The sequence below is a fragment of the Numenius arquata genome, chromosome 12, assembly GCF_964106895.1.
Source record: "Numenius arquata chromosome 12, bNumArq3.hap1.1, whole genome shotgun sequence".
NCBI lineage: Eukaryota > Metazoa > Chordata > Aves > Charadriiformes > Scolopacidae > Numenius > Numenius arquata.
In genome coordinates this window covers 5,996,468-6,126,562 of record NC_133587.1, presented here as the reverse complement: position 1 = coordinate 6,126,562, position 130,095 = coordinate 5,996,468, and the positions used below count along the sequence as shown (strand labels likewise).

At 47.5% G+C, this 130,095-nt stretch overlaps 9 protein-coding genes across 11 annotated transcripts in view; 6 read left to right on the top strand and 3 right to left on the bottom strand.

Annotated features, from left to right (window-relative positions):
* LOC141471164 (protein-glutamine gamma-glutamyltransferase E-like) overlaps positions 1–2,306 on the top strand; it is a 14,181-nt gene extending 11,875 nt beyond the window's left edge. The window contains exons 11-13 of the mRNA XM_074157582.1: positions 72–235; positions 971–1,095; positions 2,156–2,306. Coding sequence (XP_074013683.1) covers positions 72–235; positions 971–1,095; positions 2,156–2,306 — 440 coding nt within the window. The remainder of the gene's footprint in view (positions 1–71; positions 236–970; positions 1,096–2,155) is intronic.
* A 6,194-nt stretch (positions 2,307–8,500) lies between these two features.
* On the top strand, positions 8,501–20,070 carry LOC141470851 (protein-glutamine gamma-glutamyltransferase 6-like; the record flags this gene model as incomplete). The annotated part of the gene is made up of 12 exons (XM_074157135.1): positions 8,501–8,693; positions 9,531–9,773; positions 10,351–10,469; positions 11,031–11,159; positions 11,818–11,995; positions 12,846–12,981; positions 14,014–14,117; positions 15,072–15,314; positions 15,914–16,246; positions 16,694–16,851; positions 18,541–18,674; positions 19,917–20,070. Coding segments are annotated over 12 exons (2,124 nt in total), but the record flags the coding sequence as incomplete, so codon positions are not given.
* Positions 20,071–28,192: 8,122 nt separating this feature from the next.
* LOC141470849 (protein 4.2-like) lies at positions 28,193–37,153 on the top strand. Its single transcript, XM_074157133.1, has 13 exons — positions 28,193–28,311; positions 29,069–29,254; positions 29,918–30,148; positions 30,757–30,875; positions 31,581–31,703; positions 32,104–32,281; positions 32,631–32,769; positions 33,155–33,258; positions 33,581–33,823; positions 34,657–34,977; positions 35,270–35,430; positions 35,840–35,973; positions 36,886–37,153. Exons 1-13 carry the CDS (start codon positions 28,302–28,304, stop codon positions 37,034–37,036), a joined length of 2,100 nt encoding a protein of 699 aa, XP_074013234.1. The 5' UTR covers positions 28,193–28,301; the 3' UTR covers positions 37,037–37,153.
* CCNDBP1 (cyclin D1 binding protein 1) lies at positions 36,104–44,183 on the bottom strand. Its single transcript, XM_074157134.1, has 11 exons — positions 44,078–44,183; positions 43,939–43,998; positions 43,274–43,353; positions 41,934–42,015; positions 41,362–41,458; positions 40,112–40,185; positions 39,730–39,806; positions 39,028–39,281; positions 38,558–38,618; positions 38,391–38,437; positions 36,104–38,007 (listed from the first exon to the last, which is right to left on the bottom strand). Exons 1-11 carry the CDS (start codon positions 44,142–44,144, stop codon positions 37,899–37,901), a joined length of 1,008 nt encoding a protein of 335 aa, XP_074013235.1. The 5' UTR covers positions 44,145–44,183; the 3' UTR covers positions 36,104–37,898.
* Positions 44,184–44,259: 76 nt separating this feature from the next.
* Positions 44,260–57,410, bottom strand: ZNFX1 (zinc finger NFX1-type containing 1). The gene is made up of 13 exons (XM_074157703.1): positions 57,294–57,410; positions 54,425–56,587; positions 53,494–53,625; positions 53,087–53,235; positions 52,744–52,887; positions 52,228–52,345; positions 51,739–51,986; positions 51,487–51,626; positions 51,017–51,171; positions 50,298–50,443; positions 49,770–49,880; positions 48,937–49,032; positions 44,260–46,740 (listed from the first exon to the last, which is right to left on the bottom strand). The coding sequence occupies exons 1-13, from the start codon at positions 57,349–57,351 to the stop codon at positions 44,308–44,310; spliced, it is 6,093 nt and encodes a 2,030-aa protein (XP_074013804.1). The 5' UTR covers positions 57,352–57,410; the 3' UTR covers positions 44,260–44,307.
* A 978-nt stretch (positions 57,411–58,388) lies between these two features.
* DDX27 (DEAD-box helicase 27) lies at positions 58,389–66,216 on the top strand. Its single transcript, XM_074157704.1, has 21 exons — positions 58,389–58,518; positions 58,620–58,754; positions 58,847–58,906; positions 59,632–59,794; positions 60,694–60,740; positions 60,848–60,934; positions 61,699–61,804; positions 61,887–62,060; positions 62,379–62,529; positions 62,685–62,784; positions 62,898–63,039; positions 63,131–63,284; positions 63,399–63,480; positions 63,556–63,733; positions 63,881–63,987; positions 64,182–64,287; positions 64,391–64,485; positions 64,587–64,713; positions 64,951–65,035; positions 65,240–65,314; positions 65,597–66,216. Exons 1-21 carry the CDS (start codon positions 58,426–58,428, stop codon positions 65,610–65,612), a joined length of 2,283 nt encoding a protein of 760 aa, XP_074013805.1. The 5' UTR covers positions 58,389–58,425; the 3' UTR covers positions 65,613–66,216.
* A 227-nt stretch (positions 66,217–66,443) lies between these two features.
* On the bottom strand, positions 66,444–69,256 carry SNRPB (small nuclear ribonucleoprotein polypeptides B and B1). Its single transcript, XM_074156915.1, has 7 exons — positions 69,143–69,256; positions 68,920–69,071; positions 68,284–68,395; positions 67,629–67,781; positions 67,149–67,287; positions 66,851–66,976; positions 66,444–66,630 (listed from the first exon to the last, which is right to left on the bottom strand). Exons 1-7 carry the CDS (start codon positions 69,143–69,145, stop codon positions 66,593–66,595), a joined length of 723 nt encoding a protein of 240 aa, XP_074013016.1. The 5' UTR covers positions 69,146–69,256; the 3' UTR covers positions 66,444–66,592.
* A 6,812-nt stretch (positions 69,257–76,068) lies between these two features.
* ELMO2 (engulfment and cell motility 2) lies at positions 76,069–91,807 on the top strand. Of its 3 annotated transcripts, none has more exons than XM_074156877.1 (21): positions 76,069–76,146; positions 76,281–76,321; positions 76,831–76,903; positions 77,235–77,285; positions 78,270–78,451; positions 79,800–79,899; positions 80,114–80,265; positions 82,417–82,495; positions 83,107–83,142; positions 86,104–86,154; positions 86,485–86,607; positions 87,252–87,386; positions 87,827–87,931; positions 88,011–88,119; positions 88,763–88,899; positions 89,226–89,389; positions 89,472–89,584; positions 89,894–90,001; positions 90,342–90,424; positions 90,740–90,817; positions 91,409–91,807. In XM_074156877.1, exons 1-21 carry the CDS (start codon positions 76,069–76,071, stop codon positions 91,607–91,609), a joined length of 2,199 nt encoding a protein of 732 aa, XP_074012978.1. In that variant the 3' UTR covers positions 91,610–91,807. The 3 variants fall into 3 exon arrangements, with proteins under 3 accessions (XP_074012978.1, XP_074012977.1, XP_074012979.1); XM_074156876.1 differs by having other exon boundaries at positions 83,104–83,142; XM_074156878.1 differs by lacking the exon at positions 83,107–83,142.
* Positions 91,808–91,950: 143 nt separating this feature from the next.
* On the top strand, positions 91,951–97,016 carry SLC35H1 (solute carrier family 35 member H1). The gene is made up of 9 exons (XM_074157454.1): positions 91,951–92,052; positions 92,154–92,304; positions 93,583–93,646; positions 93,870–93,942; positions 94,128–94,296; positions 94,587–94,670; positions 94,991–95,166; positions 95,855–95,984; positions 96,131–97,016. The coding sequence occupies exons 1-9, from the start codon at positions 91,951–91,953 to the stop codon at positions 96,244–96,246; spliced, it is 1,065 nt and encodes a 354-aa protein (XP_074013555.1). The 3' UTR covers positions 96,247–97,016.
* The last annotated feature ends 33,079 nt before the right edge of the window (positions 97,017–130,095 follow it).

The window sequence follows — 130,095 nt, the reverse complement described above, 5'->3', positions numbered from 1 at the left end:
CCTCACAATAACTCTTTTCTTTAGCATTCTTTGGCGATGTAATGGTTCCTAAATATATGTCTGAATTCCAGGAAAACACATCCGGTTAAAGATCCCTTATGCTTATTATGGAAAATACCTGACTACTGACAAAAGGATCCAAGTTACTGCTCTGTGCGAAGTCATGCACAGGCAGGGGCTAAAGCTGCTGGTGGAGAAGACAATCATTTTAGAGGACACAAACATTATCATTAAGGTAAACAATTCTCTCCCTGATGTCCTAAACAGTCAGAAAGAATTAAAGCATCTTTTTGGAGCTCAGATCTTAAGATGAGAATTTGGGAATAAAAGCATTCATTCAGGCTGCAATTTAAGATGTTGCTAAAATTCTGCCTGCTTAAATTGAGACAGTAAGCACGTGAGAGACCAATTCTGAATCTTTGCCTGAATCTACCCCGTTCTTCAGAACAGCTCTGTTACCTTCTTTCTTTCCCAGTCACGTGCCACTGCTTTATGTTCACAGAACTTATTTTCATTTCATCTCTATTCTAGTTACCGGCAAGTGGTTGTGTTGCCTTTAAACAACTCTGCCTACTTCCATAACACAGACTTAATCCCTTAACCCTAATCTACGTTAGGGCCTGTTTATATTATTTCAACACTTTAATGCTAATCAATGGCGTGCAAAAAAAAAGAAAGCCACTCAGCAACCCAAAGATCAGACAGATTTAATAAGTTGTGCTCTGTCAGGGCTCTGTTTCACTGAAATTGTGCGCAAAATACTGTATACAGCTTGACAGCACTATTTAGCTAATCCAAATCCAGCTTCAAGTATTAGGAAAGGCATTCCAACTGTCAGGGAAATTCACTGCTCCTACAGTACCTCATTCAACCTCCAACGCGAGAGATGCTCTGCTTACAGTTTGACTGAAGTCTGACTCCAGAAAAGCGCAAAACAGTGAGCGATCAGAAACGTGTCTTTGTCATTTAGGTTCCTCGGCGGATTGTAGTGAACAAAGCCGCAACTCTCGAGATCTCGTACGCCAACCCCCTCCCCGAACCCGTGAGCCGCTGCGTGCTACTGGTGACTTTGATGAATCAACAGGTCAAGATACAGTAAGTGAAAGCTGTAGCATTTACTCAGTGCTTCTAACATGACCAATAGTATGGCTAGTTCCTCAACCAGACAAAATCATGGCTGAATTGTCTGCTTCATATTTTCTATTAATGAAATAAGTATGCCGCTACATACATGATTGAGGAATCATAGTATCTCAATATATATCATTTTTCTTCCACATAGGAACTTCTTTAACAACTGAAAGCTGCTAACATTCTTCCTTCCTGGGAAAGCAAATGGGCATATCAAACCCTTTTGTCTCTGATATTTCTTCTAAGCTTGGCTTTCTGTTTCTATTTTTATATACAGTACCCTAATACTACAAAAATAACTCTGAACTGAAGCAAATAAGTAAGACACTGCCATAGCTCCCCTCATTTCAGCCCACACAAGAAGTCGCTCTGTTCTCCTTTAAAGCAGGAGAAAATCACGCCTTCTCAAAACATGAGCAAAATGTTCTTTTTTCTTTTCCTCTGGACTCTGCTGCTTTATGCATTAACTCAGTATTGAGTAGTCCATATTTCCTAAAGCTTGTTTTATTACAAAGCAACCTGATTTGCTGTGGCTCTGTAAATATTTGGACATAATAATCCATAAAAATATGGGAAATCATTCCAGTGAAAGACTAAGCCCATTTAGGCCAAAAGGAGACACAAAATAGAAGCACCTGGCCATTAGAAAAATCGTATTATTGCCAAAATGGATATAAACCAAGCAGGCATCAGACAAAGCATTGACCTTTGACATCATAGCTTTCCTATTCTGAGTTTATGTTGACAATCCAAACTTGTACCCAGTCCTAACATGGAGGCATGAGGTAGCACTTCTCATTTCCATCAGTCCACTCAAGAGTAAATGAAGATGGTACTATCTTTTCTCATTTCTTAGTTTTCACAAAGCCTAAGTAATTCTCAAAAACCAAGGCTGGGTCTCAAGTAACTGTTGGTGCCCTAGCTATCACACAGTTCTGCTTCTTGAAAATCTGAAGGAATGACAATGCAAGCCTGAATTAATTGATTTTTAATTTTTTTTTTTTTTTTTTTTTTTTTTTTTCAGTCTGGCACGACTGGCACCGAGGGAGAGATCAAAAATTTATTTTGAATTCACACCTCGCAGGGCTGGACCCTTACAGCTGCAAGTAGACTTCTCTTGTGACAAGTTTTCACATATCAAGGGATTTGTAACCATTGCAGTAGCACCTGCATAATGTGATGGAATCAAGCACAATTTCAGCATTAACATGGCAAGATGTTCTCCTCTGTATAGGGACTGTGATGACTACAAACTTCCCACAAAAATTGGTGACCTCTTACATTGCAATAGAATCAAGTCTCCTGCTTTCAAAGTGCTTAATTATTTAGTCTCTAATTGTATTTCTCTTTTTGTCCTCTTGTCTAGACAAATGAAGCTCCTTCCTTGTAGAAATAGTTTCACTGTTTTATCAAATCTCATTGTATTAAGCTCCCAGTTTTAACCTTTCCGTCAAATAACTGTCTCTTTGTGACCACATTCTAACTGTCAGCAATAAATAAAAACTATTCATATAACTGTATTTTGTAATGAATTGTACATTCCATGGAAATATGAGAAATCACAAGATGAGGAAAGTTCTTTTGCCTTCATTTAACAGGTTTCTTACCTAAAAAAGTAGAACATTTCCTCCACGGTTCATTTAATGTCTGCATTTTGTGACACTTATAACTCTCTGAATGGGGAGGAAAAAAGCCTACAAAGGCTAGAAAAAGTAAACGTTTGGGGTTCACAACAATATTTCTGTAGCCTGCAGGCATAGGCCTGTCACAGAGCAGGCAGCACATCTACATATTCAAATCTGTAACTTAATTCCTATGTAAAGTGACCGAGTTCCAAGCACCAGGAAGCACAGGGAGAGTCTTGCATTAATATGGAAGTCCAGCAACACAAGGTAACTCATGCTTCTTGCCCACCAGTGTAAGGTCACCGGAGACCAAGGAACATGTTTGTCTTCCAACCTTCCCGATGCGAGTCCTTCCCAGGCAGCCCCACTCCACACCTCCATCATGGTGTCTCCACACAGATGCCTCTTCTGTGGGTTCCTGATCCCAACATCGCCAGGTACCAGGTTTCACCCGAAATGTGTTTTTAAGTAGCCTTAAGGATTCTCCATGACTACAGGCAACGCAGCCTCTCCAGGGACCACAATGAAAGCTGATGACTGATGGGGCACCATAGCCACCCGGCCACTCTTTGGATGTAGGGTGTGAGGGGCACAAATGGCTCTGAAGATGAAGCAGCATGAAGATTCAGATTTGTTGTCTGACTTCTAAAATGTTTAAAGGAGAACTACTAAGGCCAAAATTCTGAACCACCGAGCTGTCAGGAGTTCAACAAGGACATCTTGTTATCTGACAGGTGATAATATAGTTTGGGTCAGAAGGGACCTTTAAAGGTCATCTAGTCCATTTCAGAGAGTCTGATGCATCCAGACACGATCACAAATTCTTACAGAAAAAAATACACAAGAAACCATAACAAAACCTTAGATCCCTTTTTTAAAAATAAATTTAAGATGCAGGTAATTAATTTGCCTTTTTGGTTGCAGGGAATTTTGTACGCGGAAACAAAACAGAAAACAGCAACAGACCAAAAAAGACGTAACATAGAAGTGTAGAGGTGAGGAAAACGAGGGGTCACCCCTTACACCTCTTACTCCTCGGTCACAGCCCACTGAAAGTTCAGCCTGCGACCTCCTCTCAGGACAAATTGGCAGGTCCTGTTTGTAGATAAGTTGTGCCATAGGATGAGGGAGGAGCGAGCGTGAAGGGAGCTCCAGGAGTGGAGCAGAGTGCCTGTAATTAGAGTGGGCAGGGCTCGCACCAGCAGAACAGCTCTGTAGCTTCCTCCAGGGCCCAGCTCAAGGTGCCGTGCCAAACAGCTGCAGAGAAAACTATATACATGAATTATGAACGCCAAACTACGCACAAAAGTGATTAAAAGCAGAGGCAGCCTTAAACATTCCTCTGTCCTTCACAGAAGTCCCTGATGTGCAGGTGGCTGCACAGCAACGCCCTCCCGGAGGGATGTGCTGCTTCTTAGGTAAGAAACGGGTATTATAGCTAATCACGTTAGGAACAGAGGATGAGGACGTCACAACTCGGTATGCTTCCAAGAAAGAACAAACTGTACACAGTTATGTGAAAGATCTTCAGGCAGACCTGCCTTTAAAAAAAAAAAAAAAAAAGTGCCATAAAAAGCCACGATGCTACTGAGCAGCAGTGACATTAGTTAATATATTACAACCCTATGTAGATCACTCCGTGTCCCATACATCCACGTTGTACAATATGCATATTTGTCCATACCGGCCCTCTGTACCATCAGGCTCCAAAACCCTAAATTGACACAAACCAAACCATACAATATTAAGTTTCTTCTGTCTACTTAAGACTGTATTTCCTTCATTAGATCAAATTTGGGATGTTTTCCCCTCGTAGTAGTTAAGACACCAGGACAGTGTTTATCATCTTTCCTCAGCCGTTCACCAGTTTTAAATAAGCATAATTAAATTCAAGATTGTGTAATTAAAATAGTCATAAGTAGATGCTTACGTAGGACACTACTACGAAAACAGTAACTTGCAACCACAGGTCACACCCAACTCGTATAAACTCTAGTTTATGTAGTGAAGTCGAGAGTCCTAAGCCTTTCGTTACTCATGCTGGTGGAAGAGGATTCAGAATGTTCTTGCACGCTTTTGTACCCATAACCTGAACTACGCACAAGTGCGGAAAAGAAGAAAGAATCCTTATGGCAGGTAAGTTAAAAATAGCCTGATTGCTCCAGGTATCACTCTTCCAATGCAGGTGAGTGACATTTGCTGAGGAAACAAGATGAATTACATTTAGTTGTTCTCTTGGCAATTTAGCCTGTTTGAGGTTAAATGCATTTTTGGTTATTCTACTAAAACTGATTTTTTTTTTCTTTTTTTTTTTTTTCTTTTAATATCATGGGTCTTGAACATATTCTTTTTTCCTTGTAACACAGAAAAATAGAGTAAGAAAAGATTTCTCTATCATATCCATTAACTACTTTATACAGTGCTTTTGCAGCCACCTAATCAACACTGTTGGCTACTGACTCGGGCATCAAACTGCCACATAGAAGTCCCAGGCTCTAATCCCTCTCTGATATCAAATTGATGTCTGGCCTCGGACAGGTGACTTTATGGCCTCCGGACTCCCACATTCACCTCCCTACAGAGTGCTGTGTTAGCCTGCACGCAGCTTTGTTGAAGTGCAATCCCAGTATCTATGTATTATATGTATATATTATAGCACTTGCTCTCATTCTCATGCTGAGTGGAAGGATCTCTAGTTAGAAAGATTGGTCATATAATACACACACAGATCTATCTACAATTTAGCATAAGGATTTTTTTTTTTTTCCCTGTGATACCTTCAGCGTTCTGTCAGAGGCAACAACATGAGCCCTGTGTTCATAACGATCAGCATCCTCAGCAGCGATCACCGATTCGGCAGACTTGCTTATGAACACGCCGCCAATGTCTACCCATTAGAGGACAGACACACAACTTTTTAGAAGTTTTCCTAATGGTGCATTAACAGTATTACTGAAAGTATTCTTTGCGAACAGAGAGATACTGAAAGCAGAAAAACAAATTATAAGATTTAAATTGAAAATGCAAAGATCAAAACAAAGAGAAATTTGAAGTAGACCTAGATGAAAGATGGGTATTAGGCTTTGTGTTCTTGCCACATACATAAACCAGATTTTGCTGATCTCCAGCACATATTCACTAGAAACACTTGTGTAACCGTGGACTTTGCAAGGCAAACTGAACTACTAATGCAGAAAATTTTTAGAGCTAACCGATGGTAATCACTGCCTTCTTTATCTTCCCACTTCTCCAGCTGTCCCCCTCTTTCTGTGTGGTGCATCTTGTCTTTGCCTGTGACGTTCCACTCAGAGTCTTAGCAGCACTCTTTAAGTCCTTAAAGCCAAAGCCTCAGAGTATCAAACCCATGGCTCGGCTCCTATTAAATCCTATATGTGCTATAATTTACTTGCAGATATGCAAAATGCTTAGTTATCTGCATCATTGCACAACTCACGATGCTCACGCTCCCCATGCCGAAGAGCTCGGGCGTTTAACTTGCACAGTTCAGGGTACACAGTGGAAGGATATACACGAGCAAAGTGTTGCAAGGCTAAATTCTTTCCAAACTCTGAGCCAAACTGCCGCTCAGGAACACGTTCTAATTCACTCTTAAATTAGAGGACTTAATGTTAAGAATGCTGTTTTCTATAGGTCCTTTTCAATTAAACATATTTAAACCAGAAAAACAAACTGATGATACAAGTGAGAAACTTTCTAGACATTCTACATCACGCGACTCAAACATCACGCTCCTGCCAATGGAATTTTTTTCTCCAGGTGACATATCTGAAACATGACCCTTCACTTAACTGAAAATATTCAAACATGTTTATGCTCAGACTACAGGAAAGCAACTTGCCCCAGGCCCTTACTGCAGCCTCAGAACCACATGTGCACATTCATGTTTCTTCTAAAAAGCTGAAAAACGCGTATAATTATGACCACGTCAAGACTTCTGTCCCGGTTTGAAGTAAAACCGAACCAATTTTCTGTTCTGTAACTTTACATCCTAGCTTGGCCTCCTCTAACTCTCTGAAATTAACGGCATATTGTGGAGAAAACTGCTCGTTCTCAGAGTGATAAGACCAATGTTTGTGCTCCATGCCAAGGAACGGTATGCAGGGAGGCCCTTGCTTATACTTATTGCTATAACAACCAAGGTCAGCCAATTTCGTTATTTGCCCCCTTAGAGGGTCGGAAACGGAAAAAACGTAGAGGGGTCACATCAGTGGGGAGGAGTGGACAGGACAGGTGACCCAAACCTGACCAACTGGGGTATTCCATCCCATCTGCCCCATGCTCAGTATAAAGGCTGAGGGATCAAAGGGTCAGCCCTCTTTCCTGTGATGGCCGACATCCAGAGAGGACTCTGTCTGTTCATCTGCCTTTGATCCCGATCCGTGTGTTCCTGACTCCAGAGCTGGAATCCAGTTCCCATTTGTCACTGAGTCCAGTCTGGGACTTCCCCAGTGCCTGCCGGTGATGTGACTGTCATCCTGGGAACTTGATACGGTTTTGTATATATTGTATCTATTTCATTATTTTCTTCTTTATTTTTATTTTAATATTAATTTTTCATTAAAGTAGTTTAGTTCATTCTAAACTTCTGAATCTCCTTATCTCTTTCTCCTCCTCTCTCCTCTTTTAGGGGGGGAAGGGAGGGGGGAAGGGCCATCTGCTGGTCCGGTTTTGGTAAATTCAGCCAAAACCACGACAACTTCACAGAATAGAATTCTGTGCTGCAAACACAGCAGAAAACTCAAATCCCACTATTCCTATTTCTATAGGAGGATCCTGTGGATTCCCTCAGGTACAAATCTCATTCCAAGAGTCTCAAGGTGCTGCTGAACCAAGTCCGGGAGCTTAGTTCAGTGAAACGATGGAAGCGTTGCTTCCACGGAAATTTTCTTCAAGTGAAATTCCTGTGGAATATCACACTGGGGAAGGGCACTCCTCAAACCTGTGTTCATAGAGGGACCTGTGTTTTTTCTGCTTTGTTTTTGCTTGCTTGGTGGGTTGTTTCTGTTTTTTTTAATTGTTCAGGGAACAAGAAAAGTTGAAAGCTTTTGCAATCTGTGCGTCAGTGTCCCATTTTAAACAGCGGGCAACCTATCACGAGACAATAGAGCAACCCACAGCACTGCCTGAAGATACACCACTCCTAATCCTACCATCTGTACTTTGCTGGTTATCTTTTTCCAACAGAGTGTGAAATAGCACCCAACTTCAAGCAACGAGACTGCAAATTAACTGAGATACAAGATAATGCGACAAGATAACGTGCAAGTTCGACAATGAAGATACTAGCCTTCTATTCATCGTCTGTCGTACAGTGTTTCCAGGATCAGGCACACACTTGCTCATGAGAGTTTTAATATTTCTTTCTGTACATCTGGAAAACATTCTGGGAACTAGAGAACCCCACAGAAAAGGAGTAGGAACACGGTAGAATAGAACAGTCTCTTCAAATTTTAACAAAGTCTTATCTAAATACAATAGGATTTTGATTTTTTTTTTTTTTAAATCAAAGATGAATTATCTGAAGGGGTGGTTTTTCTGGCTCTGAAAAATGCCTACAGAAAAGATATTTTAGGTGTTCCTCTAAGTTGTTGTTTCTTTTGCAATTTTTAATAACAACTGGATATTTCTCTTTTCCTAGAACATATATATAAATATAACTAAATGAGTACATTAGATAAGCTGAAAAAATGTACAAGTTTGAAGCAACAATGCTTTAATTAACTTGCCCTGTGTCCTTTCTAGCCCTGAAAATAGCAGATGTCAACTGGCAATCCAAACTAAATAAAGCTGCACACCACACCTCTGATTACAGCAGCACAGAAGCAATCTTGAGGAGAGGACAGCCCTTCAGCATCACTCTGAACCTCAAAACAGCAGCGCAATCTGGGGATAACTTCACCTTTATTGCAAGCACAGGTAATTTCCCCATGGCACTCACCTCGCTTCCAAGTCACTCCAGCTCCAGAACACAACAGCCTCACAGCTCCATGTGGTCCATCCCCAAATCATTAAGCTTTATCCTCTTTCATTCAGGATTTATTGTCCTTTTAGGCTTAGGAGCTCCCATTTTAAAGTTCAATCTGTACCTTAAGGCAATAGACAGTTAAGGTAGTAATTAATAGAAAGGTAGGCGCCAGCCTCATTCTAAAAACAAGCATATATCTCTACTCCTACAGACCTACCTGCAATGATGCAAGTTGTCATCATTTTGTGGATCCCTAAACATTTTGCAACTCTACCTCCCACAGACCATCATCCCCCATTTGTCTCCTCTCCTGACTCTACTTCACCTGTATTAATTCCCCTTGATTAACTTCATGTGTTCCCTATTACTAGAAGAGTCTACACCACTCCATTTGTTAAGACTCCTATCTGTATCTTCCCAAGAGTCTTCTCCAGAAAATTCTCCAGGCAGCTGCTAACTCTTAATGAAATGGGTATTAAAATGCGTGGCTCATCCTGACTACGTATTTTTGAACTGTCAGGTTTTCAGGACAACAGCCCTCCTCGCTCATCTAGAGTGATTATGGGGGTAGTCACTTTTACTGGGTTGTGCACATAACACAGAGGGCTGCATGGTATGATTCTATGGATGGGAGCACAGCTGGTTTACACTGAAGAAGTATTTGATCTGATAAACCACAATCTTTCAATATAGTCATGAAAAAAAGTAAGGAATTCAGATCATCACTGACCCCAAGTCTGTCATCTACAGCTGTCATTCAGAACTGCTGTCCCTGTTTCCTCTGGCAGGACCATCTCCTTCGGAATCACAGCAGACCAAGGCCATATTTAGCCTTTCCGAGGAGAGTGCCAGTGGCTGGAGTGCGACCCAAGAGCCCAGCGAGCCTGGATGCATCAACTTCACAATATCCAGCCCAGCTGATGCTGTTGTTGGGCGATACAAACTCAAACTCCAGATGGTTTCTGGAAACAACAAGGTCTCTTCAACACTCCTGGGCCAGTTTGTGCTACTCTTCAATCCCTGGTGTCCAAGTATGTTTTGATGTATTGTGTCCTTCAAATAACTCATTGTCTCAGTCAGGAAATCTGGGTGTCACAGTAAAGCATGTACCCAGCAGTCACAACTCAACATCAAGGATCAAGTTTTTGCCCCTTCTTCAGTGCTGCAATTCATCAAAGATCCAGCCTCTTGCTTGTAGAATCCTGCTTTGGCAGGGGAGTTGGACTAGATGATCTTTATGGTCCCTTCCAACTCTAAAAATTCAGTGAAATTCAGTGAATTAAGAAATCAGAGGCAGGAAATATTCCAAATATTTATTCTATATTTTTTTTCCCCTCTGATACTTGTGTTCAATTGTAAACCAAGCAACATCTACCAGTAAGACACATACTGAGATCAGTGAAGGGACAGGAGCGTAGTCAGTTCGCCTCAAAGGAGCTTCATGCTTATTTTATTCACTCTCTAAATGATGACAGAGGTACAGCAGGGAGTCCTAAGCCTGAATGCACGGGCGGCCTGACCTGTTCCTTAGAACTCCCCTTGAAGTGAGATTTTCAGTTACAGCAAAACAACTCTCCTTTCAGCCAGCATGTCTCATTCTGCTTCTAGATGACGATGTCTATATGGCTAATGAAAAGGAGCGGCGGGAGTATGTCCTGAATGACAGCGGAATCATATTTCAGGGACTGGAAAAACATATTCAAAAAGAAGCTTGGAACTATGGACAGGTAAAGAGCATCACCTATTCCAGAACTTTGAAAATAAGAACAGTGGGTAAATAGGCTCTTGGGGAGACTGAATCATTATAAAAGTTCAGTATTCCTCTCTCACTTAAGATTTTCTTGCAGACATATGTCCCACTTATCAATACATTACAGCAGCATCAGGATCATTTCCTCTCACTGGCATGCGCTAATACAGAAATGAAAGAAACAAAACACAATTTGCATTTTCTTCTGCCTATTACACAAACTGGTGAAATTCTACTCGTTTCTTGACCCTTGTAAAGGGCAAAGGAAGCCATTTCAGTATTAACCTCTAGGTATTGTGAGGCTAGTACATCTAAATATTCACACAGTTAGTTCAGTAATGGGGCAGAAGACGCTGAAAGGATATCCCAGGTCTATTCAAGTGAAACAGCTCAAGTTGGAATTTTTGAAGATCGGTTTGACCTTCTAAGCCCAGCTGCTACAAATACAGTCATAACTACAGCCCACCTGTAGGTGGGGAGTTTATCCTTGCGTTTATTTATGAATTAGCCTTCAATATATTGCTTGTTTTGATTTCAGTTTGAAGAGGGTATCCTTGATATCTCTCTGGCTATACTGGATCGAAGCCTGAACCACCGCCAAGATCCAGCTGTTGATGTATCCAACAGAAACAATCCCATCTATGTGAGCAGGGTCATCAGTGCTATGGTAAAGTCGTCAATTAGTTACAGCTGGACAATGCACCTACTAATAAAAACCCCAATACTTAATTGTGAATGCCTCAATGTTTTATAGGAGTAACTAATTTTTCTCAAAAAAATAACTATGGAAGAGGTAAAATGGAGATTTATTCTCAAGGAAAAATCATCCTAAGGTTTAATTTACCTTCTTCCCAAAAGTTTGCTGTAACTGAAGGACAGTTTCCAAGATCTTTTGGGGAACACTGAATCTCAGATGCGTTTTCCTAACAGATTATCAGTCCATTAGATCTTTTCACTAATTTGGAAAGCCTGTGTCCATTCTGAAATCATTTGCTAAGTCATTCAAACACCAAGAGAAGCATGAAATATTTTGGAAAACAGGTGTTGGTGCAGCTGCATATAATGTGTGTATTTAGTATTCTTTACTTAAGGGGTATTCGTTCAGTGAGGCCTGTATGCATTTCCTTCAACAACTAGTGACATCTTCTCAACACCCCTCCCCCCCCATCCTCACAAACATATAAATGCACAACTAGACAGAAGTTTTCCATTTTACAGATAATCCATGCCTTACCACGTTCCTTATCTGAGATGCTTTCTTTATAGCTGTGATCCTTTTCACCCTTTGAGACAGCACTCACTTTATGCAATTTCAACTCTTTCAGGTTAACAGCAATGATGAAAAAGGAGTGGTGGAAGGGAAGTGGAAAGGAAAGTACCGCTCCGGAACCAACCCCCTGCAGTGGAGTGGGAGCGTGACCATCCTTCGGAAGTGGTACAGGGGGAGATACAAACCTGTCCGGTATGGCCAGTGCTGGGTCTTTGCAGGAGTAATGTGCACAGGTAAACACGAAGGGATGAAGAACACTATCAGAAAGGAAGCTTGCTAGAATTTCTGTAGTTTTAACTTTGTGATGTTGTTGTTGAAGCTGTGTCAGCTTTGACAGAGAGAGTAAAGAATCTATACTCTCCATTCATGAAGGGTTATTTTCCTTCTAAACAGCCTTAGTTATAATACACCACCCCAGTTTTGTGAGTCAACAAAAAAAACACAAAGCGGTTTGCCAGGCTGGGCTGGTGAAAAGAACAAGTTTTCCTGTTTCAAAGTTAGGATTCAAAGAAAATCAGTGCTCTTTTAAGTCTGTCTCCTCACAATGCCAGTTTTCTACTGCTGCGTCTTACCTACTGGTGACAGAAAACCAAATCACAGCTCTGAGGACCTGTAAAGGGAGCTGTGAGTCGGGAAAAGCATTTCATCCCAGTAGTTTCCAGTCAGAGCTGCTCTGGGAGATGAGTCACTTTGGGAAAATACAAAGTAAAAACAATGCAGTGGAGAGGTGTGTCTCAGAGAGGAAAAGGAAAATGAAGCAGGTAACAGAGAAACAAAAACAGGGAGAAAATGGGAGAGAGAAGAGAGAACAGGATGAAGAATGGAGGATTAAAATAAATGGGTGAATCTCACTCTTCTTAAAAAGAACATGGCAGTCAAGAATGTCGCGTGAGTAGAACTGTCTTCTAAACAATTGTGCACCATGACCGTGACTCACATCATATCTGAGAGGGAAGTTTCTGAGGGTTTGTTTCCCCACTGAAAACACATGCACTAGCCTGCTTTGCCAAGAAAAACAGAAAAATACTTTCTAACTAGCTGTAAAATAGGTTTACAGGACTTTTACGGTATTCTGTATTGCAGTTCTCAGATCCCTGGGAATACCTACTCGTGTTATTACAAACTTCAACTCTGCCCATGACACGAATATAAATCTGAGTATTGATAAGTACGTTGATATTTCCGGAAAGACCCTGGACTTGAGTGAAGACAGTGTGTGGTAAATATAATTTTTTTTCTTAATATTTCTTCCATTATATTCTCCTCTAATTAAAAGATCCAGAATCATGCTTCTGAAAAACCACCCCAACCTCATGCTCCCAGTGGTATAAAACCCCACAGCAAAGACTCAACAGCGCTTAGAAATGCAGTATGTGTTCAGTTTCATCATTCTGAAGAATTATCAGAGGAGATACTTTGTACCATTACTACCCAACATATAATTTGAAAATATAGCTGCTAATTTTGCCTCTACTGTATGAAAGTTTAAATTTTTTCAAAAAAGTTGAAGAGTGATTAGCCTCTTGCCCCAAAATGATGTCAACTTGTCCCTCGATCCCTAGAGCAGAGCACTCTCAGAAGTTTTAGACCCAGCTCCTGTGCTACGCGGGGTTGGTTGTCTCAGTCTTTCATGATTACCATTTTACATCCTCCCTTGCACAATACTGAGAGGTTACTAAAGTAAAAGTAAAATATATAATACAGCTGAGAAAAATCCCATCCCATCCTTTAGGAAGAACATGCTGTTTCTTTCACCTCAGGGAAGCTGTTAAAAATGATGCTTTTGACAAACAAGTGCACAGCAACTATCACACTGCACGTGTGTGTGGTACCACATGCATCAGTGTTTCAGTCACCAAGTGCCCTGTTTCACGTGGACTGAATGGGACAAGGTGACACAAAGTAGAAAGCAGCTGTGAATTAAATACCAACAGATAGCAATGCGTGCAGGAGACTTTTGGCTGTACAGTATTTTGTTCTGGAATGTCCAGAATTGAATACTCGACTCTGCAATTATTTTCCTTTTCACATTATTTTTTTCGTAACATTCCAACATTTCTCAGAGATCTGAACACAAAAAGCTGGCAGAGAAGGGAAAAGAGGTACTCAAGAAAGGAGACAGTATCTTCACAGAGAAGTTTTCATTCACTCAACTCGGGTTATTTCTTGCACTGCACGAGAAATGTATCAAATCTATCAATATAAAATTAATTGTATGAATCAGGGATTCCCTATTCTACCTCCCTTACAGGAATTTCCATGTCTGGAATGAAAGCTGGTTCACTAGAAGAGATCTTGGCTCTTTTTATGATGGATGGCAGGTTCTGGATGCAACACCCCAGGAAAAAAGCAAAGGTAACACTGTTGTAAATATAAAAAGCTGTAGATATTGTTACTCAAATCATAATTCATAAAATGACATAGAATAGTTAAGGTTGGAAGGAACTTTTAGAGTTTGTTTGCTCCAACCCCCTGCTCGGCACAGGGTCAATTAAGTTTCTCAGGACCACGTCCAGTTGGGTTTTGAATATTTCATAGGACGGAGACTCCGCAAGTTCTCTGGGCAAACTGTTGCAGACTTTGACCACCCTCATAGAAGAAGTTTTTTTCTTATATTTAAATGGAATTTTCTGTGTTTCAGTTTGTGCCCACTGCCACTTGCTCTTTCACTGGATATCACTAAGGAGAGTCTGATTCTGACCTCTTTGCACCCTCCCATCCCTACTGTCTCCCAAGTAGACCAACGGCCAGCACTTGGGTTCACACTTTGGCTCTGGTTTTATTTACTAATACAGACACAACTTCATTGATCTAGTTTGATGACTTCCATCAAAAGATTCATTTATTTGCCCATCTAAATCCCATCAAGCTCCAGATAAACTGCTTCTCATTCCCCACTATCAAGTTTACCAAATTTAGCTCCCTGGATCTTCTCAATGCACATACAGCGTTGATGACTCGCATCTCATAAGTCTGATTATACTTCTGACTCGGCTCCCAGTCTCTCCTCTCCTTTCACTAGCCAGCTTAGCACACAGCCTTGCAAGCTTTGGAGGATTAGAACATTTCACATAGCACACTTCATGAGTGGTAGCTCTTCCTACATCTTGTCAGCCTCACAACCGCCTCTGTGATCCTACCTTGTGACAGAAAATGCATGTGGAATCTCTGGCCATAATGCACATAGAAACAATGCACTTTATCCACACAAGTCTTTGGAGAGACTACCTCTCCCTCTCGCTTTCAGCATGAGGATTTGTGTTCTTTCGCAATAGGCAGTCATTTAACTTCTCCCTCTCTCTAATACAGGCGTTTATCAATGTGGTCCCGCCTCCACCAGAGCCATTAAGGAAGGGCATGTGAACCTGGATTATGACAGCTCATTTGTGTTTGCAGCAGTGAATGCTGACTACGTTACTTGGATTCACTATAGCAAGAAAAGAAAAGAGAGGATTTATTCTGATACGAAGAAGATTGGAAAATTTATCAGCACCAAAGCAGTGGGCACCAACTCCCGTGTGGATGTCACTGCTAATTACAAATATCCAGAAGGTAAATTCTTTATTACAGTTTTCTTGCCACTGATAGAAGTGAAAATAATGTAGGCCTTTGTTGGATTGAGCACTGACTTAATTTCTTTACTTCTTCTGGAGCAAAGTAATTGTGAATTTTCAAAGTCTTAGGTCTCACTGTCAGCTGATAGTCAATATGGCCTTTGTGGCCCTTTATTCAATACAAAGTCAAAGCTACTTCCGTAACACATTCTGTCCCAGCTGTTCTGATCAGCTGCTGAGATTATTTCTGTTATGACATGCGGCACTAGCCATTCTGGAGAGTTTCTTCAAAAGGATTTTTACTCCTGTCTTAATTTCCGCGGAGATGGCAATTCTCCCAGCCTACGTGGAACTGAGCTCTCCCAGGAGTTATCCTACTGCTCACAGCTTCTAAGAGGTGCCCATGAACAGCCAGCTAAAGCTGCCAGGCATTCGTTTGCTTTTGTGTCAAAATTAGCATTTACGTTAGACCTCACTTTCTCCTCTTGTGTATCCTTGACCTCCTCAGCTTTCCTAAACTGTATTTACTGAGAGCAATTACAGCTCCATTTTACTATATCCACCATGGATCTCTGAGCATGTTATCTTTCAAAGCAGGATCCTTGAAAGAAAGGCGGGTCTATAAAAAAGCACTGAAGCTGCTTGGTGTGAGAAGCACCGGAAAAAGAGGCAAAATTACGAGGCCTAGAAGACGACCTTCAGCAGCATGCAGACAGCCTGCTCGAAAACCCACTATCTCAGGGAAGCTGATCCTTAATGCATCTCCTGTAATTGGCCAGGATATCCTCCTTACTTTGGCACTCAGGAATTTGATCTCAGATTTCAAGACCATAAAGGTTAAACTGAGGGCTTCAGCCATTCTCTACACCAGAAAACCAAAAGCGGAGATTTTTCAGTTGTCTAGATCTATTAAACTTGGATCTGAAGAAGGTAATTTTAATTTTATTATAGCTTAGGACAAGACATAACTTTGTTTTGTTGCCAAATCACATAGAAATAATGAATGACTCAAGAAGCGCATGACCTGCAAACAATTGGACAGTAAAGGTATTCAGGGGGAGAGAAACATCTGTGCAAGGAAGGAGCATTAAATGTTCCTCAGATAAATGAAAAAAACACCAGCAGGGATTGCCACATAGATCCATCCTCAGAACTTTTTAGCTACCGATCTCTACCTGGTCATTTAGCGTTTGATGTGAATGTAAGTAGAAGTCACCCGTGAGCATCATTCCTGTCTATTGGCTGCCAGCACCCACAAAGGGACAGCCCCAGGGCGATGGCATCCTTACTCCTTAAAACACAGGTACATTACAGATATCTGGTAGTTAGACATAAAAAAACAAAGAAGGGGAATACCTGTTTCTGTTTCCATTCCAGTGAAAGATATTGCATTCAAGATCTCCTATTCCCAGTATAAGAACTCCCTGGCGGATGACAGGAAGATCCTAGTGACTGCTGTGTGTAAAACCAAACAGGGAGCCTCGCTTCTAGTGGAGAAGGATATTATACTTCAGGATCCTTTTCTCACCATTGAGGTAAAAGCCCTTTCTGTCCCTAGAGAGACACGTTGAGAAGAAGTAACAAGAATCCTTACTCCATCTGAGTGTGGGAAGAGAAATCACGCCTGAGGGTGATTTGATCTTGTTGCTCTAGTAATAGGCCGTATGACACGAGTCAAATGAAATACACGAAGGAAAAGCAAACCTTTCCGAGGCATAAAGGCATAGCTGTGCTGTGGTACTCTTGGCAGGGCTTGTTGCCGTGGCACTGATAAAGTTCTCAGTGTTAGGAGGGTTACAAGGTAAGATTATCTCCAGAGAGACAGACAGAGAGAAACAGAGAGAGAGAGATCTAGTCCATATCTAGGCCTCCGCTTTTGTCAGGGAAGTCTGACCATTCTCTTCCAGTTTATTTAGAAAGCCTGATTTTTACCAAAGACATCTTCACTGCCTCGCTGATAATGCCCGGGGCTGGGAGGCTAATTACTAATACTTAAGGAAGTTCTCAGGCAAAGTGGCACTTTTCACCTTCTGTAACATCTTCCCAAATGTTTAATAATTAGAACTGGAGGCTTTTTTTTTTCCACTGAAGACTGACTTCTGGCAAAGGTTGCACAATGGGTAAAAAGCAATTCTTAGCCTACAGGAAAGACCTCGCGCCCAGTCTGCCCGGGGGCAGTCCGGGGTTTGCATAGCCCATCACACCCACATGAACTCACTTAACTTCTTCTGGACAGTCCAGCACATCCTCACACTGTATCAGAGATGGGATCAAGTGTCATTTACCTACTGCACTGTAAACAACACAGAGGGAGTATGATAATTCGCAGTCTTTTAGAGCCTCCAGACTAAATGAGCTGCCCCAAACCACGCTGTCAGCAGCACACAGGAAAAGCAAGGTTACACACAGGAATAAAAAAAGTTTGTATTTTTGTAGGTCTGGCCATTTCTGAATACCAAGTTCTAGTGAGACTTTGTAAAAAGCCTTCTGTGCTGCATCACGCAAATAACAGAGTCAGCTCATATAGGGCAGGCACCTGATTTAAATTATTTCAATTCAGTGACTAAGTTTCAAGAAGGGTTTATTTTCTGTTGATTGGAACTTCTGTATAAACATACAGTCGATAACAGAGAAATGCAATTGGGGTGCTGGACTTCTCCGTTATAATTAATATTACATTATCTACAAAGATAACCAGATAGGCCAATTCCACTTTATCTCAGTCAAAATAAGATAATGAGTATGTTTATTTGCTACTTGGCATTCTATTTTTTCTTTTGCCTGAGATGCCACAATTCACCTCTGTCTCACATCTCTGATGTTTTCTTACCCTAAACCTTTCATTTAGCCTAACTGAAGCTAATTTGACTTAAGCTGCCAACTGTAGTTAGCCATATATGCCAAGTTAATATTTGCATTCTCATTCTGCTCTCGCTCTGGTAAGTATCCTATACTGTTATACATAACACCATACACGGACCTAGTTAAAAAGTCGGGACTAAATGGTAGAACAAACTACTGTAGACTTTTTCTCAGCCACACTGAACAGCTGATTCAAGCCTGAACTCTGATACCCAAAAATATGTACATGTATTAATTCCTGGCTCCTTTCTGTCCAGGAGATCCTAAGAGGGTAATAGGTTTGCAATGGAAATGAAAAGAGAAAACCACGAGAAAGAGGCGAGACTGATGCCGTGGCTGAGTGGAATGTTTTCTCTCTGTAGGTCCTTGGTCCAGCAGTGGTACATGAGCCTGTTAATGTGCAGGTCACATTTACCAACCCACTGTCTGACGTGGTGACAGACTGCGTGCTGAGGGCAGAAGGTAGTGGGCTGCTCAAAGAGCAACTCAGGATCACGTACGTACATGCTATCTGGCTAATAACTCATTCACTTGGGTGGGAAATCTGGAATAAAAGTGTTTTTTTTTTTAAAAAAAAGATTCTGTCAACCTCATGACTTTTGTTTGCACCAACCTTGGACAAAATACCATCATGTCAGTCCTCTCCATATACTAGTTGGAGTTTTTTACTGATTTGAATTACAGAATGCTCAGGGAGTGGAGAGATGGCCTGCTTTTAACAGCGTGTAACTCGGAGTGCTGTAGTTAGTGACTGAATTATTTCAAGGGCAAAAATTTTAAAACTTTCTTCTTTTTGTGGTTTGCAAAAGGAAAACCAAACAATCCTTAAAGGATAAGAGAGAAAGTGATGATACCTTTTGCCTCCAGATATTAAGTTACTAAAGAGACATGACATATACTGTAATGAAATGTCTTAAAAATGTGTCCACTGATATCATACCAGTAAGAAATTGTTCTCCCATCTCCTCCATGGTTATTACTTTAAAACTTTTCAAGTTTTAAAACTATTACTTTAAAAACATTTTTCAAAGTTTCCAAAATATTTATGCTGGGGGAGTTAGCACCAAGAAACTGAGAGAGGAAAACAAAAAAGACAGCAAAAGATGGATAATGATGTGAATCACTGAGGGTTCATTTACACTGAATAAAAAATTCAGGTCTAGACCCTGGCCTTGAACCTTAACTTGCCTTCCCAGCATCAGTAGCTCTCAGCTTCGGTACCTCCTTAGAGCAGAGAGGCCCCTTTCCCCAATTCTCTCTGTTTCCTGGTGCTACCATCAGTCTCCTGGTGTTGGACAGCCAGAGTAATTTCTAACTATGGACATAAAATCAGTATTTACCACACCAAAATACAGCATGAGCATATCTAGAGTACTGTAAATGTTATGAGTGATGAGGGTAATACATACAGCTGGATTTGGGCTCTTCTAAATCATTCCTTTCTGATCATTCCGCTCAGTATGTTTTGCTCTCGTGACACGGCCCCTAATTCTCCATCAGAGGTTGAGAACGGCAACTATTCCCCCGTATCCATTACAGCTTGATTAGTTCTTCGAGGATAGTGCTGTGGGGGCTGTGAACATGGAAGGTTATGTCCACCCGTGCTAGGAGTGTACAAACACAGCAGCCACTTACTCTGGCTCTTCCTTTCCATACTGTCTTAGATATGGGGACTCTGAAGAGCGCGTAGCAAGAATTTTTCAGCTGCTTGAACTTACAAATGTATTCTCTCTTTTAGTGTGGCAAGAATGGGCCCCATGGAGAGCTCAACAGTGGAATTTGAAATCATTCCCTACAAGAGTGGCACCAGGCAGCTTCAGGTGGACTTGGTTTGCAAGCATTTTTCAGACATTAAGGGATTTGTGATGCTTGATGTGGCTCCTGCTCAGTGATATAACCTGTACACCAGTTCGGGTTCGTCCCTCTTGATGAGACTGACCCAGTGTTCATACATTATTATGTCTGGGAGCACAGAAACACAGACTACTCAGCCAAAGCGATGTAATATGAACAGAAATTAATAAAAAGGTACTATACACTATGCTGTAAAGACAGTGTCATCTTTTTCGTTCACTAACCTGTTTCATGGGCCTTCATGAATAGAATTACTAGTGGAAATCATTATATAATTTAACTTGAAGGAGAGGATCAAGTGTGATAGTTTTCAGCATTACAGCTGGTAGCAATGGGAGCAGCTAGATTTCCAGGGGAAACCATTTAAAATCACTGATTTTGTAAGCTTCATTGAATGTAATTTAATTATATTGACTAAATACAAGTTCTATTCAGTAATAGCCAAAGTACTATCCAAGTAGCTGACATGATTAAATTCTAGAATTATGATTTCATCTAATTACAAGATGGAAAATACAGCAAAAAAACACAGCAGTGTTACAATAAAAATCTCTTCTTATGACTGGAAAAATGAGAAGCTATTCAATAAACAATCCTGGTTCACAGTTTCCCTATTCAGATCATGATTTAATCATGTGACAACTTACAAATAATGAAATATTCAGCAAAGAAATGACTGGGACTAACAGTACAAAAGCAGATAACAGAAACATGTCCTTCACTAAGGAGTGGCAAACATTAGAGCACCTGAAATAATAACAGGCTGGAATAGCTGTTCCTGAAAGCAGGAATGAAGCAGAACATCACTAAACAGTAAAAGGGTGGTCTGTCACCTGGACTAAGAGATATTTCTTTACACACAACGTAGCTCTGTCTCAAAATGTTTCTTCCTGGGTGTACTAAACAAATGAATGAAACTTCTCCAAAGATAAATAGATAAATCATCATCCCAGTCAACCTTATGGAGACCAAAACACATTACATTTCTATCTGTAGTAATAACTAACACACTGTAGTTAACTACTCAGCAAATTTTCATGTACATACATCTTGCAAATTCACCTCCTCATATAGCTGTAATTATCACTTATTTTCATTGGCTCTACCAGGAAAAAAAGAAAAGCATTTGGCTCCTGAGGGCAGGGTGGGGGGAAGTATTTAACAAGGAAAATATAACGCAAGAGACGCCTTATAGCCCCTATACTATGGGTTCAGCCCCACATCTTGTTCAAGTGGCTACATCTCTACAATCACCCTCTCCCAAAGAAGATTCCGGGTAATAAATTTGGCATTTGAATGTAAAATTGTATTTGAATCAATTGACATTTTAACAGCAGCTTCTATGAAATTTCCTATTGGATAAAACAGCATTTAGGTATGACAAACCCATAGAGGCAGAAATACACGGAAATTTTCATGCAAGTCACAAAATATTTTGAGGAACTAGAGATCTCACAGCAAGTGGACTCAGAAGCAGTGCAGGTGCACAAATAAAATCTCTTCTCTTCCAGGAGCATAATGTTTCATCCAAGTCTTAAACCTCCATTTGCGAAAGCCTCCTTCTATCAATCACATATGCAAAAGTATCATTCCTAGTTTTATCTAAGACAATATAATCTTTAGAGATATGTTATTTATGTAGTTGCACAGATATACACAGGATTCTTCTAAAAGATGTGATAAGAAAAAGTCTTTGCCTCAGTTTAGTCTTTTTAGTGAGCACTAAAAGGAAAATAGAAGGAACTTTTATTTTTACTGGTGGTTAGATCTTCAGGACATGAGAAATTTTAGGAATTCATAGGAAAAGAGAATATTGTACTCAAGAAATCATTCTGTTTTCACCTAAACAAAATGCATTTGGTCTAAGAGAATATGACTGTAACTGGTGCTATGCAGCGCTGGCGCCACAGACGCTAGAATAGCTACCAACAACTCAGAAAAAAGAAGATAAGAAAAAAAAAAGATGAAAAAAAGAAGTTGATTTTAAAAAGAGTTTACAGGAGGGGAAAAACTGGTTCCTGTTCCTATTAGGCAAAAAGAAAGAAAAAGATGCAGCAGATGTAATGAATAAGTACATTTCTCAATACCCTGCCTAGTTAGGCTCTCAATTTCACAAAGTATCTTCAGAAATAGCTTCAGACAAAGCCCAAACCGATACCTATACTGTTTTGTGTATAGAAATTACCTAAATACTTTCTATTATAACTTTTCTAACTTAAGCACAGCTAAAAGCTCTCAGGACTTACATGTAACTGAATCTGACTGCTATGTTTCATTGCATTTTAAATACAAATGACGGACAAGACAAAGGTGCCAATTTGGCAGATTAATTGCAGGAAAACCTGACTGAGCCACCACACTGACCCACAGCAAAGGACCCCAAACCGTACCCTCTTCATAAGGAACTGCAGCAACCGCCTTGGGGTATTTTCAAAGGCTTTGCTAGGCATAAACACCAGCAATTTCCCAAAGAGGAAATTAATGTGTGGGGACCCGCTTTCAATGCTCTCTGGCTTTGTAACGCCATCCCCTACTAGGCTGAATCTATTCCAGGACTAATAGGCAGCAGTCGTGTTCAGAAGCCATAACCAACGCAAGTAATCAGTCAATGCATCAGTCCTAATTATTTTGGCATTATGCATTTTGATAAAATTGGAGTGGCGGCTGGGGTAGACATTGGGTGTTTTTACTTTGCTTCAGGTCAGAAATTCCTCACTGCACCACCGGGAGAATTGGCCAAACTTGTCTATAAGAGCACTTGAGAAAAAGCAGCCCATGACGTGTATTTTTGTTTTGCACAGGCACCGCCTTCAAGGCTGTTTCTTGCCCACGCCTCCTGCCACACACTTCACCCAGCCCTTTATCTGCATCTTACAAAATCGCTGTATCTGCCCTCCTAAATTCTGTCCGAGGAAGTTCCACCTGTTTCCTTTCACGCAGGTATCACAAAGCAGACAGGAAAAAAAAGACCGATTTTTCTGTTTGCAAAGGCAGATACTTTGCGATATTTCCAGATACGAAAGTACAGGATGGGAAGGAAAGGCTCAGGAGAGTATAATCAGAAGAATGTATGAAAATTCAGAATTACAGTCACACATCCTCATTCCACAAAGGTGGTTAAAGTAGATCATCCTCCTCCGTGAAGAAGGCATTATGCTGTCCATATCCAAATCCCAGCACTGTGTCCGTTTATGCCTGGCAGAGCTAACAAGCCAAAATAGCAAAGATCTGAACGTTCTTAAGAGAAAAATTTACCCTTTTCCTCCTGACAACACCTACTACTGTCCAGCAATGCAGTCCCAACTCTTCCCCCAGAAAGAATGTTTCACGGACACGAAGTGACTCAGTGACACAGATTGAACCGAGGTCTCATTTAAATGTCTTTGATTTAAAGCCAAGAAAACCTCCAAAAGATGTAAACTCCTATTTTATTACATCAATTACAATATTTTGCCACCCACACATATAGTTACAAGGGATGCGTAAGCTTGTCAAAACTAGTCAGCCCAGAGAGACTGGAATGAAGATTGAAAAGGGGACACACGCACACACACACACAGAGGAATTCAGATTTCTCCAGGCAACGGAGAGGGGAATAGGTACCTTCGCACCCATCAATTAAGTCTTGCAGGATCTTGGAAAGTCAAGGTATACAATTCCCCACTACCCTCAGAAAAGGCCTTGAGGTAGCGATGGTGTTTCACAAAATCTCATTAAATCTTGCAAGAATGCAGACTGTCGTTACATTTAACACACAGTACAGCCATTCCATTCAAATCCCTTCAGTATTTCTCCTTAAATACAATCCAGGAAATTTCAGGCAGTGTTTGTCACATGAGCTTGGAATGACCTCATCCTAATTAACCATTTGTAAGGGAAGCCTGCTGTTAGAAGGAAAATCAGCCCTAATGCTCGTGCCAAGTTCCAAGCTTTGCAACACTCGGGGGTGCTGGCTTTTCGGGGTGTCGGAATTATCAACCGCCCGCGGCAACCGCACCCAGCTCAGTCCCAGGGTTAAAATGCAGATCTGGCCAGCGCCACGTACAAGAAATACACATTCTTCCTGCCTTAGACATCAGGCAACTGTTCAATTAAACTAATGTTTATTACAGAGAAAAATGTGTAAGTGCCCAAGGAAGGATTTAAATAGCTTTTGTCAAACCCACAATCTTTACACAGCTCTTAGTCATAAGTCAATGGGAGTTGCTGGAGTAAAATATGGCTAATTATCAGTATTTTTCTTTATAAATATGCAGTTTAAATCTCAGCATGCCCAAGAGGCTGACCCAGCCCTCATTGCATTCTGATCACTCAAAAAAAATTAAGTGAGCGCTAGCTGATGAGACACATCCATACTATTAATTGGTCTTGGAAGACATCTCCAGGATGGTGAATCTTTCTCCTCACCGTTCTGTTCTCCTGATCTAAGTTTCTAGAGCCTTGATTCAGGCAGTCAATTGAATTACTAGCCTTTTACAGATTAAAACCAAACCAAACAGAAATTACCAAAGTTGGTAGTTTCAAATCACTTGGTTCTTTCGGCTGTCACCAAAGCTGCATTGCTTTACCACTTGGTATCTATCACTCTTGCGTACTCAGTGGAGGGCACTGCTCGCTATACAAGACAAAACAAAAGGCACAGTGTACAATAACATTTCTTGTTGCTCTAAAGAAACAAGAAATTCCACCAATAAAGAAAATTCACATCTAATTCATACACGTGCCATGGCAGAGCTGGAAATTTAGACACAATAAAAGGGAAATTTAGATGTAAGGATTTTTTTATCACTATATTCAGAAAGAGACCCAGTTTTTAGAGACACTCATGTAACATTTTCAGCTTCTATTTTTATAGGTAATAAAGATGATAAAATAATTTTACAGATTTATATTTGGACTTGCAAAACAACAAGAATCCTCAAGCACTATGAAGATAGTAACACAGTAATATCCACGCAGGGTTGAGACTTTCAAGGATCCTCTGGATCACTTTTGCTTTAGATTTCTATGAGCATGTCAGGGATGTAGCGGATACAGAACAGTGACAACACTTGCCTAGACCTGGATGAAGTTTTTCAGAAGAAGCAATGCAAGAAGAGAGTGCAAAAAGGGTACAAAATCTGCTCATGACATAAAGCCATTTAAATTATTGAGGACTACAAAACTACAAGGAACAGAGGGTCCCAAACAAGGTAAAACAGAGGACAATATAACACTCAGTGAAATTCAGCTTGGTAAATACAGTCGGAAAGCAGTTTTAGCCAGCCATCGTGCAGACTGTTACATCAACCATATCAAGCGCAGAAGGAGAGCTCAGCACAAACAGGCAGCTCAACTGAGATCTCAGCACCTTTTGCTTCTGTGATTCCCACTAATGACACGTTAGACTGCAAAGGAGACAGGTGGCGGCAACTACAAAGAATATTTATCCTTAACAAGAACTCTCAGAGTGATATTAAATCTTGCATATCACGACATACTCAGTCTTGAAATCATCAACTGGGAGATGACGCCACACTTGCTAGGGTGAAGCTGATGCACATTCTTCTGAGGCACCTGGCGTTGTCTACTGTCAGAGACCAGATCAGACTGGATGAACCTCCACTCTGATCCAGTCTAGCAAGCTGTACGTGCTTACGCTTTTGTTGCATTTTAGAGTCAAGTATAGGTTTGGATGTGGTTAATTGTGAGTGATTCTTGCCAAATCCTTACAATGAAGAAGGGAATTCACTTGGTTGATTTCAAGGATCTGGTGCATGTGAGGTTACACGTGCCAACACTGATGCTCACAATACTGCAGCCTCAGGTTCAGAGGCTGAAATCAGCATAAGCAGAATGCTTATCTATTACAACCGTAGTTTTACAAACAATGGCACATCTCAGCAGCGTGATTAACGTGTGTTAAACGTTAACATGTGTTGCCTGGACAAGTTCCTGTGCAACCTGCTCTAGGTGGACCTGCTTTGGCAGGTGGGTTGGACTAGATGATCTCCAGAGGTCCCTTCCAACCCCATGTGATTCTGTGATTCTGTAAACGCGTGAGCAAATTATGTTCACAGCTAGCAACTGTACAGGGCAATGGGCTGGAACACGTTATAATAAAGGACAGCTTGAGCTCACATGCTTCGACTTCTTGAATAAAAGAAAGCCTGAAAAATAAACCTGGCATCAAGTTGACTTTGCAACTGGAGAGATCAGTGAGGACAACTTAGAGGAGAGGTGGATTTTGCAGGGAAAAACCAAACCCAGTCTTTCCAAAAGAACGCCATCATGAATGCTGTTCCTGAAGTTCCAGCAAAGATAAGTTGCTCCTGCTGAAAAGATTTTCTCTTTTTGGAGCCAGAAACATGTATGTAATAGCTATATAGAAAGCATATGAAAGAACCACCCTTAAAACAAACCTGCAAGACAAAGTCAGTCAAAGGTTACTGAATTTTCCCTTTACAGTTCAGACTGAAAAAAATACTATTTTTCTGAAGTGTCTGATCTTTGCTGGAGGATCTTAGGGCAACATCTTTGGAGGACCCATATAGTAGAGTGACCTGTCATTGTATCTGAAGGACTGTCCACTTGCCCACCTCCTGACACAGAACATATCACTACCAACAGCCTTGTGCTGAAAAACAACATATAAGAATCCCATATTCCAGACAGAAAGAAAGGTGACTCACAAGTAGGAAATCTCACTACTTTGGCTGAATGTTTTGACCCCTGCAGTGGCCAATTCCTGTTTCTTTTTCTCAGATCTTGGATGAAAAACCTCAGGTTATCTAATGTAGGACCACAAATTCTCACCAGGTGGAACAAGTGCAAGCACTCGAGCACTGTAAGCGGCAGTCTCTTTTGTGTGTTAACCTCTTCAACGGGCATTTTTAGCCCACTGAAAGATAAAAAGGAACAATTCTCTATTACAAAGTGCTCATCAGTGCATCCTACATAGCAAATATTACTTGCAGATTCCAATTTGACCAAGAGATGGTACTGTGTGTATGCGCAGCCATCATGAGCAGCGGTGACGGGACAAATACCTGGCTTGGACAAGGTGACCTCCAGAGGTCGCGTCCAACCTCAGCCATCGTGCAGTTCTGTGAAAGTGAATCTACACAATTACAACTATGCTGTAAGTGACAAAAACTAAGCGACATTGTATTTAGCTTAAATTGCGCATATGAGTAAGCAACTGTAAAGCAGATGCAAATACAAAGAAAACCACCAAGCTCCCTGGACCGTGTTGTGCAGCAGCTATCTAGTGTAAATCCAAATCTCAGTCTGGAATGGCTACAACTACCTCTGAATGCATCGCTGCTTATGTAGGATATGGGTCCCTTTTTCCTATTGTATATGTGCCTACACTGATCTCTACTTGCTATTTTATGGCCTGGTTGTTCAGTATCTTCAGGTTCCTCAACAACTTTTCCAAAGCTGCCTCCCTCGTCTTTACTACTCAGAATAACTGAGCAAGCTTTACCACCTCCTGGCTTTTTATCAGCTTCTCAAATGAGTTATGAATTTGTGGAATGTCTGCAGAACTACTGGTGTCTCATTCCACAGTGAAAACTATTTATTTCTGCTGTCTTATTTCCTGTCTTCTAACCAATTATTTATCAATGCAGTGACCTTCCTTTTATATTATGGCAACTTTAAGAACGTATTTAGTCTACATCTCCAGTGTGATATTTTTAAATAGTCTGCATTATGCCACAGAAATTTTACATTTTTTAGTTGATAATGAGTTTCCTCATTTTGAAGTGGTTTCACTTTTTGAATTAGGCATACAGACAATGGATATATTGACCTTTTATTTTTTACTCCTTGAAGGGTTTAGGTTCTAGGTAGATTAGAGTCAGTGCTGGAGAGCAGCTCTTCAACACTTACACTTGAAGTGCATTGTGTGCATTATTTAGAGCCGATTTAAGACTTGTATTTCCTACTCTGGGGTCCACAATGCACAGCTCGTTGAAGAAACTGTCACTGTCTGTCTTTAAAGGCTTTGCATCCCACTGTGGAACTTAACTTCATCTGTAGCTAGGAAAAGTCACCCCTTTCTGCTCTTTAGTGTGGTCTGAGAGATAAGAGAGTCCTCAACTTCTGCAGAGCAGACCAGCAAGATAAGCTGAAGGAGAAGTGGCAACATCACGTCCCACCCTGTATCAAGAAATTGAGCAAACAACTCTGCAAGGGGGTAATTTTTACAGAAAGCTGAAGGAAGGAGCCATTGCCCACCAGAACAAGCAGGAGTTGAAGACTGTTGCAGTACAGGGAACCAGACATGGGCCAAGGTAAGCAAAAATCACTTCGGTTAGTCCCAAGCATTTGCCAGTTGTCATTCAGGAAAAACAACTGTCCCTGCTCCGGGACAGTGTTCATGAGGATTGTAGAAGAGATGAGCCTCTTGCAGAGTGCTCTAAGTGCTAAGGCAGTTCAATTCACATGGAGGACTGCACAAAAAGGGGCAGCAAACAGAAGCTGGTATCAATGCCTACCTGGAGCTTGAGAGAAGCAGTGAGAGGCAGCTAAGGCAGATGTGAGGGTTTGGAAGCAAAGGCAAGAGGGTTATCCTTAATATAGGGGAGGGGGGGACAGAGGGTGAGGGAAGGTATGCCAGGATGCAAAACTGAAGCAGAGATGACTACATGATGCCACTTGAGCAAGGAGAGGGTCCAGGTTCCAAGCAACCTTGAAGAAAGTGACAATAAGATCCATGAAAAGTCATACAAAGGGGAGGGAGTCAGACTGCATGTGACTCACCAGTCTACAAGATCACCAGAGCAGACATCTTCATCACAGAGAAGAAAATATATGAGGTCAGAGCTGGCTTTGTAAAGCTTAAACTGGTGCAGGGCTATTAGCCACTTGACAAAAGAACAACCAAGCTCAGAGTGAGGGCCTTTACAGTTACTGGGCAGAAAGTCTTGAAGGCACTGTCTGAGTGGAGAAATACATGATCTGCCGTTTGTGGGTACCAGGATGTGGCCCCAGGCCAGACTGCAGGCAGCTCACAGCCCCAAACTCATTCTGTACCCTCTCACACTACAGGTTTGAGCACCAAAAAATGTGATTTCAAGATCACCATGAACAACAGTAACCACCACACAGAAGAAATCAGCACTGAAAGGCTTATAGTGAGGCGGGGGCAGCCATTCACTATCACTGTGAGCTTCTCAGTTCCAATACACAACTACCTGCGGCAGCTGAAGAGGACCTCCCTCATAGTACAGACAGGTAACGTGTCTTTACCATACCTATCAGAGCTCTAGTCCTCCACCCTCCTGAAGAACAGAGCTGGTGGCAAAAGCCATCTCCCAGAGCTGGACAGAGGTGACCACATTTAGAAGTGAGGCCAGTAAACTGTTTATCTAAGGCAGAGTAGAGTCTCCTGCTGCTTGGGCTGCAGGCTCAAAACCAGATCTCTTTCCAGAAGAGACACAATAACCCATGGAGGTTCATTACTCGGATTTGAAAGTACTCATGGGACCTCTTCTCTGTCTGTCTGGTTTAGGAATGTTCAAACTTTGCTGTCCTGTTAAAGGTGTTTTCTGTTACCGAGTGTTTTCTAGTGAGACACCTGAGAAGGGCAGCGGCGCTCAGCCTCAACTTGTTTTACCATCATCTGAGCATTTGGCTGTGATTTTTGTTACGAGACACCGAATCCCAGGAGCAGCAGGTCTGCACCGTTCTGGCTGTTTCTGGTTTCTACAAATCTATGAAATACACATCCCACTTTCAAACTGAGTGCAGTACTAACCTTAGCAAGATCCACTAGGCGTTAAGACTCTCTCAGAAGAAAGGAGAGCTGTGGCTCCAGATATAGAAAAGGTCCCTGCAACCTGCATGGGGTGAGGGTGCATGTCTGCAATGGCCACAACCAGATCTCTTTGGCTGCAGGATTACGTCCTTCCAAAGCAGATGGAACCCAGACTGAATTCCCCATCTCCAGCCTGGGAGACCAGAAGCAGTGGAGCGCAGCAGTGGAAGAACAGGACCCATGCTTCTGGACCATCTCTGTGAACACACCTGCCAACGCTCCCATTGGCCACTACACTCTGCTTTTACATGCCTCCAAGGCTCAGTGTCTCCTGGGCAACTTCACCCTTCTCTTTAATCCCTGGTGCCAAGGTACGTGGTCAGAAATGCAGAGACAGGCAGGGACCAGGTCACTTCACAACCACAGCTTTTGAGCTCTGGCGTTCTGCCTCCACGGAGGTTGAGGCTGAGTCACCTAGTGCTCCCCACCATTCCTGCCCTGCTCCTCACAGCACCTTAGGAAGGAGGTGGGGGCTAATAAAAGCTGAAAGCTGCCTTCCTCAGCACTTCTGCCTCCTTCCTGGAGTACCCCACTGCCAGAGCTCTGTCCTCCTGCTAAGGGAAAAATGTTTGATAAAGTGTTTCCTATCAGAAAGATTTTAAGATGAGTCAAGATAATAATTGGTCCAATTAAGGCCACTGTATCTTTCTTAGGAATAGAGAAGTTGACAGCCAGGAGAGTAAAAGAGCTGGCTAGTGCAATAGCCTAGGTCTGGAGGAACTTTTTGAACACGGAAACAGAGATGACAATGAAATTCTTCTTTCCTGCCTGGTTCAGAATCTGTGGTATTTTTCCAGGGCAGAACGTCAGGGACTGCCCAAGTCCCTGGACTGCAGTGGAGTCTGCTGATGTGTGAGAGAGGCAAGTGCATCTGGGACCAGCAATGCTTTCTTCCTGATGCTTTTTTCCTCTAATCTAGATGATGAGGTGTTCTTGGCTAACGAGGCACAGCGGCAGGAGTACATTTTAAACCAAGAGGGTATCATCTACTGGGGGACTGAAAATGCAGTCCTGGCACAACCCTGGGACTTCAGTCAGGTAAGCAAGTGGCCAATACATCGGTGCTGTGTTACAGCCACCAGCAGAGGAAGGGTGCATATGTCCCTTCTGTACAGGACGTTACCCATTCCCATACTGTGATGAAAGAACTTGCTCTCTGCACTCACTGTCTATGTCTAAGGCTGTGCAGGAGAACAGGGACCTGTGTATGAAGTAATCCAGTATATGTAATTTTAGCTACCTTCTCAGGCTGTCCTCTATGAAGAAATGCATTGATTTCTGTCTAGGCTTTGTGTGCCTTCCTTTCATCAACAAATATAAAAGCATTTAGCAGACCTTAGTAATACTGTCTCTATTTTACAGGTAAAGTGAGGACAAGTAAATCTTCCCATTTGCCCAAGGCCATCTGACACAGACAGTGATTAGAAGAGGATTTTATTCCACTTTAGTGCCACCAGATCACAAAAGTACCTCTGTGCCAGCCTAGAGAGTGCTCCAGAAAAGCATCAATTTCCCTCAATCGGGGGATGCAGCATCATGCTAATGCATTTCCCACCTTGCTTCAATAAAGCTGTAGGTCTGCCTTTACTATGTTGTGTTCCCCCTCCAAATCTCCGGACGTCTCCTCCGCAGCCCACTCCATAAGAAAGGGAGAAATCATCCGCACAGTTACAAACCCTGGCAGGGACTCCAGAGAACAAACCCTCAAGCCAAATCTCCTAAAATGATGTGTTCTTGTTTCAGTTTGAGAAGCATATTGTTGACATCTGCTTCTTGCTGCTGGATGTAGGCGAACGCCGTCAACGAAACAAGGATCACAGCCAACGCAAGAACCCTGTTCACATCTGCCGCACAGTTGCTGCCATGGTAAGGAGAGCAGAGAGCAGCCCTGACCCTGGCCAGGAAAACGTGAATGCAGAGTGAAGGCCAGCATCTTCTCAACCCGTTTATGGCAACCAAAGAGGAAGCCTGCCCAGGGCTATTCCAAACAACTCCTCCTGCCCATCTCCAGCCCTTCCTGATGCTCCTGCAGCAGAGACATAGAGCTGCAGGAGTTTCTTAGTAGTGACAGTACACTCACAGAATAAATCTCAGGGGAGACAGTTGCACTTGTTCTGCTCAGCCATGACCCTCATGCTTTGCACAAAAAAAAAAAAAATCCTTTTGGCTTCATCTGCCTTGGGAGTAGCTTCATCAAACAGGGTGAGGTGTACCTAGCAAAGAGAGGCAATTCCTTAATCTACCTTTCTCTCCTCCTTCCCTGCAGCTGAACTGTGATGAGCTTAGAGGAATCCTGACAGAATACGGGACCGGGCAATACTCTAACGGGACACCCCCTTCCAAGTGGCTGGGAAGCAGCCCCATCCTCCAGCAATGGGTTGCATCGCAATGCAAGCCTGTCCGCTACGGGCAGTGCTGGGTGTTTGCTGCAGTCATGTGCTCAGGTACAGTGGTGGCCAAAGAACTTTTGTGTTGAGCAAAGCCTTATTTGGTCTGCAGAATCTCTAGCATATGCCTAAATTCCTGGATTAACACAGATCCCAGTAACATAACCTCTAATCTTTAGGTGAGATACTCAGAGTTTCCTCATCAACTTTAGCATCGCTAGCTTTGATATATCAGTACACACCATTCACTTAACATATCTTATTTCCTGAGGGGGCAATGACTCTTGCAAAGTCCAAACAACAGGTCCAGTGCCATTCCTACAACCAAAAAAGGCTCTACATCTCTCAGCAGAGGCACCCTTAGGGCAGGACGCACAACTGATTCACAGCTTTTTCTTCTGCGCAGTTCTGAGGTGCCTGGGAATTCCTACCAGGGTGGTCACAGGCTTTACGTGGGCTCACAACACGAACAGCAACCTGAGTGTGGATGAGTATTATGACGAAGACGGGACACTGCTTACACAAGACAAGAGTGCCCGTGTCTGGTAAGAAAACGTGGCAAGGCCCAAGCAAGAATCTGAGGCAATACCTGGATCTAGGAAGTGATAGATGGGGGAAAAGAAAGAGGTGAACAGCCGCAGGGAGAAGGACAGGAGACACCTCAGCTGAGATCCTGTCTACATGACCTGTTCTTGAGAAATTGTCACAACTCAGACTGAAGAGTGCCCTATTACTAGGGCCCACAGAGGAAGAATGATAGGCCAGTCCAGCTGGAGAAACTCCACTTGTGTCAAAAACCATGGTCTTTGCTCTCCTCCATATGCACTGAGCTCTTTCAAAGGAGCATTAATTGACTGTGGTTTGGCTAAAACTTTACTGTACCTCAGGGCTCAGTCCCTTGGTATCAGCACGTGATGTTGTCTCTTGCAGGACCTTCCACGTGTGGAACGAATGCTGGATGGCTCGAGCGGACTTGCTACCAGAGTACAGTGGGTGGCAGGCACTGGATGCCACCTGCCAGGAAAAAAGCAAAGGTAAGATATCAAAGACGGGCTTGGGGGGTGTGGGAGGGAGTGGAGCGGGGAGCAAATAAGGCAGTTCAAAATTCCCCCCTTCCCCAACTTCCCATAGAAGGATGCAAAAGAACAGAGACTCACCCTGTTGACTTTAAGCACTAAATCACCATTCATCTGTTCGGTTTGTGCAGCTTTTATAGCTCTAAGAGCTCTGTCACAGTACTGCTCCCTAATGTCCTCCTAAACTAGGTACTTCACTGCTCCCAGTATAGAACTAAACTAGGCATGGGTCCAGCTGGTAAAGCATCTGAATCTTAACTGGGCCACATTTTCTCTTCAGGTCCATCCTTCTGTGGGCCAGCCCCTGTTAAAGCCATCAAGGAAGGGGATATAGACATCAATTATGATGTCTGCTACTTCTTTGCTGCCATCAATGCCAAGTGCCAGGTCTGGATACAAAAAGCAGACGACACCCTCAAGCCAGCTTTCGGTAGCACAAAGTACACCGGCAACAACATCAGCACCAAGAGCGTGGGCAGTGAACGCTGCGAGGATATCACACACGACTACAAGTATCCTGAAGGTACGGGGGAGGCAAGTGGCTGAGCACATTCCCTGTCAGCATCAAAAGTGAAAAGTAAAGGACTAGAGAGCAGAGCCCCAGAGCACAAGGGTCACCCACTTCTCCCTACTTCCCCTTCCTGAATAGCAGACCACCACCTTACTCTTGCTGTCTACAGAATCAAAGCACAGGTCCTACCCCAAATTTCTTCCTGCTTAAGTGCATTAACCAGCTCTCTAGGAGGCCAGCCTTTCTTCACCCAGGCACTTTCCTGTCTGGAAAGCCTTCTTTCCCGATTTCTGTTACCTGTACACTCTCAACATTCACCTCCCATTACCCCTGTAACATACAAAGATATATTTCAGACTCCAGCTTTCTGAAAAGGACTGTTGTGCTCCTAGATATTGTCTAAATCCCTCCCTCAAAAAGCAGCTCCCCATTCGGAATCTATTACCGAGTGCTGTTTCCCTGACCCAACCCTACCACCTTATCTCAGCCTGCGGCACGCTGTCTCCTTGGCTGCAATCCATCCCGGGAGAGCCCAGCGCTGAGCCCAGCTACAGCTGTAGTTAAAGAGGCAACTGCCTCTCTTACTCTTGACAGACGGTAGCACCAAGGCGCTTTAAAAACTACGACAAATCTTTCCAAGTAGAATCTTTCAGGTGTATCCAGTGTACGTGTCCTGTCAGCTGGAATTCTCGAATTGCTCCAACCAGAAGCACAACAGGATTATGTCTCAATGTTCTCAGAAACCGTTATCTGCAGTACGGTTCAACACCATCCCTCTGCATTTACTGCCTCACCCGAGTAAACAAGAAAGAATACTACAACATGTGCCCCCTTTTTTGCGGCAGGTTCTCTTCAGGAAAAAGAAGTACTTGACAAAGCCTACAGAAAGTTAAAGAAACTTGAGACAACCAGCAGCAGCAGCGAAACACAGTTTACCTTCATTCCTACTGCCTTTGAAGAGCCAGTCAACCTTTTCATCCACCTCCAGTCAAAGAGTTCTCTGACACTGGGACAAGATGTTCCGCTTTCCATTGAAGTGTTTAACCACAGTGGAGGAGAAAAAGCTACTCACCTGGTAGTTGGGGTCCAGTCTCTACATTATAATGGTGTGCCCATTACCCAGCTTTGGAAGAAAGAGTTTCATTTTACCCTCAGAAGCAATGAAGGTAAGAACTCCACTGGGTGCACGGCTACAACAGTATACTAGTCCTCTCGCTTCAGGAAAAATGCACTTAGCCACCTGAATAAATGATTGTAGGTGATTGAAATAAAACACTTCAGCAACATCACCTTAGACATTTTGAATCTGCAAATCCAGCTGGGATCACTTAAGCTTCTAAATGCTGTAGCTTTTAGTACAAAGTTGGGCACTAAACACTCCCAGGTGCCAGGCAGGCTAAGACCAGGCTGTACTTGTCACCTGCATCATCATCTGTATTTCACCACTCTGTATTCCAGTGAACAGCCTGCAGGTCTTTGTGCCTTACTCACAGTACAGAAAAGATGTGGGAGAGAACCATCTGCTTCGACTGACTGCCGTGCTGAGAGACGAGGACTCCTTCTACATCTACTTTGCACAGGAAGAGATCAGCATTTGTGGGCCCCCTCTTACTATTGAGGTTAGATCTATCATTCTGTTACTGCAGCAGTGAGAAAACAGTTTATAGTCATAAGTAGCAAAATAATTCTCTGGGTTGAGTGTCTCTCCTCATGCTGTCTGCTTTCAAAGCACTTGAGACAGGCAAGTTGTGCCACGCTGTTGTATACAGTACTCCCACTTCTACCTTGTCTATGTGTGAGCATAAGGAAACCCCCATGACTCCTAACTCGCTCACCAGTCTGGAAATCAGAGGCTGCAGAGGGAAACTACAGCAGCACACTGTAGTTGAGAAGAAAGTAAGCTTGACTTTGCATCTTCTAGCAGCTCAGGCTGAGACATCTGGCACCAAAAAAATCATTTATCTCCCTTTAGTCACAGAAGAATCTTCTTCCTTCTCTCAGTTTCAGCTCATTTCCTTCTTTCAACAGTTTCCAGAAAATATGGTACAGTATCAGCCAAGCACAGCAAAGATCAGCCTCCTGAACCCTCTCACCGAACCCCTGGAGAAGTGTACGATAGTGGTTGCAGGACGAGGGCTCATTTACAGACAAAGGAAGTACAGGTAAGTCCCAACTGATTGATCTAAGAACGGTAAATGGAAAAAGAGACAAAATACAAGCTAGAGAAACCTTTGCACGGGAAAGGCTCTCCACAGAAATAAGCAGGCAAAACGTGGCAGGAAGAGACTGCTACGTGAAAACCCCAGGCATCCCATCCTTTATTTACAGATAATACAGAAGATTTTCACACCAAAAATGAGACATGCCAGATAACAGAACTTTGAACAGATGTGTAATACATAAGTTGAAGCCAGTAGGACATTTGTGAAAGCTTCAACCCCAAAGGCCTAGACAGCAGAAGGAAAGCCCCCTGCCAACAAAAAGGGTAACAAGCAAAGTACCACAAGACTTGGGCAGAAATACACATTAACTAAGACAAGTTATAGGTCACTGAAATGAGCTATGAAATTTAGAAATTATTTGCTGTTAAGCAATCAATTGCTTTTTAGCTATCCACTTGAACATCTGTAAGTGGAGTAAAACTACACTGTTTGTGACATATCTTTCCACCCATTCCCCACTGTCAGCACTAAAGACAGTCCCAGGGTACAATTTTAAGTATTGAAGAACCAGGCAAACCTGACTTAGCCAAGAGTCATCCAAAAAGGCATGCTCTCCTTCACACGAAAAAAACCCCAACACAGTTCTCTCAAGAAGCTACATTAGGACAAAGTAACCTTAGACGTCTCCACGGGGAGTTCAACCCTCCAGTCATACCTCCCTCCCAAACTACCGTCAGATCACAGCTCTGCTGTGGTAGTTTAGATAACTGCTAGCCTTCTCTTTTTTTTTTTTTTTTTTCCTTTCCTTTTTTTTTGGCACCATAGTCCTGTCAAGCAAATGCATCTCCTGGTCCCTGGGAACTAGAAATACAAAGAGGTGCGCTTCCTGTATAACCCCTTCTTGCGTTTCAGGCTGGGCTCCGTGCAACCCGACAGCAGTCAAGAGCTGCAAATCCCATTCACCCCCATCCGAGCAGGGCCCCGAAGACTCACTGCGCATCTCACCTCCCTTCAACTCCACAACCTGAAGAGCTACAAAACTATAGACGTTGCAGCTGCCTGATGCCCGACTTGGAACAGGTCCCTGCTGTCCTGTTTACAAAAGAGTGCTCATGATCTGTGCTCTGATCTTAGGCAAGCATAGATGTTAACAGTTTAATTAAAGTTATATTTAAAACCATGTCTGATTATTCTCTCTCCCATCTGCCACTATGCCTGCTCTCCAGTTTTATAAGTTGATCCTTACTGTGACAAAGACGGGTTAAATTCTCAAGCAGATGCTGCATTTCTCACCACACAAATGCGCTGAACCCACTGCTTTATCATTTTTCCTTACCCGTGGCAAAAAAAGGACATCCTAGAACTTTAAAGTGATCATAGAGGTAGCATTTCTCTAGAGATACACTCTTAGGCAGATCCTTGATGTTGGTAAAGTAGTAAATAATATTTTCTACTACCTTCTGAGGAAATAGAAAAGAAAAAGATAGTTTACTCTTCTCTAAGGTTAGAGGGGAAATAGCAGCAGTGCTGCATATTTTTTAATGGTTCATCGGGCTGCTTGCAAAAGCAGCAAGACCCTTTCCTTGCGTATATATCCTCTGTCACCTGAAAACAGATAAAGCCACTCATGCAAATCTAGTGATATTTTATTGTTCTCTGAACCCTATAGCAGGTGTAATGTCTGAAGAACGGGTCACGTTCACAGCATTAATATGCAGCACTGCACCATCCCAGGAATCCAAGCAAAACGACACCTTCTGCAATAGCAAAGAGCAACTTCCTGGCAAAGTTTTACCAAGTGGCAGTAAAGTTCTCTCCTAAAAAACATCGTTCTCATTATTATCTCAGTAGCTGGAGAGCAGCGCGATTCACTGGAAAAGCATATGCCAGAGCCAGTGGCAGCAACACGTGTAGACATGGAAGGGCTAAAGTTGACCCTGTGTGAAGTTCTTGATTTTGTTCATGTTGTGATCTACTGCATCAGTTAGAAACTGCACCCAGCCTTCCTCTGATGGTGGACATACATGGCTTGTCCTGCAAAAGTGGAGGAAATTCATTAGGAAAGCCTCCTGGGTGTCTTACAGCTATGCATCCAGACAGCACATGGGTATTGGGAAGTGCTGAATTACCCCAGCATTAAGACAGGACTGCTATAGCCCCAGAGTGCTTTAAGCAAGGAAGAACTCACATCCATGACTCTTATCCCAAACTTTAACTCATCTGCGTGTGTCTTCAGTGAGAACCACTTTCATCCCTACCATCCTTTTCTTACTCCCATCCCTTCGAGACTGAATAACATCACAATACAAAATGCCAGCATTTACTGCCTAGAAATGAGCCATCTTTGACAGGAGGCAGAAAGATATCAACCTTCATGGCAGGGAACACACACTTGTAAAACCGTAACTCGTACTCACTTTGTAATCTCCAAGACTTTCTTTAATACCGAGGCCAACTTAGCAGCCTGGAAAGAAAAAGAAGGGAAATCAAGTGAGCCAAACAGTCACATCATCACTCTAATTTGATTTCTTCCCCTTCTCTATAGCCAAGTGAGCAGGCCCACGTGCAGGCTGCAGATACTTACGTTGAGTCGCACAGCCAACTCATTGACAGGTGGATACATGCTCAGTGCCAGCTCATCGACACTAGAAGAGAAGAGAGGAGCAATGGAAGAAAGGTCCTGACAGCACAACTCATGGATCCTGGTCAAAGCTTACCCTCACCCTGAATTTAAGTCAGGAACCACAGTGCGTGACAAGTAGACAATGTCAGTCATACCCATGGGATGCTTCTCACCGCCTTCTCTGACATGCTCAGACACTCTCTCAGAGTGAGACATGGCCACAGCTGCACCACAAGCTGCAACACATGTTCCTCTCCTAACTTACACAACTCTCAACAGCCTATGCCATAGTAGTTTTCCCATCACACCTGCTCCCACCACCTGCTCACACCTTCAATATCATAAAGGTTTTCCTAATCCATTCTCTAGAACTCAAGAAAGACAGGGGCTGCTCTGGAGCAAAAAAGTGGCATGGGGAGAGACCTGCTTACCTTGGACTGATCTCATTAGCAATGTCTGCAAGATCATCCAGTTGAGCGATCTGCTCTGGAGAATCAGCTTTGCCATAAGCCTTCACTACACCCAAGACCTTCTTCAGGCAAGCTTTAGAAGCCTTCATTAATCCCATGCAGGAGCTAAGCAGCTTCCGGTCAGCTTCTGACCAATATGTATCTCTGTTGCCCCGAAAGCCCAGCTCTTCATCTTCCATGATGTCACTGTACGGGTCCTGACCTTCCGCCAGAGCCTGTGAACACAGACGCATGAAAGCTCAGAGCCTAACATCAAATCCAGCAACACCCAGGAGAAAAGGGAAAACAATCTAGAAATCATACAAATAATTTATGGAGGAATCTCTCTCCAACCAGCATCTCTGTTGCCAGGTTCTATTAACCCTACCAGGACTGGATTAAGAAAAACTAATCCCTCAGTCCATTTCAACAGAGCAAATAGCAAGAACCTGGGAAATAGTGCCATTCTGACATCAACCTAAACCACCGCACTGCCCCCCACCCAATTCAGGACATGGCTTTAGAGAAACCTTATAGAAAAGTAAACCAGGCTTGAGTTTAAAAACTCCAGGCATAACACAATAGCTCGTATCAACCCAAACTTAAAATCAAAGCCTGTATATAGAACAATTCCCACGTTCCATCACCGTAATCCATCACTCAAAGGCTTAGGGGCTTCCTTACATGTTCCATCTCCTCCAGAGCATCCTTGACCACACCTAGACATGCCGCCAGAGCTGACGCAACTGCTGCCTGGTTATCTGCAAAAGCAAAAGGACAAACACTGTGGCACTGCACTGATTCAAATCAGCTTGCAACAACATTCATCTAGGTCTAAGATGATTAGATCTTGAGATTATAGGATCAAACTTTTTGCAGAGCTCAGAGCTGCACTGTTGCCATGCAAAGAGGCCAGCCTGGCTTCCAAGCTTATACATTTCAGGAACAGCTGGGTTTTGCAGAATGAGCGAGCCTTCATTGTACTGGCCAGAATGCCTCTTGCAAGGGCTACTGACATTCCAAGACAACATGTCCTAGTTTTGTTGTTCTGCAATAGAATACTCACCTCGTGGCAGGCTGGACACTTGCTCACACGCTTCCCACACACCCCCAGTTGATATAAGCTGTTCCTGAGACAAGCTGAAATAAAACAAAGCCACCCAAAGTTAGACTCAATAACAGCTCTCTGCTAGACTGTTTTTATTTTCCGCACCAAAGATGACCCACTCTAGTAGAAGCTCTGCTGGAAAGATGTCACCAACCAGCTTGTCACTAGTATCTCATGTCTGTGTAAAGCAAAAAGTGCTATGGAGTTTAATTATCTGTTGGAACAAATAGTGGGAGCCTCTTACAAAAGCCTCTCAAGGTGCTTAGGAATATTATTTATCTTTCAGAATCCATGCCCATCAGAAGTCTGTATTAGAGATTGCTGACCTCTGCCTAGGGGCATCCTAAGGGTGTAATCCATAATGAGAGGAAGCGGTCCACAGCGGTCTGATAACTACCTTTATAAAGTTGCGCAACCATTGCGTGTAACAGTTCACTCCAAGGGCAAAAACTGCCCAACAGCATAAATGCTACCCAGCACCTTCATGGGAATCCCGCTCCCAGCATCCTTCCTTGCCACAGACAGGATGAAACTCTATTCTTCGTGTGGGCAAATGTACCTGACTCAGTCACTAGGACAAGAGGGTACTGTCAGGGCCTTGAGTGTATTTCATCCTCTTAGGAGTCAAGTTTGCTCGGGTGAAGTTTAGTTGGCTTAAACACAAGGTCAGCTCCTCTGCTGACAGGATGCATTATGAAGAAAGACAGAAGCGAGGGCCAGCCCCTTCTTACCCTAGAAGGTGCTTTTACCCTGAGGCTGTTTCACTGGGCCCTGTTTGCGCTACACGCAGCTGTGTAGCAGTTATGTCTGCACCCAGCATCATAACCCCTTGAATCTGACCTGGATCCTCATCCACTGACTTGACCTTCCTGCCTTGATCTCAGATCCGACTCATCATAATGGACGTGCTGGGCAATCACTGGATGGTGCCTGATGCTGGTTACTCTCTCTGGACCCAACCCTGACTTGATGGCCTGACTTTCCAGCTTGACCTCATCGCTACGGGCTCGTCTGATCATCTGGACTCTCCACTGAGCCTCGCTGCCCTCACCAGCACTGCTCTGCTCGCTCACACACTGTGCCTCTTCCTGCCTCATAACAATGCTCTGCTTCTGCCTCCCTTCTTCCCTTAGGAAGCAGTCTGCACTTGCTGCTTCCTAACAAGTAACTTCCCCCCCTCCCCTTTTTTTTTTCTGGAAAATTACTACCTCTCCAACGGAGCACTGAGAATTGTTTCTGTGAGTTGGATCATTCCTTCCACTACTTCAGTGGTAGCATCTCGTACCATCTTCCGAAGAGTAGTACCTGGTTGAGATTGAAAAAAAGCAAGAAAGTTATCACAAAGTCAGCACTGACAGGAAGTAACTGCCGAAGATGAACACAGAGACTGCTCCGTTTGTACGGATACACTGTATAAATCGAGTTACAGGTATTTTGAAGGAAGCAACATATCTCCCAGTTTCAGAAGGACTTTGGACAAGAATCTCAATACTTTATAAATATGAATGCTCAATCAACTATACAACTTCCTACATTATCACTCTTTCACAGATGGAAATCTGCAGGAGTAGACAGAGAAGTGGTTCACTCATAAACATGCTGCAAATCTACAGAACAGCTGACAATGGGACTACCTGCTCATGATAACTTGCTTTCCTGCAGATGCCAGATCTCGTATTAGGCTCTGAAATATGGAGCCTAATATATACATAGGCTTCATATAGAGGTGAAGGAACCACCACTCTATGTAGCGGTGACTGCCCTGCCGTCAATATCTCACCTTGGCCCTTGGGAAGCCAGTAGTACACTGTGGCAACTGCAAGAATGGCATTTTGGACGTCTTCACTCAGCTTCCGGCAATCCTGAAAATGGACAGGCAAAAGGATTAACCATGAGTAGTGCCTGGCTGCACCGCATTTAGAAAGTCTCACAAGCAACCACTTACATTCAGATTGCTTTGAGAAAAGGGAAGCACAGTAACGGCCATCTTGCTTGAGAAACAAATACAGAACAAGAAGCAGATACGGTAAGCAAGATCTGTACAGAATCACAGAATGATATGGGGTTGGAAGGCACCTCTGGAGATATCTAGTCCAACCCTCCTGCCAAAGCAGGTCCACCCAGAGAAGGCTGCACAGGAATGCGTCCAGATGGGTTTTGAATGTCTCCAGAGATGGAGACTCCACCACCTCTCTGGGCAGCCTGTTCCAGTACCCTCAAAGTAAAGAAGTTCCTCCTCATGTTTAGGTGGAACTTCTTATGTTCAAGTTTGAGTCCATTTCCTCGTCCTGTCACTGGGCACCACTGAGAAAAGACTGGCCCCATCCCCTTGACACCCACCCTTTAAGTACTTATAGGTGTTGATAACATGACACTTTTGATATATCAAAAGCTGCATCATGATTTGGTAACAAAACACACCCTGGTGTGGTGGTCATGCATCAGAGAGGAAGAAGTAGCTTAGGTCATTATTCTGAACTGGAGGGGTTTTTTTGTCTCCTCCAAACACATGTGATAAACTTCTCTCAATTAACAGCAAAAATCTTGCATATTCTTTGTTAGATCTAAGGTCTGTATTGTCCAACATGCCATCTCTATCAGCAACCAGCTGTAGATGTTAAAGGAAAGGATGTAAGAATACTTCCATTTGGCATGCCTCCCTAACTTATAGAAACTAGGTCTCTCGGCAATTCTTGAATTGGATTAATACACTCGACAATGCACAGCCCATACCGACATGCCTCGTTTGCGCTGAACCAAATGACAGGACAAGGGGTAATGGTTTTAAATTGGAAGAGGGGAGATTTAGATTAGATATTAGGAGGAAATTCTTTCCTGTGAGGGTGGTGAGGCACTGGAACAGGTTGCCCAGGGAAGTTGTGGATGCCCCATTCCTGGAAGTGTTTAAGGCCAGGCTGGATGGGGCTTTGAGCAACTTGCTCTAGTGGGGGTATCCCTGCCCAGGGCAGTGGGGTTGGAACTGGATGATCTTTAAGGTCCCTTCCAACTCTAACCATTCTATGACTCTATGACTTTGTTTTAAGCAAGTGAACCAAGAGATACCTGAAACTTGTCTCACACACAGCAATATCATAGTCCGGGGGAGGGGGGTTCTCTCACCTCCGCAGAAGTCAGTGGAGACCTTGAGAATGCCAGACTCAGCTTTGTAGCTTCCTGTGATGTTACTTTGAATGTCTGACCTAGAAAGGATTCAATGGGAGCAAAAGGATAGAAAGTAACTTGGGTAAAAGAGAACAGAGCAGCTAAATGAGCAACATCTCAGGTGCTTCTTTGCCCTGCTGCTTGGTTACCATTTCTGCCTTCCAAGCAATACAAAAACATAAACTAAATCCCACTACAGAAGAAAAAAATATTCCATGCTGTGTTTCTGCCATGCACCTTGCACGTGTCCCACGCCTGCTTTTTTCCTAGTGGGCAGTGATAGCCACAACCACATTTTGTGCCCTTGGTCCGTGACAGCTTCACCGGGATGTGCCGTGAGGCTTCAACGGTGACCAAAGGCTTTGAAAAAAACGAGCCGTGATGACTGTTCGATCCTGCCCGCTGCTCCGCCAACGCCAACGCCCTGCCAAGGGGCCGGAGACCCGCCGGGGATCCCGCTTGCAAGCCAGAGCCCTGCCAGGCACCGGCATGGTGGACACCGGCCTACCTCCGCCCAGAGCCGCTGCCCGGCCGGCCCACGGCCCACTCCAGTGTCGGTCCTGACCCGGCCCAGCCCGGCCCCAGTCCGCCCCAGCCCCGGCCCGCTGCCCCACGCCCCGTACCTAGCGCGTCCCAGAAGCGCGGCAGCTCGAACGGATCTCGGCCCTCGCCCGGTTCGCCCTCTGTAACGGCAGAGAGAGACCTCAGCCAGCGGAGAGTCGGCTGGGCCCGGCCCGGCCCCCGCCCGGCCCCGACCCCCACCTCGCAGCCGGGCCAGCACGGCCCGCAGCGCGCCGCCCAGCTCCCGCAGCGGCTCCCGCGCCTCCATGGCGGCGGCAACGGCCGCCGGCACCCACCGCTCCCTCCCCGGCCCCGCGTCACATCCGCTTCCGGAGAACGGCGGAAGTGACCCCGCCCCTCCCCGACAGACGAGACCTGCCCATAGCGCAGCGATAGACTTTTATTAGATAGAGGGGGAAGGAAAGTGCCGGCTACAGCATCCGGCGGAGGTCCTCGAAGTTGAGGAGGTTGTTGGCGATGTCGGACCAGGCGGCGTGGGTGGCCCCGTCCATCTCGGGGGCCAGGCTGTTGCTGCTGTCCAGCGTGTGGTTGGTGCCCCCGATCACCTCATGGCAATCGGGGCACCGGCCCCGTTCCATCGCCCCCCCGCACTCCCCGATCACGTAGAAGTGCCCGTTTTTGCACTTGAACCAGTGGCCGCGGGGACAACCCACCGCGTTGACAATCTGCACCCGCTCGGCTTCGGAGATGCCCAGCCCCGACTGAGGCAGGGCGGCGCAGAGCCTCTCCAGTTCAGCCTTCACCGACGATTCGTCCTTCTCCGTGAACTTCTTTGTCCCTTCCAGGATCTGGCGCACACCGGCAATCTCCGCCGCCAGTGCTGGGGTGATCATCCCCCTCGCCCCCTCGCACCTTGCCAAGAGGCTCATCAGATAGGTCAGTCTCTGGAGCTCAGCTTGCAGGTCAGAGAGCTCCTGGCCTGTGAAACTGAGCCGCGGCTTATCCAGCCACTCCTGGACTTCATCCAGCCGCTTCCTCACCGCTTTCCTCTCATTTGCGTTAATTTTGCTCATAGAATTGGTTAGGTCAGCCACACGTTTGTATAGGTTAAGCTGGTTCTCAATTAGTCCAATACTCTTTGTGGAGAGCTCTGAAGCTTTTAGTTTATCTTCTAGCATGAGGTACTTAAGGGGTAGATTCCTTTGCAGAATAGCATTCCCTGTCAGCGCCGCCTGCAGTCTTTGTCTCTTAGACTCAATTTCCTGGGCTGGGCCTTGGATTCTCTCTTTCACCTTTTCAATCTCATCCAGCCGCCTTTTCACAATGGTGCCATATCTCAAATTCTTTCTGATAGGTGTCTGACACATAGGGCATACCTTCAGCTTGATGACACCATCATCTTCATCCATATAATGGTCGAGCCCTTGGGACTCAAAGACATGGCCGCAGTCTTCAAGCTGCACAAATCGAGCATCTGGCTCTTCCTCAAAGCCAAAAAAGATCTGGGTGAGTTCCTCACGGTCACAAACAAGGCACTTCGTCGGGCAGGGCTCTCCACACAATCCAACACAAGGATGACCGCAGCGCAGCAGCTTAGCACATGGCACATTGCAGCGAGGCCTATTGCATGGTTCAGAGCAAAGATTGGTACACTGGTAGTGCTGGCACCGCCACTCGCACGGCTCAGCGCATGGAAAGCAGCTCTCTCCACATTTCTTTCTACACCTACTGTGGACACAGTGGTTCTGACACTCCAGCTGACAGGGAGGGCATTCTGTAGTACATGGCTGTTGGCACTTGTGGGAGCAGACCAAGAGGTGCTTGCATGGGCTGTTACATTGCTTATGAAATCTTCCTTCAAAGCAGGTATGACAGGAACCTGAGCATACATGACCACACTGCAGTGTGACAGAACACTTCATCTTACATTCCACAGGCTTACCATGTTTCATCTCCTCAGTGACCCAGCATTTAACTTTCTGGTCATGGCCACATTTCAGCGTGACGGTAACCAGTTCAGGACACCACTTAGTGCATTCCTGCCCACAGAATCTGTTGCACGTGTGTCCACAGTTCAACTTTTTCCGACAAGGTTCTTGGCAAATAAAGTCACTGTCTGGAGTAGAGCATGGCACCATCTGTAGGTGGCCACACTTAGAAATAGTTTTCTCTACTTTCACCATGCATGGTCCACAGGGCTCGTAACACGACCGTGGACAGCGGTGCCCAGCTTCACAAAGCACCTTTTGACAAGGCTTCAGACACTGATACTCTTTGTGCTGAGTGTCATATGGGTGACATGCCCTTGTGCAAACATGTCCGCAACTCAGCCTAAATTCACAGGGACGACTACAGCCTCCCTCTGGGACTTTGCTGAAGTCTGCTGCTGTAGACACTAGTGTCTTGGTTTCGGGGTGATTTTGACAGCAAAGCATCAACGAGCGGCCAATGTGACCCTTCTCCCGAAGGGTGTGAATGATCTTGCTCCAGAGAGGAACCTTGCCAAGCATTCCCATATTTCCAATACAATACAGCCCTTTTTTAGCTCTGGATAGCGCTACGCATATCCGATTAGGGATCTGTAAGAACCCAGCTCTCTCCTCTCTGTTGCTCCGCACGAGTGACAGCAGAATAATATCATTCTCCTCCCCCTGGTACTTATCTACTACGTGAACCTTCACACCTGCAAAGACCTTGGCTGGCATGAGCTTACGCAGACAGAAAAGCTGTCCGGTGTAAGTAGTGAGAATGGTGATCTGAGAAGGCAGATAATCCTGACACAGGAAGTATTTGCACAGTTCCACTACAAACTGGGCCTCGTGTGGATTCTGGTGGCTTTTCCCTTCCTGGATCTCTTGCTCAGGAAAGTCATGTTCCACAAAGAAGAGGTTAGATAAGACACCCTGAAACAAGAGAAAGGAATGTCAGGAACAGAATTCTACCTTCCTTCACTGCAGCCTCTTTCCATGTTCCCGGTTACCCACTGACAGGAAGACCCTTAAGGAAGGGACTACGTTATGTGATTTCCTTGAGATTTCCATAGCGTATTCATCAGATAGGATTTTAAGCTTATTAATCACATTTCAGCTTATCGGTGACATTTCAGTATCTTAATATGAAAACAGTCCTGTGGATGGTTTTATTCCCTGTCTTTTCAGAGTTGTTTCTGTTGCACCTTTTCAGGTTATAGAAAAAGAGAAGATAAGGTGCCAGTAACATTTCTCAAAGCATCATAGTTCCATTTCATGTTCGTGGTGTGAACAATGTCTTGGTTTGGCCATGTGGGAGAAAGACAGTAAGTTACCAGTGCACAGGGCTTAGCACTTGTCTAAAACTGCCTAGCAAAAAACCACACCTTCTCTGTTCGTACAGTAAAAACAGAGGAAGGACAATTGCTTTTCCACCAGGAAAACCACGAACACTATGGACTCCAGTAATCACTCACCAGCTAAAGGGGCGTAGATTTGTCTGCTCACCTGTTCAAAAATTCCATTTGCCTCGAGTTAGCAGGAACCTTTATTTTTTGCCTATTAACTGGAATGTTTCTACCCATAAGAAATTCTTGGGCTGCGTGGCAAAATCCAGAGACTGTTTTTATCAGCAAAGAACACTTTTTGTAGATCAAACACATATCTCTGGTTTTCCAAGGTGTCCACAGTGGCATAGTACCCACTGCTGCACAATTTGATTCAGTGATCACCTGTGTTAGTTACTGTACTAGATGGGAAGATTCAAGTTTTGTGCCTTTTGGCAACTCGAGTCCGTTTTAACGCCATAAGATTGTCCAGAATAGCTTCTCATAGGAGAAATAGGGTAAAATTTTGTGGTCTCCTAAGTGGTTGTGTGGTTTGGGTTGGGTTTTTGTTGTTGGTTAGTTTTTTGTTCGGTTGGGTTTTGTTGGTGTTTATTTGTTGTTGTTTGTTTGCTTTTCTATTTGCTTAACTAAAGCATCTTCTACAGAATACTTAATCTGGATTTCAAGCTAGCAAAAGAGGGCTTGCCACTTTCCCAGACAGTTTATTCTAGTAATTAAGTCATCTTCAGTATCAATTTTCTCTTGTCTGGCTTCAGCGTTCTGCTATAGTTTTCAGTATGCTTTCCTCATCCAGTTAAAGAGCTTTTAACTAATTAGTACTGTCTTTTTATGAAGAGACATTTACATAGGCTAAGCTATTGTAATCCTCTTTCTCTAACTGCCTCCAATTCTTTCTCCCAGGGTATTCAGCCGCTGGTGTTTCAGAGATGCAAGGCCCAGCTCTGACCCAGCTCAGCAGCGTAACCTTGGCTCAGACTTCTGGGGAAATAGTCGAGTTGTGACAGAGAGCTGTGATCGAGTCTGCAGAATGGGGCTATGCGAGGTAAAAGTAAAATTTACAGACAGATTGGATTGTTAATAGTAAAAGCACTGACATGAAGAGATATGAAATCCTGATTAGGGTGGGGAAATACAAATCAGAAAACAGCAAGTTAGTGTTAAGACAAACTCAGTAACATTAAAGAAGAAGCAGAGGCTGACACTTCTGACTGATACCTGCCTGACTACAGCAGAGACTCTTCAAGTGTCTTACAGTATGGCAAGCACACTAATGCTTTTAACTTATTAAACCCTAGTTGTTTATTGTGCATGTTAGCCAATAAGTGATTGCTTTATATTTTTAGGCTAAAGAGATCTTGTTTGCAGATGTTGTGTGTTGGTAAAATGGCCAGAGAACCCAAGGAAGGAGGGTTCCAGTAATCAAGTCATCTATCTTATGTTGGAGTTTCACATATTATGCTTTAAGTCTCTCGCTTAAAATTTCTTCCTAGCTTTCAGTCTGCTACAGTTCTTTTGGTCCCTCTTTGATTTTTCACAGTCCTTTTAAAGTCATCAGTACTGGATCCATTTCCACTGTTCACCATCGCTAATGCCAGAAGAACGACATATTACTTGCCTACTTCTATATCACACATTTCCTTGATTCAGGTGTAAATTTCAATGATTGACCTTGATCTTGATTCTTGATGAAGAATTTGAAATCCTTGAACACTACATTTTACAGAAACTCATTTTAGCCAGTAACAGGGGACAAAAGCAATTGCTTAGATTGCTGAAAACTCACTTTTATGTTCTCATACTTCAGGACAGAGGGATGGTTCTCCAGCTCCTGGTATATATGAGGGCTGAGAAGCTGGGCAATTTCAGGGCGCATGCGATGCTGAAACACAAAGCAGCTGTATCAGTCTCAAGGAAGAAGCACCATATTTCCCTGTCAATATTCCGTTGTTCCACTGTACAGATTGTGGCTGAATACAAGACAAGGATGACTTCCCAGTAAGAGTCAAGAGGGGAGCACCTCCCAGTCCCCATCCTCTCCCACCCCATCACTGCCACCGCCAGCAATCACAGGGGAAGTTGTAGCAGAGTATCTTCAAGAAAATCATTTGGGAAGGTTGTTGTAACACTGTAACACATTTGGGAATGTTGTAATAACACTGTTCTCGGTGCAAATCTAACACCACTGTTCTCGATAACAAAAGCCAGCACCTTCCCCTAACCACTACATGAAGCAGGTTGAATACAGGACTGCTGGAAGTAGAATTAACTTCTCCAGGCACCAAGATAGATCATTAAAGCAATTTAGAAGGAAGCAGCCTGAGAAGACTTGTGCTGTCAGTCTCCCGAGTTCTGGAAGTTTGAGATGCCACAATAAGCCATGTTCATTGCAGCAAAACCTGTGGGAACCACAGTGCTGCAGATGACATCACTGAATAATTGGAAATATACTGGTACATTGTGGCAGTTTGACAGCTCTTACCGTTCTTCTTGGGAATTTAAAAGCACATTCTTTTCTTTTAGACTGCTCTGAGAGTAGAAATACAAACTTAAGCATACTACAAACTTAAAACAACCTAAATATGAATGCAATGGAGTTTTTTTTATAGCTTTCCTCACTTGATATTTCAGACGGACAAAGGGGAAATCGACTTTCACCAGCCGTTCAAAGAGAGAGACTTCCAGATTGAAGTTCTTGGCCAGGTCATACACGTTTGCACTAGGCCGCAGCTGAAAGAGAAGGGATAAGAGGTCCATGTTTTAGCACTTCTATGATGGTTGGACTCGATGATCCCAAGGGTCTCTTCCAACCTAGACGATTCTATGATTCTATGTATTAGTAAGATTTTTCACTCATCTCTTTTTCTGTCACTGGTGCCCCATAAAAAGGCCAGAAACTGGATTCTTGCAGAAGTGCTGAATATCAAATACAGTTAAAACTGAAGTGGATACAAGTACATGTAAAATCATATCAAATTAAAAGACAAATCCCACAGGAGCTCTACTCCAAAACTTCAAGAGACAGGACCTGTGCTATCTGTGGAAGCTGGAGAGCAGTAAGTCTCGGCAACCTTTCACATATGGTATTTGGTTAAAACGTTCTAGTTCGTTTGCACAGGAGTTAAAGGCATTCGTTATGGATGTTACCTGCTGGTGATCTCCAATGAGGATGAGATGCTGGCAAGCTTTACTCAGAGTAGTAATGGTGTGAGCCTCAAGCACCTCTGCTGCCTCTTCTACAATGACAATTCGTGGCTCTACTTTTTGCAAGATCTGACGGTATTTGGCAGCACCTGAGCAAGGAGAGAAGATAAACCTTAGCAGAATATAATTACATGCAGGCAGCAGGACAAGAGTTTTCAGGGAGGGAGAGCAGGCTGTGTCCCAGACGAGACTGGGGTTCTTCCCAAGATTTCCCATTTCAAGACCCAGCTTCTGGAACTTTAAAACAGCACCACACCAAGGATGGCTTCTGCATGAAAAGTTATTAGGGAAGGCAGGTGGGGATTAGAATCCTCTGCCTGCCTTGGCTGTTTCCCAACCCTCTCTTCAGACATAAGATACCTACTCAGTACATTGAACACACATAAATAAACCTAAAATTGTCTCTCCAAAGGGTCATATTACACTGACCTTTACGCTACCATCACCAGAAGGTGACATGGGGATAGCAGTGCAGATATTAGCTGTGCTTTACTCGAGCACAAGAAATGGAGCATTTCTATTAGAAATGCTTGAGATGGAGGGAGTGCAAGAGTGCACAGAAACTGCTCATGCAGCACATGATACTAGTCTTTTGGCAACAAGGTCCTTTAACCATTACTGGATGCAGTGCAATACTGGTTTGCTTCCCAACTGCTGCGCACCTGTGGTTGTCATCCCCACAACTTGGGCCTCCTTGAGAATGCAGAGATCTTCCTGCAGCCTCAGTTCTGTCAGCCTTTCTGCTGCCGCCTGATACTGCTGCTCATGCTGCAGAATCCTCTGTCGAATGAACCCCTGGTAGGTCTGCAACCAAAGCCTGAGAAGAAAGCGCCATTATCACACACAGCAAGGGGAACAGGATAGTGATCCACAAGTTCTGAGTGGATTCAGTTCAAAACTTCCTCTGTGTCTTTTGGGCAAGAGATTATTAGCATCTGTACTTGGTCCCAAACGCACACAGTGTAGATGACAGCACTGCGCGTACAATACAGGGAAGGTAAGAACAAGCAAGTTCAAATAAGGAGCTGAACAGATATGGACAGAAGCACTGTGGCTCTACAAAAAGAGTTTGCAAACTGTAACAGTCCTAGGAAACATTTGCCTGAGAGGCCCTGCAGAATAGCTTTGTCACCTGTAAAGCCTCCAGCGGGAGCTCAGGTCAAGCTGCCACACATTCTGAACAGCCTTGGCCTCTAACTCTGTCATCGCACTCAGTTTACGGAGCTCAGCCTTCATCTTCTGTTTCATTTTCTTCCTCTGGGAAGAAGTTACCTGCAGAAAAAAGCAGCTCCCCAATAAGCACAAAGGTTCTTCATTATTAGCATCCCCATGTTATTCTTTACACAGTTAAGCAGAGCCAGAGCATGCTAGTGCATGCAATTACCTCCCACTGCATAGTATTCTGCTGTGGTTGGGCTGTCCCTTGTTCCTGGTCCTCCAGCTTCATAGCCAACATTATGCCGGCTAGTTCACGGACAGCTCTGTGCTCTTCCTCCTTCCTTCCCTGAGGCTTTGCTGCCTCTTCATCCTCAATCACTCTGTCAGCTTGAATCAAGTCAGCCTCCTCTGAGATCTCCAAAAGCTCCTCTTCTGCTTCACCTTCCCACTCCTCCTCTCTCTCCTGCTGACCACCTGTGAGAGTCACCAGTCACATGCAGTAAGCCACAGCCACTCTAGCAGAATCACAGTGCAGCAGACAGGTCACTATCTGGAAATTAAGGTTAATCTTCTTCCCACTACCTTGCAGTACCAGGCATCTCTCAGTGTCTGTTAAGTAGCAGTGTCTCTTTTCTGGCACTTATGCACTGCTTAGACAAACACACCTGTAGAGGAATGGATTGGGGGGTGTCTGTTTGGGTTTGTTTTTTTTTACCTGGATTCTCAGCCCCTATATTCTCTGCAGCATTCTGGATGAAGACGGTTACACCAAGGCCGAGCCACTCCAGAATCATCGAGTGTTTTGAAGTACTGTAGTAAAACTCCTCATTATCCTAAAACAAGGAAAGTCAAATCAGCCAGGCCTATTGCACTTCAGAGTCTTCGGATGATGCCAAAGCAGCACCTTGCAGCAGCACGCAACTAGGACAAGACCCCCGAAAGACCTCCAGAGCTAGAAAGTCTGACCAGCTTTAGAGCTTCAGAAAGACCATCCCTCCTCCCCTTCAGTTTAAGAGGCTTTCATTTGGACACTTAATCTCTGCAGTTTAAAGAAGCAAAATTTAAAGCCCCTGCCTATCCCGCCTGGTCTAGACTACTGTCACTTGCACAGCTTGCTGTTCACTCCTTTTTTAGCAAAGAAGTGTGCTTGAGGAACCTCAGACTCATTAGCAGACAGGGTAGTAAGTATACACTGGACCTGCTTGACTGAGAAGAAAGGGACCTCTCTTACCAGACCGTTCATGAGACTGTCCCAGTGCTGGGCTGCAATGCATGATTCCAGGTGGCGCTCATGCAGAACTCCGTATGTTGTGCACTCCAAGAGCTTCGCTCCTTCGTGCAGCTGCTGCTCAGCCATCTTCATCTCATTGGTTATCTACTCAGAAGAAAGGGAAGGGAGGCACCATCATACTCAGAGAAGCAACGTTCAGAAACACAGGCTGATTTCAGCGTAACACAAGGTGAAAGAACAGGCGTGGAAGAAGTTTAGTTTAGTTTAGCTTAGTTTAGTCTAGTTAGCTCCTCCAATGCACAGGCAACCCAGTCCCACCATCTCCGGTGAACTCTGGACATACATTCACGTAGGCTCTGCGAAGATGCATTGGCAAGTTGTGTCGAAATCCACACTTCTTCCTCAGCTCCCTCAGGGTGAATTGCTTCAGGACCTCACTGTTACTTCTGCCCCCTACACGCACCATCCCATCTTTTTGAAACGTGTATATTCCTGGGAATGAAAAAGAAATATTAGTACTAAAGAGGCAAGCTCTGTTTTCTGCAGTAGGACAAGGGGTAGGGAGAACACCCTTTGTCTACAAATGCTAGACTGGATTGGTCGGAGTGAAGTTTTCTTACTGTGTATCAATGGGGCTAGAGTCACTAGAAGAAGCCAGAAGGGCAGGTCATCACGCCACAAGATGGGCAAAGGTAGAGTTACACTGTAATTTCTACCTGACCCTCCATTGTACTTGCCAGGTACTCTTACCTTCTAAGAACTGATCCAGTGCATGGTTAGTGTAGCAGACTATAAGAATGGGAGACTTCTGGACAGTGCTTTGCCACGCATGATTATTAGCCAAGAGAGCCTGAACAATCTTCAAACCCACATAGGTCTTCCCTGCAAAACAAGCTCAGAATCAGAAAAGGGTAATCCACCCTCTAAGGGGTGCCTTGAAACACAGCAATCATCAAAATCAGATACAAGACTTCCTTCTGGGCTGCAAATCTGGGCTCTGCCAAGAGAGCTGACCCCAGAGGAAACTAGTTTACAAAATGCAAATGAAGTAGCATGGCACTGTCTTTCTGGCCTGTAGTTGAGCAAGGGCACGAGCTGCAAGAATGTTGTTTTCGGTTAATACGCTGGACCTGAACCCAGGGTTTCCTCTGCCGCTGTGTCCCCCGGCCCACTCTGATACTGGCTTCATACAGGACTTTTGGCTGCACAGGAAACATCCGCATACCAGCGGAAATCAAGCAGTGGCGCTTGTTGAGTTCAGGTACCATTTAAAACAATTACAGTTAACCTTGTAATGCTTTATTCACACAGAAGATCATGGCTGAACACTCACAACCTTCAGCTACGAAGACAAATAGGACTCTTGCACAGCAAGAGGTACCACATTATCAAAGATGGTTGAAAATTTTGTCACCCCAATACACAAGCAGAGCCAATAGTGCAGTTGGTGTCTCCTTGCAACTAGGTTGGCAATGCATAAGATCAGATACGGGTATCTGAGGATGTTTTAACCTTCTCCATAGCTGATGCTAAGTGGTCTACTCAAGCATCAATCAGGCATGGGACTAAAGATATGGAGACAGTACAGCTGGCTTTCTCTGAAGTTAATTTCCCTAAATGGGGGAGTCAAGGAGAACTCTATGAACTGAAATGACAGAAGATTAAAGCAAATATTTCTCACCAGTCCCAGGAGGTCCTTGGATAATAGCCAGCTCCTTGGTGAGTGCAAGAGTCAGTGCCTGCATCTGAGACTCATCTAATCTGAAGGCTTCCATTGAAGGCCACTGTGTGGGATCTAGAACACGGATACTTTGCCTTTTCAAACCATCAGCGTTCGTCTCTTCATCTGACGGGGGATCTTCCGTCAGGGGTGCAAAGTTGTAGGCAGTATCCATTGTCAGATATGCTGGCTTCTCCACCTGTGCATCACATTCTACGATGTACTTCTGGAATGGGATATCTTCTTCCTGGATTTCCTGCAACCCTTCTAACACATGCCGATAGGCCTCAAAGTAGGCAGTTGTCTCTACCATGAGGAAGGAGTCTGAGGGCTGAACCTCTGCCAGCAGTGCCTGGCTCTGTGCATTAAAACATAGCTGCACAATCCCCTGGGCAAGATCTGCATTATCACGATTAGAAACAGTGGCAAAAAGGCATGTTTCAAAGTGATCTTTGGACATGCAGATCAGGGATCCGTATATCAACCGTTTGGAATTCTGCCATCGTACAAACTTCAATGGTTTTATGTCAAACTGAACCTTGTAAACAATACCAGTTGGGGAACAGAGAGGGGTAATAATCCGTGTGTCAAAGTAGATCCTGATATCATCAAATTTCTTTCTTCTCAAGCCTTTGTCCTCAAAGCTCTGCAGAAGCTCCAAGATACCTTCTCTTAAAGGTCTTACAAAGTCTTCTCTCAAAAGCCGGAAATGGGTGTCGAGATAAATGCCAGTGCTCTCATATCTTCCAGAAACAATATTGGGACGTAGAAAGGGTTTCTCATCACGATGTACCTCATTATATGTCGGATAAACGGTCATTGTACGATAGGATTCTTCTTGACCATCAGGCTGAGGCTGCATAAGAGTATAGTTATCAGCCCTTAGTGTGCCTTCACGTCTCTTCTCCTGCAGATGCTGCACGAGCATCTGGACTTTATTTAGATTCTTCTCTGTTTCTTCTGGGATGTCCACACCAGAAGCTCTCAGGGCATTTATGGATGCTGGCAAGACTGTCAAGAGAACAGAGATTTTCTGCACAGAGCTGGCTGGGAAAATACTGATCAGGTCCTGCAGAAGTGAAATGATGTTGCCAATGTGCACAGGGTACTGATGACGTACAGCAGGGACTGCTTCTGTCATCATGTCAGACACATACTGCGGCAGACAGATCTTGAGAAAGTTGGACTCCTTCACCACTCCAAGAAGCTGTTGGACACTCTGTCTATCCATTCGGGAACTGCATGCTTTTCGAAGCACCTGACAAACGAGCTGAAGGAAATTGGGCTTCATAGCCATTTGGGAAAGAAGTTCCTTCAAACCTGAACTGGAAGCAAGTGTGATGACAACTTCTGAAGGGTCTTTCTGGAGGAGGCTTTCTAGGAATTTATAGCCAAGCCTCTTGACTTGCTGAGGCTGCTCACTAAGCTGGGCACCACCTGGCTTAGGGTTCTGGTAGGAATGAGGATTCTCCTGAGGCTGCATCCTTCTTCCCCTACCCTCATTTTCCTGCCCATTCCTCAGTCCTCTAGCTCCTTCCTGGGCTTGTCCACCTTGATACCTCCTTCCCCTACCCTCATTTTCCTGCCCATTCCTCAGTCCTCTAGCTCCTTCCTGGGCTTGTCCACCTTGATACCTCCTTCCCCTACCCTCATTTTCTTGTGCATTCCAGGGTCCTCTGGCCCTCTCATGTGTTTGTCCATCTTGATGCCTCCTTCTCCTACCCTCATCTTCTTGCTCATTCCAGGATCCTCTAGCCCTCTCATATGCTTGTCCACCTTGATACCTCCTTCCCCCACTCTCATCTTCTTGCTCATTCCAGGATCCTCTGGCCCTCTCGTGTGCTTGTCCACCTTGATGCCTCATTCTCCTTCCTTCATTCTCCTGTTCATTCCAGTGTCCTGTGGCTCCACTGTTGGCCTGCCCACCTTGGTTTCTTGGTTTATTCTTGATCGACTGAGGAAGCCTCCTACTGCAACCACCAAGTCTCTCCTCCCTTTGCCCAGGTAGAAGAGTATAATTATTGGCTTGGGAGCTTTCCCCTAACTGAGCTGTCTGCCGTGAAACATTATTTATTCTGTTTCTGCCTCTTCGCATAAAGCCAGTATCCCAATGATTTGTGTGCCCTTAAAAAAAACACAAAAACACTCCTTAATTATAAATCAACCATATTAACTTGCCTCCCAACAAAAACACATGAGCATTTTGGCCTGATAGTCAGCATATTTTGGACATCATTTGGCATCAAGTTAGAAAACCACCCAGACTTTCAAATTGGGGTTTCCTTTGTACCCCTTTTTCTAACTGCTAAAAAGAATGCCAGTGCCTAGAGTTCACTTGAGCTATTAAGCCATGAAGACAGTAAAAAATAGGAAACCCTTTTCCACAGAACAGAAAGCAGAACTAAGAAAGGCCAAAGGGGAAGTTTCCTGCACGGGACAGTACTCCGTTGGGAGCTGGCTGTCACTGAAACTATGACAAAGGTGGCAGCAGCTGACTTTGACTGCATGTAGCACAGTTAAAACACAGACGTTCTGGACAAAGTCTGGCCTCTCAGAGCAGCAGGACGCATAGTCCACATAGCCTTTGTCAAGCTCTCTATAGAATCCTTAGGGAAGCACCGAATACTCGCCGGAACAGCCAGCTCAGAGATTACTGCAGTGCATCATCACCTCATGGTCCCAGACAGACTCCGGGGGGCAAATAAGGAAATGCTGGATTTTAGGCTCGAGAGGAAATTTCACTATACACAGGCAAGGAAGTAGCGGATCCCCCTGTACCACCACTATCCCCCCAAGCCCTTCTGCCCCGCGTTCACCGGGCGACCCTCACCTCTCCCTCCTCCGGCTGGGGGCTGCTGCCAGCGCGGCTCCTGCCCGGCTCCCTCCATCGCTCGGCCCGACGACTCCTCAGCGGGACGTCGCGGCCCTCCGGGGTGAGGGGACTGCACCGCTCCTGCACCCCAACACAGCCGCTGTCGTGCTGGGCTCCGCTGCTGCGCTTCCCGCACGGCCCGGGACGCGCCGGGCCCGCCCCGACGCTGCCGAAAGTTTCGCTTTCCAGTTCCCGGTAAGGGCCGCCCCGCCGCCGCCCCCGCCCGGCCCCGCCGTCCCCAGCCCTCCCCCGATACCGGCTCACTCGCGGCCCCGCCGCCCTCCCACCCCTGATCCCCTTCCCCCGGTACCAGCCCGATCCCGGCCCCGGTGGGCAGCAACCCCTCCGTCCCCCTCACCCCGGTACCGGACCGCTCCCGGCACAGGCGGGCAGCAACCTCCGATCCCCGATCCTACTTCCCCCGGTACCGGCCCGATCCCGGCCCCGGCGGGCAGCAACCCCCGCCCTCGCCCCGGTACCGGCCCGCTCCTGGCCCCGGCGGGCAGCAACCCCTGATCTCCCTTCCTCTAGTACCGGTCCGCTCCCGGCCCCGACGGGCAGCAACCCCCGCCCTCGCCCCGGTACCTGTCCGCTCCCGGCCGCGGCGGACAGCAACCCCCGGTCCCCTTTCCCCCGGTACCGGCCCGATCCCGGCCCCGACGGGCGGCAACTCCCGATCCCCCTTCTCCCAGTACCTGCCCGCTCCTGGCCCCAGTGGGCAGCAACCTCCGATCTCCCTTCTCCCGGTAACAGTACGGGCCCCGGCGGGTGACGTCCCCCGTCCTCCCCCGCTCCCGGCGGGCAGACCCCTCACCCTTCCCCGCTACCGGCTCCGGCGGGAGGCGTTCCCCACCCTCCTCCGATCCCGTCCCGCTCCCAGCGGGCAACGCACCCCACCGTCCCCAAATACCGCTCGTCCCGGGCAGCGCGTCTCCTCTCCCCCGGTCCCGACGCCCCCGCCCAGCACCTGCTTTCGGTTTCCTTTCCCATCGGGGGGGGGGCGGGGCCAGGCGTCACCCCGCCCCCAGCGCGCGCCCGGGCCGGCTCGGCGCACGCGCGGGCTCGGGCGGTTCCGGGAGGCAGCGCGGCCATGCTCCAGAGCCTGGGCCTGGTGGGCACCATCGCGGAGGGGGACGCGGGCCCTGAAGACCCCGAGTCCGGGGCCTCCGAGGATGATGATGAGGTGGGGTCGGGCAGGATCTGCTGCCTGGGTCAGGGGAGGCCGGGACCGGGGTTCGTCCGGTGGGACCGCGCGGCGGTCGTTGCTCATTGCCGTTACCACAGGAGCCGCGCCGGGCGCCGGGCCCCAGGCGCCGGGGCTCGGCAGGAGGGGACTTCAGCGCCGCCTTCGTCTTCGGCGAGGCGGAGGCCGGCGGGGAAGGCGCCTGGGCGGCGGCGCTGCGCCAGCTCCGCGGCAAGGTGAGGCCTGGGGCCGGGAGCGGGGTGCGGGGTCTGGGGCCGCTGCGCCCGCCGGGCTCCTCACCGCTCCTCTGCCCTGATCTCCTGCCCAGAGACCGGCCACCACGCTGGACGAGAAGATTGAGAAAGTGAGACAGAAAAGGAAGGTCCAGGTCAGAGCCTTTCTCTCTCGTTGCTGAAAAGCCCGGCGTGGGTTTGAGTTCTGCTGCGTTCCCTCCAGGGGCACAGCTGTGAAAGCGCCCTGAGCTGCAGTGCTCAAGCTCAGCTCATCACCTCGACTGGGTGTGCAGCCACACACAGAATCATAGAATGGGTTGGAAGTCATCGAGTTCAACCCCCCTGCCATGGGCAGGGACACCTCCCACTAGAGCAGGTTGCTCAAAGCCCCATCCAGTCTGGCCTTGAACCCCTCCAGGGATGGGGCAGCCACAGCTTCTCTGGGCAACCCGTTCCAGTGTCTTACCACCCTAACTGTAAAGAATTTCTTCCTAATATCTAACCTAAATCTCCCCTCTTTGAGTTTGAAACTGTCATCCCTCATCCTATTGCTCCACTCTCTGATAAAGAGCCCTTCCCCATCTTTCCTGTAGCCCCTTGTAGGTACTCAAAGGGACTCTAAGGGCCCCCCAGAGCCGTCTTTTCTCCAGGCTGCACAACTCCAGCCTGTCCTCACAGCAGAGGTGCTCCAGCCCTCTGATCATCAACCTGATGCATTGCTGAACTAATGAGAATGCAGAATTGTTAATGCTTAAGGTTATGCAAAACCTGTGAATTATCTGTGAATAGGCTCATAATAACAACAAACAAAAGGTCACAAAGAATTGAAGTTTCTTTTTTATCCTTTCTTTTTAAAACTTTTTTTAAAATCATTTTCTAGGAAAGAGAAGCTAAACAAGCAAAAGCAAGAGATGAAGATGCAGAGAATAACGATAATAAAACCAAGAAGGAGGACTGTGAGGATTTCCGTAGGAATGAAGAAGAAGAAGAAGATGCGGAGTCTCAGTGTTCATTGGATGATGAAACTATCTTCACAAAAGCAGGTATCAGCAGTACATAGAGAGATGATGCCCTGGTTTCAGCTGGGATAGAGCTAATGTTCTACCTAGTAGTTGATGGGGTTTGGATTTAGTGTGAGAATAATGTTGGTAACACATGTTCTTTAAATTGTTGCTAAGTAATGCTTATATTAAGTCAAGAACTTTCTCAGCTTCCCATGGAAGTAGAGCGGGAGCACAGACAGGACAAGCTGGCCAAAGGAATATTCCATACCATAGACATCACGTTCAGTATATAAATGGTGGTTGGCCAGGGGGGACGGAATCTGCAATCACTGCTCAGTATGGGCTGGGGAGTTGATCACTGGGTGGTGAGAAATTGTACTGCATCACTCCTTTTGTGTATATTTTACCATAATAATAATGATTATTATTTTCTCTTCTGTTAATGCTCTATTACACTGTTATTATGTCAACCCACAAAATTATTTTCCTTTTTCTCTCTCTTCTCCCTATCCTGCTGGAGGGGAGGAGTGAATAAACAGCTGTGTGGCCCTAGTTGCCAGGAGGGGTTAAATTGTTACAGATGGTCAGGAGCAAGAATCTGACAAACTGTTGGGTCACCGGGAAAAAGTCTGTAGTGAAGCCTTGCTGGGAGTGGGCAGGAACCTCTTTTTTTTTTTTTTTTTTTTGGTGTCTTCCTTCTGCAACATTCCTTCTGATTTTGGTCATGTTTCTTTTGAACGGTAGCCATGGTACTTCAATTGAACTCATCCCTGAGGAAGGATGTTTGGTTGTTTTACTCCATTGCACAGCTGTACTTGTTTCTGAGGCTTCTCTTTCAATAACTCATTCAGAGCAAAATTATGAGATAAATGTAGTCATGTATCGTTATGTGTTTCACTGTGCTTGTTAATTCCTGTCCTGTTTCTCCTTCTCTGCAGATACGGTCAAAGTGAAGGAACGAAAGAGATCAAAAAAGGGAGAAAAGGTAAGTGACGCTAGGTCACCCACCAGCATTTCTTCTGGAGGAATTTGACATTGGTTAATAAACTACTGCCTGTGTTGTTCCAATTTTGTTGTTGTTGCTGTTTCTAGGAAGCAGAGAGCTTTTTTGAAGATGCCTCTCAATATGATGATAACTTGTCATTCCAGGACATGAATCTTTCACGACCTTTGCTAAAGGTATTTACCTAGTTCAGTTATTACATATGTTACTCTGAAGAATTTTGTCCAGCCTCCCCCCCTCCACCTGGTGAATTCCCCTTCTCTTTGCAGCCTCTCTGAAAAGGAAATTGTGTGGAAGCTAGTGTGATATCCCTTTAGGAGCTGTTATTCCCAAATAGTGGAAACCATTCTTTGGTTTGCAATATGTCAATGCTGTCTTGAGTGGGACTTGTAACAGAATCATACAATGGCTGAGGTTTGGAGGGACCTCTGGAGGTCATCTTGTCCAACCCCCTGCTCAAGCAGGGCCACCTAGAGCCGGTTTCCCAGGACTATGACTAGGTGTCTTTTGACTTTCTCCAAGGATGGAGACTCCACAACCTCTCTAGGAAACCTGTGCTAGTGCTTCGTCACTCTCACAGGAAAAAAGTGTTCCCTGGTGTTCAGAGGGAACCTCCAGTGTTTCAAGTTGCTCCCATTGCCTCTGGTGCCACCACTGGGCACCACTGAAAAGAGCCTGGCTTCCTCTTTGCTCCCTCCCTTCAGGTATTTATATACATGGATAAGGTCCTCTCCAAGACTTCTCCATGCTGAGCAGTCTCAGCTCTGTCAGCCTTTCCTCATATGGGAGCTGCTCCAGTCCCTTCATAATCTTTGTGGCCCTTTGCTGGATTCTCTCCAGTACGTCCATGTCTCTCTTGTACCCGGGAACCCAGCACTAGACACATCACTCCAGGTGTGGCCATACCAGAGACAGTTTAATTGCTCTATCTCCTTTGTAGGCAATCACAGCTCTTGGATTCAAGCAACCAACCCCAATTCAGAAGGCTTGTATCCCGGTTGGTCTTCTGGGGAAGGATATTTGTGCCTGTGCTGCCACTGGGACAGGTAGGGTTTGAGCAGGGCACAGAAAATGTGGATAATTAGCTATTCAGAGTAATTGGTAATTCTTCTTAATTTTCTTCTTTAGGTAAAACAGCTGCCTTCATCTTGCCTGTCCTTGAGCGCCTGATTTACAAACCTCGTCAGGCTCCAATAACACGGGTGTTGGTTCTAGTGCCAACACGAGAACTGGGTATCCAGGTGCACTCTGTCACAAAACAGCTGGCGCAGTTCAGCAGTGTCACAACTTGCCTCGCTGTAGGTGAGTATTAAGTTGCTTTTGTGAACGGCACAGCTGGCTGTGAACTGCTCTATGGAGCTGGGAATTCTGTGTTATTAAACTGGAGGCTGTGCGGTTATTGCAGGCGTGAGTCTAGTAGGTGCGCTACGGTTTAAAATCTCACTTTCCAATACCATGCCATACTTTTTATTGGTTTCTGAGAAAGAAAAGGTGGGGGTCGCTTCTAATTGTGAAGGTGGTATTAACATGAGTTGTTTCCCATTCCTCAGGCAATTTGGATCTGCGTACTCTGCTGCAGCCTGCTCAGAGAGTCAGCAGTCCGTGTTTGCTCTCTTCCAGGTGGGTTGGATGTGAAGACTCAGGAAGCAGCTCTACGCTCGGGGCCAGACATTCTTATCGCCACTCCTGGGCGACTGATTGATCATCTCCACAACTGCCCTTCTTTCCACCTGAGCAGTGTTGAGGTGCTGATTTTGGATGAAGCAGACAGGTAGGCTAAGCAGGACAGCGGTGAAAAATGAGATGGTAATTTTCTGCTTTCCTTTTCCCAGGTTATAGCACAATCTTTGTTGTCCTGCCTTAAGTAATGTTTCTAAGCTGGAAGCAGATGAAGCTGCTTTACCTTGCTGTTTTTCTGCTGTCTAGGATGCTGGATGAATACTTTGAGGAACAGATGAAGGAAATAATCAAGTTGTGCTCCCACCACCGTCAGACAATGCTTTTCTCTGCCACAATGACAGAGGAGGTAAGACAGGCTGCTGAGAAGCATATTGAGGCAGAAAGCTGAATGCAAGTTTGTCTAGTCTTTTACCAGAAATTATGTGGACTTTTTTTTTTTTTTCTTAATCTGTTTTGTAGGTGAAAGACTTGGCTTCTGTTTCCCTGAAAAATCCTGTCCGAATTTTTGTGAACAGCAACACAGATGTTGCCCCTTTCCTGCGGCAGGAATTTATCCGGATCAGACCCAACCGAGAGGGGGACCGTGAGGCCATTGTATCAGGTTAGTGCTGAGCAAAGGAAAGCTGGAATCAGTAGGTGACTATGAAGCAGGCTCCTGAGATGAGCCTTTTTTTTATTTTTCTTTCTTTCAGCTCTGTTGACACGAACCTTCCCAGACCACGTGATGCTTTTCACCCAGACCAAGAAGCAGGCTCACCGAATGCACATCTTGCTGGGGCTGATGGGTCTGCGGGTTGGGGAGCTTCATGGGAATCTCTCTCAGGCACAGCGGCTGGAAGCACTCAGGTATTAACAGGCTTCGTTGGCAATCACAGGCAGAAAAAGAAGTTAGGAGTTGGAAGTTTTAGGGCAGAAGTGGATTGTTGTATTCGTTGCTAATGATTTGCTCTCTCTGCTCAGGCGCTTTAAGGATGAGCAGATTGATATTCTGGTAGCTACAGATGTGGCTGCCCGTGGACTTGATATTGAAGGTGTTAAAACAGTGAGTATTTGTAGTGCTGAGCTTTTTAATGAGTCCTTTAATATTGTTTCCCTGCTAACACTGTTTCTGTTACAGGTAATCAATTTTACCATGCCCAACACTACCAAACACTATGTTCATCGGGTGGGTCGGACGGCAAGAGCAGGCAGGGCTGGTCGCTCAGTTTCACTTGTGGGTGAGGAAGAGCGCAAGATGCTGAAGGATATTGTGAAAACTGCCAAAACACCAGTGAAAGCCAGAATTCTCCCCCAAGGTAAAAGTTTTTACTTTCGGTGAGGTAAAATGCAGGAAAGCAGTAGGCAGGGAATCTCATGGTACAAAGGGACACTAAAAGAGGTGCTGAAAAACAAGATGGACTCTTCATGAGCTGCTGCTGATGTTCACTCTGTATCGTTTTCAGATGTCATACTAAAATTTCGAGAGAAGATTGAGAATCTAGAGAAAGATGTGTATGCGGTTCTGTGCCTGGAGCGTGAGGAACGTGAGATGCAGCAGTCAGAGGCCCAGGTAAGAGGTTTTTTAGGTTGTTTTTGTTTTTGTTTTTGTTTTTTTTTTTACCTTTAGTTTTTTTAGGATCTGGGGTAGATACAGTGCATAAGGAGGTTACCCTAATGTACTGGACCTGCCTACTTTAGAAATGGAAGAGAGAGAGATTTTTTTTTTAGCCACCATGAGCTCACTTCTTGCCTGAATTATCTCAGATCAATAGGGCAAAGAAGCAGCTGGAGGCAGGAAAACAAGAGAGCGCGGGTGAGGGCTTGGAGCGCAGCTGGTTCCAGACCCGTGAGGAGAGGAAGAAAGAGAAATGTGAGTCATGACACTGCTGCCACGTTAAACTCCATAGCTGCAACTGGACTCTGCTCTGTACTTTAAGAGGTTCTTTATTCTACATTTTTCTTTGTCTCTCCAGTGGCTAAAGCCCTGCAGGAGTTTGACCTAGCGTTACGAGGCAAAAAGAAAAGGAAGAAATTTATGCAGGACCAACAGAAAAAAGTCCAAATGACGGTGAGTGCATTTACGGGCAAGTGGGACCCTCGGTGGACTGTTCTGGTTTTCCCTTAGCAAAACCTCACCTCACTGTAAACTTGCATTTTAACACCTTTCAGCCAGAGGAGAGGTCACAGTTTGAAATCTTGAAATCTCAAATGTATGCTGAGCGGCTGGCGAAGAGGAATCGCCGGGCAAAGCGAGCCAGAGCCTTGCCAGAAGAGGAACCAGCAGCAGCACCAGCAGGTGGAGACTTTTTACAGCAGACTTTTGTCAGGCACTTTGTTACAAATAGATAAACTAAACTAATTTGTATAGAGGAATGGCCACTGCAGCTGGCCAGGGTCCGTGTTTGCAGGGAGGAGTCACTGCTTTTCCTAATGATTTGGCTAATTGTGGTCAAGGCTGCAGGGCTCTAGGAAACAAGATGATGCTGTGGCCTTCTCTTTGCAGCTAATTTTCTGACTGTTGTTTCTGTGTTAGGCCCCAAGCGGAAGAAAAAAGTGTCTGTGTTTGATGAAGAGCTTACCAACACAAGCAGGAAGGCTCTGAAGCAGTACCGAGCTGGGTAATGTCTTAGCAGTAATACATTAGTCCAGACTTCAGTAGGTGGGGATTTTTTTGCATTTCTGGACTTCCTCGGGGATACTTTAACTGATATTGGGGGAGAAGGTGGGCAGAGCAGAGATGGGATTCTTGCAAGTACCTGTGCTGTTGATGTACTTCAGTGGTTCTTGTCTTACCTCTCCCCCTTTCCCTATCTCTTAAAAAGCCCATCATTTGAAGATCGGAAACGCTTGGGTATGGCCCAACGTAGGAAAGGAGGAAACTTCAAATCCAAATCCAGGTATAGCTCCCTTTACTTTCTTATTCAAGTTGGTGGTTTTTTTCTGCCTTCTTTTTCTTCATCTTGTGATTGTTTAAAGGCTCTTACTAACAGGTTTGTTGGTTCTGCAGTAGCTTACCCTCCTGCTGCAAGTCTGATGCTGGGGGCAACCACAGATACTGCCTTTAATGGCACATTCCTGGGCTTCCGCTTGGGAAAGCCTTATCTAGAAAATGCTCAGTGCTGCTCCTTACCACTGAGAATTGGACAGGTGGAATTAATTTCAAATATCTTCTCTTTCAGGTACAAGAGAAAGTAAGAACTGTTGGCAATTACCAAATGGGTAGCTTGGACAACGCAGATGTTTCAGCCGTGCTCTCTCCGGGGCCTGGATTGCTTTGTACAGCAAGGAGACAACTTCAGTAAAATGGAAGTTTTTCTTCAAGTTCTGGAATAGCTTTGGGGTGCTCATTAACACCTGGTTGAAAACCCTGTGTGAACACATCTTCAGCAGCCCATGCAATAAAAGATTTATTTTTTTTTTTTTTTCTAAAAAGTTTGCTGTTTTATAGGCTGCCTAGAGCAACTGAGAGCTGGGGTATGTTACATCTTTCTATCAGACTTTTGATCACAGAATGATATGGGGTTGGAAGGGCCCTCTGGAGACCAGGGTCACCCAGAGCAGGTTGCACAGGAATGTGTCTAGGCAGGTTTTGAATGTCTCCAGAGATGGAGACTCCACCACCTCTCTGGGCAGCCTGTTCCAGGGCTCTGCCATCCTCACAGGAAAGAAGTTCCTCCTCGTGTTTAGATGGAACTTCTTATGAAGTTAATGTAAGTCAAGTTGTCCCTAGGGCAAACACTGGAGAATGCTTATTGCTGTGTTGATACACTTCTGTGATCTCAATTAATTAAAAAGGCTGAAAAGGATTTCTAGCGTTTAGAGCCTATTTCCAAAATGGGCAAAATAAATCCATGTAAGGAGCACAGGCCAGTAGAGACCTAAGTGGTGCAGACCAACTGTGAACTTCTGAGCTGTCAATACACATGGAGCTTTTTGCTTCAAACCTGCTCTTTCTCTGGGGTGACCAAAGTGCAGTAGTAAAAGGTAAGGGCTGCCCTCCTGAAAGAGACCAGTACAACAGTGACTCAAGGCTGTGGCTTTTCCAACTTTATTAAAAAGGGCTAATTTTACAAGCAGTAAACATAAAATATACATAACAAAGCTTTGAGGGGTGGCACTGCTCGCTATATCCTCTTGATCAGTCTTCTCACAGGTCAAAGGTAGGTTATAGAAAATCATGGCCTGGGTGGACGCATGCCAGGCGGAGGGGGTCCTGGGAATAAAGGAGAGGGTTGAATATGAAAGAGCAAGTGAGGCTAAACCAGAAAGATGTTTTCACCGTGCTCAAAGTGGCCCTAAGACCCCCTTTTTGTCACCGATTCATTATTGACAACTAGCAGAGCTAGGGATGTATTGAAATGTATCACCCTTCAAAGGTTTTAGTTGTTACGGCTTCTTACAGCTTTTAGGCATTTAAGATAACCTCTGCTCACCTCGCATTCCTGGGGGTGGTGGCCTCATGCCCGGTGGGGGCATTCCCATAGGAGCACCTCGGCCTGGTGGCATCCCCATTGGTGGGCCCATGGGTGGTCTCATGCCTGGAGGAGGTCCCATCATCCCTTATGCCGGTGAAAGAACAAGCATATAAATCCAGTTGAATATTCCAGGCACTAGTTGGATATCAAATAATCCTCCATAATACCAGACTGGGATAAATACCTCTTAATCACCCATTTTGCTACTTAACATGAGCTCCTTGTTGCCCCACTCTATCCGCAGAGTAATTCCTACCTGGAGGAGGTGCTCCTCTGCTCATGGGTGGGGGAGGACCCCCACGGCCTGGCGTGTACTGAGTCGGGGCTCCTGCTATGCTCGCAGTGGCCGCTGCAGCAGCGGCTGCAACTGTGCCACGACCCTGAGGTGTCATCACCTGTAAACAAAATAAACGGGTTCACAGAAACAGCACATCATCTACTGTACATTAATAACTTAAAAATAAGATTTCAATTACTGTCCCTTCAGAAAATGACACCAGTCTCCTCTTGTACTACAGTTCAATGGATACCACGTGAATTCTGTGCATGAAGCTGCGATTTTTAAGCCTCCTCTTCCATCATATCAGACACATCGGGCTCAAACTCCCTCCTAACAGAAACTAAAATCACAGTTCTCCCACTCCACCAATTTCTTGCATCACGCTAGTACCAAGAATTAAAAGCCACCCGAGAATATATCAGACAACTCTCTTTTTAATGGGTCCCAGCATCTCACCTGTTGGGACGGTCCTCCCACTCCTCTGACAGGGCCAGCCAATCCCGCTGGAGCCTGCGGCATGGGTGCCCCAGCTGGAACACCCCTCCCTGCCGCTCTCCCAACTCCAGGGCCTCCAGCAGCTCCAGCAAGCGGTACCCGGGCAATTCCAGTCTGAAAACAGAACCCCCGCCCCCCAAAGGAAAGATTGATCAAAACAGAAGTCACAGAATCATAGAATTGTCCAGGTTGGAAGGGACCTTTAAGATCATCTCGTCCAACCATCAACTTAACTCTGACAAAAACAAAAAAACCCACATCACTAGACCGTATCTCTAAGCACTGTGTCAACCCGTCTTTTAAATACCTCCAGGGATGATGCCTCAACCACTTCCCTGGGCAGCCCGTTCCAATGCTTAATAACCCTTTCTGTGTAAAAATCTTTCCTAATATCCAGTCTGATCCTCAGACCCTCGGGACGCCCAGAGCCCTCCCCTGTGCAATTCATGTCCCAGCTCACGAAGGGATTAGAATTTCCTGCAGTGAAATTTGTTGGACCCAGTCACAACGGCATCTGGGGGTTGAGGACAACACCACGGCAGCATTCTCCTACAAGGAACCAAACTTGTTATGTGTCCCTTCCCTTCTTCCTTGCTTCTGCACCCATTCTCCTTACATCTTTTGGAGGTGGTCCTTCAACTGTCATGGACACCAGGTTTTCTCCTCGCAGCAACACAAGGCCAAGGACTCGCTTCTCCTCCCGCTCTGGCTGTTTTGAATTTTTAGGTCTATTGAGAAGAGAAAGAAAACGTTGCAAGGCAGAGAAAAAAAAAACCAAACAACCAAAACATAAAAATCAATGCTGTTCTTTGAATTTGCAATAGAACGTGATTTGCAATAGAACATGTGACAAGATCACTCCAGAGGGAGAACCTACTGTAAACCCCACATTTTTACGTACAGAGATGACTAAACCCAGGATGCGTACTGTCTCCATAGGGTTTTCCCCCATGATGCTTAACGGTTGCAGTGACTACGTTGGCATCACGTAAAGGTCAAACCAGCCCTTTATGTGATGTCAACAACAGGTTATTAGGAAAGAACTGAAACAAAGCACCCCTGAACCACAGCACTTTGGGGCTTTGGCAAATTGGGATTTAAAACCAGAACTGATTTCTGCAGAAGCCGGCAGCAGACGCCGCCCAGCCGCTGGGCCGGCTCTCCGCTCCGGGAGGGCAGGCGGCCCCGGAGCCGGGGATCGGGGGTGGGGGGGGGGTGGGGGTACTCCCGGTGCTCCCGCTGCGCCTCTCACTTGATCTTGCGGAACTCGTCGCAGTCGCAGAGGATGAGGTTCATGTGCTTGTCGAAGGCCTTGAAGGTGCCGATGAAGACGCGGCCGTCCTGCAGGATGCACCGCATGCGGTAGTCGATGTGCTGCAGCATCTTGCTGCTCTTCCCCACCGTCTGCAAGAGACCGCCGTTATACCGGGCACCAGGGTGGACCCTCCCCCGTCCCTCCCCGGCGCCCGGCTCACCATGGTTGCGGCTTTCCACGATCCCTCCCGCCGCCGCCGTTACTCGCTCTCTCCCTCCCGCTGCCCGCTCCCGCCGGAAGCTCCTACGCGCGGCGGCCGCCACTTCCGCCCGCCCACCCGCACGCGGGCAGCCGCGCCACGCCCCTTCCGGCGCACGATAGACGCGCTTCCGGTAGCGGGGGCGGGGCCCGCCACTCGCCGGGGGTTCGCTGGGCGCCGCGGCGGGGCGGGGCCGGCCGCCCGCGGTCTCCACGGCGACGCGCTGCGAGCGCGTGACGCGCGTGCGGCGGCCAATGGGCGGCGGACAGGCGGTTGAGTGATAGCCGGCGGGGCCAATGGGCAGCCAGCGCCTCGGCGGGGCCGCGGCGGAGCTGCCGGGCGGCCGGAGCGCGGAGCGGCCGCGGCGGGGCCGGGTGAGCGCAGGGCGGCGGGCGGGGGTGGAGCGGGCGGCACCGCGGGGAACCGGGCGGCACCGCCGCCCCCGGACCTCGGGGCTGGTGGGGCCGGTGTTGCTTTCCCGGGCCCGCTGTGGCCCTTCCCTCTGGCGGCCTCCCCGCCGCCGGGCTCTGGCCTAGGGTCGCCGGGCCGGCTCCGCGCCCGTCGCCGCCTCCGGAGCTCTGGGTGGGCGCGGGGCCCGCCGACCCGGCCCGGCTCCCGGGCGTGGGAGCGGAGAAGGGGCCGCCATCGGGCCGAGGAGGGCGCTGTTCGCCGGGCGGCCCCCGGGCATGAAACGGGCAGCGCTTGGTCAGGGAAAAAAAAATAAATAATAAATCGTTTAGCGCCGTAAATTGAGTTTTGGCCCAAGGTTCGGGAGCTGCTGAGCTGCTCTCAGCTCCCCTGACTGATTAAAAACAATAAAAAAAAAAAAAAAAGCGATTCTCTCCTTTTGCCTGTTGCTATCGGTTTCTGTCTTTGCTGAGAGGTGCTCTCTGCCCCGATGGGTTGGAATGTGCAGGAGAAGAGTCCGCTTCCGTAGGCTTAGGGTTTTACAGCCAAAGTGCGGCCATGGAAGGCCTTTGGAGGAACATAGAATCCCAGAGACTGACAGTGTGAGCCACCTGGCTCTGTAGTTCCTCTAGTAAAGTACGGTTCCCTTTGCTCGTTCTGAGAGGTATCAGAAAACTACGTAGCCCTCGGGTTGGACTCTGCTGCCCTTGAATGCTGCTGGGTCAGGGAAGCTGCCTTCTCCCCACACTTCTCCAGTTAGTCGCTCTGCTCACAGCGCTTCCACCTCTTCTCTGGCCTGCTGGTACCACTGGGGACCTGCCGAGAACCGACTGGGATGTTTTATCGCATCTACAGGTTTCTGAAGCTGCAGCGATCCGCCTGTTGACTGGGGGATTCTACCAGGCGGCTTTTGTTTTTCATGGAATGTTCTTTCATCCTCCTCATTTTCATTCTGTGTGCAGCACGCGTTGTTCTCGATCCGTAATGAAAAGAAGATTGAGTTTATGAATAGGGAAATTCTCTTTCAGATACTCCAGTTGTTTTAGCTTGCAGCTTCTCAGAAGTCTCTTGAATGGCGTGCTATTAGTGGCTCTGCTGATTTCTCCTTGCCTTGCAGCTCCCCCTGCACCACTGCTTTGTATGAAGGAACTCGCTCTGCAGAAGCAGAGTGAATTCATCTTTGGCTCCTGTCTCCCTGTATAAAACTGTGAGAATTGCTTACGTGCTGTTGTTGAGAAGAATGTGCTGGGAGAGACCCGTAAGTGACTGATAATCACAATTATGCAAAATTATGCACAATTATGTGCCTCTTCCCAAGAGCTTCTGAACAGTCATTTTATCAGCTGTATTGCTGGTGCACTGCAAAATACCCATTGTAAAAAGTAACATCTGTCACCTCTCTTGTCTGCAGACATTCAGTGGGATCTTTTCAAAGAACGCTTTTGACAGACAACCCCCTATTAAGAGGGTGACCTGAAACACCCTTTGTATTTGTAGCCCGGCCTCCATTGTCCCCTTCTGGAAAGCTGCTCCTGATGAGCCAGTGATCTGTGTAGGTCCTTCAAAGGGTTGTTTGACCCTGACTGTCTGAAGAGTTTCCTACCTTTTTTAATTTTTAAATCCTGCTTTTCTGGGTTCTGCTGAGCCAATTCGTTTTGATGGTTGAATCTTTTCCTTGGTGTAGGCTCATGCGGTGTCTCTTCCATGGTGCTGCTGTGCAATGAAACAGTCCTTAAGCTCTTAATTCTTTCACTGCGTATTTGCTGTGCCTTGAATACTTATTGGAAAAGGGAACATGGTTTCCAGTCGTGGGTGGGTGCTCATTTATGGAAGAAGTTTGGGTCAGAAATAGTCTAATGTGTCATGATGAGGTACTTTCTGAGTTTGTATGCAGCTGAAACCTTTTTTTGAGATAGGAAGGTAGTGTCATACAGCTTGGTTGGTTACTGCTTCCAGTGGTGAGGATATCAAGGGAGCTGCAGGTAGAGTGCGTTGCCTCTAGGAGCTGGAGACCAACCTCTGCAGTACTTTTTTTGATGAAACAGAAGACTATATTTGTCTGGCGCTTAGGGACATTGTTTAGTGGTGGATTTGGCAGTGTTAGGTTTATGGTTGGACTCGATCTTAAGGATCTTTTCCAACCTAAATGATTCTATGATTTCTGCAGAATTTCCTATAATATCAATGTTTTTGGTTTAATATGCACTTTCTCTCCCTGAACGATGCACGTTCTTTGCAAGGGAGAAGATAAGTTAGAGATTTATAAAGGCTTCTACGTATAGTAATCTGAGCATCTTTGTCGTGGCCTATAAAGTACTGTATTTCCTTCTACTCTTCAGGAGCAACTTGCAGTGTGAGTTGCAGTACAAGTAAAAAACTGTACTGCAAGAGGCTGAAGGGAGAAGTGGTAATTAAATGCTAATTACTCATGGGTGTATTAGTTAAGAGTTGCAAATTCAATTCTTAATGCTCAAGGAAGTGATCTTTGGGCCTTGCCTCTTCACTGTGCATTTGCTGTGCCTTGAACACTGAATGGATTTAGATGGTTTCTGATCATGAGGTGGTTCACTCGTGGGAGAAGTTAATTATCTGTTCAGCTATTGCAAGCCAGTCTGATTACTGGAAATGACGTGTGCTTATGCCATATGACTAAGATTTCTCAGGCTTTCAGGTTTAGGCCATCGTGGGCTTTAGTTGCTAGAGTGGAAATCACATATCGTTTGGGAACTACCTGTTTCTAGACTGAATGGATGGAAACCTCTATATCCTGCAGATCTGAGGGGACAAACTGGGCCCTTTTGGTGGGGAATATGTGCAGAGCAGTGCTACTGCTTGTATACTAGTTAATTGCCATAGTGTACTTAAAAGATTTAGTTGATGAGTCGTCCCTGGTTTGAACTGCTGCTGCAAAAACCACTTGAAAGTCTACATGTTTGGGTTTTTGTTTTTTTTTAATTTATTTATTTTAGTGTGTGTAATTCAGGAAAAAGAAGCGAGGAAAACTGATTCATAGTTTTATTAGGTTCATCTATCTCTTTGTGAGACAGAAGGATCAGGTAAGCTCTGAATTATCATGGCTGATGCTACAGAGTACCTTGGTTCAGCAGGCGTTCTTGGTTCTGCCTTGTCTCTGTATTACACTGTACTTGGATGTTAGAGAGAGTCAGATTTTTAGGATCAGGAGGGACTGTTCTGCCTTGCAGTGTGGCATGCTTGGCAGACGTTTCCTATTCTCAGAAATATCAGGTATTGGGCATTGACTTGCGAACAGGCTGAGGATAACTGGTTTAGGTGGGCTCGCTGTGGATACTGACCCCAGTGATAAGTGCTGTGCAGAGGGCTGCAATCCAATGTGTCTGGATTCAAAGCATTCCTGTCTTTCTGCAGATTCCTAAGTGCTTTTCTGTGCTTATGCAATGAGGCAAGGTGCTATTCTGGTCCTGGGTTCCTTATGCTTTATTGCCTGAATTCCTAGTTTACTTTGGACAAAAGAGGACCAGCTGCTTCAGGATGAGTGTAGAAGAACGGATTAGAGTCCAATTTACTGATTGTAATGGGTATGAAAATAGCACTAGCAGCTGTGTGTGCCTTTAGGGTTAGAGGCCTCTTGAGAATGTATTTGCAGCAAGCTAACGTGTCTTTCTTAGCGAAGAGTAAATCGTATGTTTCTGTCTTGGAGTGAGAGAATAGGACTCTGATAATCAAAATTTGTGAAGAAAGAGGAGTATGTTAACACATGCTCATGGGATTTGGAGACAGCGTTTCCATAGGACACCACACGCTCAGTGCTTTCTGTTTGTGAATTAGCCCAACTCTGGGGGCTGCGAAGGCTTCTTTGAAATACTAATTTAATTGAGCTCTCGTATGAGCAGTCTTCCTTTATGTGACCTCACCTTGTCCAAGCTGGAGACTTTTACCTGATGCACCTTCTCTGAAGGACAGGCTTTTCCTCTTTGTTGTCAAGATAAGAGTGGTAAAATTTTTGTCCGGATCGAATCTTGGAGCGGGAGGCGGCTTGGTTTTCTTCCCTCCAGGATTAGGGAATAAAATATCAGGTGTTGTTTGTGTAACTGCTTGACTCTAACTTGGAATTTTGTATGATAGGAATCATATAAATGCTTTTCTGTCATCATCCCCGAGACCTGCTCAGCCGGAGTGGCTGAGCCTTTCCGAGACCAGCTCTTTCTTGATATGTTGGTCAGAGCTAATCTGAAAGGTTGGAGATGTTATTTTAAGAAACTGGCAAAGCTGAACCCAACTTGACTGGCACTTCTCTGCATGAGATGTGTTTAGGCTTACAGTCATTTTATGAGTTTTAAGAAAACATAAGCTGATGCTTATGGGACTGATGCTAAAAAGGAAAGAGAAGACCAGAAGCAGTACTGACTGTGATCACCTTTGTGAGTTGATTACATTCTGCATTTTCAGAATATCATGAAATTCCGAATCTGGTTTGCCAGGTGCTTTCCAAGGGGAGGGATGGCAGAGTGGACAAAGTCTGGCTGTTTTTGGAGTAGGGGAGGATGGTGTTCCCCTGCATGTGCAAAACCGGTTTCCCTTTTGGGTTGGCTGAAGCCCCAGAGAGCTTTGGAGTCCAGGATTCCTGGGTTCCTGCGTGAACTGCAAAGAAGCATACACGTACTGAGAACAGAGCAAATTGAGCAAGGCACCTTCAGAAAGGCTTCTCATGGTAAACAACACTTGTTTTAATAGGGGAATGGCTGATTTCTCTCTCCAGCAAGTGCCTTCGTTGTAAAGCGAGTGTCTCTGGTGTGGTAGAGACCTGAGGGCCAGGCTAGCTGCGGTGATGACACCGAGCAGTACCAGAAGATGCTGTGAAAGAAAAGCTAAACTTGCACCCCTCATCCTCAGTGCCAGCAGGCAGGAGTGATGATAATGTTGTGACTGTCTTAGAAGGCTGCACCATAAGATCACAGCATTCCTAGGTGAGGAAGCTGCCTCAACAGGAGTGAGAAGGTAGTCACAGCGGGCTGATAAAGGGGTTTGTGTGTGTACAAATGCAGAGAAGTATTAGTGCACCTGAGTTTTCATATTTCTCCAGTCCCTGCGAGGGAAGGAAGAGGCATACGAGCTTCATTAATTGAGATCGTCAGTGGATCTCTAGGTCAACATATTGTACAGGCCAGGCATACACGCCTTTTGTGGTAGACTCAGCTGATTTCATGCAAGTTCCCTTTTCCAGGACAGTCACATAGACCAATTTCCTGGGCCTGACATCTCTGCAGCTGCTTGGTCTTTGCTGATCTGTGAAAAGTTCTCTCTTCTTTACTTGCCTTGCACCAGGGAAATTCCAAAGGCTGCTGGTTTCTCTTCCAGTCTTAGCCTGTCTTAGCGTCTCTTTCCCAGTTGATCGAGGAAGTTGGGAAAGTATGGTGATCATGAAACAATGTCCCTGCTCAGCACTGTCTCATCTCTGTTCTGGGAAAGGGGGATTGGGTTGCCCCAATAGGAGAAGTAGGAGCTGGGAAATTGTTCTTTGGATGCTTACCATCTCATTCAGGGTATGCTAGAAATTGAGTCCTTAAGGACAGGACTACTTCTGTGTCCAGTCAGATCTCAATTTTGGCAGCTTGAAGCCTTTGTTCCTGAGAACTGCTGATGGGGAGGGTTGTCTCACCCCCATGTGATTTTCTCCCTGTGGCTCTGTGGGACAGAGCAGGGCTACTCTCTCTACCCAGGAGAGGATTAAAAAGGAACTGAACAAGTACATTTCTTTACAGCCTCTTACTACCAGATGAAGCACAAGCCAGCATGTCTGACACCTCTCTGGGACCAAACCCTGAGCACAAGCTTATGCTCTAAGGCAGATAAAGGAGTGAAAGGTAGACCTCCAGAGCAAACGCTGAGTTAATTTTTCTTCTGTGATGGATATTCATGGTTTGGATTTGTGATGTTATAGGAAGGGAATGGGGTAAAGCCAGCTGCCACTGCTCTGCCTAGGTGCCTGTTTGGGTATCTTGAGTGGATCAAGGTATCTGAGAAATATAAATGGGACGTCAGTGAACACCAGCCTGTGGGAGGGAGGTTATCTGGGCAGCATGTTCCCTCTCTCACGTGCAGACAGTAGCTGAGCCTACGGAGCTAAGGCTTTACTAGCCCTATAAACTCACCTGGCAGCACAGACGGTGGGTGGCAGATGGGGCTTTGCTGACCAGAGTGACTCTCCCTCTTGCGTGAGTACCCCAGCACGCTCTCAGAAGTATTCCGTAGGTGATAAGGTTGGGCATACAATTTCAAATGTGCTGTTTTAATATGAGGCCTGTACCTCTGGTATGCTGGCTGTTTTATCCCTAGCAGGCCCAGCAAACCATAAGGCTGGTCTTATGTAGTGTTTTGAAGCTTGGTGTTAGATGCAGTGTAACAACTGAACTAATTTTCAGAGAGCTGCTGACTGTCTTTTCTCTCAACAGTTGTGGGGGTGTATGCTGTTGTAAAGGCACCCGGAGGAGTCTGGAGCAATGCCACCACCCTCGGACATTGTGAAAGTAGCTGTTGAGTGGCCAGGTGCCAATGCCCAGCTGCTGGAAATAGATCAGGTGAGACCTGGTAACCAGATGGGAAGGAAATGCGCACAGCCTTGATACTGGAATGTGGGAAGCGCAGAAATGGGCAGGATTTCTTTCTGGTTGAGAGGAACATGGCTACTGAGGATTCTCTCTTTCTGTTCTAGAAAAGGCCTCTCGCGTCCATCATCAAGGAGGTCTGTGATGGGTGAGTAGTTCTCTGGGAACCCTTGTGGAGAAAGTCTGTCCCCCTGACAAACCTTGTTGGAGTGCCGCGGAAAGTCTCTGCTGCTTGTCAACATGCTGCTAGCAGGATCCATGCTGCCTGCTGCCAGTTTTGGCCATGGGATGGGCGAGGTTTTAAATTGGGAAGAAAAAGATCGCCTGGAAAACAGGGGGTTTGCATCTTTATTTTAATTCTGAGTGTGTGCATATGTATGCCTCTAGGGTCAGTGTCTCAGAGGATTGGGCCATCTTGCTGCTCCTGAAGTGCCGGCCTCTTCAGACATTCCACAGAGCTTGACTTAGAGTAGGCTGAAGTCCCGTTCCCCTCAAGAGGAAGCTGTTTTTCTCTCCTCTTTGGGAGACTAATTTCCCATGATAAAGCTTTGCTCGAAAGTTATTTTCCACCCTCTTGTGATCAAGCTGCTGTTCCTAATTGAGAGCCAGAAGAAAGAGGAGGAAGAAACTTACATGTCCTTCTTCTTCCTCTGCCAGGTGGTCGTTGCCAAACCCCGAATACTACACCCTGCGGTACGCTGATGGTCCTCAGCTGTACATCACAGAGCAGGTCAGTGTGAGAGAGAGCAATTTGCTGTCCTGGGCAAGAGTGCAGAATGCCTTGAACTAGTGTCACGGAACAATACTGTCGCTAATCCTTGAGGGGCAGCACCTCTGTTATCAAAAATACTCAGACCTGAATGGTATCATTCAAATGAGGAGCCTTGTGCTTCTCCCTTTGCGTGCCCATAGGTGCAAAGACCCAGTGGCTCAATTCGATACCCTCAGGAGGGCTGTGTGGTATAGGAACCCCTTTACTTGTGCATACAAATGTGCGCTGTAGATCCAGTTGCATTCTTTTCCCCTCACTTTTCTGCGGTTTACACTTTGTTTTCTTTCAGACTCGCTGTGACATCAAGAATGGAACTATCCTACAGCTGGCAGTCTCCCCGGTAAATGCTTCCTCACGTCCCTCTTTCTCCGTAGCTATCCTTGTATAGCTCGTATCCTCGCTGTTTCTTGCCTCTCAGCTTTTCTTTCTTCTTCTCCCTGAATTGTAGGGGGGTTACCTTTGCTGTGGGCCATTCTGCACAATGAGGTGCATGCTCTTGTTTTCCTTCCTCGTCATGGTGTGTGTCTTTCCTTTGGATGCTCTACCCTTTTATTGGACTTTCTGTAAAGAAATCCAGTCTGCATTTTTAGTGCGTCTCCTACATTAGTGTGGTCTAAAGCACCTGACAGACACATTCTCAGTACGAGTGCAGTTAGTATTATCAGTCGGAAAGGAATAGCACTGGTGCCTTAATGCAGAAATTAAAATAAGAGACAAATTTGATGCAGAGGGAGTTGTTCCTAGTAAATTCTTGCTATTGTGACCACACAGTTGTCTTTTTCAGACTTGCTACACTTCCTTTTTATTGAAATTCTTAAACCTTTTATGTGCAAGGGTCGTGGCATACAGCTGAGAGTGAGTAGAACAGGAAGAAGTAATTTGGGCAAGAGGTGGTTGGGAGGATATCATTGATCTGTGTCTGAGAAATCTTACAGAATGTTGTGTGGATACACAAAATGAGCTTGTGCGTTTCTTTGAATCTGAGAGATTTTTTTAACGTTGTATTTCTTTAATGGTTTCACTCGATATTTCTATATCCACCTCCACTCACCTCACCGAGAAGAAAAACAAGCATTTACTCTAACATGTAAAATAGCATTTTACTGGCCTCCTGTTTGGCTGTAACTGTTGCAAAGGGCAGCATTTTTTGGTCTATCTTAGACTTGCTGCCTGCTGCTACTCATCCTGTCATTGCTGGTATCTCCCTACCCTTGCTGAGCTCTCTCTGCCCATCCATGGACTGCTGAGAGAACACTGATGGTGGCAGAACTCAGTCTGCAGGTTAGTCCAGTCTGTAACTGGCATCATCCCTCTTTCCTCCCAGTCTAGGGCAGCCCGACAGCTGATGGAGAGGATCCAGTCGCACAGTATGGAAGCCCGACTGGATGCCATGAAGGAACTGGCTAAACTTTCAGCAGATGTCACCTTTGCCACAGAGTTCATCAACATGGAAGGGATTACAGTGCTGACACGGCTCGTGGAGAGCGGGACCAAGCTTTTGTCCCAGTAAGTTTCCTTTGGTAGCCCCCGGCTACCAAAACCCTGCCACATAAACCCAATACACATGTAGATGTAAAACGTAACTTCCCTCTGCAAAAGCCGTAGCAATTTTTCCCTGTTAAATATTTTTCTTCTAGTGGTATTATTCTTTTATTATAGATTCCGCCTATCTTTCTGGTTACAGATACCTAAATGCCTGATACGTCCTTCAGATTCCTGCCTGAGTTCTCTCTAAAAATGTGCATATATTTGCCACTTTCTGCAGAGCACAATAAGCAGTTTGGCAGTTTTGTTTTACCATGGTTCCTTTGGAATTCTTCAGTGAATATCATCTCGTCCTAGAGATTGGTTTTTCAAATCAATGGCTTGTTCCCGAATGTCTCCTAGTGATGTTCAAATGACGGATTTGAAGACTTTTCTTCTGTCTTAAAAACAAACCAAAAACCAAACTCTGATCTGAAAGTTTACCTAAGCACATTCACGTGAACTCTGATGGCTGTTCTGTTTCATTGAAAACACTTTTAAAGTCTTGATAACTTGTTGTCATAACACTTATAAGTCTTCTATTTTCTTATAAATTAGCAACTAATACATTTTCAGCATGTCTTTCCCTCAGTTTTTTTTTACCTTTCTGTCTTGTGGTTATGTATTAAATTTTCCACAGTTCGTGCTGTGCTTTTGTTTTGTTTCAACCCAGGTCCCAGGATGGCAATTAATTTTGCTTTGTTTTTCTCTGATGTTAAGACATGTTTGTTCGTTTTGTGTGTGTGTGTGTAGGGGCTATAATTTCCCAAGATTTTTGCGTGTTTTGTGATATAAATTTAGTCTGGAGCTCAAATCTGACAACAATTGGAAAACCTAGCATTTGCAGATGGTGTAAATTTTCAGGTGATCAGCTTAAAAAGCTTTCACCTTTTCAAGTTGGTCTTTTTTAACTGATGGTCATTGTACTGAATATTCTGGGCTTTGCTGGTTTTTAGCTGGGTTTGTTGTTTTCCCCCTGACATGAAAGCATTGAATTTGAGTAGTGATACTTTGCACTGCTCGGGAATAAATACTGCATTGCAGCTTTTGGTGTTGCTCCTTTGACTACCAAGTACTGGTCCGGGTGGTTGAGAGTCTGTGGCGGCAGGACTAGGGACTTACTGTTGCTAGTTTTAGTACGGGCTTGTAATCAGGAAAAATAAAATATGATTCCACAAAACAATAAAATTCTTTTCATAAAGCTACCAAATATGTGGTCTATTTTATTAGGAGAAGGTGATGACGTTTTTCTCTTATCCAGCTTACTCAGCTTGGACAGGCTTTTTAATTGCTACCAGATCTTTGGTAATTGCATTCTTTGTTTTCTCAGTTACAGTGAGATGTTGGCTTTCACCCTGACTGCCTTCTTGGAGCTCATGGACCATGGAATTGTCTCCTGGGACATGGTCTCAATAACCTTCATCAAACAGGTGAGTTTGGGTGAAGAGGGTGAGTGGATGCTCTTTTTTTTGTGTGCTTTAATGTAGCTTCCAGGAAGAGCAAGATGACTCTGAGAAGCTGAGTGCTCACGTGTGAGAGCATGGTACACGCAGCTTTCTGAGCCCTGTCTCCCTTTGCTTGTCTCACTCACCACAAGGTTTTCTGGATGGGCATCTCTTGACCTGTTGGTTGATCTTTTTTTAGATTGCAGGGTATGTGAGTCAGCCTATGGTAGATGTCTCCATCCTCCAACGATCCCTAGCCATTCTAGAAAGCATGGTGCTAAACAGTCAGACTCTGTATCAGAAGATAGCAGAAGAGATCACCGTGGGGCAGCTCATTTCTCATCTGCAAGTGTGAGTGTCCACCCAATAGTGGTGTGATTTAAATCAGTTTTATGAATATCTGTTAATTTGAAAATACATCCTTTTATGTTTAAATCACTTAATGATGCTATTTTCCAAGTATTACTGATGTGACATCTTACATGAACTTCAGGATATCTAACAGATTTGAAAAGTAAGATCCTGGAAAAATATGGTTTGTGTTCTGGAAGCACTTAAGCAGATGAGTATATGTCTTGAACAAAGATATTTCGCTTTAACAAGTGCACGAATGTGTTCAGTGTTGGGACCAAACCTGCGTTTTACTAAAACAACTTCCCAAAGCTTCTGCATCCGGTCATCTGTCACGTTCACCACTCTTTAAATTGTCTCCACTAGAATCTAAGAGCTCATCTTCTGTTTTTTGTCTTGCATATTAAGAAAGAAAACAATGGCTTTCTTTGCTTTTTTCCACACCTCCCCTTCCTCTCTTTCCAAACGAATTGACAAATTAATATCTGGCTTTTATGGCTGTTTGTCTAGGTTGGTTCTGTCTACTCTTCCATAAAAAAAGAAGCATGCATTTGTTAGAGCTTTAAGTATTTATTTTTTTTTTCTCAGGCTTTTAATTCTGAAAATGTGGAAAAGCACCATTTATGAATATGACTAATATTCCTTAAACAATGAGCAGTAGTTTAACAAAATTATAGTGCAAACAATGTATTGCGTCAATGTCACTGTGTGCTTAGAGTGTTTCTACATTTGAACTTGGTTAACAGAAAAGCTAAACAAGTTCTTTCAGGTTTATAATTTCTATTTTGGTAAAATACAGGTCTGGTCCTAACAATGAACACACTTGTGCAGTTGTTAAAGCAAAATATCTTTGATCAAGACGTATACTTATATGCTTAATTGCTTCCAGAACACAGGGAATACTGTGGAAAGGGAAATTGGAGAGTGAGTCGGAATTTGCCAGCGTTTGTTTGGCAAGACTCTATCACAAGGGAACAATCTTTAACAGAGGATAGGTTCTGGAAGAACAGGACCATGGAAACAAGTCTGAAAGAGACAAGTTAAAAGAGGATAAATTGATTTCAAAATTGTTCTGCTGTGTCAAAAAGCAAGTGGTGTAGCAAAAAGAGCAGCAAACCCCAAAAAGGAGGATAGGAGAGGTGAAGTGACAAGACTTCAGAGACCTGCAAAGCTTGGAGGCCCAAGGAAAACCTAGGATAATGCACAAACATTCGCATCTTTAAAGTATGGCAGATTGATCAGAATGAACAAGGTTTGGACGGGAACAATAGAAGAGAGACTATGGTTGTTATCCATGAAAATGCCAGAGGTAAATGCCAAAGTGGGGAAAATAGCTATTTAAGCTAAAAGATGTTTTAGCTTTACATATAGATTTGTTTTATAAAAGTTTAATTTTTTTTTATATATACTTAAAAAAAAGTGTACACACAGAAATTCATTTAGGTGATGCACTGGACTTCTGTTAATTGTAAGAGCTTGAAGTTCTGCAGAAGTCTCCCAAGAGAAATAGTATAGCAAGAAACAAAACTGGCTTTGATAGAGCATCAAGGTGGGGGTGGAAAAGAGCACGATCGGCATTTGGAAGCTTATTCAAAACATCAGAAGTGAAACTACACACTGTGCATGATCTAGGAAGGGGCTGAGAAGAAGACCCTGAAGAAGCTTTTCAGTGAAAATATGAAAAAGGTGTGTGTGTTGGGCCAACCTATTGAGGTTGGAAGACAATGCCATAGAGAGAGGTGTGCTTCCCCCTTAGTTCCATTTGTTTTTGGTGGCTTCCACTGATGTAGGGGAGAAGAATTACTTGCTCCATATAAGTTTCTAGCTGTATCCATATAACAGACTGGAGTATAACTAGAGGCTTTACAGAGATAGTTTCAACATTGGAAACAAACTATGGTGGTGCTGAACTCTGAGCTCGACTGGGCTGCAAACTGCACTGTCTTCTGAATAATGGAGCTATCAGTCAGCAATCTCTGGCAGCTTTTTGCAGGCCTTATGAAGAGTTGGGTGGCAGGAAACCTGAATCCTGCTTGTCCATTGAAGTGCATGACAGCTGTGGTAAATGTTCTTACAGTGCAGGCAAAGCAGCAAGCTGTAATGTTTTATACTGTCTGTTGTCTTATGATCCTCCTGGTTTTGTTTCTGCAGCTCAAACCAAGAGATTCAGACATATGCAATTGCCCTGATCAATGCCCTCTTCCTGAAGGCACCTGAGGACAAGAGACAGGTTTGTTCTTGCTTCTTTAATTTAAACCTGAATAATGGTTACTGGCTGGCGGTTTACTTTATGCCTCAGAAATCATATTGTCTGGCCAAGGCAGACCTGAGACCTTGCCAAGAACTTATGTAGCTGTTTCAGTGTGGCAATATAGGAGAAAAAGTACCATCCCATTAATAATGTATTCTGGAGCAGCACATCTATGTTTAGGAGATGCTCAGAAAGGAATCTGAAGGGCCTGGAGAGACAGAAAGTAATCCTCTATACAGCATGGAAATTTTTTTTTAAGAAAGTTAATTCCGTATGGGAGAGGTAGGCTGGGTAGTGTCCTTGGGGTTGTATGTACTTACTAAACAAACACCCCACCTCCCCCAAAAAAGGGACTTTTCTTAAGTCCTGGGGCGATATTCCCACTGGCAAATGTGAGAAATGAAACACCTGTCCTGCTCTGAGGAAAATCCCAAGATCTCAGCCACGTGCAAGATGTGCATATGTCTGTATTGTGTAGCTTTGCTGTGTTAAGCCTTTCTTCTCTAGTGCCCCATTTGTGCCTTATTTCTGGACTCTGAGCTAAATCCTGTCTGCTTCTCTTTGTGCCTTTTTTTGCTTTCTGCCAGCAGGACAAGCTGCTTAACCCTCTAGACCTGCCCATCACTGTAAGTAACTCAAGCCTGGGGGCTGGTCATGCGGAACTGTAGGCATGTTTAGCTTTTCTCCAGTTATGCCTCCCTGTATCTCAGAAATGATGCACACAGGCTTCGAACAGTGGATGAGCCCAGGGAGAAGGGTGGGAGGACCGTTGGGGATATACTCAGAGTGTGAAAGGGAGAAGAATCAGTAGCAGGAGAAATCTTAAATGACGACTTGTGCACACAAGACAATAAAGATGATCGTAAAAGGAAACTGATACTTCAAGACTGATCAGGTGAATCAATTCTAAAACCGGAACCTATTCTTTAGCAGTCTGGGTCTCCTTAAACTTGCCACAGCTGGAGTTTATACCCCAAATCTCGCTTGCGTTAATGACAGTTTCATATCCAGCTGCGTCCTTCTAAAGGTAGAGCTGTTTGTCTCTGAGGAGCAGTCACAAGACTTAGTGCTGATTGGTGGCCAGGGCGTACGTTCTGCCTAATCTGTGACTTCTCCCTTTGGGAATTATACCATAAGAATGTTTTTTTTTGCCCTGTGCTATCTCCAGGGGAATCACCACTCTTGTTATTAGCTTGATTTGGAACCTTCGGTATCTTGAGATTGTGGTACACTTTTTAGATGGTACACTTTTTAGATTTTCTGGGGAGGCACAGAGCATGCTCCCCTTTTGCCAAGGATGCAGAGCCTTCAGAGGGGAAAGTATGGTCTCAATAAATGTTACATAATTGCTAAAATTAATGGGTGTGCTTAACACATGAAAATAAGGAAGAACATACTCCTCTGTTGGTAATTTGGCCAAGATACTGAACTTCATAGCAAACAAAATTCTTTCATTTCCCCCCCACCCTTGAACACAATCCACGTGACCACAAAAGGCCATGAAGATGATTAAGGCACTAGAATATCTTTTATATGAACAGAGGCTGGGAGATTTGGGATTGCTCAACCTCAAGAAGAGAAGGCTCAGGGGTGTCTTACCAATGTGTATAAATATCTGATGGAAGGGAATAAAGAAGAGGAAACCCGACTGTTCTCAGTAGTGCCTACGGACAGGACAAGAAGCAACAGGCACAGTTTAAAACCCAGGAAATTCCACCTGAACGCACACACACAAAACCAAAATAGGGAGGTCAAACGCTGGCACAGGTTCCCCAGAGAGATTGTGGAGTCTCCATGAGTGGAGACATAAAAAATCTGAGTGGACACAGCCCTGCACAACCTGCTCTGTCTGATGTTGCTTGAACCAAGGGAGTTGGACTAGATGATTTCAAGACGTCTCTTCCAACATGAATGATTCTGTGATTCTCTGACCCCATCAAGCAGCAAAGTGGGCGTTATTGGACTCCCAGCAGAACGTAGATCCCTTAGCAGTGGTTAGGCTGTGTGTGTGCTCATGCTTCTTACTCTGCTATTTAGAATTGTTTAATTGTCTTTGTCCTTCCCACTGTTTATCTGCTTCAGTCACCTGTTACTTCGTTCCATGTACAAACTAATCCCTTCAGAGTAAAGATTCTTTGTGTTGCATGAACAAATCCTAACAGCCGGCCTTGTTTTGTTCTCAGTACTACATCTCACAAATCATAGTTAAAAAAAAAAAAAAAAATGACTCAGAGGACAGTGTGTTATCTCTGAAACCACTTCCTACTTCATCTAGATGCTTCTTAGATATCTTCCACTGACTTGTTTTGGTTTTAACATGAGCACTGCTGAATTTGCAGCCATTATGGCTTGGCCATCAGCCAGCATATCACTTTCTTGGTTTAGGAGGTTTCTGTCTGGAGCAAGAGTGATAATAGGGACTTGGAGTGAGGCTAATATACACTTTTTACCAGACTCCTTATAAAGGCTGTCAAGAGCGGGGTTGATATGAGCAGCTGGAGCAGTCTTGGATTGCTCAGAATGTACAACTGATGGAGTGCAATTGTCTAAGACTGCACATCTGCTCCCAGTTCTCGATCTGCACTGCACAGGAGTGTGAAGAGATCTCAGACTGGCAGTTCGTTTGGACTTCTTCCAGATGATGTGTTGCCTAACAGATTTTTCTTTCCCAAAGATTTTGCTTGTAACAGCAAACTTCTGATAATATTCCATCTTGACCTTGGCACTTGTGCCACTCTCCTAGCAGCCGTAATGAGATTGTTGGTATTTTTAAAAATGCATCTTCACAATTTAAAAGGAAAAAGCACAGGTTAGATTTTGCAGGGGCATGTGTAATTGGTCCCAGAACTGAAGGCCTGCAGCAGATACTTGCATCTGCTGTGACTGTTTGTCATCATAACTTGGTGGTTGGGAAACCCTCCTCATCTGGGGAAGGAAACCATGCAGTAAAAGAGGGAAACTGAAAGCTTTAGTTTAAGTATGAAAATTATTTACCCTTTATTTTTGTAAACTGACCTGCTTCTTCCAATTGTCCTTAAACTGACTTCTAAACAATTCTTCGGGAACCGAGATAAAGGAAATGTAAATTTCAGAAGGAGAGTTTTTGAGAGGGAAGAGACCTGAAAACTACATCCTCTAGCCCTTGTTACCTTGGGCGTATACCTGAGTATGGAAAGCTGTGAAATGCTATTTGAAGGAACCTCTTGTAGATGACAGATTTCTCTGGGCAACCCACAATATGCTCCCGGCTGCCATATCTCCTGATATTGAATATCATTAGATGTTCAATATTAAGCTAAATTTTCTTCTGTTCTTTGATTACCCTAGTGCCTTTCTCCATGTGAATGATGTTTTGCAGGGGAGCCATCCGTGAGTTGTCCCATGGTAAAGATGACCCTTGCATCCCAGCTTGATGCTTGCTCTGTGGTGAGATGCCATGCTAAACTGACAGTCTGTAGTGAAAGCACTTTGTTGTGTGCCAGTGCTATCTCCAGTTCATAGGCTTCCTTCTTTCTCTCCTTTCTGCACAATGTGGGCTTTTTCTTTGTATTTCACTCATGTTATTTCATCTCTAAATTCCACAACAGGAAATGGCTAATGCGTTTGCCCAGAAGCACCTGAGGTCCATAATCCTGAATGTAAGTATGTCTGGAATGAGGGAGCGCTTCCTAATGTTCTCTCAGTAGAGGTTTCACTTGTGCAGAGTGTAAATTCTGCTGCCCTCGGGGCACTTCCAGAAAAGTGACTCTTTCAAAGCTGAAATTGGAGCCACTTACTCAAAAGGCGGTTATGGGGATGCTTCTTTCTGCTGTTACAGAGCATTATCATTGTGCTTCTGATGGAATATGGAGGTTAAACAGCTGAATCCTCATATCCCGAGATGTACATGCTGCCTGGCATATGCCTACGGCTATACCTCACATTTTATTTGTATTCTCTTAATTTCTACCCTATCCTTTATTTTGCAGCATGTGATCAGAGGAAACCGCCCCATTAAAACAGAAATGGCACATCAGCTGTACGTACTGCAGGTCCTGACCTTTAATCTCCTGGAAGAGAGAATGATGACCAAGATGGATCCCAATGATCAGGTCACTATTAAAGCTGAGTAAGATCTGATAGAATAGAATGTACGAGAGGCCTTATTCCTAGGCTCCTTAGTTCCATAGAACTTGAAGTAGATGGTGCATAAAGTTTCAAAACCACCCCTCACAGTGCAGTCCCTGAGACTGGGGTATGCTCATGACTCTCCTGCTGTATTCTGTGGAACTTCTAGAGATGTAAGTGGTCACTGGAAGCCATATGTTCCTTTCTTGACCAGTGTGATGCTGGCTGTCAAACTGATTACTCCACCTCTATGGAGGGCACATTCTTTTATCCATTTCCTTGCAGTATACTAAGGAAGCTGGGCTTTTTAAGGTGTCTGTTACTCAGTTCTTAGATGCATTATAGTCTTGAGTGAGAAATGCCTTACATTATCTGAATGCCTAGAAATTGCCTTTAACTAAACTTGGGGCAGTTAAAGGCAAATGCAAACAAATATTTTGCTTTACCCCGTACACTGAAACTTGCCGTTTTGAAATGGCTTGCCTTTTCTTAAGTGATGTTAATGACCTTTGGCATCTCTCTGTATTCACTGTGTGAGCTCTGAAGAGAGAGGTGGGACTGCATTATGTGAAAGTACTGCCCAAGTGATTGATCACATGTTACTATTTCCCCGTCTTCTTTCCTTCAGGCACAGAGAGACATCATATTTGAGTTGAGAAGAATCGCCTTTGATGCAGAGTCTGACAGCAACACCGTCCCTGGCAGTGGAACAGAAAAACGCAAAGCCATGTACACCAAGGACTACAAGATGCTGGGATTCACTGTATGCATCTAGGGAGTGCTGACTGTAACGCATGTAAAGGCAATCTAAGAGATCCCCATCAGAGTTGTGGGGAAATAAGGAACAGAAATAGCTGTTTGCTTTACCATACTTCTGTGTCTGAGTTGTAGAAATTCAGCTACACTGGAACTCCCAGGGAAGATCATTCTGAACTTGCTGATTTGTTAAATGCCAGGGCTCATTAGGCACAGTCTCTGGAGATATTTACTTACCATATGCACCTATTCTTTGAAGAACTTGGAAATCAGCGTCTCTTCTAGAAAGACTGGATAGTGTTGTCAGCGGGTGTCCAAGGTTGTCTCTTGGATAGATGTGAGGGAGTGCTTGATGGACAGGTGGTTGTAAAATTCGTTCAGAAAAGGTTCTTACAGAATTTCTTTGAGGTAATTTGTCTGGGTTCTTTCTACACACTCTTTTCACAGAATCACATCAATCCAGCCATGGATTTTACTCAGACTCCTCCGGGGATGCTGGCGTTGGACAACATGCTCTACTTGGCCAAATTTCATCAGGACACCTATATCAGAGTAAGTGAAGCTGCTGGTTTTTGCCGATAGCAACACCTCAGCAGTTCTTCTTAGCATGTATTGCATCCTCTTCTTGTAGATTGTTCTGGAGAACAGCAGTCGAGAAGATAAGCATGAGTGTCCCTTTGGGCGCAGTGCCATTGAGCTTACCAGGATGCTTTGTGAGATCCTGCAAGTCGGGGAACTGCGTAAGTACTATTTATTCCCCCAGCTTTCCCGGTTACTGGGCTGAAGCTTACAGGCTCACCAATGCTCACAAGCATTTGTACCTCAATCTTGCTTCTGCCATGTAAGGGCAGGGGGAGCTTGGAGTTGCGCTGCCAGTGTCCCAGTGTGACACCAGTATCGAAGTTAAGTAAGAAATTTTGTTGTGTGCACTCCGGTTTTCCTGAAAAACTGACACAAGCAGAAAGCTTCAACTTCCTGAAGCTTCAGCAGGGTGTGGTACAAAAAAAAAAAAGTCAATCTGGAAACCATCAGGAACTTGAGAAAAGTTAAGTAGCTCTGACAGTCTCAAAACACCATTCTGAGATAATTAACCACGGTAAGAAATTCTGCCGGATGAGAGTGGGGAAACAGCTGCAAGCAGTCATTTGGGGGGACTGGTATGAAAAGGTCACATGAATCACAGAGGCTTGCATAGTGAAGCATGGGGATAGTGCCATTCCCAGTATAAACTGTCTATGGGGAGACGAAGCATTGAACCGTCTTAATCTCTTTGAGTTAGTGTTCTACACCATCGGGTTTCTGTCACCGTAGTGGATTTTAGTTACTTTTAGTAGCTCTTGGGCAACATGCTCACGTGGTTGTGGTTTCTGTTTCTTCCTGAAGCCAATGAAGGCCGGAATGACTATCACCCCATGTTTTTCACCCATGACCGTGCATTTGAGGAGCTGTTTGCCATCTGCATCCAGCTGTTGAACAAGACCTGGAAAGAAATGAGGGCGACGGCAGAAGATTTTAATAAGGTCAGGGTGGAGAAGGGGTATTTCTGTCGAATCTTTTGCAGAACAGCCTGTGTTCACTCAGTTGGCACACTTGGTTAAAGAGTAGGGTGCAGAAGGTGTGACCGGGCATTGACGTGGGCTGTGAGGGAGGATGGTCCCAACTTTTATTTGGCATGACCGAGGTCCTTCTTTGTTCTTCTGGATCTTCAAAGTCACTAGTATGTTGATGCTCCTGGCCCTGGTTATTCTATATCAGTTCTTTGCTGCCACTGAGCTGTGCCCCGGTTCTCTGCTGCCATTAAGCAGCAAGAATGTGACTTGCTTTTCTCCCTGCCCAACCTCTTTAGGTTATGCAGGTTGTGAGGGAACAGATTACACGGGCTCTCCCCTCTAAACCAAACTCCTTGGACCAGTTCAAAAGCAAACTGCGCAGCCTGAGCTATTCTGAAATTCTGCGACTACGCCAGTCTGAGAGAATGAGCCAAGATGACTTCCAGTCGCCGCCTATTGTGTAAGTGCCTAACAAAAACAGTGGCCTTCTGTGCTTGCTGTTATCTCCATTTTTCGCTTACTCTTCCATATTTGATTTCCAGGGAGCTGAGAGAGAAAATCCAACCCGAGATCTTGGAGCTGATAAAGCAACAGCGCCTGAACAGGCTTTGTGAGGGAAGTAGCTTCCGAAAAATTGGAAATCGCAGAAGGCAAGGTAAGGTGGCAGCATCTACTGCATTTTTTCACGTGAAGAACTGTAGGCGAGTAAGATCTTATGGATGAATCTGTCAGCAGGCGTGTTGGCAGAGAGGAAAGCTGATTACCTGGGCTGTCTGTACCAGCCAGTAGTTTGGGATGGAGCAGATGTGCATTTCTAAGAATACAGCCATCCCGTCATGAGCAGGAAGCAGTGCTGAGGGGTCGGGGGTAGAGGGATTGGGGGGTGGGGTGACTATAACGTGGTGGCTGGAAGACCTTATGTGAATGGTCTTGCTCAGTTTGCTCTTCTTGATGTGTGTTCCAGAAAGATTTTGGTACTGTCGCCTGGCTCTGAATCACAAGGTGCTACACTATGGAGATCTGGAAGATAATGCCCAGGGGGAAGTGACCTTTGAATCTCTACAGGAAAAAAGTAAGTCCCGTTTATTGCTCTGAGCGCACAGGGCAATCTTCTGTGCTCTGCCATCCAGAGGCTGTTGGGAGGACCGTCCGAGAGATGAGAGCGAGCGAGCTGTGGCTGAAGCCCTGACTGAGATGAGATCAACTTTTGGTCCTTGTCCAAATCCTTTGAGTCTTGGAATTGCTTGGTATTTCTTATAATGGCCAACTATAGGGATGTGTTACTGGTAATGTGTTTTGGAAAACTGCGGTAATGAGCTACAGGAACAATGTTCAGTTGCAAAGACAAAACAAAGTTCTGTCTTTCCATGGGTAGGATTTCTTGTTAGTGAGTTTTACTTTTTCACTGTTAGTTCCAGTTGCAGACATCAAAGCCATTGTCACAGGGAAGGATTGTCCACACATGAAGGAGAAAAGTGCACTGAAACAGAACAAGGTAAGTGCTCCTTTTTTGCCTGTTACTAATATCCGGTGCTGTAGAATTGAAGATGGTGAAAGCAAACAACAGGAGCAGATGGTCTTCCACGCCGCAGGTGTATTGTTTACGAGCCCCATCTCATCCCTGGGCCTTTTCCTCGTGCCATTTGTGGTTGCTGGATGCTGTGAGCTGAGTCTGGTTGTGCTGAAGGCTGTTTGGAGTTGTGAGAGTACTGATACGGGAAAGCGCGCTGAGCTGCAGGAAGGCGGCTTCTCTTGTTGGGTGCTGTGGTGTTTTGTTCAGTCAATGAGTGAAAGATTCTTTTCCATTCAGGAAGTGTTAGAATTGGCCTTCTCGATATTATACGATCCTGATGAGACCTTGAACTTCATTGCACCTAATAAATATGAGGTAAGAAACATAGTGGTTAAGCGGTAAAATATAAAGCAATTAACTTCAGAAATTAAGAAGGATCAGTTGCTTCTCACTAAAGGCTGGAGCAGGATGTCTCACACTGGGTTCATTCTTAGAAAATGATGCCGATGCTTAGTGTGAATTTTTTTTTCCCCAGTTATCTTTTTTAAAAAAAATAAATTCCTTCACTAATTTCCCTTAATCTGGGCTGCTACTTTCTTTCCTCCTATGCATTCAGTTGTTCCCTTCTCCCCATTCTGGAAGACACTGATACTTAAAATAGCTTTGATGTTTTTGTTGTTATGCTGCAGTAGAAATTCATTGCCCCCCTCCTCGAGCCATGGGGTCACGTTTCCCTCCAGGCTTCTAACTTCCACTGGGAACCTCCGTGGGCACTGTTTTGGGGGCTGGGTGGTTTTTTCCCCGTGGGTTAACTCCGTCCCACGTTTCCCCTTTTGGAGCTGTAGAGGAGTATCTCGGGTTGTTGCATGGATGGAAAGATTCAACAAAACCTGGAGTTGTGAATTATTCTTTATTTTTTTTTTTCTTCCCCCCCTCCCCCCCCCCCCCCCCCCCCCCGCCCCGCAGTACTGTATCTGGATTGATGGGCTGAACGCTCTCCTGGGGAAGGACATGTCCAGCGAGCTGACGAAAAGCGACCTGGACACGCTGCTGAGCATGGAGATGAAGCTGAGGCTCCTGGACCTGGAGAACATCCAGATCCCCGAGGCGCCGCCGCCCGTTCCCAAGGAGCCCAGCAGCTACGACTTCGTCTACCACTACGGCTGACGGGGACCCAGCGGCGGGGCGGGGGGGGGTGTGTGTGTCCGCTCCCGGCTGCCGGGGACCGCCGCAGTCCTTTCCCGCACGGAGCCCGCGGTGGGCGGGGCGTGGGCGGGAGGGGCGTGGCCACCGGCGCGGGGGGCGGGGCGGTGCCGCAGGGCTTTTGTACGCGTCACAATAATAACCAGTCGCGCTCTTCCGCCTGCCGCTGGCTCCGCCTCTTTCCGCTCAGGCTCCGCCCCCGCGCTGCCACGTCACCGCCGCGGGCCCCGCCCACCCCAGCCATCTCCCCCTCCCCTCCCACCTCCCCCCCGCTTCAGCCGCCCTCACGGCCGCCCCCAGGGCGCATGGCGGCGGCGGCGGGCGGCGCGGCGCTGACGGCGCCGCTGGTGCTGCTCTACTACGGCTTCTCCATCGGCATCACCTTCTACAACAAGTGGCTGATGAAGGTGCGGGGCGACGGGCGGGCGGGAGGGAAGGATGGAGGGCGGGCGGGCGGCGGCAGCAGCAGCAGCAGCAGCAGCAGTGACGGCGGCTGTCGGTCCCGCAGAGCTTCCCCTTCCCGCTGCTCGTCACCCTCCTGCACCTCCTCCTCATCTTCGGCCTCTCGGCGATCGCCCGCGCCCTGGCGCGCTGCCGCTCCGGCCGGCCGCAGGCCGCGCTCTCCTGGGGCGACTGTCTGCGCCGGGCGGCCCCCGCAGGTACGGGGGGGGGGGGGGAGCGGGGCCGGGCCGGGGGGGGGGCCGCGCAGCTGTGGCCGGTCGTGGCGGCATCTCGGGCCTCCGGGGCCGTGGCGGGGGTCGGGGTGGGCTTCGGGGCCGGGGCAAGCGGGAGGCCCCGCCGCCTGACGGAGGGGGGGTGAGGGGGCGGGGGGGGGGGCGGCCGGCATCGCGCCGGCAGGAGCCGGCACTGCGGGCGACCGAGCGTTTCCTTACCAGGTGCAGGTGCTAATTAAAGCTTTAGCTGTAGACGAGCTGTCTGTATCGGCCGTTACACAAAGTAGTCAGGACGCGGGGAGGCCGCGCTGGAGGTATTTCTGTGAAGGAGCCCCCAATGATACAGATACAATGAGGATCTTGTACAGAGCCCCCCCAAGTTGTCTCTGCAAGTTATTTTTTTTCTCTTTTTTAACGTTAGTATCAAACCATGCACGTTTCGGATCTTTCTCTAGTTGGAACTTGATCGTCACGTCACACAGGTTCATCACGCACGACGCACGGAACTGCTGGAGCTGAGCCCAAGGGGTGAAGCTCCCACTCGGAGCACGGAGCTCCGGCCGCTTCAGCCAGTTCCGTGGCTGCGTCGTGCTGTCTCCTGCAGAGCAGCACCTGGTCTGAGGTCTCCAGCAAGGCTTGACATGCCTTTACGTGCCATGCCTTTACGTGCCATGCCTTTACGTGCCATGCCCCATGGTGTTTCTTGAAAAATGCTCTCTCCGCACCTGTAGCAGTGCTGCCCCTCGCTGCTGGGTCGGTAAAACTGTTTCCTGTGCTAGAAAGTTTATATCCAAGGGAGAATAGACTGTAGCCGGAGCTGCACCAGCACTAAGGGTGCGCGCTGAGGATTGTTGCCAGGTTTGCTTCTTGAGGCTTCTTGCAGTGACCTTCGTACTTACTGGTTGCCGTGTGGTGATATGTTAAAAAAAAAGGACTTTGTGCAAACCCGTGCTGGGTTTCGGTTACGGGGAGGGCAAAGGTTATTTCCGCGCTTTTGCGTACACGTGTTTGGGGAGCGCAGAGCAGAGGCCAACTTGAATCACAGGGGACAGGACAGAAACATAAAGAGCTGCGGCAATCTGAGCTACGTTGGCACTGAAGAGTTAATCTGAGGAAAATGTGGGGTTTTTTTCTGGGTCTGCTCAGTGGTTGAATAGAAGGGGTTTTTTGTTTGTTTGTTTGTTTGTTTTGTTTTTTTGTTTGGTTTTTTTTTTTATGTAGTGGAAGACAGTTAACTCCAGGGTTTTTTCTTTGATTCTTTAGCTCTGTCAACTTCCCTGGATATTGGGCTGAGTAACTGGAGCTTCCTATACGTCACTGTCTCCCTGTGAGTACAAACACCATCTTCCCTGGGAGCCCTCTGGTGGGATTTAGAAAGTGTTTTGTCGGGGCCGGTTTCGTGGCTGGGTGTGTGGCGTGGTGGGGCTGGCACACAGGGCCCGCGATAGATTGCTGGTAGGGATGTAGAAGTGGGTGATCTGGTTCCTGCTACTGCTTTGCTGGTAAGGACTACATTGGAGGAGACTGACAGTGTATTTTGGTCCTTACAGCTACACGATGACCAAATCCTCTGCCATTCTCTTCATCCTGCTTTTTTCACTGCTCTTCAAGCTGGAGGAATTGGTAAGGGTCCCACACAACGCTTTAGGGAGGGAGAAGTTCAGTCCTAGGGGAACAGGCAGTACACGTACAAGAAACATATAAGCGGAGGAAGAATGCAGTTACGTGGATGAATCTGAAAGAGAGGAGGTGTCTGTTTCTGTTCAGCCCCAGGAGTCTGTAGTGACTTTGTGTTTGCTCTCATCCAGAGGGTGGCTTTGCTGCTGGTGGTCCTGCTCATCGCTGGGGGCCTCTTCATGTTCACCTACAAGTCCACACAGTTCAACGCACAGGGTTTCGTCCTGGTGCTCTGTGCCTCTTTCCTTGGGGGTATTCGCTGGACCCTCACGCAGATCCTTATGCAGAAGGCTGACCTGGGTACGTAGGGTGTTAGGAAGGTGGGTTGTGGTGCTGACAAACGGGGAGGGGAATAAGGAGGTGGTAGCTCTTGCTGCAGAAACAAAACGTCTTGTCTAAGGGAGTGTTTGAAACCCGGGACAGGGGCTGTTGGTTGATGGGTGATGAAGATGGCTTGGCTTCTGCAGCAGCACAGGCGCAGGCATTAAAAATAAGGTGTATGTCTAGGAATGGTAGTAATAAAGGCTTTAGGAGCTATGTTATTCCCTGGCTTGTTGCTACCTGGTCTGTTATTGATTCTCTTCTTTCAGGGCTCCAGAACCCCATTGATATCATGTTTCACCTGCAGCCGCTCATGTTCCTGGGGCTCTTGCCACTCTTTGCCGTCTTTGAGGGTGCGTGAGTTAATTAGAGAAAGAGGGAATACCTTTATAGAGTGGTGGGGGAGATTGCTTAGACATTTGTTGTTTGAGATGGTCCATTTAGATAAGTGAACAGCTGTGAACTTTGTAGAGATCTGGAATTATAAGGACCCAGATATACCTTATACTGGTAGAACATTAAAGACTGCCTGCCACGCTTGTGCAAGCACGGGCCATGAAGAACTGGCTTCACATCCTCCTGGTGTTGGAATGTGAGCAGCCCACCCCCATCTTGTTGTGAGGAGTCCTGGGAGTTGGGAAAGGTACTCTGCTACTCACTGTCTTGTTCCTAGGCCTGCCTTTGTCCATATCAGAGAAGGTCTTCCGTTTCCATGAAGCAGGAACGCTGTTCTCTCTAGTAGGGAAGCTGTTCTTGGGTGGAATTCTTGCCTTTGGTCTAGGCTTTTCTGAGTTCCTCTTGGTTTCCAGAACATCTAGCCTCACCCTTTCCATTGCTGGCATTTTTAAGGTAAGGCATGGTTCCTGTGCTAATACTAGAAGGCAAGTACTGAGTCATCCCTAATGGTCCTTATGTGGTGGGAACTTCTTTAGAGCCTTAGAAATCGTCTCCTGTTATTTTCGTTCTCCTTCCATGGGAGCTTGATGCTTTGCCTTGCAGTCTCTGCAGTGAAGTCCTTTGGTCCCTGATGGCAAGGGGCAGAGACTAGTGGCTGTTCTTTAAAAATACCCTTAAGGTCCGTAGTTTGGTGGGATCTGGAGCTAAAACACATGGGCCTCATGAGCAATGGATGGTGTGGGAAGGAAGAGGGGTAAGAAGGGCACGCTCTTGCATCTGACCTGGATATGAACAAACCACGGGTTTGAGCTACCTCTTTAACCTAGTTTGGCACATTCTCCCCTCCTTTGAGGAATCCCACACACCTACTTTTGAGCTGAATGGTGACAAGTGAAACTTGTCTTGTCCGCAAGTCACAGGATTCTCATGTAGGCAAGCTATGCAGTCGGAGGACTTAAATTCCCACATCCCAGTTAAACAGGTCCTTCTGTTTCTAAAAACTATGACTCTCTGCAGATGGAAGAATGTGCTGATGGAAATTAGCAGCCTGGCATCTTGACCTAGGCTTGAGCAGTGAAACGTCTCATGTGTATCTCCTCAGGTCCTGCCCTGCCATTTGTCATGTTTTTTGTTTCCACAGGAAATCTGCATTTTATTCCTCGCCACACGATTGCTGGGAGACCGCCTCAGTCTCTTGAACTGGCTGGGCTTTGCTGTCTGTCTGTCAGGAATCTCCCTTCATGTCATTCTCAAAGCCATGAATTCCAAAGGTGATTCTGTTTTAAATCCCTTTCACTTCCTCTGTAGGCATTCTCCTAGCGTCACTAGGAGCTGTGTCTAGTTCCAGCTCCTTGCCAGCGCCAGGTTTGGTGGGTTCTCTGGTGAGTTTGTCACTAAATGGGCTGTCTGCACGCAGGTGAGAACGCACTGAAGCTGCACAAAGAGCCCAGCTCTGACCCTGACCTGGAGCTGCTGCTGCGCCACACTGAACGTGGTGAGGAAGAGGAAGTTGAAACCCCACAACAACACTGACTGAACGCGAAGCACAAAGCCCCCTGCTCTGTTCTTACCAAACCTGCCTGACAGCCATCTGGGAGGAAGGTCCAAGCGTCTCTGTGACCACCCAAAGGAGAGCCAGGGTCTGGTGGGAGAGTCCTGCTGTTCCCCTACAGCGTGGATCTGTAGATGCTGCACAAGGAACAGGCGATATCCCATTCACAGAGAGCAAATTTGGAACATGAGCCCTGGTCCAGTGGAAGTAGAACTGCGTGGTGAGACTGGGAAACACTATAGAAAGCTTATTAGGGAATCCTGAAGGCCGTGCGTTTAGCGTATGGACCATGAGCTGTAGAATGAGCATGGACGTGTCTGGACTGCAGGCTAAGCAGTTCAGAGATGATTTTAGTGTTGTTTAGGCTTTGACTTCAAAAGAGAAGGTAGATATACCTTCCCATACCTTTATGTTTCTGCCAGGTAGGAACTCCCATCTTGGTGGGAGCAGATGACTATATATATAAATCCATAGACTTGTCCCAGTGAGAAGGAGCCTTTGTGCCTGGTGACCTCCCATGTTCTGTGTGCACAGTAAGGAGAGAATTAAATGCTGGTATTTGGGACCAATTGAACATAACCAAATGATGTTGGCTGGAGGAAGGACGGGGATGCAGGAGTACTTCTGGCCCTGCAGGCCAAGGAGAGAGAGCAGTATCATAGGAGATCAAGCTTGAGCAATAAGCTTATCAGAAAGTATGTGGGGATTTGAGGGGGGATTTTGTTTTTTAAATAAACTGTTTTTCTGATTCTCTTTTGTCTGCATATTATGCACCTATGCTTCATCAAGCAGAGATCATTTGTCTTATGAATTCCTTTCCTTTTAGTCCCAACACTGACCTTGCTACTGCATGCCCAATCAATTTTGAGGCCTGGCACACAAAATACTTGCCCATGAGCAGGATCCTAGATCTCCAAGACTAGGGGGATCTTCCTGTAACCTGTCATATTTGTGCCAGCCGAGAGAGCATACTGAATCGTCTGCCTGCACGTGTGAACAAGACACCGTATCCGAAGATGACTTCTCGTATCGTGGCTTTTTGTAGGAATCTGACCTCTTTGCCCCATTGGTTTGCCTCAGGTAGTGCTGCACCTTGTCCAGGAAAGGGGAATGGTGAGATTTAAGATGTGACTTTTTCCTTTCTGCTGTGCCACAAGTGGTGTTGGGCAGGTAGCTGGTTTTTTGCATGGCAGCATTTTTACCTCTTTGAAAGTCTTGTTCGATGCTGGTTTTTGGAGTGGAAATAACTTGATAGAGTTTCCCAGAGGAATAACAGCGCGATCTCTCTCCTGAGAGGAGCTGGGTATTAAAGTGAACTTCTCATATTCTGTTTGAGAACCTGAACCGTTTGGACTAGACTGTCCCACTGTGGATCTTGCGTCATAGCTTTTAGATATGAAGTCTTTCTTGATGACTTCAATCAGGAGCATGTCCTGCAAAAAACTGGTTCTGAAGAAGAAAACTTTTGTTAATGATGAACATCTTTAATGATGCTCTAATAGAGACTGGTAACTTGCTTTGGAGCAGACAGCAGGTGGTGCAACTACCTCAAGTAAAGCTACTGAACCAGCAGTTCCAGGCCAGGCTGGCCCACCAAGGGATCTTGTGCATCAAGTAGGATGCCTGGAGCTGAGAATGGCTTGGTCTGTCCCTAACTGGGTTTTTCAATAGCTGGGTCGTGTGATGCTTCCAACAGGATTCACCCTGTTTACCCTACTGGTAGGTGTAAGCCCCAAGCACTAAAACCCTGTGCTTGATGTGGGGCAGTGATGCTTTCTGCACGGGATCTGGGTTTAGCAACACCTCAGCTGCTTTTTGCATTTCACTTTCCACCCTCCTGGAACTGAACCTCGGGCATCCTTCTACGGTGGAACTCTCAGGCTGGGATTTCAAGTCCCTGTACATCCAAGATAAAGGTGACTTTGTTCACAGGCCAGGAAAATTGTGTTCTTTTCAGAGATAAAGATAAGAGAACCCTCATTTGAGGCATGGAAAAATTTGCGTGATAACTCACTCATCAGAGAGAGAAGGCACAAGCCCCTGGGTGGGCATAATTGGAAAATGCAGTTTCTTCTTGAGCCCCGATAGCTTTGGGAGTCTTCTAGGAGACTTTAAATCATATGCAAGGTGACTTGGCCACTAAATCTTTGTTCCTTTAGCTTCTACTTGAACAGGTAAATCAAGAATTGTGTGACAGGCAGAGGTCCATCTGTGTACTAGCCTTGAGACAGGTCTCTGTCAGGTGAAGTCTCATGGGCTGGCCCTAACGTGCTATAAAGAGGTGAGAATAGACACTGTTTACCCCTCAGCACCTCATTCCACAAGTGACCAAAGCAGGAATGCTAACAAAGCCATGTGCCCACCAAGAATGCTAAACGTATGTGCCCAGCTCTGCATTAAAGACGTGGTCCTGCCCTTTGGTTGAAGGGACGATCTTCTTGGAGTCCTATGGGGGAACCAGGCAGCATGACCAACTTCGAGGGTCTACTGAGGCCTCTCTGCTGCAGCTGGGGGTTCTTGTAGCATCTGTGCATCAGTGTGTTTGTTTGAGCAACAGTCCTGCATCTAAATTGCTTTCTCTAGCCTGGAACATTCCTGCTGAGCTCTCTGTGCACCTACCTTCATGCACCCCCAGCCACATGTGCAGGGGTAGCTGTAGATCTGTGATTTAAGAATGGAAATGCGTGTCTTCCACTGGAGTTTCAGAGCTCCAGCATAGAAGTTTGCATTTCAAATCAGTGTAGTGTTGGGTATAAATGTCATTGCCGCAGGTGCCTGACTGGGGTTACCAAACAATCAGCAGCAAGCAGCTCTGCTTTAGTCTCTTCATCTTCCTGCCATTAACTGACCAAACAGTGGGGGCTTTTGCACTCTAAACTGTTGTTGAGTGCTTGGTGTTGCCTGGGAAACGTAGAAGGAAAATGAAAGGATCCTATTGTTTGTGGGTTTATCTTGTTTTTGTAACAGCTTCTGGTGAGAGCTTTAACTTTGCAAGGGAGGGAACGCGGTGTGCGTGTTCCCCGCTCCCCACAGCCCCTGTGCCCGTGTTGCCGTTCTTGGTCCAAGATCTGCTTTGCTCGGCTTTTCTTCTCCCGCATCCGCTGTGTCTGTCCGCTCTGCATCCCTCCTTCAGCAGGAGCACCGTGATGGAGGGTGGGCAAATCCTGTGATTTGTGGTGAGTGGAACTCGCCACTCTCAGTCACCCGAGACCAGTTCTCCTCACAAATTTCAAGGCTCTGATTAAAGGGGGTGCAGAGGTGAGGCAGAGACGACAAAATGAGGAAGCAGTGTTGGTCCTCTGGGGAGATGGTCAGAGATTGACTTTAAAGCAGTGAGATGTATGGCCAGAGCTTTCTTGGCTCTCTTCCCTTACCCATTGCACCTCTGAGCCCTCCAGAAGCACTTCCGTTCCCTGCATTTGGAAAAGTAATAAGTTAGGGATAGAGTGGCTGTGATGAATGCTTTCCTATCACTTTCTGACCTTCCCTGCTGCTTGTTCCACTCTGCTTTTACTTTGCTGTGGCTGCAAGGCTCCTCTCGACTCCAGAGCTTCACCAGGACTCAGATACGTGGGCTCTGGGGCTCACCTGGTGAGGACTTCTGCTGGAGAGTGTCATGTGGTGCAGGGCAGAGCACTCTGTTCTCGGCTGCTTTAGTACTTCCTCTCAGCAAGAAATGTTTTAGAAACAAAGTGGAAGGACCGGCTGTATGGAGAGCCGCAGGAGAGCCCCTTTGAATCCACCGTGAAGCTGTTGGGGATGCTCTTCCGTTTGAAGGGCCTGATTCTCTCCTGCGTGTCGCCTTCCTGTGAGTCGGACTCCCTGGGACCATGAGGAGTCTTGGCACTCCAACTCTGCCCTGGAGCTCTCGGAGCAAATCTTGATTGCTTGCAGTTAGGAGGACCTGATTTTGCAGGCTCAGCTAATGCAAGCAGCGAGTTTAGTGTAGGAGGTGAGTGAGCAAAGTAAAAAGGCTTTGGCAGGGGTCTGCACAGGAACTGGCAAGAAGGGAGGGGTAAAAGCTTTGTGATTCTTTGGGAAAACGGCAACGTTCCTCTCTAGGCAACTCCACTGGGGCATGGTGTGCGGCTTCTTTCTGTCTGTGGATCCCCTGGCTCCCTTCCTGAGAAACTTAAGGGGCTGAGGGGATGGGTCCTGGCTGAGAGGTCACTACCTATCTCCTAGGGTCAATTCCTGGAACAGGTCTCTAAAGGAAGTTGGTGGCCCTCATCCTCACTTGTGCTGAAACTGTAGTCCTGCCTTCGAGCTGAGTCACCCACGCCTGGATGTGGGCTTGCTCAGGAGCTGGGTGGCTTCTAGGGAACATGGCAGAGCTGTGGGCAAGCTGAGGAGTGGTAAGGTAGGGCTGTGGCTGGTGCAGGGTAGTGCAGCAGAGTCTGCACAGCTTGTCTGTTGAACACCGTCTGTCTCACTTGAACGGGCGCTAACATTTAACAAAAGGAAGAAAGAACCCCTGCCCACCCTCTTTCATATAAGGAAAAAAAGCCCTACTGTGCGCTGAAAATGCCAGAAACGGGAAAAGGGGCAAGGATGAAGGACTTGAAGGAGGAGGCAGGAGTGCTGCAGCAATGGCACAAAGAAAATGAGAAGGCACAATCTTGTAGTGATAGCAGTGAAGTGTGGACTGTAGGCACGGAGAGGTAGGGCTGGAGTCTACTGAGGAGGCGTACAGAGGGGATGGTGGTGGGGCGTGGGAGCTGGGAGTACCAGTAGGATCTTGTTTGCCTCTGGATATAACCCTGGGTGGCTCTGCAGCTCTTTGGCCTCATACAGAGGTACTCAAGGCCACTTTTTGTTGCTGAAACCATTTCCGACTTGGATCGATGCAGAGGGCTTGGGACTGGAAACACTGGGTAGAGCTAGCCTTGCGTGCAGGCACAGGGCTGTGAGGTCTCATCCCTTTAAGAGGTCCCTTTGTCTGTGCCACAGTGAGGTCTCCACGGTCTTCTGAGAGGAGTGATGAATCTCTTTGGTCGTGCAGACTGTTTTCTGATGAGCCCTGAGTCAGGGGCCACTTTATGGGGTGGGAGAAGTAGTTTTCTGCGCGGTCAATCATTGTGTGGCTCAGTTTGGTTCCGTTCCCCCTTCCTCAAAGGAAAAGTGCGAAGGCTGAGCGTGTGGAACCACTCCAGTGGTGGGGACACCTGTGTGTGCGTACAGCAGCACAGACGCACAGCCCCTTTGCTGGGGAGAGCACACACACGTGTGTCCGTACTGTGTAGTCGTCCCTCCCTCCCCCCAATACACAGCCCTACACAGGAAATAGAGGGTTGTCATTGAATATTGATAGTGTTTGAACTAATTAACCAGCGGAAGCGAAGCTGAATGAGTCTCAGAGGTGCTGCACTGCTCCTGCAAACTCTGCTCTTGCCTGTAAGACCAGGTGTTTACATGTGTGCTGATTTTGCCCCCCTACCCATTCCCCTGGGAGACCCCTTTATTTGAAGAACCAGATGCTTGGCTTCCTGCTGAAACTTCAATACAGTTAACGTCCCGAGGGCAAAGAGAAGGTGTCCCCACAAACCCCTCTGCATTCCTCCAGTCTTCTGCTCAGCAAACAAGGTATCATCAGCAAGCCCACTGTGGGAAAACCAGCCTGGCTCCAGAACACACGGGACTAGCAAGGCAGAGCAGCAACACAGGGCTGGTGCCCAGCAGTAGGGCTGCCTCAAGCTGTGCTTCGTTTCTTGTTTCAGCTGAGCATCTCTCGTTTTCATTCCATGGTTTGTGGTTGGTGCCTAGTGAGGTGGGGAAAGGGGAGCTTGGGGTGCAGATGGCTGGAGGGCTGGTTCCCACCCAACGGGGGGCTGTAAGGGGCTCACATTCATCTGCGATCTTTGCAGTGGCAAATAATTGCCCTTAACTCTATACCTCTATGCTATTTTTTTTTATCATTGGGTTGTGCAGGTGTTGATGTTCACAGCCTTGGGTCTCTGCAGTCCAAGGAACTTGAAAGCACTTTTGCTTTCAAGTCTGCACCCTGTTCTTGGAAATGGCTCACTTTTCTGGAGTCACACTAACCTGAGAGGTTCTGTCCCCTACAATTGCTTGGGGAGTCATATCTGGGGGGTTGAACTGTTTGTCTTGCTTTGTATTAGGAAACGTGATGCAGCCCAAACTGAGGTGTGTCTGCGGCTTAGGAGAGCGGTGGCGTTTGTGGTGGTGTGTCCTGCTGAGGGACCAGCTGTACTGAGGGCAATTAAAGCTCCTGTGAGGAGTGTGCTCTTCCAAGAGGACAGGTAGCTGTGCCGCTCGCCTCCCTTCTCCCAAACGCTGGTCTTGTTGCCAACAGCAGGAGGTCCGAATGCCTGGCCGGGCTGTTGCTGCCAGCCTGGCCTCCCAGGGGAGCAGTCTGTACCTGCCCTTCCTCTGGACCTCGCCAGCAGCAGCGGCTGCTGCCAGCTTCTGGCTGCTGGCCCAGGGAAAAGTAGCAGAATTGACCAGGCGATTGTTAATGAAAATCACAAGCAGGAAGATGCAGCCAAGCCCTGTAATTGCACTAATTGGAGCCATCGTCATGAACATGCTAAGAGCCGCTCTCCTGGTCTCAGCCTAGTAATTCTTCTAACCTCGTGTTTCAGCACCTCCTCCACCGCCCTGCACAGACCCACGTTTGCTGTATAAAGGGAGCTGGAAGGCTTTAATGGCCCTTGTCCTGTGGAGTTGCTGCTTCGTTTCTAGATGTTGAAGGTCTTCAGTGGAAGTCCCCAGGGAGAATGAGGTGGAGCTGGTGCCAGGTGTTGGAGACGCTGCTGCACAGCACTTTGCTTGCAGCCTTGGATTCTCCCTCTGTGTCAGAAGACGAGATGGATCAGCCTTGGCCAAGCAGGAGCTTCTTGAAGTCTGAAAGTATGGGAGGGGGGAAGTAAGTGTTCAGCTGCCCTGAATGGCAGGGTCTGGGAGGGCAGCAAAGTGTGTTTTGGGAGGGGACCGTGTAGCTGATGCAGGCGGCTGACATTTTGCTGCATCCTGCCCTCTGAGTTTGGAGCTAAGAGACTCTTTCTCCTCCTATGTTGAGTTAGAGGTCACAGAGTAATTCAGGTGAGAAGGGACCTCAGCAGTTCTTTACACAGGCAGGGCCAAGTATGAGATCAGACCTGGTTGCTCAGAGCTTCATCCAGGCAGGTCTTGAAAACCTCTGTTTTCGAGACTGTAGGCTCTCTGGACCCCCACTTCGATGGCTGACTGACCTTATGAGGAAGAGGTTTTTCATTATCTAGGCTGAACATGTCTTTATAGTTATGCCCATCGTCCATCCTCCGACTGAGCAGCACAGATGAGAGCCTGTCTCTGTCTTCTCAAATAACTTCCTTGTAGGTAGTAACAGGTTGCTATGAGTTCCCCCTGAAACAGTCTCTTCTCCAGGCTGAACAAGCCTCCCTTCCTCTGCCTTTCCTTACAGGACAAGTGCTTCAAGCCCTGAGTACCTTGCTGGTCCTTTACCGAACTCCCACTAATTTGTCCGTGTCTTTCCTTTATTGGTGGCGGAAACTGCACGCGGTATTACTTCATGGGGACTAACAAGCACTGGCATAAAGGGATAGTCACTTCCCTCGAGCAGCCTTGAGGCTGTGTTCCTCTAATACAGTGTAGGATGCTGCCTCTGCTGCCAGCGCACACGATGTTCAATGTGCTCTCTACCAAGATGCCCAGGTTCTTTTCAGATGAAGAGTGAGAGGGCCAAGGATGCTCCTGGAGGCACTTGGGCAGAGAGAGCCCTAGAGTGCCCCAGTACGTGTTTCAGTCTTCTGCCTGGGCATGGACACTGCAGGGGTGTTTCCCCCAGAGGGGGGAACTGCAGCCTGCTCCTGAATCTTCAGTGATACCGCCCAAGCCGCAGGTGCTGGACTTTGGTCTCCACAGAGAGTCTCAGTTTTGAGGTAGGTCAGGAATGAAGATCCTGGGTTCTAGAAACCACATTGTGGAATAAACAGGCACTAGAGGTCCCAATGATCTTGAAGGCTCTAAGCCCCCTAGGGAGGAAAGAAAACGGGCTTGGTTTTAGAAACTTCATGTGGTCTTGGAGGATTTGACTTACAATTTTTGGTAAGTTAGGGCTCCCAGCATTGGAGCCAGGGCTGACACAGGAGGGCTTGGCTGCAAAATGATACAGAGCAAGGCTCTGTCACTGTGCTAGCAGGGCTGATGGTTGGTTATCCGGACTCTGAGACAGGCACAGGCTGGTCTTGCGAGTAAGCTCTGCAGGCAGGGACTAATCCCAAGTGTTGGGTTATGTATAGCAGGTCCTGAACCTCTTCTTGGCCTTTGTGTATCCTGTGGAGATAGAAAACTCCCTGCTTCTTGCAGGCATCAAGGGTCCCTCCTTACGCAGTACTGTCTGTAGCTTGTGCCTGCAGTTTTGTAGATTTTTGAGACCTGAAGTGACCATTCATTTATCTAGGGCCCCTCTGTGACTCCAAGTAAGAAATACCATTACTCTGATTTGCCTGTAATAAACCCAGTGTCTCTCAGCTGATGTATCTTCCATGACAGGGTGGAGGATGCGAGGAGGCAGAGCAGATGGCACCTCTCAGGTAGCGTGGCCCAGTGCTGTGTTCCCCATTTACACTTTGCTTGACTACAGGCTCCAGCCTCCTTTATTAACAAAGAGCTCTTTCACACCAAGTATTTTTTCTCTGTGAAGTGCTTATAATCAAATCACCTCTCAGGCTCCCTTTTTGGTGAGATAACAGACTGAACTCTTTCATTCTGTCCCTGGCAAGTGTTTTCTCCAGCCTCCAAATCACATTTGTAATTATTCTGTGTATCCTCCCTTTTTTTCAAAATCCTTTTAGAGATGTGGGCACCGTATCTGACTTGCAGCGCCATGCAGGGGGGAACCCTGCCAGCCTCCTCCCACTCGTTGCGCCCCGTCCGTGCCTCTGAGCTTGCTGCTGGCACATCCCCTGCTGAGGGTGTACAGGAGGCAAAGGGTCCTCTGTGTAGAGCAAAAAGAATTCTGATGTGGTTTGATGAAAGATTCATTTCCCCTCTACTTGATGCCGGCCCAGGTAGGTCAACCCTCTTGGGAGAACCCACTGAGGTTCTCCCAAGGCACTGTCCCACCAGGTCAGCAGTTACAGGAGGATAAAAGACCAAGGGGCAGCCGGTTTTTGCTGGGAATTGCACCTACCGTTGTCCTCTCCCCATCGTTATGACGCTACCCCTGGATCAGCCACCTTCCTCATTGCCATCACTCCCAAAAAGGCAAACAAAGGGGGCCTTTGAGCAGAGAAGACGGGGGAAAGGCAGCTGGCCAAGAAGGGCAGATAAACTGGGCACAGAAAACAAGGAACACGGAATGGCTGAGGTTTGAAGGGACCTCTGGAGGTCACCTTGTCCAATACCCTGCTCAAGCAGGGCCACCTGCAGCTTGTTGCCCAGGACTATGACTAGGTGTCTTTTGACTTTCTCCAAGGATGGAGACTCCACAACCTTCCTGGGTAATCTGTGACAATGCTCAGTCACCCTCACAGGGAAAAAGTGTTTCCTGTTGTTCAGAGGGAACCTCCAGTGTTTCAGATTGTGCCCATTGCCTCTGGTGCCACCACTGGGCACCACTGAAAAGAGCCTGGCTTCCTCTTTGCTCCCCCCCTTCAGGTATTTATATACAATGACAAGTTCTCCCACTGAGCCTTTTCTTCTCCAGGCTGAGCAGTCCCAGCTCTGTCAGCCTTTCCTCATATGGGAGGTGCTCCAGATCCTTCATAATCTTCATGGCCTTTTGCTGGACTGTCTCCAGTACGTCCATGTCTCCCTTGTACTTGGGAGCCCCGCACTGGACACATCACTCCAGGTGTGGCCTCACCAGTGCTGGATAAAGGATGAGGATCTCCTCCCTTGACCTGCTGGCCATACTTTCCCTAGTGCACCCCAGGATGTCACTACCCTTCTCTGTGGCAAGGGCACGTTGCTGGCTCATGTGAAGATGTGGAGGGATGCAGCTAGAGGGCATGAGGGCAAGAACTCACCTTGTCTAGCAGTGCAGGAGGGTTTGCTGGGGCACAGAGCTGTCCTGCGTGACCCACATTAGCATAAGTGGCCCTACCATCTCATCTTGTGCTTGCCAGCCTCGCAGAGTGGGGTAATTGCTTTATCTATCAGAGCTCCTTGCATTAACAGGCAGTAATTGGCACCTGTGTTAAAGAGCCTGGTTTCAATTACTGCTGAATGCAGCTCAAACTCCAGAGCGGGGAGATTACGTGGGGGAGGAGCGGTAACGCTCATGTTTACTCTCTGTCTTTCCACCAGGTGCTCCTCTTCCCCCAGGGATGAAGCTTTTTTTTTTTTTTTTTTGCATTTCTTGCTTGTGCCTTGAATCTGCAAAGCCACCAACCAGCAAGGGCTGTGTCTGAGGAGCAGAGAGCGGGCAGAGCTGGCACAGTGCTCAACTCTCTTCTTCCTCACCTGGACGGTTCTTACAGGAGCCTCTACTACAACTCCTACATTGAAAGGGGGGGGTAGCAAGGTGGGGGAGGGAATTGATCTTTGTAGATGGTGGGGTGCCCCCAGCCCTGTGCAATGACGGTCCTGGGAGCTTTCCCAGACTCTCCCCTCAGCTCTACATCCCTCTTTGGCTTCCACTGCATCAGCATTCCCTGTGCTGGGCCCAGCCCCCTGCTGCTGCCATTCATCATTTCTGATCCAATAAATTACAGCCCCGTTAAAATGTACAGGGAATTGTTTTCTGCGTTTTAGAGCCGTGAGCCCTTAAATCTCCATTTGTTTAGTGGGTGATGAATGGGCAGTTGTGGTTGGAGCCATGCGGAGGGATGGGAGAGCTCTGGCTCCAGAGTGCTCCCCCCGCCCCGGCAAGCAGAACTCCCTGGTTCAGTTCAGAACAGGGGTCAAGGGAGGGGTTTGGAGGGGCCAAGTCAGAACATTTGGGCTTTATTCCTGCACTGCGGGGGGAGTTTTATGTCTGGGAGGAAGGAGGGAGGGAGGGAGGGAGCTGCTCTGTGGGATTACCAGGGCAATCGGTTGTGCTACAGGAGCCTGGGCTGGGAATCTTGGGCCCTCCAGCTGCCTTAAGGGGCTGATTCAGATAATGGGTAGGAGCCCTGACATCAGGAAATGGGGATAAATGGAGATCCTCAGCACAGAGGGCAGCGGAACGAGGAATAGGGCTGGGATGGGTGGCAGAAGTGCAGAGGGCTGGGTACAGGCATTTGGGGAAAGACTGTGCTGGCATCCAAGGAATCCTGCGGCTTAGTGGCTTCCCAGCAGTGGGAGGAGTCCTGCTTGATGCTGGAAGTTAGGTGGCTCTTGTAAGGTCACCATTGCTAATAGCATTGTGGAGACGTGGGAGACATCCATCACTACATATTGGCTTCCTTCTTTTCCTGTGTGCCTGTGTTCTTGCAAATGCAGTTTTGAGTCAGTCTTGCAGCCCTTTGGACCTGTCTAATGGTTTTGATGCTGGATGTAAGCTTTGGTGCCTTACTTTTGTCCTGCAGTTCAGTCTCAGAGTCCTGCCTTGACCAATAATAAATTCCCGATCTAAGCTGCTCTGCCTGCGCTGCTGATGCATTTCAGTTTTTCCCCTCTTCCCTGTCTCTTCAGGCTGCAGGTCCCTGGGAAAAGCCTGCAAGGGAAAAGCCAGCTCTGTTCTCCTGCCCCGGGGCACAGTGCAGCAGCCTTTCTGTTGTCCTGTACCTCCAGCACTTGCATAAATGGCAGGAGTAGGCACAGAAGGAGTTAAACGGTGCTGGAAAAATTGGTATTTAATCCACTGCTGTTCCTTCTAGCAAACCTAGATGGGAAAATGCCTCCCTGTTGGAAACAGCGCCTCTCGGAAATGGAAATGCAGGATGGCTGGGGATTAGGGTGCCTATCGCTGGAAATGGGTTTCTTATCGTCTCTCTGAGCTGAATTGGTGGGACAGCCTCTGAAAATTGAATTGCTTCCCTGTTTCCGACTCTGGCGTTGTATTCCTCCTGTGCTCTAGCCTTGCACCCACCTTTCCCAACCTCTGGCCTCCCTTGTCCCCATCCTCAGCGGAGCAGGAGCTGCCTCCGAGAGGGTGCGTGTCTGTGGAGAGGGCCTGTCCCGGCTGGAAGGTGGGCAGGACTGGCTACGTCTGGGAAGATTCATCCTTGGGATCCTCAAGGCCAGGAGGATGTAGTCCCTCTTCCCAAGCTTCTCTCTGACCTCGTGAGGACAGTGGTGGCCTGGCAGACCTTGGTTTAGGGCAGCATGAGCCAAGGTGTGAAATGATCAGAAGACATGAGGCCCAACTGGGAATGAAAGCTGGTGATGAGGAGCTGGGGGGAGGCAGTGGGGACGTTGAGAGTAGCTGGAACAGACCAAGGAGAGACCAGGTCAGGTTGAACACATCAGAGGAGGAATGAGAATGAGTCTCTCTGAGACAAGGCGCACCCTGAACCCTGGGTCTTTGCTGTGCCAGGTGGAGACATCTCTCTCCCATCAGCGCTCAGGCTCTGTCCTGGGATGCCCAAGGTGGCTCTTTCAGTTCCTCCTCACAGTCTCTGTTCATGGTTTGAAACATCCCACACCACAAGCACCACCGGCTCTGTGTTGGCTGCGGATGTCCTCGCAGAGGCTGGGTGGTTCTCTGTTCCCCAGGCCCACAGCAGGTCAGGCTGAAGGCAGACTGGGCACTTACTGTGTCACTGTGTGGACTGTGGACCACAGCCAGGGCTGTGCTGCCTGTGGGAGTCCAGCCACAGTGCCAGGGAGTTCTTTTAAGGTTTTTGCTTCCAGGTTTCGGTTTGGGAATAATTCTCTTTTACTGAGCTGTACGTTGCCATAGGTGCCAGTGCCTGATTTCATCCATTCTGTCACAGTGTGGTGGGTTTTTTTTGGCGGAAATTCCCATCTCTGTTAGAGTTATGTGATAAGCACAAGAGGTGCTGAGTGTATATCTGTCAATGGTGAGGAGTTTTTCGCTGCTCTTGCAGAGCTACCATCCATGGTTAATGGAATCTGAAGCAGAACTCTCTTTCAGAATAGCCCCTCTGCACTGAGCCGGAACGCATAAAGTAATTGCTGGCCATCAGGACAAAGCCCTAGCCAAGGGCCTGGTTCCTCTTGCAAGAGCAGGCTGTGCTCAGATTGCAGAGGCTTGCTGTCTGCCCTGAGAAAGAGTAGAAGTCCTCCCTTCTTACTAGGGAGCCATTCTTGCCCTCTGGACTGACACAAATCCTGAAAAATAACAGGAAAAAGGTTTCCTTTAATCATACAAATGCTTCCCTACATTCTGAGGGGCAACAGCAGCCAGGTCTAGCCACATCAGAGGGGTGGGCAGCCTTTATCTCTGCAGCAAAGGAAATGATGGACAAAGGCATTATATTATGTGCAGACCCTGTAAAAGAGATGATTCCTGGAGTGGGATACACATTTGCTCATGGATACCCAGCGGCAGCCACACTTGCATGGGAGAACACAGCGATTTGTTATGCGTGACACAGGCACAGCCTGAAGTGGTGGCCTGGAAAGCAGGGACAGGGATGGGGGCAGACCAGTGGCAGCCACGGAACAATCCTTAACGCAGTTTTGTAAAGTTGCCTTGTTTCCAGCCCTGTGGAAAGTTTCCTTCTGCAGAGCCTCAGACCCACCCCACGCCCCTGTGCCTGGGGAATGGAGCCATGGCGTTATCCCAGCAGGGGATAGTTTATCCCAGCAATGGGGTTGTTTCCCCAGCTCTTCGTCCAGGGCCCAGTTCCTCAGTGTCCAGGTCCACTCTGGCACTGGAGCAGTCTTGGTGGGAGCCAGCACAGAGCTGCTCCTGTGTCACCTGTGGGTATGGAGGGATGCCCAGTTGGGCACATTTTGCCCTACGGGGCCATCGCAGCCCCCTGGGTGTCATCGTGTGTTTAACAGTTTATCCAAAGCAACTTCTATTTCATTTTGGGCTAAAACTGATAAATCAAGGTGACTTTGGGGAGAGAAATAATTCCTTTCCCAGGATTTGCATAATCCTAGCTGGTGATATGATAATGGTGTTTGTTAAAGACAGAACACAATGAATTAATACTGTTAAGTTGCTGCTGCGAAATGCAAAGCAGGTAATTTGCTGTGGGTGCAAGGAAGAGTGTGAGTACAGCAGCAGGGCTGTGGCAGCATCAGGCGCTGGAGACTTGTTGCCACAGGCATAGCCAGGGTGTAGCACAGCCAGCAACAGTTCCCTATTGTATTCTGCTTGGCCATGGCTAGTGGCTGTGCTGAGCTTCTCCAGGGCAGGATTACTTGTTTCAGTCCCTTTCCCCACTGTCTCTGTGGGGCTGGGACCTGCTTTGTCTCCCAGATCATTCTGGAGAGCCAGCCAGGCAGGGCCAGTCCCTGCTGGAGGAGGGACAAGGGAGCTGAGGGTGACGTGCATCGTGCTGGTGATGAAGGGACCCCCGGGCACAAGGATGCCCTGGGACAACCCTAGCGCTGCGCTTCATGCCGGTTGCAGTGGTGAGATGGGCCCTGGCACGGCTCTTCATGCCACCTTGGCCACCCCCAAGAGACTTTGGTGCTATTCAGCCCCTAAGAGCTTTTCCTCCCCTGGCGAAGAGTGAAGGCGCTGTGGCAGGTCAGCCAGCCTGGAGACCTGCTGGATCCAGCCCTGGTCCTCAGCTTTCACCCTGCACAGCCAGGCTCAGCTGCGGGATGAGCGAGGAAGAAGGGTTGGTACGAGGCAGAGGTGGGGAGAGGGGCTTGGGGAAGGTGCACTGGTGCCTCACTCCTTCCCTGGGCTGGTGCTGCAGCTCCGAAGCCATCCTTGCCTGCCAGACCCCACCGGAATCCTAATGCACCATTTATCTCTGCAGCTCCACAGCTCTATCAGAGGGAGATGCTGTGCGGGAGCCAGAGCAGGATTTCAAGCTAATTGGATTCTGTGTCTCCGTGGTTTCCCGTGTAGGCAGGCGACAGGGAAGAGTGCAGTGTTTCTGAGGAACAGAGGAGAGCGAGGATGACCTGCACAGGGATTTCCTCCTGCCTAGCCCCTGCTGCTACCTTCAGCAAAGGACTTTTTTGGACAGGCTGGAAGGGCCCAAAGCACTGTGTCCCCACTTTGTGCCAGCATCGCTGTCCATATGGCTTGTGCTTTTCCTAAATCTTTCAGCCAGGTGTGGTCCCCTTCCCAGGGAAGGAAACTGCTCAAACACCTCCTGAGCCTGAAGAAGTTGGGTCTCTCCTTCTAACCCAACATGGGGGGAACCAGAAGAGGAAATCAAAGAACTGGTGGCTCCTGTGTGCAACCAGCAACTTGCCCCCGGTTGCTCTCCTTTCCCTCCCCACTTCCCTTCCCAGACCTGGCTGCTGGCTGGGAGCAGCGCACATTTGAACCTTCTCCCTTCCCCCAAGTTCCCAGCCTTTTTTTAGAGCCTGTCAGGGCGGGAGCAGGATTCACCTCATTAACACAGATTTATTCCTGTATAAACATTTCATTCCTTTAATTGCGAAGCAGTGGTACTGCAGGCAGCAGTGGTAATGGCTCCATTTGCGCTGGCTGTTGAGACAGTGCCAGGTGTGTGAGGCTGCAGCAGGGTACGCGTGGCACGCGGCCGAGGGCACACGCAGTTGTGACATGCCATGGTGTCTACACATGGAGGTGGGTGCAGTGCAGGATCAGCCAGTCTGGGTAAGCGTGTGGCCCTGAGTCTCTGCTGTGCTGAGGGACAGCCCTCAGGCACCTGGATGGTGGGGATGGAGTCCTGGGGCAGCAAGAGAGAGGCAAGGTCTTCTCAGGGTCCCTTGGCCTCTCTGGGGCAATGGGTTGTGCCTGGGGTCACCGTTTCATGGCTCCTGGCACGACAGTACGTACCTTGGGCTCCCTGATCTGTGGAAAAGCATGTTCCCCAGGTCTCATTGCCTTGCCAGATTCAGTGCTTGCTCAGACAGCACAGAAAGCCAAGGGTCGAGAGAGGGTCTGAGCCTTCCTGTCTGGTCTAAGCCAAACCGAGGGGAGATGCTTCCACCACTAGGGCCAGGGAGGGATGCCCTGAGGAGATGTGGAATGTGGCCTGTTCCTGCCCTTGTCACTTACTCCCCAAAATGCCACCATCTCCCAGAAGCTCCCTGGGAGCCCTGTCCTGGCAGTAGAGCAGCTGTGGGGTTCTGCTCAGCCAGGCATCGATGCAGGAGGATGCACCCAGTCAACGGTGTCTGCTGGGCTCTAAATGCACGAGCAGCAGGTACTTGCCAACCTGCTGCTGCAGTTCATGGGCTCTGTTCTCCCACATACTCATCCAAATGTTAATTTTATGGATGCCTTTATAAATCTTGCAGCTTTCCCCTGTCCATGAGCTACATAGATTTCATCTTGTTGAGAGGTGACACTTCTAGCCTTTGGTACCAGGCTATCAATTTAATACTCTGAGAGTAATAAAAGACATGGGACCATATTAACTCACGATTACTCTGCTGCTCCTTCCTGTAACTCCTTCTGTGCCACCTGAAATCCTAGGATGCTGAATAAGTGCCTCAGCTGCTGGCAGAGCCACAGCCAAAGCCAGCCTCCCAGCTGGCTACAACTACACGGCTTCCAAATTGTGAGCTGCTCTTCTCCTGCTTGCCAAGAAGATGGAGGTCCATGCCCACCTCTCTGTTAGACCTGGCAATCTGGAGAAATGCTTGTATCCCACCTCCGAGACCCTTCCGTGTGTTCTGAGCGGGGGACACCTGCAAGCCTGCCAGCCACACGGCATATTGATTTGCTGGGCTGAAAGGAAAGGCATTTCTCTGCTCACTGTGAGACAGCCTTGCTGCCGACGAGCCTGGAAGAACATGTTTGGGTCATTCCATCAATGTAAAGGTTAAATGTTTAGCTGCAGCTATTGAAAACAAAGCAACAACAGCAGCAACAACAACAACAGCAAAAGAATTGGATGCCTTATCAATGCCTGGATTTAAGGTTTACATCTAAGCACCTACCAGGTATGGTGGGCTGAAGTCCTTGCTGCCCAGTGTGGCCTCTCAGCACTTTTTCACCTGTGCAGCAGCTTGGCCCCACTTCACCCTGCTTGGTGGCTTTGCAAAATGGATTTTTGGACCCGCATTTTTGCCTTGGAGGTTTTCAAGAAGCGCCTGATGTTTTAAAGCGTGTCCATACAATTTCTGCTCTCTCTGCTGATTAAGAGGGGCCTCTTCATGCTGTAGCCTTACTTTCAGCCACTCGACCTCGGTGAGAGTGCCAGTGACCTACTCTAAGCGGTATTTGAATATAGGTCTTTTGTTGAGTAAATATGGGCCTGGAAGAGTAATTTTTTTCTACCCTGCACATTTCCTGTTTCAGTAAATCACTCGTTTTCTCATACATTTAACTTGTATTGTTTTGCAAAAACCACTTTATAAGTTTCTATTTTAGCATCATAAAGCAGGTTGTCTTTTGGACAGCATGGCTCGCAGCTTTCATGACTTCAGAACAACTTGCAATATGTATATTATTAAATGAAAAAACTAAAACCTCATCATGATGAAATATATTTAAGAGAGTCCCATAATGCCTGAATTCCCTCTTCCTGTCACAACTGGGGGCATGTCATGGCAATTATCGTGCTGCCAGGCCATTGCCTCTGGAGACCAGGCTCACCCTTTGCCATTCTGGTGCCTTGAAGACCTGCAGAGTCCAAGGCAAACACCAAGAGACACTTCTTTGAAGACTTGGGCAGAGGTCCTGCTCCACATGTATTCCTCCCTGCCCTCTGTCTGTCTGTGTCCCTTTTCTCCTCACCCACCCAGGGTGGGAGCTCCTCCAGGCTCTTGCTGGCATGAGCTGCCCATGACAGGGTCCCTTTGTGTGATCACACCCTGCCAGATGAGGGGGCGGCAGGGGCCTTTGCCTCCTCAGGAAAGGTTCTTCAGTTTATAGTCCTGCCTGTAGCATCCAGAGAAGCAGCGGATGCTCGGAGCCTCCATACCCAAGGCCAACTCTTTGGTCCATGCAGGAGGCTCCTGGCAGCACCTATGTGAGAGCTGGCAAGGGGCTGTGCTGAGGTCTAGGTGCTGTGGTGCTGTCACACTGGTGCAGGGTGTTGCCATCAGGTGCTGATCTGTGAGAACTGCTCTCTGTACCCTGTCACCCTGTTTCTGTTGGTCTCTGGCAGTTGGTGGCCCTGTTAGATTAGCGTACGGTCCACTACAACCCACAACCAGCTGGCCCCACTGATGAGAGAAGTAGAGCAGACTGATCCACCGGGGGGGACTTCATCAAAGGGCTGAATGGGGAGCAGCTGGGTGACTCTGCTGGCTCCTAAACTGGGCTCCAGTGTGATGGATGCCTTGGCCCCCCATGACACTGTGCATCAGCCCAGTCACAGGGTGCAGCTGAATGAGGTGGCCCTGGGGCGCAGGCACCCAGGTCCCAGCTGAGCTGTCATCTGAGTAGCAGCAGCAGCAGCAGCAGATGGATGTGGAAAGCCTTTAAATTCAGCACATGATCAATACTAAACTGATCTTCTGGAGTCTCTTATAAAATTACCCCAGCCTCATGCATCTAATTGTAAAAAAATCACTCAGCACGGTGGGGAGGTGTGAGAGATGCTGCAGACCCCATTTAGGATGCACAGAGCCAGAATAAGTGACTTTACAATTGTTTCTTGCAGTAAATAATTCATCCACTTTACATTTGGTTTTATTGCTACCCCCGTGCCTCTGCCTTTCTACCAGCTTCCCTCCCTTGTCCTGAAATCCCCATACTGGGTAGTTTCCGTCATCGTGATTCCCTGCCACGCGCATGTGTGTGCTTGTACACACACACACAGACACAAATCTGTCCCAGTCCAACTTTTACTGATTGCTGTACCAGGGAGAGCGGTGCTGAGGTAGAAACGATGCTGTTTCAGTGCTCAGTCTGGTCCCTGGCCTGGCTTTGCCACCTTGGTCTCTGCCCCAGTGCTGCTTCTGCGTAGTGCCAGCATATAGAACTGTTCAGAATGGATTAATGATGCTAGTAGTATTTCTATACTAATTAGTAATGCCATTTGAACAAACTCTCTCTTTATGACACAAATTATCAGCCAGCCAGGTGCGGAGTGGGGGCTGCAGCTGATGTGCAGAGAGCGGCCATGAGGGGGTAGAAAGATGCCCTGGGACCGGGCTGTGGCAGGAACTCCTCACTGGGCACCCATCCCGAAGCCCTGGGCTTCCCCGCACGGTCAGAGCCAGGAGGGACAAGACAGCAGCTGGATGGGACCCGGTATGTGGGGTACGTCACATCTGGGCTAGGGTGCCCAGTGGGCTCTGTCCGGATCACACACACTTACTAGTGTGGACTCTGGTGGGCTGAACTGAATGGCTTCTGTGTCAACACAGGTTGCTACAGCTTCTAAAAACAGGTTAACAGGAGTCCCTGCCACGGGATGGAGCTTGTCTGGCCCCGTCAGCTGAGGCAAGGCTGTTATGTGCATCTCTGGAGACCTTGGCAGCACACTAGCTCCTGGGGCATCCTGCTTCTGGGTAGTTTTGTGGAAAAGACTGAGGCTGTTGAGGGTTAGAGTCCCTCAGGCATGAGCTGCTTTGCCAGTTTCTGACCAATGCTGCTCCTTGTGCAGGATTCTGTCTGCCAGTGGGTTGCCTCTCCATGAGGTGTGAATACAAGGCTCCCAGTGCCATGGGCATGGAGTGCCTCCCAGCAGCTCCGGGTGGCACCTGCACATCATGGGCAGGGTCTCCAGGAGTGAACTCTAAGCTGGGCAAAGGGAGTCTCCACCTAACTGTGGCCTGAGGTTGCCTGTTATGTCCCATCAGCAAAGCTTGGTCCCTAATCTGGAATCCCACCATGGTGGGGAGGGTAAGGAGGTGCATGCACAGCCCTGCTGGCCCCCCACCACTCCGTGAAGGGGGATGGAGGAGCACAGGGCAGGCACCTGGCATCTCTGCTGTCTCTGGGGCCAGTCTCTGGAGCAGAGCACTCCGGATACCCCTGCTGATGACAGCTGGTGGCACTTGGCACCTCTGGAGCCATCCTCAGGGCTCTGAGTTTGCTTCCCATCCAAGACGTGTGCCTGGGCTGGTCCCCACACGCTTCCCGTGGGTTTAGGCATGCAGTGCCCATGGGGCTGGTTGCCGACAGTCCCCCTGGGCCACCAGACAGCAGCCTGTGGGTCTGGGGCTGTCGCGGCCACGTCAGGCTGAGCTGACAGGCCTGGTGTGAAACAAGATGAATGGGCTGAAGTTGGTGAAAATGATTCTAATTTATAATCTGCTGCTTTGTGGAGCTCCTCAATTAATTCTCTCTAGATACATAAGTAGGCCACATGTTTGCTTTGCTTCAAATGTAATAAACATTACACTCTGTCCCCTGCTTTCGGAGCTGGTTCCTGTCAGAGCATTAGTCCCTATAGCTAATTCCTCACACCTGTCTCCTGGACTCCTGGGACCTGGGCTGAGCACGGGGCGGAAACGCCAGGCTCCAGGAAACTTGAGGCAAGGAGAGATAAATTGCTGATCAAAGGGCTAGTGCACGGTGCCTCTGAATATTTAGTCGCAGGCGAGGCAGCCCAGCCCACTCAGGAAGGGGCTTTGTTCCTGTGGAGCTCTTTGCCTGGCTCCGCTCCGTGGGGCGAGCAGCTGGGCTGGGATGGGGTGCTGGGATAGGCTTCCCAAGGCAGTGGTGGAATCACCATTCCTGGAGGTGTTTAAAAGATGGGTAGATGAGGTGCTGAAGGACATGGTTTAGTGGTGGTTTTTGTCAGTGTGAGGTCGATGGTTGGATTCAGTGATCTGAAAGGACCCTTCCAACTTAGACCATTCTATGATTCTATGGTTCTATGATCTGTGCGCCCTCAGGCCACGGGGAACTGGGGAAAAGTGGGGGTGTAACACCCGTGGGGAGGCTGTTCTTTGCTGGGGTCAGCACAGGGCTGCTGTGGAATGCAGTCACTGGCCTTGTGCAGGGAGAAAAGTCTTGCCAGCTGGAGCAGAAGTGGCACCTGCAGCCATCTTCAGGGGAAGGGTCCTACTCGTTTCAGCATCATGAGCTCCTTGCTGCTGCTCCTGCCCATCCCTCGTGCTGTGGGGCAGGAGTTGAGCACAGCCTCTGCCGTGGAGCCAGGCCAGGAGCTGCAGCCCTCTTGCCCAGATCTCCTGGAAAAGCCAGGGAGTGGTGGGGAGGGTCCCAGCAGGTAGGGGACATTCATGGCCCTAAAGTGCCAAGATGCCAGAAAGGCATCTTGAAACTTTGCGTGCTGTCCCCTCGGGATCTATAGGCATAGGCCAAATCAGAGTTACTCTAATCCTCTGCTTTGTGAGGTGCCAGCAAGATCCCACCATCTGGGAGGCAGTGGCTGCTCTGGGTGTTTTGGGGACCTTCCCCAGGCCTTTCTCTCCTTTCCACACCCAGGAAACATCCTCCATCCTTGCTTACTTGCCCCAGTCTGCTGGTGACGGGTTGGTTCAGCAGATGAAGATACATAGAACTGCTCTGCTTGTGGAGGTGCCTTTGGTGGAGGGTGAGTGCATTGGAATCAGTGTGTGCTGGGTGACGGTGCCCACTTCCATCTGGTTTGATGCAATGATGGGTTATTGATTGCTGCGCAGAAAAGTGGGGGCAGCTTACTTGGCACCGTGTTTTCACCACCTCCAGAGGAAAGAGAACTTCAAAAATCAGTTTAGAGTGTAGTTTAATAGTGGATTTCAGCACTCCTACTGCTAACTGCCAGGCCTTTCTTTTCCCTCTCACCTCTGCTTCCCCCTCGCATCCACAGCTTCTCTGCTGGCATCTCAGTGCAAGCAACGTACTTGCCTGGCCTTGGGCTCCTGTCCTGCCCTGGCTGGTCCAGAGCCAGCCACACTTGCTGGTGGACCAGAGCCAGCCACTCCATGTCCTGCAGGGTGCTGGCTTCTCCCTCTGTGCCACAGCACCCGGTTCTGCACTTGCCGTAGGCACGAGGAGCCCGGCTCAGCATCTTGCAAAGCGTCTGACCCCACCGAGGGTACCCACCTCACGCCATGGGGGTGAGCATTCACTCTGCGCTCCCTGGGGAGGTCTAGCAGGAGGAGCTGTGTTGAGGGCTCTCAAGACAGAGATGCCAGCCTGGCCTCGGGGCACGTGGACCCCTCCTTTTTCCTGGAGCCCCAGGCACTGGCATTCGGCTGCCCCATGCAGGTCTGCCAGGGAGAGGAGCCAAGCAGCTGCTGTTATCAGGCTCACGCAGACCTTCCCATCTGGCTGCTCTTCTGAGGAGTGATCCACGCTCCCCGCAGGTGCCCGGCAGCCTTCTCTGGGAGGTGCAGCCGCTCTCTCTGCAGAGTCTTGGTAAGAAACAGTCTCAGCCTGCCCCCTCCCAGCCAGGTTGGTGCAACCCCAGCAGTGCCTGCAGCCCCTTTTCTCTTCTCAGATCTGCTGATGGGACCCGATACAGAGCCCCGGTATTTGTGTTGGAAGCTTGAGCTACGTTGCAAGAGGCTGGGAACACAAAGCTCGGCCTGTGCCTGGGTCCAGAGCGTTGGGGATGGAGAGCTGGTGGGCTGCAACAAGAGGGTGCACAAGGCCCTTGAGACTCTAAAGCCACCACTTCTCCCAACTGCTGTGTGGCACAGTCCTCTCTGAGTCCTCCCCTCTGCCCTGCGAAGGTCTGCCAGGACACTGAACACCTGGGATCAGGGATGGTCAGTGTCTGTCTCTGTCTGTCCTCCCCACAGACATTTGCAACGTGCCGCTGGAGCAGGTGAAGGTGAAGGTGAAGGTGAAGGGAGAACTGCCCACCTGCCTGGACAGAGCTCAAACTTAAGACCTTCCCAGTGGTGCTGTCAAGCTCAATGACTGCAGAGCCACAGAGACCAAGCCAGGACATTGCCATCTCTCCTCTGTCTCCTGAAGCTGTCCCCAGAGCTTCTGGGAAGGGCTGAGCTAGTGGGTGCCCACCACCTTGTTGTCGGACCCTCTTGCTTTTGTGTAGCCTGGCCTGAGGCAGCGGTGTGGGGCTTGGGCTGCTGTGCCTTGGAGACTGAGGTGGGCTGCAGCTGTGCCACTGCAAGAAGATGCTTCTGCATGGCACAGGGCAAAGCAGCGGTACCCTTGGGTGCCTGTCCCTGGCAGATGGGGAGGGGTGCTGGCTCCTGGGGACCTCTGCCAGGACATGTTTCCAGGCTTGAGATGGGAGTGCTTCTCCCTGATGGATGCAGTTTGTTTCAGAGGTGATGGAGCACTCGTTGCAGGAGCAGACTGAAGCTGGGGGGCACAGAGGCAGCCAGGCAGGTGGAGCAAGACTTTTTGAGTGCTTTTCATTCTAGCTCTCTGCAGCCCATGCCTTGCCAGGAGCTGCTCTCTGTTTTCATTTAGCTCTGTAATTGTGTTAGATCCCAGTAAACAAGGGCTTTCCAAGTATGTTGCAAGAGCCAGGGCAGCTCTGCGCATCTTGGTCATGTCCCTGGGGACAGGGCTGCTGGGTACTGCTGACACGGTGACACAGTTGCTCCACGCCTTGGCTTTGGAGATCCCCAACACCTTCTCTGGGGAGACGGAGCCAGGGGTCTGGCTGCGGAGAGGGAGAGGGCAGTCCCCTGGCTGTCACCCTGGGGAGCAGGACTCTGCCCTCAGCCTGGGCTGGACATTCCCAGCACAGCTCTTCTCCCTCTGCCTGTGTTTCCTGCTCTTTTCTCACCCCATCTACACCACAGAGAGAGGACAAAGGACCGTGATGGGTTAGAAAAGGTAACAGAGCTGAGAACCCAGGACCACCAAGCCCCATCAGCCTTCTCAGCCCCAGGTTCCCTCATCTTTCTTGGTATTCCCCTCATGCTCAGAGAGCTGCCAGTGTCAGACCCTGCTTGCACCCAGCTTCCCCATCCTGCCCTGGCTCCTGTCCTAAATATATTTTTACATTTTATGACTCTCAGAGGTTTTTAAATTTAATGGGTTCTTTTTTTTTTTTTTTCTTTCTTCCTTCTTATCACCTGAGCTGGATCCTCTCTGAGCTGCTGCCAGCTCCAGGGATTACAAGTGAATAATTTAGGTCTGATGGTACGTTTGAAGTTTAAGAGAAGGAAGTGGCATGTGTAGCCTGCTCCTCATCCTGCCCCAGGGCCATGGCGCAGGCTGCTGCGGTTTCTCCAAAGGCAATTTCAAGGATTCCCTAAGGAGCCCCACTCTGAACATTGCATGGCCTGACTCAGGCATGGCCTTCTGGATCCTGACAGCCTGGAGGCCAAGGCTCCCAAGGCACACAGGGGCAATGGGCTCGTTTTCCCCAGCTGCCCTTCCAGGCTGCAGCTCCCCAGCCCCAGCACTGGGGGATGGCTGGGTGCACCACAGACTGAACCTCAGCACCATGACTGTGTGAGGGACTCGAGGCTTTTCTTGCCAGCTCAGGGCCAGCAGGGGTTAAACACCAAACCAGTGTGTGTGTCTTGGCAGCTCTGAAGCACAGGGAAGAAGACAATGGGCAAACATGACCTGCTGGAGAGCTGGCATGGGCTGGCTGCTGCTGGGCGAAAGGAGGTGCCTCTAGGGTCACCAGCCTGTTGTCTCCAGGTGCTGGTGGAGGAAAGAAGGACGTGCAATGTGCTGAGCAATGGCAGTGCAGAGCTCTTGGCTGGCTTGCTCATCTTTGCTGCTTGGCTCTCCCAGAGAGCACTGAACCCCACGGGGTCCGGCAGCAGAAGAGACTTCCCTCCCCATGTCCCAGGGGGAGAGAGTTGCCATCAGTGGTCTCTGTGGTCTGTGCTTGCACAGTGCCACGTGTTGCTAGTTCTCAGGACAAGGGGCACAGAAAGATACTCTGGGAAATTAATTTTAACCCCCTGCGATTCACCGTTCAGAAAGGTAAGTCACTTTTGTCAGGGCTGGTTTGGTAGCAGCCCCAACGGAGGCAATCTTTTCCTCATACACACACTCCTCTCTGCGAGGTGGCTCTGACAAAACGTAAGTATGAACTTTAGTTGTTTCCAGGAGCTCTTGGAAGAACTAACAAGCATATCACAGGGTCCAGCATTAAATCCTTCCCTGCTGGGATGCAGCAGAGAACGGAAACTGTCAGGCAGTTTGAGATCCACTTAACAGCAATTAGTGCAGATGAAAGAAGTACTAACGCGAAAGCCCCAGTCTCTCTGTGCCTCGGGTGGGAGGAGGAAAGGAATGTGTAAGAGAAAATGTAAACATGACAAAATGTGGCTGTGTATCCCACAAAACAATGAATCATTTTAACATTTCCAATCCTTTTCATGCAAGCAGAAACAGTTGATCAATATGTGACAGAATTAAAGACCTGCAGTAAAACCTCGGAGCTGAGGATCTGTGAGAATTGTGAATATAGAGTAATCTGTGGAATTCTGCATACAGCATGAAGGGAAAGGCAAGTGTATGTACGGAAGTCAGATGGTGCAACGGCAGAAGTCCGCTGTCCTCTGCCCACCCAGAGGAGCCCCCGTTGGAGAGGAGAAACCATCACTGGCAACGGATATGGAGCACCTACAGAAAGTAAGAGTATTTCCCAGAAAACTCCAAGTTACAACAAATGTGGTGCTAAACCACATCCTTGTAAAAGCCTGCAACATGTGATTCGGAATGTGCGTGTTCATAAAGGCTGTAGCCATAGCCATGGCTCTGGAGGACTTTTGGCCAGTAAGAGCATCTCATAGACTTTACCATGTGAAGTGGTGAAAAGAGTCAGGAGATGCCATTCTATGATTCTGTGCCACAGCTGACTTCAAGACAAAGGCAGTTTCAGTGATATCCCCAGAAAAAAGAAAGTAGGGTGATATCCCTGGAAAAAAGAAAGGCAGGCGCACAACAGCTAAACAGGTGAATACTTAGTTATGTACACAAAGGGTGTGATGGACTGTGTTTGAACCTATTCTAAAAGTATCTACACTGGGCCATTTGAAAAGCAGTAGGGAAGACACAATTGCCAAGTTTGGAAACACTAAAAATTTTAGGAAGTTAGGATCGTTCTCTGGATCGTGGTAATTGAGTGAGCAGAGGAGCTCAAGATGATGCACTTACAACATGTCTTTTGGGAGGTTCAGATTCCTGCAGTTGCTCTTTGGAGAAGCTGCAGAAGTTTATCATATAGGCAGAGAAACCTGCTACTGGCAACAGCAGGACCGTGGATGGCACAGGGAAAGCATAACTTTGAAGAGAACTCAGACCAACGGGGGCTGCCAGGGGGGTGAAGGAAGCCAGGGACTGACTGGGTATGTGGAGATACTGTCTGTTAAAAGCAGTGGATCTAATAGTGGGGGTGGCTGAGCAGGATTTGAGTCAGAGGGGACTGGGCATGATGAAAGATAAGCAGAGCTGGGTCTGACGCTGCACCTTCCAGGTGTTGACACTGGATAGGGCTTCCTTTCTCTTTAAGCCTTTGCTGGTCCCTCCCAACCACATTACGGTGGTCTTCCCAGTGCAGAGCATATATCCTTCAGAGTGCTGGGCTCAGCACTAGTGTACTCCAGAAGTGGTCAGATCACTCTGCCTTTCTGGGAGTCCAAAGACCATCCTAGTACCAGAAATAAACAACTATTTTCCAGCTTGCATCCTCTCCACAGCTTTTTGCAGCCAGATTGTGGCTTTCGCTGCACTACAGTTCTCCTACTATTGTTATGGGAAAATTGCGACTGCTTTGAGCTCTGTTTCTCTCTGCTCTGGTGTCAGGGCCACAGAAGAGTGTGTGTGAGAGAGTGAGTGTGTGTGCATGTGGGTTTGCTAGGGAGAGAATGACAAAAGGAGGCTGTATCATGCTCCTCCTGCCCGTTAGCTGTGTTCTAAGCTTTCCATCTAGCTGGGACCCTTGGATGCAGCCCGGACCTGATAGCCCAAACCTCTGCCTTTCCTCCATTTTCTTTGCTCTGCTTTGTTATCATAGAATGATAGAATGGTTAGAGTTGGAAGGGACCTTAAAGATCATCGAGTTCCAACCCCCCTGCCATGGGCAGGGACACCTCCGCTAGAGCAGGTTGCTCAAAGCCCCATCCATCCTGGCCTTAAACACCTCCAGGGATGGGGCATCCACGGCTTCCCTGGGCAACCTGTTCCAGTGCCTCACCACCCTCACAGTAAAGAATTTCTTTCTGGTATCTAATCTAAATCTCCCCTATACTGTATGTCTAGAGCACAGCCTCAGTTATCCACTCTCTTGCAACGCCTGGGTGGTGAAGCACGCATCTGGCTGAAGGTCTTGGGAGCAAACAACTTGAAATGAGCTCCTGTGCCACCGACAGAAGGGCGAACGCGTCCCACAGCAGGGTGTCATTCTCCCCGGCTCACCTCTCGGTCACGCTGCCTGCCTGCCCGCCAGCAGAGCCAAACACTTGCCATCGGGCTTTCTTCAGGACACACTCTGGGACCGGACCAGCAAGGCAAATGCTGAACGACTGCTGCAAATAACTGCCCCAGCCATTAATTTTTATAGGCTGAGTGGCAGGATTTCATGCTGGGTACAACCAGCAGTGGAGATGAAAGCTCGAAGCCAAATAGACATCACAGAGCCAGTACAAATGCTATTTATTAAAGAAATGCCTGGATTGCAGAGGAAGCAGAAAGGTGCGTCTTGAAAGGAACCTTTAATGCCTGTGAGTGAAAAGCAACAAGGGCTGGGAAAGAAGGGGAGCTGCCAGAGGCAACAGCTAATGGACAAGGTCCTGGGGTGAGCTGGCAGCAGGGAGCATGTGGCTGGGAGCCAAAGGGTAAGTTGCGCTGCTGCTTCTCTAGCCGTAAAATCAAGAGCTGAGTGAAGGGGCTGCCCAAGCTGTGCTGAGGGGCAAGAAGGTGCTGCTGGGGAAGGGGATATCCCCAGGGTCCCCCGGGGAACTGCAGTTCTTTGCTATGGTCTGTGCAGAGAAACTAATAACCGTGCCCTCCTGTCAGCAGGGTGCGTGGCTTTTCTGCTCCCTTCAGCAGTGGAGCAGGACTCCAGCTCCCACCTCGTGGTCCAGATGGAGTGTCTCAGCTGCTGAGCTCACCTCCTCATCCCTTCCCAGGCTGTGGAAGGGCTCCAAGCCCTCCTTCCCCCATCACCGCAGGGGCCTGCCCCATGCAAGGTCACATTTCCCCCTTCAAACAGTGAACCAGTCCCTTTCTTCCAGCTGTGCAATCTCTGGCCAGGCTTAGGACACTTATGGGGGTAGGCATCACCAAGGCCACCCTTGCCTTCCACACATACCTCCCTGCCCTCAGACCTTCGTTTTCCCTTGGTAGGCCCCCGATGGCACAGCAGCCTGTCCCCTCACGCCAGCCACTCATGTGCATCCCTGTCCCCAGCCCCAGAGTCACTCTGAGCGGCAGAATCTGCTGCATTAGGTCGATTTCAAGAGCCCCTCCAGGTCAGTTAGCAATTACCTGCACCAGATACGCGCTTGGAAAGGAGCTTCTGATCTCTTCAATGCACTCGTTTTCCTCTTTCAATTTCAAATTCGCCTCACTGGAAATAGGCACTTCAGCCTCTTTTACAGACCATGGTAAATTAGGATTTCGTCCAGTTCTGTTGGTTTTGCTGATATAGATGTTTTTCCCTACAGAGGCAATGCCACGGCCAATCTGAGGTGTGTCCGGGCTCCCTCCATTCAAACCCCCCCAGCTGAGCCTGCAGGTGATGTCATGGTCCACAGAGTGTTTCTGCACAGACCCTGGCCCTGGTAGGTGCTGAGGAGCCTCTCCTGGGACGGGCACCCTGGTGCCAACACTCTTGTTATCAATTCAGAGTGGTGGCCCGTGTTGTTGAGACGCGGCCAGTGAGCAGAGGCGTTCCCTCCCTTAAAGAGTCAGCTGCAGTGCATGTTTCCAATCTGCTGGCTCCAGTCTTGTCCTGGAAGGAAAAGGACTGGAAAAGAAGGACAGCCAGTGTCTTTGCATCTGTCCTTACCTTTGTGTTGAAACTTGACTGCCAACAACTCGTCAAAAAGATGTTTTCTACAGTGACATCCTTCATGCTGGGCTCTTCCAGCCTAGCACTGGTCACAGTGTGGGAGTGCTCCGGCTGGTTCGTTCTGCTGCTCAGCTGAGGAAGATGCGTTCTCCTGCCTGTGCCCGAGGACAGGCTCCCGAGGGAAGGGACCTGCACCGCAATCTTGCAGTTGGTGCATCTGCAGCAGTCTCTGGGGCCACTGCAGAGCCATCTCCTAGCCCTCCCCTCCAGGGGCTCAGCCGGGAGCGGCCAGGGCCAGTTGTCTGCTTGCAGGGTGCTGGGGAAGGGGTCTGGCAGTTTGCTGCTGGCATCTCCACGGGGTTCCTGGAGCCTGATGTGGTCACACGACGCCCTATCCCCAACAAGTGGCTCGGTGCTCGGAGGCAGAAGCAATTTTACATAAAGTTCAATTAAATATTTGCTTTATAATTGCGCAACAAATTATTCATAAAGGCATTGGAATCTAATCACAAGGCTGACACCGTGGAGTCTGCAAATGACACAGTACTTGGGGAGAATAAAGATGGGGGGGGAGCTGCCAGGCTCTGGTGACAGGCGATGCCTAAACATGTGGGACAGTGGGAATGCTCCCAGGAAAAGACTCGAAGCGGCACCAAAGAGCCTCGGCAAGGCAGGGCCATTTGGCTGGCAGGAGTAGTGGGGTGGCATGTGAGAAATGGCTCTGGGCAATAGATCGGGGGGGTTGGCCCATGAGTGCCTAGCAAATTTGGGGCAGCGCTGGGTTGTGCCCCTCCCAACCATGTTATGTCCGCTCCAGCTTCGTGTGGGTAGGCTCAGTGGAGTGTTAAGGAGTGGCCCCAACTCCTCATGACCTGTGTGATCACAGAATTGCTGCCTTCAGCTCTTGCCCCCGTCTCCAGCAGCAATCACAGGGGCTGCCGAGGCCTCTCCCAAGCCGTGGGGTATGAAGAAAGTTGTGTGGTGCAACCAGCCTGCAGGGTCCATCTTTCTAGACCAGGAAAAGGCAGGAGGCAACCTGGGCGTGTAATGTGGCCTCCCACATTGCAGCCCCCAGGAGACAGCCAGCGTAAGGCAAGGATATGCTGCTTGCAGAGGTGGCTGCTAATGTGACCACCCAGGGACCCTCTGCGGGGGGACATGCTTCCATGCAACCTTCATGGCATCCTGAGCTGCAGCTCTGGGAGCAAAGCCCTCTCTGCCAGTCCTAATACTCCATGTTCAGCTCCTTTTGGGGTGAACTTGGAGGGCAGCAGACTGAATCCCACACCCCATGAAGAGCATGACTGGTGGGACTGGGCTATGTGAATCTTTGTTCTGCTGAGCTGAGGTGAGAGAATTAAAACGCGTCTGCTGGGCAGATGCCAGGTACTGCTTTGCCTAGCAAGCACCCATCCCTCCCAGATTCTGTCCCCTGCTGTCATCCTGGGCAGTGGGCTGCGGACAGCCCCTGTCCCACCAGGGAGAAGCTCTGGAGGGCGCCCAGCGTTAGGTAGGCTCTGACTGACAGGGGAGCTGGATCCCGGACAGAGAGCTGGACTGGAGATGGATTGCCTGCCAGCCAAATGTGGACATTAGACAGGGAGTTAGATTAATGGGAGCTGGCTCTGCCAAGAAAGAGGTGAGTCACAGAGCTTGTCCTGTGCTGAATCTGTTTCTCCAATAGGGAAGAAGTAGGAGGATTTAGCAAGATTAATCTCTCATAGAGTTGTGAGAATAGCCAGGATTCACGAGCTTCTCAGCAACAAATTTTCAAGTAAGGAGACAGGACTTTGACTTGCTCCATGTGGCACAGCATAGACCTGTACTGGTAATGCTGGAATTCCCTGCCACTGATCACAGGTAAGATCGACCATACTTCAGTGCTCACGCATGAACCCTGCAAAGCACAGGCTGCACGGAAGCACTGAGAAAGCGGTGGCTCAAAAACCCCTTTTTCCCTGGATTTTCCTGAAGTCGTCATCTGCAGCTGCTCTACCCCAAACAATGCTGGACCCTGCACACAACAGCTGAGAAGGTGGTAAGAAGGAACTCCTTTTGGCAGCTGGGAGAGGTTGGTGACACATCACCTGGCAGAGTTTGCCAGGTCTCTGCCATCTTTGCACGCAGGAGGAGGAGGGAGCAGGACTGGACAAGAGCCAGAGCATCTTTCCTGGTGTGATCAATGCTTCCCTCTGGCTAACAGTCTGTGATACAGCAGGAACGACAGACCTGGCCGGAGCTGCTAGTGAGAGGGGAGGGAGAGCAGGTTGGTCATGGCCACTTCTGGGCAGGAGGTGATGGGGAGCTCCTGGGCACCCCTGTGTCTGCCCCTCCCAGCACCAAACTCACCAGAAAGAGGAAATTTTGGTAAGCAGTTTCTGTTTACGGGAACTGTGGAGGGAGAACCTCAGTGCCAGCGAACCAGGGAGATTTTCTTGGAGAAAGCAGATTTCCATCCCGTGTTGGAAGTCCTCTTTCTTTCTGATATTTCTTTAGTTGTTCGTGTCATGGCTCTTCAGTCTGAGCAGTTTTACAAATGTGTTGTGGAGATGAAAGCACCAAGGAAAGCTGCTCAGGATCAAGTTGGAAAAGCTTTTAACTTTCAACTCCTCACAGACAAAGGCACACAAAAGAGGGGGAGAAGGAGGGGAGTGCAAAGACTGGGAAAAGGAAAAGGAAGGAGCAAAAAGAGATAAGGAGAATAGATGAGTGAAAGAGACAGAGCAGAGAAGACAAATCACAACAAGAAAAGGAACAAGTCACTAGCAGAAAGAAAGGGAGAGATAGGGAGAGAACAAAGCAAAGGGGCCTGGAGCTCAATGAGATGGGGAAAGTATATCAGAATACGGGAACAGTGCTGCAGGTAGAGGAGAGCTAAGAAATACAAAAGAGCTGTTTGAATGCTGGGATAAAGCAATGATGGGAATAAGAGGAAAAGAGAAGCCAGATGAAGACTAAATTCCCATGGAGATAAAGGGGATGGCAGCAAAGTCAAAGGATAACCCATCCGTCCTTCTGTCACTTGAGGATACAAGACGTGACATGAAAGCGACAGGTCGATTTTTGAGAGAGGTTGTGGGACGGAGCTGTGGAGGCTGTGTTCAGGGTTCACACGTGTGGGGAGCCACGCTCACAAAAGGAGTGATCATGTCACGGGTGGTCCTTCTTCCCCTGCTTTGCATCCTCCATCATCGCTTCCCCACAGGTGTGACCTGGGCATACTCTGAAGCATTGCTGATTTTGGGTCTCACGGAACGACCGTCACAACGTGCCTTGTTACAGTGCTCTCTGGGGCTCCTTTGGGAGCTGGGCTGGGGCAGGCCTGGATGGCCTTACCAGCACCCTGCAGGGCAGCAGCAAGAGGGCATAGAATCATGGAATTATAGAATTATAGAATGGTTGGGGTGGGAAGGAACCTTTAAAAGTCATCTAGTCCAACCCCCCTGCAATGAGCAGGGACATCTTCAACTCGATCAGGCATGGAGCAGCTGTGACACAGAGGAGGGGGTGATAGCGGAAGGGACAAACCTTCCCTGGCTCCAGGGTAAGGGAGTCTTAGCAAAAACAGAATGGAAAAGGCACCACGACTATGGATAAGATTTGGAACCATCTCCACCCGGTATCACACCATCTTATTGGATGCTTTCTGCCAGGTGGGCTCAGCTCCATCTGCGCTGCCACTGCACTGTGAGAGGCAGCTCTTGGCTGTCCCAGGGAAAGGATCTGGGTGTTCCCAGCGCCTGTGTCAATGTTGGCACAAGAGCCTAGCAGCTGTCCTAGGGCTGGGCTGGCATTGAGCGAGGTCTCTGTTTGCAGACAGCGTTAGCGGTGGAGCAGCTGTGCTCCAGGCTTTGCTCCTTTCCCTACAAGAGCATCAGGCACAAGTGCGATCTACTTTGGCAGCAGTGCTTGCAGCTGGGAGGCTTCTCGCTCTCGCACGGGGATTGAGGACATTTCTAGATGCTTCCACATCTGAAGGGGCTGGTATGGAGCATTTCCTAGGTCTTCTTCAGGGCCCCATTGGCCTTTGAGGGTGGGAGTCATTCAGTAGTATGAGGATGGGAAGCCTGGTGCCAGCTTGTGCCAAGGTGGGGAGAACGGCTGCCTGAGCCTGCTGCTGGATCCGTGCTCTGCTCCTCTCTTGGTCCTGGAAAGGAGGAGTCACTCCTCCTGGATTCATGCTGTGGTTATGAACCACTCTCTTTTGCTTTCCATCCACCTCTCCCTGACCTGCAGGCCACCTGCCTGTGCAGGAAGCACCAGATCCAGGTGGTTTGTGGATAACCTGCTGCTGGGTTACCACTGTTTCTTGGCAAATATTGGTCAAGCAGAGGATTTGTTTGCCTTCGGCAAGGTGCTGAACACATGGAGCAATAGCGCATTCCCTTCTCTGGTGTTCCCTTGTGTTACTTCCAAGGGCCAAACTCCCAGGCATAATACCAGAGATGGCTGTGGAAGCAGGGGAGCATTTTCTCCAGGTAATATGTGAGACCCTGGACAGTGGAGACTGGAAAATGTCCCACTGGGGGCTGTTTGCCTGAGTTGTGGTTAAACCCTGACTTGCATGATCAGATTTATCTGTCCCAAAGTGATATTGCAGCCTCACCAGTCTTGAGCTTCTTCCCAGCTTCCACCTTCCACCCATCCTGATCATGCCCAGAGCGGTCTGTAAACCTGGCACCCTGCTGTGGATCCTGCTGGTATGTGACTACTGCAGGTGACAAGCTGTGCAGCCATTCCTGCCCCTGCGTCCCCACAGTGCTGCTGAGCCTGGGTGGTGCCCGCCATGGTTCAAGCAGGGCTTTGGAGGAGGCACCTGAGACCTGAGTTGGATGCTGAGGATGCCAGCTGCCATAGCCACCCAGGTGCACATCAGGAGGGGGGTCTGCCAGCCCCAGACCCTGCAGTGCCCAGAGCCCCTTCCGGAGCTCCTGCCAAGTTGCCACTGGGCCACCGGCATCTGGCCCCATTCAAGGGCTGGGGGAGGGTGGGCTGGGGTCTCCCTGAGGTGCTGGATGCCCTGGCACCCCGGCCCAGTCCTGTGCTCCCATGCACAGC

Coding starts and splice junctions, on each gene's coding strand:
- LOC141470849 (XM_074157133.1), top strand. Junction 33,259..33,580: donor CTGCCAGGAAAAAAGCAAAG/GTAAGATATCAA, acceptor TTTTCTCTTCAG/GTCCATCCTTCTGTGGGCCA. Junction 35,431..35,839: donor GGCCCCCTCTTACTATTGAG/GTTAGATCTATC, acceptor TTCTTTCAACAG/TTTCCAGAAAATATGGTACA.
- CCNDBP1 (XM_074157134.1), bottom strand. CDS start 44,144: ATGGAGGCGCGGGAGCCGCTGCGGGAGCTGGGCGGCGCGCTGCGGGCC. Junction 43,354..43,938: donor GCGCTTCTGGGACGCGCTAG/GTACGGGGCGTG, acceptor AATCCTTTCTAG/GTCAGACATTCAAAGTAACA. Junction 42,016..43,273: donor CTCCACTGACTTCTGCGGAG/GTGAGAGAACCC, acceptor GTCCATTTTCAG/GATTGCCGGAAGCTGAGTGA.
- ZNFX1 (XM_074157703.1), bottom strand. CDS start 57,351: ATGGAGGGAGCCGGGCAGGAGCCGCGCTGGCAGCAGCCCCCAGCCGGA. Junction 56,588..57,293: donor CCCAGCCGGAGGAGGGAGAG/GTGAGGGTCGCC, acceptor GTTTTTTTTAAG/GGCACACAAATCATTGGGAT. Junction 53,626..54,424: donor CCAAGGACCTCCTGGGACTG/GTGAGAAATATT, acceptor CTTGTTTTGCAG/GGAAGACCTATGTGGGTTTG.
- DDX27 (XM_074157704.1), top strand. CDS start 58,426: ATGCTCCAGAGCCTGGGCCTGGTGGGCACCATCGCGGAGGGGGACGCG. Junction 58,907..59,631: donor GACAGAAAAGGAAGGTCCAG/GTCAGAGCCTTT, acceptor ATCATTTTCTAG/GAAAGAGAAGCTAAACAAGC. Junction 61,805..61,886: donor CTGTGCTGCCACTGGGACAG/GTAGGGTTTGAG, acceptor TTTCTTCTTTAG/GTAAAACAGCTGCCTTCATC.
- SNRPB (XM_074156915.1), bottom strand. Junction 68,396..68,919: donor GACGAGTTCCGCAAGATCAA/GTGAGAGGCGCA, acceptor TCTTCTCAATAG/ACCTAAAAATTCAAAACAGC. Junction 67,288..67,628: donor TGGGAGGACCGTCCCAACAG/GTGAGATGCTGG, acceptor TTTTGTTTACAG/GTGATGACACCTCAGGGTCG.
- ELMO2 (XM_074156876.1), top strand. CDS start 76,069: ATGCCACCACCCTCGGACATTGTGAAAGTAGCTGTTGAGTGGCCAGGT. Junction 83,143..86,103: donor CTCTAGACCTGCCCATCACT/GTAAGTAACTCA, acceptor ATTCCACAACAG/GAAATGGCTAATGCGTTTGC. Junction 86,608..87,251: donor AGATGGATCCCAATGATCAG/GTCACTATTAAA, acceptor TCTTTCCTTCAG/GCACAGAGAGACATCATATT.
- SLC35H1 (XM_074157454.1), top strand. CDS start 91,951: ATGGCGGCGGCGGCGGGCGGCGCGGCGCTGACGGCGCCGCTGGTGCTG. Junction 94,297..94,586: donor TATGCAGAAGGCTGACCTGG/GTACGTAGGGTG, acceptor CTCTTCTTTCAG/GGCTCCAGAACCCCATTGAT. Junction 95,985..96,130: donor CAAAGCCATGAATTCCAAAG/GTGATTCTGTTT, acceptor GTCTGCACGCAG/GTGAGAACGCACTGAAGCTG.